Source organism: Marmota flaviventris, chromosome 6 (assembly GCF_047511675.1).
Source record: "Marmota flaviventris isolate mMarFla1 chromosome 6, mMarFla1.hap1, whole genome shotgun sequence".
Lineage (NCBI taxonomy): Eukaryota > Metazoa > Chordata > Mammalia > Rodentia > Sciuridae > Marmota > Marmota flaviventris.
Genome location: NC_092503.1, coordinates 104,679,802 through 104,823,980, shown reverse-complemented (window position 1 = coordinate 104,823,980; position 144,179 = coordinate 104,679,802). Strand labels below are relative to the sequence as shown.

At 35.0% G+C, this 144,179-nt stretch overlaps 5 protein-coding genes across 7 annotated transcripts; 4 read left to right on the top strand and 1 right to left on the bottom strand.

The window, feature by feature from the left end:
• Positions 1-45,821: 45,821 nt before the first annotated feature.
• On the bottom strand, positions 45,822-79,157 carry Mmut (methylmalonyl-CoA mutase). The gene is made up of 13 exons (XM_027938275.2): positions 79,033-79,157; positions 74,999-75,422; positions 73,397-73,764; positions 70,395-70,552; positions 68,261-68,432; positions 64,630-64,878; positions 63,120-63,231; positions 61,754-61,869; positions 58,826-58,941; positions 57,172-57,303; positions 55,159-55,306; positions 50,013-50,180; positions 45,822-46,145 (listed from the first exon to the last, which is right to left on the bottom strand). The coding sequence occupies exons 2-13, from the start codon at positions 75,381-75,383 to the stop codon at positions 46,017-46,019; spliced, it is 2,253 nt and encodes a 750-aa protein (XP_027794076.1). The 5' UTR covers positions 75,384-75,422; positions 79,033-79,157; the 3' UTR covers positions 45,822-46,016.
• Positions 79,158-79,294: 137 nt separating this feature from the next.
• Positions 79,295-99,878, top strand: Cenpq (centromere protein Q). Of its 3 annotated transcripts, XM_027938242.2 has the most exons (10): positions 79,295-79,390; positions 79,558-79,727; positions 86,413-86,517; positions 88,745-88,799; positions 90,106-90,226; positions 90,811-90,879; positions 93,238-93,367; positions 97,033-97,152; positions 97,676-97,753; positions 98,540-99,878. In XM_027938242.2, the coding sequence occupies exons 3-10, from the start codon at positions 86,419-86,421 to the stop codon at positions 98,669-98,671; spliced, it is 804 nt and encodes a 267-aa protein (XP_027794043.1). In that variant the 5' UTR covers positions 79,295-79,390; positions 79,558-79,727; positions 86,413-86,418; the 3' UTR covers positions 98,672-99,878. The 3 variants fall into 3 exon arrangements, with proteins under 3 accessions (XP_027794043.1, XP_071469425.1, XP_071469426.1); XM_071613324.1 differs by lacking the exon at positions 79,558-79,727; XM_071613325.1 differs by lacking the exons at positions 79,295-79,390; positions 79,558-79,727 and having other exon boundaries at positions 86,418-86,517; positions 90,135-90,226.
• On the top strand, positions 86,834-88,029 carry LOC114108214 (ubiquitin-conjugating enzyme E2 D3). Its single transcript, XM_027955847.2, has one exon. It carries the CDS (start codon positions 86,986-86,988, stop codon positions 87,427-87,429), a length of 444 nt encoding a protein of 147 aa, XP_027811648.1. The 5' UTR covers positions 86,834-86,985; the 3' UTR covers positions 87,430-88,029.
• Positions 99,879-106,214: 6,336 nt separating the features above from the next.
• On the top strand, positions 106,215-117,184 carry Glyatl3 (glycine-N-acyltransferase like 3). Its single transcript, XM_027938194.2, has 5 exons — positions 106,215-106,292; positions 110,189-110,296; positions 112,018-112,144; positions 113,491-113,617; positions 116,758-117,184. Exons 1-5 carry the CDS (start codon positions 106,215-106,217, stop codon positions 117,182-117,184), a joined length of 867 nt encoding a protein of 288 aa, XP_027793995.2.
• A 16,954-nt stretch (positions 117,185-134,138) lies between these two features.
• C6H6orf141 (chromosome 6 C6orf141 homolog) lies at positions 134,139-135,430 on the top strand. The gene has a single exon (XM_027938271.3). It carries the CDS (start codon positions 134,299-134,301, stop codon positions 134,914-134,916), a length of 618 nt encoding a protein of 205 aa, XP_027794072.1. The 5' UTR covers positions 134,139-134,298; the 3' UTR covers positions 134,917-135,430.
• Positions 135,431-144,179: the final 8,749 nt, after the last annotated feature.

Sequence of the window (144,179 nt, the reverse complement as noted above, 5' to 3'; positions counted from 1 at the left end):
ATCTTTTGTTTATTAACATGGATTTTTCTTTTTGTAAATTAAAATAATACATTTTAAAATAATGTTTAAGGAAGTCTTTTCTGGTACTTGATGGATGCACAATCTCCCAAATTTTTAATAAGCCTCTAATTTCATTTTAATTTACATTTAATTCCTAAATTTACCTGAGGTTTGTTTTTCATATGTGGCAGATTCTGTGGATTCGCTTGTTCTTCAATATATTCAAATTGTGCTCTCTTGGCATTTCTTTTTAATTATCAAAAGTAAAAGCCAGGGCTGGGGTTGTGGCTCAGAGGTAGAGCACTCGCTTAGCATGCGAGGCACTGGGTTTGATCCTCAGCACTACATAAAAAAATAAAATAAAATAAAGATATTTAGTTCACATATAACTAAAAAATAAATATTAAAAAAAAGTAGGGCTGGGGATGTAGTTCACTTGGTAGAGTATGCCATGCATGCACAAGGCCTGGGTTCAATCCCCAGCACCACCACAAAAAAAAAAAAAAAAGTAAAAGCAAATACTTGATATCCAGGCTCCTTTATAGTTTGGGAGCCACATGACCCTAGTTGGGGTGTGACACAATCCATGGGCAAGGCATCCTTTTCTGAGTTTAAAAAAGGCCTATTTAAAATGGACACAAAACACTATGAAGTCCCTTTTCTTATGTTCTTCTTTACTTTAAAATGGATATTTTGGACTTTAAAATGCCTTTAGTTTCTGGGGCTATTTTATAGTGATGAAAATGACACACACACACACACACACACACACACACTAGGGAGGAACAGAAAGATAAAAAGAAGGTTGTGTCCTTGAGCAGCTGGTCTGAGACAAATTACACCCAATTAAGTGTATTTGAAATTGTAAACCTTCATATATTTAACCTACTGTAAAAGAGTTTGGGGTACTTAAAACTAAAAACAATCCTAACAGCTACAAGGACCAATATTTCCTTTTGTAAGTATGTGACCAGATATCCTACAATCTCTTTTCTCACAAATTAAAAAGACATTTGTGCCATTTATTGAATTATGCCCTTGATCTGTGTCTCATGCTTCTAATATCAGCAACTCAGGAGGCTAAGGCAGAAGGATGGTACATTCAAGGCCAGCCTCAGCAACTTAGTGAGACCATGTCTCAAATATAAAAAATAAAAACAGACTGGAGATGTGGCTCAGGAAAAAAATGCACCTCATTTCAATTCCTGTTACAAAAAAAAAAAAAAAAAAACTTATCATGTATACCGACATCTAGTTTTAGAATTTTTATTCTGTTCTACTGAGTTCTATTCCTACATCATTAGCATGTATGTTTAATTAAATGATTTATGTGTATGTGTGTATACACACACACACACACACACACATACTTTCATGCATACTATTTTCACAATTCCATTGCCTTGGAAAGTTACTTCAAATCTCTTCCCTCTTCCAAGAAATTTTCAAAGATTCAACAAAGCGGTTTGCAATACAGTAGACCAAAGCATTATAGAAGGGTATTATGAAGAACTGAGTTAAGAAAGGTAATATAATGAAAGCAGCACTGCTTTGTGGTGAGGAAATTGTCACTTTAGTCCCCACCTCTCAAGTTTATGACCTAACACATGTCTTTTCAATTTTCCCAGGCTCTCATTTACTTATCCATCAAATTAAGGATTGACAGGAAATGATCCCACGTAGCTCTAGCAGTCTACCATTCCACGAATCTTTGGGCTATGCCAATTCTTCGTAATTCTTACATTATTTCTTCTTATAGTAAGGAAAATATCTGTGGTTGGAATCGATGATCTTCAAAGAAAACATTAATTGTATAACTGTTCAGTCCTGAAAATCAAAATGCACATATTGTTATTCTCCTCTCAGTGTTTGGGAGGATGCCTGGTGACCTGAGAAAAGGGGTAATTTGAAACAACTTCATATAGGACTTAGCCTCAGCAAGCAGGCAAGAAATATAATACTGAGAACTAAAAATAATTTTAGAGAAGATGTTGGGTTCATACTTTGAGATATACAAGCAGGATTAGAATCTGTATTGGTGCATAGAGAACCTAGACACTCAGCCATTGCTGTTTTTTCCCCCCTTCATGTTATCCTAGTGACACTTCAGCTGTTTCCTCACACATGCAATCAGGATACATTTTGAGCACATAAAGATGCAGAAGTTCAAAAAAATCTACCCTCCTGACTGACATTCCTTTTCACCTATAGTATGTGAAGAATTGGATTTAGATAGTAAGTTTATGCATTTTATAGATCCTATTCTAGAAAATATCAAAATATTTATTTAAAATGAATATGAAAATGTATAACAATAAATCCCACCATTATAGTCAACTATAATACACCAATAAAAATAAGAAAAAAATAAAAAGGTATATGAATCATAAAGAATGAGGAGAAAGACTCATTCTCTCATTTCAGCCAAGTTCTGCTTTTCTTAGTCAAGGGGTTTTTTCCATGCTTAGTTAACCTGCCAAGGTGAGTTGGGGACAGAGCCTGTAAAAGTCATAAGAAGCTTTCTCATTGTGGGGGTCACATTCTTGTTTCCTTTTGTGGAAGCAATGGAATACCCGCTGCCTTCCCTGGCTCTTTCTAGTCATAAGGAGTTAAGGAGGAAAAGCAGATGCTACTTGTTCTATTGCCTTTGCCTCTAGCTGCGTGAGGAGCTTCCAGTGAGGACCAATAGTATAGCACAAGGGTCTGACTAAGATATATTAAATACTTAAAAAAATATACCCTCCCTCCATTTTACCCCAAGCTGTTCAAATCTTAAAAGGCAGATGAAAAAGTGCATAGAATATATGGAAGAAAAATAATTACAAAGTGTGTTACTGTAAAATTGCATGATAATTACTTTGATGTATTAGGTAGGGTTCATTCCTAGAAAACCTATAGAAAGTGTTCATTTTTAAGAGCTTTGGAAACTTCACTTGCATGATTTATATTTGAGAAAATTGAGTCAGAGAGGTCACCTGTTTTGTCTAACACAGAATTAAGCGATACTCAACAGCTCTGCAAATCTACAGTGCCTCTAATGAGAGGTTAATGATTTATTTCTGTGTGTTTCATGTTGCTTGGGGGTGCTGTCTAGGAAGCTTCTTTGACTGTTGCCCTTTCCTTGACATAAATACATTAACAAAGTAGAGAATATTTTTGCTATTTCAGCAGTTTAGGAAAATAATTTATAATTAACACCTAGGGAACACAGTGTATTTTCTCTATCCTCTGCTCTTCCACCACATTTATCACTTTATTTTTAAATTTAGTGATTATGTAGGCATTGAAAAATCCCTGTATTTTAATTTATTCTAAGAATAGCTTTGTTCTAAGCATGAGATTCCCTATATTGGTGATTGTGTGAGAAAGTCATAAATTATGGTGTGGGAATTGGGTGGTTTTAGGGATGCAAGGAAGAAGACAAAAGTAACTGGAGACATTTTAAAGCATTCTTCTATACTTATACTAATAATAGAAAATACAAAATAAAAAAATTTGACTATTAACTACTTTAATAGAAATGAGTAGTGTAGATATTTAGAAAAATTTAGAACTCAGTGTTAGATCATTTATAATACCACCCTCACCCCATTTTCATCTGTTAAGGACAACAATTTTAGGCAGTCTACAAAAGAGATAAGTTCATGGTTAGAATACCTAATTTCTACATCCATATTAATGTTACATAAATTTATTTAAATGGACTGAACTAGCTGAAACAGTTACTATTGTGTTCAGCTTCTAAGAATTCATAAAGGAAACTGACATTGGTTCATGAAACATAGTTGGTCGATGCAGTGTGCAGGGTTTCTTTGGAATTATTCTCCAAACAGCTGTTGCAAATAATCCTAAATTCAGAAATGCTAAATTCATAGCTTGCCATAGGGATTTAACTTGATGAAAGTTCCATATATTTTGCTAAGTGGTGCTTACTAGTGTCTAACCCCCAAGTAACTGCATTCCACAGTAGTTAAATAGCAATTAACAAAATAAAAATGACATGCAAACTTCTATTATCCTATGAGATGATAGAAGGATGGAAGAAAAGGAAATGGGTTACTTGTTTGAAGAAGAAACAAAAACAGAATAAACCTCAATGAGAGAAACTGAAGTGAGCCCATCACTGCTACAAATGAGCAGCTCAGGCTAATTAGGTAAATATCCTCTAAATGACCTCCTTCTTCATAAAATATTTTCCATATCTCAGTCTGAAACAATCTGCCAGTTTTTACCTTTCACAGATCTGCCTATATCTTTATTTCTTACTTCATTTGGCTTTGAATGTTAGTTGTTTACATCTCTGTTAATATAGTGGGTAGTAAAGGCAATGTTAGACTTGTCTTTAAATGCTTACATCTTTACAATAGTAAACCCTGAATATTGTACCTGTAATTTTGAAAGAATTTAATAAAATTAATAGATAATATTGTAAATGTTATTTTTGCCCTAGTCTTTGAAATTAAAAAAATGAAACAAAATCAGCACAAGAAAGCACTTTAAATCCATCTTATATAAAAAGGCACAGATATGACTAATTAAATTAGTAATCTTCACTATTCATAAACTTCAATTGTCTCACTTGGATTGGAAAAGATGTGGTCCATTTTTCAAGTGCAAACACTAAGGGATGCACAATCAGGAATCAGGAGGAACCATCAGAACAAAATTGAGATGCTCACACAAAAGACAAATTTGTTGAATTCCAATTCTTTTGTAAGAAAGCTTACTGAGAAAACAAAATTATCAGGACCATCTAGAGCAGAGAAATGGAGACAGAGCAATGTGGTAAAGATTTTGCCCTTTCCTTAAGAATCTAACATATAGAAAGGATATTAGACATAGGTCAATAATATAATGCAGGGAGGGTTGTAATCACAGTAACTTCAGATGATGATGAAATTTGACAAAGAAAGAATCTGAAATGCACTAGTCAAATACATTTCTTCAAATCTATAAAATGTTTAATGATTTACTACAAAAATATAGAGAAAGTAGTGCATCATGTCTGAGTAAGCAAGTTTTGGAAACTTTCAATGAAAAGAATTTGAGTCAGAAATCCAGGGGGGATACCAATTTATTTTATTTTTATTAACATGTATTAATTGTATGTGTTGATGGGGCTCATATGTGCATACGGAGTGTGCTGATCAAATCCAATGACCCTTTTCCATACCTCCCCCAACCTTCCTATTCCCTAGTAATAACTATTTTATTTTCATGTTGACTTTTTAGTTTCCACAGATGAGAGAACACCCAATGCTTGTTTTCTGATATCTGGTTTGTTTTACTTAACATGTCTTCATTTCTTCATTTTGATAAAAATGGCAAGATTTCATTTTTCTTTATGACTCAATAATATGCCATTGTCTACAAAATTACATTTTCATTTTTCATTGAAGTCTTGATGGACACCTAGGCTGATTATATATCATAGCTGTTCTGAATGGTGCTTCAAAAATGGGTGTGCGGGTGTCTCTTTGGTATGTAGGCTGTTTTCATTTTGATGTATTGCCGCAGTCCGGCTGCAGCAAAATAACCCGGGGGGGTGACGAGCAACTTGTGTACATTGATACAGCAGGAGTGGGAGCCGTTTATTGTAGCACAGGAGCAGTATATATACATTACACACAGCTTATCTTAATTAACATAAACTAGATACAGCAGTCAACCAATAAGGAATCTCCACACTTAATGGCTCGCTGGCGTTACTTCACAAACCACTCCCTCTGGCAAAATGCCAGGCGCCATCTTGACTTGTTTACAGACCCTAACAATGTATACTCACAGACAACCAATAGAATGGGAGAAAATATTTACAACTACTCATCTAACAGAGGATCAATATCTAGAATGTATGAAGAATTCAAAAAACTTAAAAACAAAACAATAATAAATCCAATTATAATTGGGAAAATGATCTGAAATTATACTTCTCAAAATAAGAAATACAAATGGCCAACAAGTATATGATGATTAATCTGGCTGTTAACTTGATTGGACTAAGAGGTGCCTAAGATTAAGATGTTTCTGGGTGTGTCAATGAGGGTGTTTCCAGGAATGATTGGCAAATAGGACAGCAAACCGAGGGTGGACCTGTCCTGAATGTGGGTGGCACTAATAGACTGGAGGCTTAGAGGAAATTAAAGGTGGGAAAAGGAGAAAGCACAGGAAGACACAGCTTGATTCTTCTAAAGAAGGTGATTCAGTCTCTGCTAGGCCCACCTAAGGACATTGGACTTCAGCTCCTACAGTTTTACAAAGACTCTGAACAACAATTCCTCTTAGATTCCATCCATTCAGCCCTGACCTGGGACTGCATTATTGGTCCTACTTCTTCTGAGGCTCCAACTTTTTGGGATGAGCAGCTAATGGTTCCTCCCTATCTCCAGTTGGCAAATAGCCAATATGGGACTACCCACATTTTGATCCTGTAAGTCAATTTAATAAATTCCATTTTCAGAATCACATATATATTAATATTTTTATATGTGTATATATATATATATCCTGTTGCTTCTGTTCTCTAGAGAACCCTGATTAAAACAATATATGAAAATGCTCAGCATCATTAGCCATTAGATAAATGCAAATTAAAAACTACAATGAGGTATCATTCACTCAAGTTAGAATGACTATTGTTAAAAAAAAGTTTTATACATGTTAATAGGAATATAAATTAGGATAGTCACCATGGAGAACAATGTGGCATTTTCCTCCGAAAACTAAAAAGAGGACTACCACGTAACACAGATTTTATCAAGTCAAAAGGATGGCATTTCAGGCAGAAGTTGCATTAACAGTGTAGATGTGGTGTGAATGTATCTACATCAGCAACTAGATACTTGGTATGACTGACAATGAGGAATTGTAGATGACTTAAGAGCAAAATTTATGGGACGATATGAAAAGGGTTATAAAATGTAATTCTGGTACACTGGTATAAATACCCTGGATCTGAGAAAGACAAGAAGCAAGAACCAATGTCAAAAGGCATTGTAATGTTGAAAAATTGCTCACCACAGGAACAGATTCGCAGTGGGGAACTATTAGCAGTGAGGAAAAAAAGAAGAGGAGGAGAAAATGAGAATCTAAGTATGACAAAGTCTTTATAGCTTTAGTAGCAACTAAATTATAATCATTTATGCAGCTATAGGTAGAAAAGAAGTGAAAATTTTAAGGAAGTTTTGATAAAACATATCAATTTGGCATAAGTTTACTTTGACATGATAAAGTGACAGAACATACTTATCTACATAATCTTGGGCTTTGGTAAAGATTGTGGGACTGAAGATAGATTTGCAGGCTCTTAAGGGACATGGCAATTGATTATCTGGTAATGATGAAGCCCTCCAAGAGCTAAGAAGGGAGAGTCTAACGACAAGAAAAGAAAGAAAAACCTAATTTATGGTCTATATAGTTCCTTATGATTTGAATTCTTGTGTCCCCCAAAGTTGTATGTTGAAGATGAAAATTCCTATGTTCAATCTCTGTGTCCCTAAAGAGACAGTATTAGGTGGCAGGATCTTTGAGAGGTGACAAGGTCATGAGGGCTGCACCCTCCTGAATGTTATTAGGCCCTTGTAACAAAGGCCCCATGGAGCTCATTTGCCCTTTCCACCCTGTGAGGACAGAAGAAGGTGCTACCTATGAACAAGGAAACAGGTCCTTGCCAGACACCAATTCTGCTCATGCCTTATATTTTCCATTCACTAGAACTATTAGAAAAAAAAAATCTTTTTGGTTTATCTTCAATGTAGTTTATGACATTTTGTTGTAATTTTACTTCCTTCTTTCCTTTTTGTATGCCCTTTATTTCTTTCTCATCTGGTTGCTCTGAATAGAATTTCTAGTACTGTATTGAATAAATGTGGTAAGAGTGGACATCCTTCTCTGAGCATGATCTTAGAGGAAATGTTTTCAGTTCTTCATCATTCAGTAGGATATTAATTATGGGTTTGTCATATACATCCCTTATTGTGTTAAGCTATGATGTCTGTATGCCTATTGTATTCAGAGCTTTTAAATGAATATCAAATTTTTTAAAAGGGCTTTTCTTCAACTATTAAGATGATTACATGATTTTTATCAATGATTCCTGCTTATGTGCTGTACTTTATTTATTGAATTGCCTGTATTGAACTATTCTCACATCATCTGAAATGAAACCAACATATATTTATTATTTCTTTCTTTCTACTAATTTGCAGTTTGGTTTGTTCTTGTTTTTCAAAGATTATGAAATTCATCATTGGTTTATTTATTTGAGTTTCCCTTTTTTTTTTTTTTTGATGCAGGCAATCACTGCTATGAATGTTCCTCTTAGAACTACTTTTGTTGCATCCTACAGAATTTGGTATATTTCCATTTATATTTGATTTGAGGAATTTTTAAATTCAAAGATATGTTGTTCAACTGTCATGTGCTTTTATAATTTGTGCAATTTCTCTTACTGTTGATTTCTGTTTTCAGTCCATTGTGATCTTCTATAATGCACATTATTTCTATTTTTTGAATTTATTAATACTTGCTTTATGACCTAATATATGGTCTATTTTGTAAGAGTTCCATGGTATTCTGAAAAGAATGTGTATTCTTCAGCTGTTGGATACAATATATTGTGGATGTCTATTAAATCTATTTGACTTATAGTGTGATGTAACTCAAATGTTTCTTGGTTGATTTTTTTTTAACCTGGGAGATCTATTAGTAGGCGTAGAATACTGAAGTCATCCTCTACCATTATATTTGATTCTATATATCCCTTTATGTCTAGTAACATTCCATAAAACTGTGTGCTCTTTCAGTTCATATATAATTGTTGTATCGTTTTGATATATTGTTCCCTTGATCGATATATAGTGACTATGTTTGTTTCTTCTCATTTTGTCTCAAAGTTTATTTGGTTGGATATAAGTAAAATGACTCCTGCTTGCTTTTGGATTCCATTTGTTTCCATTCCTTCCTTTCAGTTTCTTATGTGTCTACAGGTAAGGGAAATTTCTTTTATGTGGCATAAATTTGGGTATTGTTTTTTAGTCCATTCATTCAGTCATGTCAAATACAGACAGCATTGCAAATTGGGGTCTTCCAGGGAAACATCAGGTCAAATGATAATTCTCTAGGAGGGAGGCAATGCATAAGCTCAGATTTGATTCTATTTCCTCCTGTGGCTTCCAAGTTACTGGTCCTCACCACAAATACTGGCTCTAAGGTTTCGAGGCTACTGAAATATCTGAAAACAGATGGAACTGGGACAAGTTAAAATACAAAAAAGCTCACAGATTTTACCACATTAAAACCATTTTTAGGGGCTGGGGATGTGGCTCAAGCAGTAGCGTGCACGCCTGGTTTGTGCGGGACGCTGGGTTCGATCCTCAGCACCACATAAAAATAAAATAAAGATGTTGTGTACACCGAAAACTAAAAAATAAATATGAAAAAATTCTATTTAAAAATTTTTTTATTGAATAAACTTTCCTTGATGAGTTGACTCCAATCATTTTTATAAATTTTTTGTTGCTTTTAGGGGAGGAAGAAGAATTTTAGATGTCTAAATACCATTTGGGGGGACTTCATGCTGCTTTTGCCTACCAGGGAGGAAACTAAAATTTTCACTAATACAATCTATTTAAAGATGCATATCTGCTATTTAGTTTAACATTTTTGGCTTAATTTGGATCTTCTTTCTCTCATTCCCTTCCCTTCCCCCTTCCCATTCCTCTTCTCTTTCTTAAATTTGTAGTCCTTTTGATAATATTTCCCACCACCCTCTCTTCATTCCTGGCACCTGATCACAGTAGCTTTGTAATTAAATGACCACACACACTTATTTACTCCACCATGATCTTTATGCTTTTATCTTCTCTGCTTGATGATTTTCCTCCAACCCATTGCTACCACGACAAATGGTTTTGTTACTAGTTTCAATACAGAGATTTGATGGAGTCTTTAAATGGGAGAATTTTCCCCACTCATTAAACTTAGGTAACAGCATCATTAAGCCAAAAAATGTTCCAGCAGATAAAAGTGAGCTCTATGGTTTAGTTATATTCTGTATGAAATTGCCTATTTCATGGTTTCCTAATTTAGGGGATTATCATCAACTTCAGATTTCCCATAAATTTTTATTTAAAATTAAAATAATCTGTTTCATTTGTTCTATGTCACCAAAACCAATGTCCAGTCATAGAATGTTTCTTTTCCTTTTTTTTCTAAAACTTGACTCTGGAACAAGTTTAAAAAAAAAGGCAGCTGATACATTCTCTTGATTAATACACACAAACAATATTACAATATTTAACCAGGACAACAAATAGATAGTTACTTCCAGAGAACATAATTCTTGCAACATATCAGAGGAAATACAAATCTTTCATTATTTGCTTTTCAGTCACATTGCTGCTCCAAACATCTGTCAAGGTTTTACATTTGAATGCAGTGGAAGAAATAGGATCCTCTGCACTTCTTACCAAGAACAAGAACCCCACCTCTATCTTTTCCTGTTGTTGTTTCTGGGAATTTTCAATTATGTGATCTGGCCATCGTATATATAATTTTTGTGTTCTTTCTTGAACAGGGTAGAAATTTAGGAAGTAAGAAGTGAAGGAAGGAAGGGAGGGAGAGTGAAAGGGAAGAATCAAGAAAAAATTATAGAGGAAGGAAAGAAGGGGAAGAAGGGAGAAAGATCTTTGATACTACAGCATTTCTAAAATATTTTTGTTTTGACCAACAGTATTCTATCTATACGACAGATAAAGCGACAACTCTCACCAAAAAAATTGACATTTGCAAAGAGGTGTATAGAATGAGCTTAAAACTATGTTTTGTCTTCCATTTGTGTGAAAAGGTTACTTATGGAACTGTGTAGTATGTTTATATTTCAGGATGTCCAATAACAGTTCTTAAAATTCAAGTGTCCATTCTGCCAGAGAAATAAAACAAGTAGACACTGCCCATCATAAACTGCTGAATGATACCAGCATTTTCTAATCTTTGGCAACAGAAGATGTTTCCCGGTCCTTCTAGAACATCTGTCCTTAATCTTACCACATTTTACAAAGGCAAAAATTCTTTGTTAACTTGGTAGATTGATTATCTACCAAGTTGGTTTGTTTGGTTATTGGTTTGTAGGCAACTGAATTCTACTTACATTAATTTTTGTCTGAAAAGAAGAGATAATTTCTTTACTTAGAAATTGGGCTTATTATTTTCTACATGGTAAGCTTTTGTGATTTTTTGCTTTCTATGTATGGGAGGCCAGAACTCCATGTTTCATCTCTTCCTAGGTTCAGCTGGTTGATGGTACTAAGATTTTCCTATGGATGTCAATTATGGGCTCATTTAAGTGGTCTTTCCCTGTCGACTGAATACACAAAGGGGTAAAAATACTGAAAAAATATGCTAAAGTATAATAAAATAAGGGATTCTCTGCACTTGCTGTAAATGCAGATTTACTCAGGAATGCCTAGAAAATTTTCAGGATAGACCCTCTTCTTGTTTATTTTTTGAGGAATGAGAATTCTGAAAATAAGTTCTTCCCAACCAAAATGGAAACACACAGGCTTGACCTATTGGTCAGTCAAGAGGAGGACTGATGCTGACTGTAGGGGACCTACTTGGAATACTCACTAATTCAGCTCTCTGCAATTCATTCTCAAGTCCACACAAGAGAGTTCTTCTCAAATACTAACATTACTATCTCTTTAGGATATTCCTAAGATCTGAATGATCCACAGATCACTGCTTTCTTGGCCCCTTACACAACTAAAGGTGGATGGTATTTGCTCCAAAGTCGTAAATAAGAACTTCTACAGTGTGGCTGGAGATCAGTAAAGAAATTAGTTCAGATGAAACAGAAAGGGCAAGTTGTGGAAAAGGAAGTTGTATAAGTAGGTTATAGGTAAACACCGTACAAAAACATTTGTAATCCATAATTACAAAGGTTTTGTGTAGGAGGCCAAAATCATATTCTGAGCAAGGATACCATATAACATTTTGACATTTTAGACAATCTGTCAGCTTTGAACGAAGCAGTTTGGAAACACATAGGTAACTGATGGAAGACTAGAGGCAGTGGTACTTCAGAAGATTATAGCAAATATCTAGCGAAGAATAATGAAAATATGGACTAGAATTATGATGAGGGAGGGTAAAAGAATGTGGGAGGTATTAAAGAGACCACATAACACATAGTTAATGAGGCAAAACTTTCAAGGAAAGAAAAGAACCAAAGATGACACCAAAGAAATTAAAGAAAAATGTTCATTCATTTTACAGAAATAAAGCCTCTAGAGTGGGAAAGAAAATTTTTATTTAGAAAAAAAAGGCACTCAGGTAGCATCGAGAATCAGGATCCAGGTCAAAGTTACTGATATATTCCTATTATTATTCTAGGAAGAAAGGATAATTGCAGGCAACCAAGAATAGGGCTCATGTGTGACTCTGGTGGCAACTATAATGCCATTTAGTTCTCATAGTTGTTTAGGTATCATCCTTGATTCTAACTCCTAACAGAGATCTTCCTCAGAAACTTAGGAGAATCCCAAACGGGCTGACTCAGGAATGTGGGATATTGCTCTAGTTTTAGTTTTTCCTGAGTTCTCTTGTACTTTGAAATAAAACTAGTGCAAATTTATAGGGCATCTTCAACTATTAGAATACCTCTTAGGACTCCCCGGTATGCCAGTGTGATCACTGTGAGGTGACTGCCTTCAGTATTTTGCTTTCTCCTATGTTTTCATGAACTTGGAGAAATTTTCATGCATGAGCCAGAGGGAAAGGCTCTTGTTGCCCATCCAGATAAGGCTGTGACAGGCAGAAATGTGGAGTTGGGGGAAGAACACTGGAATAAGACCTGGAAACAAGTTTTACATCTGCTCATAGGCATCTATATAACACTGCACATGCCTTTTAACATTGTGTGACTTATTATTTCACTCTTGTAAAATTTAGAGTTGAGTTGTATCAAGAAAATACTCATTTCTATAAATTTCATTTTTATTAATCTATCAGAGAGCAAATGATTGTTATTTTAAAACATTACTATAAAACATCTACAGAAAAACAAATGAAACAAATTTGTATCTCATTTCATTATTTTCAAAAGAAACCCTCTTTGAACTACCCAAGTCAAGAAATATACATTTCCCATTATCCCCGCTGTTCTTCAAGCCCTGCAGCAATTTTACCTCCAATTTCCTTCCAGTGTATAGTCATCTACATGCAATCACTTCCATTTGTTTCTTTATAATTTTTTCACACAAAAGTATATTCCTAGATACTGTAAGTTACTCATACAGATTTTGTGTATTTAATGTGTCTTAAGTCTTCTTCCATGGTTCAGGTTTCCATTATACCTTTTTTCTCAGATCCATTCCTTCCTGTTCCTTTCCTTTTATTTCATTTGAACAGGTTCCAGTAACTACAGGTCTTGTTACTGTAGGTGGTTTGCCCTATACACTTTTAGTTTGGAGTTCATCAAGATGCACTGTCATCTAACTGCTGAAAATGTTGCACATGGATTATTAGTTTTTCCATCTGGTTGTTATATTAATATATTTTTCATGGGAATTCTGGAAGATTCAAAAACAGAGCCATCGTTATTTTCCCATAACTCCAGTAACAATAATTTTATGTTAAAGTTTTGTTAACCAAGAAAAAAAAAGTTTCTTCTTTTTATAATGAGAATATTATTTTATGGTCTGTCCTATTGTTTGTTTGTTTTTAATGTTTTGGTGATTTTTTTTCACAAAATAAATTGTATTGTGGAAATTGTATTATGTAATTTTTCCTAATATATTTTGTCCCATATTATATATGGATGCATGTCATTAGGAATTTCAGGAAAAAGCATACTACTGAAACCTAAGTTACTAAAGGATTTACTTTCCATCAGTATAATTGTGTCCTGCTCCAGTAAAGTTATGATTTATTCATTAGAGATGAAAAATAAGGTATCTGTATACATGACCCTCTTATAACCTTGTAAAAAAGCATCCTCTAAGGCCTTGTATTCATTACATTTGGATTACAAAGTCTTCAAAAGCATTTCTTCATTTATTTTGGTCTGATACACTGATTGTCAAAAAAGAAACAACTATACAAACAAGTCATTAAGTGGAGTTTGTATTAAGTTAGTGGAGGTTATATTACAGAATTCATTGAGGGTTTTTGTATGATTAAAATTGTCTTCAGGAAGATTAATGTGGCTGTGGTATTTGAATGGCTACTGCAGGTTTGGCTAGAAGTTCAATGCTCTATTCATTGCACCACAGAGCCAATTTTGGACATGGTATCTGAGAGGTAGAAGAGGGAGACTAAGGCAAGGAAGAATTTTTTAAAAGATAAGACAACAGCAATGGAAATATTATTAAATCAACAGTTACATCTTTTATTTTTTTGGTCAGATATGTGAAAGGCACTATATTCATGTCTCAGTTATCCAAAGAAAAATGATATGTAGAGTGTAAGGATCATAATGTCTTACCATTTCAGTACTTCCACAGTTTCAACGGTCAAGTACGGTATGTACAGATAGTGGCTATGTCAAACAGACACTGTAAGATGTTCTGCTTAATAGAGTTTGCTCATTTTCGATGCTAGAACTTTTTAATTAAATTTACAACATGGTCGCTATAGAAAATACATGTATTATCTACTGCTGTGTAACAAATTACTTCAGACCTGGTGGCTTAAAACAAGTCACATGTTGCTAACCATGGGACATATTCTGGGAAATGCACTGGGCAATTTCATTGTTGTGTGAACATGATAGTGCACTTTCATAAACAGAGGTGGCTAGTACTACTCAATAGTGCAGTCCTCTTGACTGTACTCATCTCAGGGTCATTACAGGTCATGTCCTGAGGCTGTAGTCAAGCTGTCAGCTCAGTCCTCTGAAGGTGTTCCCAAGATGGCCTACTCTGGTGACTGCAATAGGCCTCAGAGGCTACTATCCACAGGCTGCTTGGGTTTCATGGAACGACATCTGGAAATCCCCAGGGTGAGTAACTCAAGAGAGTGAGTGAACACACAGCTGTAGAACCTCTGACGAACTAGTTAGACCTTCACTTTTGGATTTTCCTGTCAGGAGTGAGTCACTAAATCCTGCCCACATTCAAAGGGAGAGAAACGAGGCTCCGCCTTTTGAAGGGAATGTCTAAGGATGTGTGGATGCATTTTAAACTACCATGGTACATTTAATTATTGTGTTCACTGCAGAAAAACTGTAATTCCAGTACCTATTTGGGCATATATATTTTAAGTTTTCAAAATACATACAAACTTTCTTAAAAATAAACCTACTTACTTTGAAAAAAAGAGAAAAAGAGAAAGAAAGCGGTGTGAAGCTCAAACTTACACTTTTTAATAAAAAATTAGTCAACCATAAAAAAAAAAAGAAAGCGGAAGCCCATTTCCTATGACATGACCAATTAATTATTTTTCCTTCTAAGCCAAACACACACTGATGATGCCTTAAAATCATACAAGGTATCATTCCTTTAAAATTTCTTCTACAGCAGGAGGCAATAGCACACACCTGTAAGCCCAGTGGATTGGGAGGCTGAGACAGGATGATCACAAGTTCAAAGCCAGCCTCAGCAACAGTGAGGTGCTAAAAAACTCAATGAAACCCTGTCTCTAAATAAAAAATACAAAATAGAGCTATGTGGATTAGTGGTTGAGTGCCCCTGAGTTCAATTCTACATACCAAATTTTTTTTTTCCTTCACAACATTTCCCTTCCTTGTCTTGAATCAAACTCCTAACAGAGATCAAGAAGAACTATAAAGTAATGAAAAGTCTTTGTTTTCTTAAGTGCTGGGAATAAAATGTAGAGCTTGGTACACGCTTGACAAGTGCTCTACAACTGAACACCCCAACCCTTGAAAGAGATTTCTTAAACACTCCATATCATGGCTGAGAAACAGAGCAGAATACTCTATAGGTTAGAGGGGGCTGGGATTGTGGCTCAACATTAGAGTGCTCGCCTAGCACATGTGAGGCCCTGGGTTCAATCCTTAGCAATCACATAAAAATGAATAAACAAGATAAAAAAAAAAAAAAAGAATGTAATGAACAACAATGAACTGGCCAATCCAAATGGAGAGCAAATTTGCATTGAAACTTGATGCAAAGGCAGGTTACTTTTTAATGTTTTCCTTTTTTTTTACTATCTTTGCCTTCTTTAGATATGATCATTTTAGAGGTGCACCTCTGATATTTCAATTTTTTAATATTTGTTTTTTCTTCTGTATAGGTGTAATATAAATACTCTTTTCCCTGAAATGACTAAACAGTAATGATCCTAATAATTCTTGGGAATTAAATGGAAGAAATAGAGCAACACAATTGTTCTTTCAATCACACTGTTTAAAGATTTTCAGAACTGCATAAGGGGAAAAAAATAGATGACTAGAACCAGAATATTGCGAACTTTACTAGAGCAGGGCAATATGACACAGATGGAAGTATATTCCTTAATAACTCAGGTTCTAGTAGTATGTTTTCCCCTGAAATTCCTATGAAGAAAATACAGTCCAATATAATGAGCTTGCATTTTTGCAATTTGCTTTTGCACTTTCACTCTTGGTTAAAAAATTTAAAACAGGGTGGTCAAAAGCCATGACTGAATGTATGGATATAAATCATATGTAAGCAAATATGAAATGATGTGGACTAGGACTTGTATCAGTATCACAATTTGGAAATAAGCACAATTTGAAAGTAAAGCTACCAGCACAGTAGATAGTCCAAATTATATCTGGCCATAAATGTCAACTTTGTTTATGCTTTGTATTTCATGTCAATGCAACACAATGCTATATGCACTATTAGAGTTCAATAAAAACATTCAAAGGGCTGGCATACATTAATTATTTCCTTTACTGTCTTAAAAACAGGTTTTATTAAAAGATACTCAAACTTCAATGGTTGTCACATAAAACATCAAAGAAAATTTAGAAGTTCTGAGCAAAAATATTTATTTTGCAGAGCAACAGAATGATATTTGGCCATAAATATCCACATTGTTTATAGTTTACATTCTAGATTTAGATGTCATAGTTCAAAATTTGTACTGAAATGTGAGGTTTCCTAATATGAGGGAAGAGTCATAGGATGCATGCATGCCACATTCAGGAAGCCTAGCTTGTGTGTGAACTTTATTCAAACACATTCTCTGGGCCCTGAGCTAGTTCTGAATGGTCTGATGACATGGTTGCAAAAACTGTTAATTAAAGTTGCTCAAAAATCATAACAAAAGCCTTTTAAGGGCAATGATTTGGGTTAAAGAATTAAGGCAATAATCGTGAATTCCGTGTTTGCCTCTGTTTTAACACAGTGTGATATTGCTTCCAGGATGATGATTTTTTTCACCCAAGTAGAAAAAAATCTAACACTGGATAAACTGTAGATTATTATGAATTTCTCAGGGAAAAAATTCAGAGAGTTTTTGTAATGTGAGAGCTATTCAAATAAAAACTTTAGGAAGAAGTTTCAGTATATAAAATATTTGGTAGTTGGTTAGATAATACAGAATGTAATATTTTCAGTTCCTGCTACTTTGTTAACTTTTTTCTTTCTTTTGGTACAGGGGATTGAACTCAGGAGCTATATCCTCTACTAAATTGTTCAGGTTGGCCTTGTATTTGCAAATCCTCTTCACCTCAGCATCTTCTGTAGCTGGGATTACAGGTGGGTGTCACTATGCTGAGAAACTTTTTTTCTTCTGAGATAGGTTTTCACTATGTTGCCCAGGCTGGCTTACCAGACTCAAAAGTGATCCTCCAGTCTCAGCCTTTTGGCCTGTGCCACCACATCCAGCAACTTCATTAAATTTTCAAACTTATTTTAGTCTTTAGATCAGCAATTTTTCATTGGAGAAGCTATCTTTACCCAAAGGAATAGTGCCATGAATGAAAATATTTTTAGTTTTTATGTTATTTTTTTTCATTGTCACCTCTTTAAAAACATTTTTTACCTTCACTATCTTTTATAAATTTTCTGTTTACAAAATGACTCAAATATACATTCTCATTTTAATCCTAACTCAAGCAGGAAGCTATTATTTTACATAAGGAAAATCAAGATGGATGACTTGTGCAAAAGTGACACTTTAATGACTGGAAAACATACTGTTTGTTCATTCATTCATTTTTACATACTGAGACCATAATAACACATGAGCCTCAGAAGGGACTGCAACTCAATCAGGTGCAGTGGTGCATGCCTGTAATCCCAGTAGCTAGGGAGGCTGAGACAGGAGGATTGCGAGTTCAAAGCCAGTCTCAGCAACAGTGAAGTGCTAAGTAATTCAGTGAGACCCTGTCTCTAAATAAAATACAAAATAGGGCTGGTGATATGGCTCAGTAGTTAAATGCTCCTGAGTTCAATCCCAGGGACCAAAAAAAAAAAGGACTGCTCTCATACACTGTCTCAATTTCCTCAGACCTCAGTTCCAGAAAGGAAACTAACCAGCACACAAATGTTAATGAATAGAGTAACATAGCAATGTTGATCGATGATGTAAGAACATGTAGGTGACACCAGAAATTACAGGTAGCCAAGAAAAATGAATTTCTAATTTTTATACCTATATATATTATATTTACATCTGCATTTCTAACTATTTAGTTTTTTGCATACCCAGACAGTGGTTCAGCAAATTCAATCATACATTAGCCAATAGTATTCAGGCAAATAAATTTAAAAGCAAAGAATATTGGATTATTAGTGGTGACCACTTTTATCAGAATCCTCTGGTTCTTGCTAAATGCAGATTCCCAGGTCCCAACTGCAACTAGTCAAATCCACTATGAGCTATTAACACTTCCAAATGATTTTATTCACATCCTCAAGCCCAGTTTTATTCTTCTTTTTCCATCTTGATACTGGTAATAAGTAAGTTAAATTCAGAAATTTGAATTCAATTCCCTTAGATCATTTCAATATACATTCTTAATCATATGAGTACTAAGTAGAGCTGGGAATTGTCATAGATTTTAATAAGTGATGGGAAGATGCTTACCCAATCTATATTAAATACTTGTTATGTGAAAGTCTTAGAAGACATACACAATAATGGAGACTAGTGCTGCCTTTAAGTCACACTTGCTACATGGCATACACCTATAAAAATTGGATCAAACCCCTTTATTTAATAAATGTCCAATTAGAGGTTCAATTGAAACTAAGCAAGGAGGTGAAAGACCTCTACAGTGAAAATTATAAAGCAGTGAAAAAAGAAAGTTAAGGCCTTAGAAGATGGAGAGATACACTGTTTTTCTGGATATATAGACTTAATATTGTCAAAAATGCCATATTATCAAAAGCAATATACAGATTCAATATGATACCAATGACATTCTTCATGTGACTAGAAAAAAACAATACTAGAATCCATAGGAAAGAATTTTTTAAAAACATGATAATCAAAGGAATATTGAGCAATAAGTGATGCTGGTGGCAACATACTATCTCATCTCAAATTATACTCTAGAGTTATAGTAACAGAAACAGCATAGTATTGACATCAAACTTCTCTTAAAGACCAAATGAATAGAAGATTACAGAGACAAATCCACAAAGAGAAAATCGTCTGATCCTTAAAAATGGTGCCAAAAACATACATTCAAGAAAAGACAGCATTTTAAACAAATATTGCTGGGAAAATTGAATATCCATACACAGAGAAAGAAACCAGATTCTTCTTTCTCAACTTGCACAAATATTAACTCAAGTGGGTCAAAGACCTAAAAATTCTATCAGAAACACTGCCAACTACTACCAAATAAATAAATAAGGTCAATATGCAAAAATATTTACACAATTATCAGCTTCCTTAAATAGATATCTAAAGCTCAAGAAATAAAACCAAGTGGGACAACATTAAGTTGGAAGGCTTTTGCACAGCAACGAAAACAAGAGAGCAAAGAGAGAGCCTATGAATAGAAGAAAATCTTTGCCAGCTCCTCTTCTGACAGATTAATATGCAGAATATGTAAAGAACTAAACCCAACACAAAAATATCAAATAACCTAATTTAATTAACAAATGATAACAGACTCAAAGGAAGAAATACAAATGGCCAACAAATAGCTAAAAAAAAGTTCAACACCTTTAGCAATCAAGAAAATGAAACCCAAAACTATACTGAGATTTTGTTTCACCTAATACAGAATGGCAAACATCAAGAATACAAATAATAAATGCTCCTAAGAATGTAGGTAAGAGAGTACACAAATAAATTGTTAGTGGAACTGCAAATTGATTCATCCACTATGGAAATTAGTATGGAGAATCCTCAAATGAGTACGAATGGAACCACCATATGACACAGTTATCCCACTCCCAGATATTTATCCCAAAGAAAAAAATCAGCATATTATAGTGATAACATGCATTCCAAAGTTTATAGCAGCACAATTCACAATAGCCAATTTATGGAACCAGCCTAAGTGTCTATCAACAGATGAATGAACAACGAAAATGTGGTATAAACACATAACAGAATTTTACTCTTCTGGATAGAACTGGAGAATATCATGCTAAGTGAAATAAGCCAGATTCAGAAAGTCAAGAGATTGAATGTCTTCTCTTACAATCAAAACTAAAGAGAAAAAAAAAAAGGAATAAAAAAGGATTTCATGAAAGTAGAAGGGAGACCAATAGAGTAAGGAAGAGGATTGAAAGGGAAGGAGGAGGGGAGAGCAAGAGGAGATACTGTGGAATGAAACTGAGCAAATTATGCTATGTCCATAGAAGAATATACCACAGTGAATCTAACTTTTATGTATAATATAATGCACTAATTTAAGAAAATATAGCAGTGTGTAACTGCACTGACTTAGCAGGCTAAAGCAGGAAAATTGTTCATGTTTGAGGCCTCAGCTACTTAGCAGGGCTGTAAGCAATGTAGTGTCATCCTGTCTCAAAATACAAAACATAAAAAGGGTTTGGGATGGGACTCAGTGATAAAGCACCCCTGAGGTGGGTTAACCCTGGGTTAAATTCCCAGTACAAAAGAGAAAGGAGGAAAAGAAGGAAGAAAAGAGGGAAGAAGGGAAGGCAGGAAGAAAGGAGGGAGGGAAGGTAGGAAGGAAAGGAAGGAAGCAGGGAAGGAAAGGAAAGAAGGAAGGGAAAGAAGGGAAGGAAGGGGAGGGAAAGAAGAAAACTAATGGAAGAGGAGGATTAAGGAAAGGGAAAAGGGAAGTAATAGGGAATAAGACTGATCAAATTATATTATGTGCATTTACATGTCATCATGAATCACACTACTGTGTTTAAATTATAATGCATTAACAAAAACCATAAAAAATTGAGAATAAAAGTTTCCATAGCAATATGACAAGGAAATTTTATGTCAAGTCTAATCATAAAATAACTGGCCCTATCTTTTTAATCTCATTTTTGTTTTAATATTTTAAAGACAGACTTTATTTTTCAGACCAATTATACTTTTTACAGTGAAACTGAGCAGTAAGTATAAGAAGTTCTCAGACACGCCTTACTTACACTCACCCATTCCAACCTCCCCCACCCATATCCAACATCAAAGAAGTACAATTGCTACAACTGATGCACCTACAATGACATAACACCCAAAAGTTCAGATTGGAGTCCACTGTTGATGATGTACAGTCTACAGGTTTGGTAATAATCATAATTATATTTTACAAAAATATCCGTTGTCACTGATTAGAAAATTAAGTTTTTAAGAGAAATCGGCAAAAGCAATGGCAGGTCAGAGGGAATGAAACTGGTGTAGACGGCAGGAAACCTTCAGCGAGGCTTTCACAGTGTAAGGTAGGAGTGGAAAGAAACAAGGACCTAGGGGACGGTTGGACGGTACACCAAAGTGGGAGGCATCCCACGTTGTCTGGTTTCCCCATCACCTTCCTGAAGCTCCTGGAAATTAAGGGGCTCAACCCAGAGGGCACAAGAGGGTGCACGACCCCTAAAGAAACACGGACACTACTCTCTAAAGCTGCATTTCGCCCACCACCGACTGCGGAGAGCTTCAGGAATGAGGCCAAGGAGGACGACCACAGTGAGGACGGTGCGCAGCTTCGCGCCCTGGAGAAAACAAATACTCAGCCTTCGGCCTCCAAGTTGCAGACTTTTTGGGACATCGGACATTTCCCTTTGAAAAACCAACTCGCTCTCGTCAATACAAATCTCGGAGTTTGCTACAAACGCGTTGGCTACGAAACTCATCTCTTACCCTGGATTCACGACTCACTACTGACTCTTCTTTAGTCTCTCAGAGATTAGCGCTCAGACTACTTCGCGCCCAAACAATCAAGAACCTGAGACCCGGAAAAACCTGAGAAGAAAGCGGAAATGCTTGCAGTAGGAGGCGGGCGTCCAGGCCTGCTCCTGACGTCATCAGAAGCGCGCCCTCAGATTGCGTGATTTGATTGGCCTGACAGAAGGCGGTTTCAGTCTCGACTCCCTGATTGGCCTAGCAGGCGTTCGCGCTTGTACAGTTGCCGGGACTTCAGGTGTGTTGATGTCTTGGCAAGTCGGGGCGGAGGCTGTTTTCGCGGGTTCTGCCGCCTTCTTCCATAGTGCACTCTGTAACACCCTAGAGTGAGTTGCATTCTCCACCAGGGAGCCCTTCGGGCTTTCAGATACTTAACATTTTTGTTTTTCTGGTTCCTCTCTGCTCTATCTCGCCCTCTTTTCTCCCCTACTCTGTACTTTCTTTCTTCTTTACTTTTCTACTAGAAAGGATCTCACTTTCCTCGACCTTCACTTTAGGATTAGATGCTTGCCTAGACTGAATTCTTATTTTCGACCAGGTCCTTGGGAATTTAGAGGCACCTATGCAAAGTTGTTCTTCAGGTCAAGGACAATGTCCCTTTTTGCTGTGGCCATACGAGCACCCAGTAGGCAGAGCTCATTCTCCCATGATTTCAGAGAGATGCCCTGGCTGCATGGCTGCCTCCCTTCTAACCTCAGGCTCATGTTATTATGTTTTTTTCCAAAAAGGCAATGAGAGAAAACGTAGGTATGTTAGGAGTGAGTAAGAGGGAATGGGAAAGACAGGTCTAAATTGGCATTGAAGTGTAAAGTCCTAACTTGTTCTCCGTTTTCGCTAGAAAGAGAGGTCTTTCAGAAGCTTGAAACGTAAATTTTAAGTCATTTGATTTTCTCCCAGTATGATTTGTATTTAATGATTTCTTTAATGTTATTAAGGAAATTAATTCTAAAATTAATTTGCATGCCCTTTATTGTTAACATCAACTTGCATCTCTAATCCAGAATGCCTGAACATGGGAAGTGGCTAAACTTTCTTCAAGTACTCACATAAACAGTCAAACTAAATTTTTTTCCTAGGGATATTTTCTGAAGGTGAGAGTGTTGTGGGAGACTTGGCAGAGACTATGGACTCCAAGGCTATCAGCAGGAGGCAGTGTTTATTTATAGCTAGCACTGGCTCAGCTGGTTATCATCCAAAGGCTGAGCCCCTACTGCAGGGGTGTGGTATAGCCTTATATACTTTTGGTTTCCCATTTGAGGAAATACACATTTCTGGTTAAGCATTCTGTTTCTATAATAGAGTAGCAACAGTGTTGCAACTGAGCTGTGGAAGGCTCACCTTGATAGAGATGGTGTCATGTTATCTTTTTCTGTGCTCTGAGAAAATTGCTACCACATTCCCGCATTCCATTCTGGGATCCTTTCAGAGTCAAAAAAGCAGCATCCTGATTTAATGGCTTTTATTTCCATAACATCATGATATAAGCAGCCATTTTTCTTTTAACCAGAGAAATAGATCTTATAACCCAGTGTAACAGGCAAGGCAGGAGAAGACAGATCCCTAACACAAAAATCATAATGCTTATGAGACTCTTTAATCACCTGAAGTTGAAAACCATTCTCAAATAATCCTCTGAGGATCCAGCCTTTCCAGGTTTAGTCTAGAATATGGGAGCTGTCTCTTCCTACCAGTGATTTCTTCTATAACCTTGCCTAAGTCATGTATTTGTAATCAACAGTTATTCAGGTTAAATTTTCCACAGACTTCCCCACACCAAGCAAATAAATTGTCTAAGGCTAAGCAGTTCTGGTAAATAGCATTGAACATATGAATACTTACTTGGGCCAACAAATTGAGGGCTTTTGCAGTTTCATTAGTTATAATTTCAACAGCTGTAGCCTGATGGTGTGATTTATCGTGTAGATGGGAATTTTATACCTCCAGGATCTATCCTCTGCCCAGGTGCTGGACCATAAGAGTGAATTATTGACTCAGGGGGTCATTCATCATCTTACCAGTCTCCATTTGTAAGGCTCCCCACTCTTTTGAGGCACCTTGGTCCCTATATATTGGAACCCCCAATTGTTCCCCACTGGCTAACAGGAAAAGGAAAAAGGAGGGATGCATTGTCCTTAATACACAGGCTCTGGACCAGAATCAGCACAGTTTTGCCTAAGCATCTCCTCCACATATCCAGTATAGTCCCATTGGACCTTGCCATTTGATCTCTGCAGCAGCATTGTCCCAAGCCTGTTTGAACTTAGGGAACTTTGACAAGGGGTGGGGATTGGCTATAATTTAAAGATTCTCACCACTGGTTTTTATGAATTTATAGAATTTATACATTATAGAATTTTGGGCCCAAACATGATAAAGTTCTAACAGAGACATTAAGCTGTTCTCTCTCATGTTAGACAATATTTTTTCAATAAATGAGGTCTTGAGGAGCCAAACACCAGTAGCTGGATGAGGAGATGTTGTTTCACAATAGGGCTCATAAGAGTGTAACTCTGGCTTCCCTTGGCTATTGATTTCCTTATATTAGTTATATTAGTTCCTCCACGTACATAGCAAGAAAAGATGTTTAGGAACTAACCTATAGTCTCTGCCAAAAATGGGAACAGGTTTTTGGTTATGGCAGAGGCGGACTTTTCTCCATTTCCTCATAAAAGGAATGAAAGACTTGGTAAGAAGAAGATTTAAGTGGAATTATAACTCTTTTTGTGTGTATTTGGATGCAGGAGTCCATGCCTTACCCAGATATAGGTACATCAATTTTGTGGCACTTTCCCCATCTTGACTCTTCCAGGTTAAAGATAGTAAAATTAACAGGATTATAAGCCCTGTTAATGGAGGTGTCAACACCATTTTGGAAGAGTACCATTTTGTTTTCCCCTTGCCATGTGGTGGACAGTAATGATTGCTACTAGTACATTCTTATCCAGTTGAGGGCTGCTGACACATGTATTTTTCATTGATTCTGTACTTCCATTCCCAAGATAGCCCTCCATAGGAGGAGGGGATTCTTGGCTGCCAAAATTTAGCCCCATTAGATGACTGACATTGGCTGCTTTGAATAAGTGATCTGAGTCCAACTAATTATTTTATACAAACTGTCACTGCTTCAGATTTCTAGCCACTTTTCAACTGGGGAGTACTATGTGTTGAAACAAATATATTGTTCCCCTGTTGACAGATAGAATAGGTAGTCTTATTTGTTTGCAGGTCCCTGAGATTATTCCTTGGCAGGAGAAATGGGTATGATAAAGTGGAATTGTGATTTCCTGGCCTGATTGGGTCCTGTAAAGACATGGGTCAGAAGGGGAGGGATTTAGGTCTGTAAGTGAGAGCCAGATCAGACACAGCCAATAACAATAAAACATCCTACCAAAAAGAGGCAAAAGACTGTAAACAAAAGCTTTTCAACTAAATGCCAATCAGCTGGAGCAGTTGCTGTTAATCCTACAGCAAAAACTAAAGCTAAGACTGTGGCAGCAGAGAGGATAAAGGGTGGAGGTGCCAAAGCATCACAGCAATACAGAAAATAAGAATAGTTTGTTTATCCCAGCTGGCAGTCTATTCCTCAAGTTTCTGCCATGCATAGATTAGTCAGCTTTCAGAGTGACTAAATCAGGGCTGTTGTCCTCAGGGGCCTCTCAGGGTGCAGCTTGCTTGTTTCTGAAGGTCAATTTGCACAGTGCCACTGGATTGGGAATGCACTCCCGATCCTAAGAGGTTAGTTTCACTCTGCTGTGCTGAATTCAAGGGAACACTTTGGCCACCTTCACTGCAGTAGAGGTGGATAAAATAATAGTGAATGGACACTTCCAATGATGTTTTAGGGATTGAACATTCCATTCTTTTACTCACACAGAATCCTCTTCTTTAAATGGATCTGCATCTGTGGTCAGGCTTACCAGTAGTGATTCCCTAACCCAACAATGTATAGTGATCAGGATTAAGCCAAGGGCCTACATTTGCTGCCTCAAGGTAATATTGCCCAGTTCTTTTAGATCTCTTCATATACCCCTTATAATGGGAGGAAGGCACACGTAAAGAATTTCATAAGGATTTGAAACCTGTTTTCCTAGCAGGGTTCAACATAATTCTCAACAGAGCAATTGGAAACACTTGATCCCAATGTTGATGGGTTTTCTAACACAGTTTGCTTAGTTGTAGTTTGTAGTTCAATTCATTGCTTCCACCTTCCTGGAGCTCTGGGGATGGTATACAGCATGTAACTTTCAGATAATCTTTAACTCCTTTGTCATGAATTGCACCACCTCAGCCATGAATGTCAGTCCCTTATCTCATCCCAAGGTGATTGGGATTTCAAACTGAGAAATGATTTCCTTTAAGAGCAGCTAGACTTCCAATGCTTTTTGTGTGTGTGAGTAGGGAAGGCTTCTACCCAACCTGAAAAGGTGCATACAAAAATAAACATAAATGTAGCCTTGGACCTGCAGAAGCTCAGCGAAATCCACAACTAAATTTTCAAATACGCTCCCTCCAACACTTTGCATCCCAGGGAAGACTTGAAGTCCCTGGTGTGTGTTATTTCAAGCACATGTCTCACATTGTTCACACAACACTTGGGATATGCTGACATGCCAGAGAACATAAAAATGTCAGCTCAGTGTGGCCTCAAGAGCCGTCCAGCCAGCATGGGTGCCCCAGCAGAACTGCTTGACAAAGGCTGGGGCAAGGGCCTCAGGAATTGCTATTCAGCTGTATTAGGGTTTTCTAGAGGAATAGGACCAATAGGATGTGTGTGTGTGTGTGTGTGTGTGTGTGTGTGTGTGAGAGAGAGAGAGAGAGAGAGAGAGAGAGAGAGAGAGAGAGAGAGAAAGAGATTATAGAAAGGGGATTCATTAGATTGGCTTACACAAAGAGAAGATGAATAGTCCCACAATGGCTATCTGGAGGAACCATAGCTGTACAGTCCCAAGATGCTGAATCCTCAGAACAAGAGGGATCAATGATGCCACCCCAATCCTAGACTGAAGGCTCAGAAATTCCCTGAATAATCACTGACAGAGTCCACTTTGAAAAAGTGAAGGAGCTAGAGTCAGACGTCCTCAGGCAATTGCAGCAGCAATCAAGAACTCATTCAAGGACAATGGAGCTTGCATCTGCTGCTGCTTCCGTGTTCTTCCAACTTTTATTCCATCCAAGTCTCCAGCCTACTGGACAGTGCTGCCCTCACAGAGGGAGAGTCCCCACTTTAGTTCACTATCCCACATGCCAATCATTCCTAGACACACCTTCATTGACACACCAGAAGCCTCTTAATCTTAGACATCTCTTAATGTAATCCAGTTGAAAATTTAGAATAAACATTACATTAGCCATCTTCAAATTTCCACCATCCATCTGGGAGATAATTCCCATTTTCAGTCTTAAACCAAGTGTTCTCATGTTGTGAATAGTTAGGGTCCCACTCCACCAGTGTAGTAGGGAATAGGGCACCAGTCAGAACCACTGGTTCTGAGTGCAAGCTCAGTCTGCCTTATGGATTCTCTTAGCAACTGTGGCATTTCCCTTTTGATGTCACCAACAATGCATGACTGCCACCTTCTTAGGGGCCCACACAGCATCTAAGAGGTTAAGGATTTCTTTGCCATACTTTATATCTTTCCCTCATGAGTTGATTAGGCCCTTTATATAAAGCCCCATTTACATGAAGATTGGTGAAAACATATTTAGAGTCAGTGTACATATTAACACATATTTCTGCTGCCAGCTTATCGGGTCAGCACAATAAGTTTGGCCTTTTGTGATGAAGTTTATTTTGGCAGAGGTTTTGCCTCGATGTTAGAATTTAGGGTCATCAAAGTATATCCAGCAAAGTGTTCTCCCTCTTTCAAAAAACTGCTATCGTTGGTGAAATACCCAGTATTAGGATTTTTGAGAGCTGGTCTGTTAAGTAAGTTTCATTGGCTGGAAAATACATTGTCCATGACTTCAATACAGACATGATCTGGCTGTCCTGGCCAGATGGGTAGCAGGGTGGTGGGGTAGTCTTCACTACCTCCAGGTAGATGCATGGATTTTTGCATAGCATCCCTTGATATTTGACCATCTTGGTGTTAGTCAGCCAATATTGCTCCTTATACTCCATTAATGTTAGTACTGAATGTGTCATCCAGACTGTTAATTTTTGTCCCATAGTTAGTTTGTCAGCCTCTGAAACTAAGCAGGATATAGCTGCAAGTGCCCATAGGCAGGATGGCCAGCCTTGGGCAACAGAGTCAAGCTGTTTGGAGAGGCGCTCGTGTATGTATAGAAAGAAAGGCTTGGACAAGTCTGGGAGTCTCAAATGAGGCATATTAGTGAGGACCTGCTTAATTTCCTTTGTTGTGCCTACATCTCCCCTTTATTGTGCTCTTATCAGCCCCCCGCAACACATACTCTTTGTGGCCTCATAGGGGGTTTTGCTAAAATAGAGAAGTCAGGTATTGTCACAAAATCATGAAAAGTTCATTTCTGTTTTACTATAAAATACTAAGATTTCTATTTGGCTTGACCATACTGTGAAACTTGTTTGGAATTCCTGCTGGTGCTCTGAACTTACCCAGCCTGGCTCTCCCTGACCAGATTACAACCCTCCCTAAACCCTCAGTGACACGTCATAAATTCTGATGTTGGAATCTCAATTTACTCCCTACTTTGAAATGTTAAGCATGTTAATGTAGATAATTAATCTGCTATCTGCCTTTGTATTATGCTTTCCAGAACCCTGTTAGCTGTAAGTTCCTAAGACATCCCCCTTTATAACTTTTTGTGCTATAAAAACCTTTCTTCCTGGAGAGTGGCTGCTGTCCTCAGGCCCTACATTTTGGAATGAGGCAGTCACTGGCCAGCTCTCTCTTGTACACAATATAAGCTTGCTTTAATTTGATTTAAAATTGGAGTCAGTGGTCTTTTCTTTGTGTCGTGGTTTAACAGTCCAGACATGTTAAAAAAGAAAAAAAAAAAAAGCAGCTTTTGTGGAGAAAAGACCCAAGAGAGAATAAGGATGAGGGACAAGTGGGTGTAGGGTGACAGTAGCCTGGTTTACTTCTCACAAATCTTGAACTGGCTGATAGTCATCTGTTCCTGGCTTTTGGACTGGCAGGAGAGATGTGTTCCAGGACTTGCAGAGTCAAAAAATTCCATACTTTAGAAGTCTCTCTAGGCATCTTTGGATTCCAATTTGCACCTTGTGATAAATGAAATATTGTGTTTGATGGGAAGGCTCAGCTTCTCGTTTTAATTCTGTTACTACAGGGGATATGTTTCAAGCCAACCTAGGAGGATTATCCAGCCCACACCCCAGGCATCTTGAAGGGAGTTCATGTCCCTATTGTGGTCTTTCTATGAGACTGTAGAGGTGCCACTCTTCTCCTTGGGGAACTGCAAGAGTCAGGATTTTGATCTCTGGAGGCCTAGGGTCAGGGCAGCTTGGCCATGAGAGTTGAAAGTTATTTGGTCCTGAAGTTTTCCCAACAGGTTTCGACCATCAGAGCCACTGGACAGTCAGGGAGGTACAAGAATTTATAAACAATTTCATGATCACCTAAATTGCACTGTTAAGGCAGTAAGAAGGGGAGGCAAGCTTGATTACCTGTGGCCCCCACAATAGTGGTTTGTCTCTGTGAGAGGGGACCCATAGGTTGAGTCACCATGGAATATTCTACCCTGGTGTCAACAGTGAAGTCCATATATCAGGCGCCCAAAGTCATTCAGACCATAAGATTCTAGGGGCCTAACAAAATGGAGCCCAGTCTGTCTATCTTCCAGTTTCCCATGGTGGTCAATACAACAAAATCATCCTCAGGTGCTTCATATAGTCATCATGGATGTTGTAATATCCTTCATCTTGGGATCAGGCAATAACTTCCCAACCATTGGGGCACTCATTTTTCTAGTGACCTTTCCAACAGCAATGAGCACAGTGGTTTTGTTCCAGTCTCATCTCTGGGTGAGGTGGTCCATCTTGTTGAATTCTCTTTTGGCTTTGGCTGTGTACCAATGGGGCATTTCTCAGAGAGTGTCCTAGTTGTTCTATTAGGACACTACTAGAATAAATTGGCTGCAATTTATTCTACCTTATTCTTCATTTTTTGGTCAGCTTCTCATTGGGCCTCTTGGTCCAAATTGATAAATATTTTCATTGCAACCTCTAGCAATTACCTGACTTTCATCCCAGGAGGCTTCTAACTTCTATAATTTGTATCTGATATCTCTCTGGGCCCACCCAACAAAGGCTGCATTAATCATCCTTTGATTCTCAGTTGCTTTGGGGTCAAAGGAGGTTTAAAGATGGAATGCCTCACATAGCCTCTCATACAATTGCCTTGGGCTCTCTTGAGGTCCCTAGATCACTTCTGAGGTCTTGCTCATGTTCATGGCTATCTTCCCTCCTTTCTACATACCACCTAGAAGGGCCTATTGGTAATGCTGAAGTATCTGGAATCCCCAGCCAGTATTGAGGTCCCAGTGGAGTGTCATTCTCCAGGAATTGGCCCTGGGTGTAATCCTGGACATTATCTGTTTCTTCTGGGGCATGCTCCTCTAGCCATTTTAATGCAGCCTGGTTGATTCAGCAGCATTCTTCGGTGTTAAACAAAGTTAGGAGAAGCTTGCAACAAGCAGTGCATGTGGACTTGTGGATCTGAATGATGGAATGTATTAAATCTATCATAAACTGATATGAAAAAGGGTTGTAATTTTTCTAATTTAGAAGACCAGTGTTAGTAAAGGTTGATACATGAAGGTGCATTGTCGTTCTTGCACTTGGACATCTTGGTTATAGCAGATGGGCCCTTGAGTTTCTCTCCTGGCATCTGTAGAGCACCCTGGTGTCTATTAGGAAGGGGGCTGCTAGTAAAATTCTCCAGGTGTTCCTGGCCCGAGTATGGGGGCTGTGGGGGAGTGTTAAAACAGGTGGCTCCAGGATGGCTACAGCAGGGGCATTTCTGGAAGCGTCCTGCAAGGAACAGTTTCTGGGGTCCAAGCGCCCTCTTGTGGGGATTCGATTGCAGGTGCAGGTGGCAGCAGGGGATACACTGAGACATAAGGCCTGGAATCCCCAGATAGAATGGGCCTCATTACCATACACTCTAGGGGGTGAGCTTACTTTGTTTACCACCCATTTCCTCCCCCTAAAAGATGACAATCACACACAAAAAGGGAAGGAGGCAGTGAGCAATGCTTTGTCCAGTCTCCAGCTGGAGATATTTCAGGGGCCTCTTAGCATTGGCAAATGAGTATAAACCCTCCACCTGGACCAGACCTGTAGACCTTGCAGAGAACATGGCATGCCTGAAACTGCTTAAGTATCAGCACAGAACTGCAGATCAGGACTCCACACTTGCTTTGGGCTCAGTCCATCTCATTCAGTCACCATTTACAGAATCACTGGCCCAATATCTTAAGAGTTGTGGTTTTGTCTCATGCTATCAAGACTATAACCAGCAACCCTGTGAGGTGTTCAGTCACCCCTTCTACCACTTGAGGGCAGGTATCCCTCTTGAGCCAAGTTCCTACCTATCCCATGGGCATTGCTCCCTGCACTGGTTCCTGGGTCCTACCAGGTTCCTTTGTGTTCCCAGGATTCTTACCCTAGGCCATGATGATGGCTTGTCTCATACAGATTGATCAGACTGTTGGCATCAGGCCAAGACACCTCATCCAAAGTCCTAGAGCCCACACCATGGCCACAAGGAAGGCAAAAATCACTCTCTCTGAATCCCGGACATGAGCCCCCAAGAAATGTTGTGGGATCCTCGGATAGAGACAGGAGACACCAGGGCTACTAGCAGGAAGCAAAAGTGTTTAATGCCAGCACTGGCTCAGTGGGTTATCATCCAAAGGCTGTGTACCTAACCTACAGGGGGCATGCATAGCCTTATAAACTTTTGTTCCCCCTCTGAGGTAATACATATTTCTGATTAGGCATTCTATTTCTGTACTACAAAGTAGCAACAATGTTGCAACTGAGCTGACAAGTTCACATTGATACAGATGGCCAGCATGTTATCTTTTCTGTGCTCTGAGAAAATCTCTACCACAAGAGTGTGTAATTTATCACTAATATTTAACCTGTTCTAATCATCATAACATATTTGTTTTGCATGTTGCTTCTCTGAATGCTTGAAGCCTTTTCTGACAAATCTTTGAAGAAAATCCAGACATCCTATTGTCATCAAGTGATTGTGTTCTTGTTTTAAAAACCACTGTTTCCAAATTTCATGATTTGCCATTTAATTTTTAGGAAGTCCCTGTTATACAGGGCTCTCTTTTGTCATTTATTCAGGTTGAGGAAGGGTTCAGAGTATTTTGTGTAAAATTTAACTCATTAATTTAGTCTCAAATTTTAGTTATCAAATTACCTTTTATATTATTGCTACAGAAATGATTCAGTTGTAGCTTCTTTGTTTTTCTTTTTAACATTTTAAGCTAGTAAATACTGGGTAGCTTGGGAAAAGATGGATGACAAGAACCCCAGGTTTAATAGAATAAAATCATAATACTTTTAAAACTTATGGGAGTTGATTTTTATTGTACTTCTGTTTAGACTTTGTTCTAAGGACTTTTTACCTATTTGAGTGTATTGCATATACAAGGATATGCCCTAGTTCTTTTATCTAATGATTTCTGAGCCTGTCTCCTTTTTTTTTCAAAAGAAACTAGGTATAACCTCATTTTAACTTTTTATTTATGTTTATATACTTACAGAAAGCACATACATCATAGTTGCAAAGTTTGATGTATTTTTTTCAACAGTAATAAACTATGTAATTGGCATTCGGATTAAGACTATCACAAAGGGTTGCCTCTAACTCCCATTCTGTACTAGCTACCATAAATAACTACTCTTGTGACTTCTGACATTTCTTAAATATATTTAAATAACTACATAAAATTCTGTCATTTACTTACAGTTAATACTTCCACCAGGGATTTGTTTCTTATTTTAAGACCCCATTGTAAATTGAAAAGTAAGAAATGGTATGGAGAATAGAACTTTTAAACTCACTTATGAATTTATTATAATAAAACAACATGATGTGATAAATATATTAATGAAATTTACATATAAAATATTTTTAAATGATAAGCTCTATATATTAAGGCTGAATATATATTTAGTAATTCAGGCAAAGAATTTACTGTTTTCTTATGTGGGATTTTAATCAAGTCACTTTATTTCTTCATTTCTCTGAACCTCCATTTACGCATCTGTAAACTGATGAAATTGGGCTCAATCTAAGACTGTGCTAATTATTAGGAATATACAGAGTTAATGTTGGAACAGTTTATAAACTAGAAGAGGTGGATCACTGATGAGGCTGTTTATTTCAATTCCTAGGTTCAGAGAGTCTGTAAACATTTTAGTCTTTGAAAGTAGGCTATATACATTCAAATCTATAAGATGAGGATAATATTACTACCTACCTCTTGGTGTTATTTTTAGGATTAAAGTTCCTTCTCTCTGTGAAGTCCTTAGAGCCTTCTGCGTGTCTGGCACATAGAAACTGCATATTGCAGATAATGCCTTAGCTTAATTAGCCAAAAAATACTACAACATTCTAGGCTGAAAGAAAGTAAGAGCAAATTCATAATCTTTGGCAGTGCAGTGAACTTTAGGTAATCCAGTATTTCAAGAACATAGAATGTGTAGAGGACAAAGGTTGATGTGAATTTGAAAGGTAAGGCGAGACTGGCTTATGAAGGTCATGGATGCCTGTTTGTCTTTTTACCACTTTTTTTCTCCACCAGCTACAGTAATGCCTTTCATACACTAAATATTAAATAAAGCCTTTTTAAATGAAAAACATAATTAAGAGGGTATACTGTATCCTCCATATGATGCAGAACCTTTGAAAAAAAATTGTGGGGAGTGTAACAGATTTGCTCTGAGTTCAACGTGTAAATGGATTAGATGGTGCTAGGTCTGGGCATTAAAACCAATTAAGGGGCTGAGGAGGCAGAAGACTGTAGCTAGAACAATAGCAATTGTGAAGAAGAGGGACCAATGTTATATCATATATAGAAAGCAGGAAAGGGGGGGAAAAACCTTTTCTTTATACCTTTTCTTTTTCTTTGTGTTTTTATACCTTTACTTTATACCTTTTCTTTTTCTTTCATTTTTGAGATGAGATCTTGAAATGTTGCATAGTCTGCTCTCAAAGTCCTGGACACAGGCTCCTCCTGCCTCAGCTTCCTGAGTAGTAGGACTACAGGCACCAGCCACTGTACCCACTTCTTATTTCCTTCTCACCAGTAGCTCCTGTTTTTCCTCTATATGCTAAATGTATACACACTGTTGTTTATTTTCAGGGTCAGTTCTTATGCCTATTGAATATTTCCATGCTCCACTATGTTGAGGGCAAAGAAACATCTTTTTCACTTTCACCCCATTACCTGTAGCAGTTAAAAAAAAAAAAAAAAAAAAAAAACTCATCTCTCTCCCAGCTCATATGACTATGATGTCTACACAGCAACAACCCCTTCACCCAGAATGAGCTATCTTGACCAAAAAGCAGCTTAAAGGCAAATCCCCAGAAGACTTAACGGCACAACCTGGAAGGGATCTCTATAAAGCCCTTGTGTAGAGGATACTAAGGACTTAACCTGAGGAAGTCCCAGGAGTGAGGCCATTCACACATGGACCATATCCTACCATGTATGTTTTCATTCCCTAGCCCATCCACCAGTATGAAGGGTTTAGTAATGTAGAAGAGAGCAATAAATTCTATAAAGACTATAATTAGGGTGAGATTTTAATGTGAGACATAGTGTTTCTGATTAGACATAACTCCTAATCTTGACTTTTTAATTTTTTTTGATGAGACACTGATAATCTCCATAAAGATTCTATTCATTTTATTATTTTGTGGTTAGAGATTATGCTGAAAGAAATGGATGTTTTTCAACTTCCATGGTCAAAAAGATCAGTAAGTCAGAATAAAGTGCTAAGTTTTTGAAAGTAAACCATAATTTTATGAAGATTATATAAAAGGAATTAGGTAAGATGAAGTTGTATAAAGAAAAGAGATATACACCATGATTTTGAAAAACCTTTAATTAATATTGATGGGCTAAGACTTGGAGGGGAAGATAGCATAAATGAAGACCAAAGGAAATGAAAAACAAATAACATGGTACTATAGTACTGTAGTCTAGCACTCATTCTCTGAAAATTATATTTACTATATCTGATCCACAGATGTTTGTGTCACTAGCGCTAATATTATTTCATATCCTCTGGGTATTTACCTTTCAGTCTATTTACTGTGGTAGGCTTTTGCATGTTTTCTTAAGTTTATTTACATTGTTCAGTTGCTAGAATAAAATAATAAAATCTTGATTTTTCAGTATGAAAGTAAACATCTGGTTAATATCTATGCATAAATTAACATCAGTCTTCCCTGAACTGACAAGAAGTAACACTGGCAGAGAATGATATATAAATGTAGAATAATGTGATTATATTACTCAAGTATAAAAACTGGCTTTTTGATCGTTGGTGCTCTTAACCCTTGTAACAAACATCCCACTAAAAACTTTGTGTTAATTTTTAAATAATAGGTATCAAAACAACCAGTATTAAAGTCATCAAAAGGAAAATATTTTACTTTCAACAAAACAAATGTAATGTTTTCTTCATGTTTGGTGTAAATTTATCATGTTGCCCAAGCAATCATTTTTTTTTAATTTTTTATTGTTGGTTGTTCAAAACATTACATAGTTCTTGATATATCATATTTCACACTTTGATTCAAGTGGGTTATGAACTCCCATTTTTACCCCATATACAGATTGCAGAATCACATCAGTTACACATCCATTGATTTACATATTGCCATACTAGTGTCTGTTGTGTTCTGCTGCCTTTCCTATCCTCTACTATCCCCCCTCCCCTCCCCTCTTCTCTCTCTACCCCCTCTACTGTCATTCATTTCTCCCCCTTGTATTATTTTTCCCTTTCCCCTCACTTCCTCTTGTATGTAATTTTGTATAACCCTGAGGGTCTCCTTCCATTTCCATGCAATTTCCCTTCTCTCTCCCTTTCCCTCCCACCTCTCATCCCTGTTTAATGTTAATCTTCTTCTCATGCTCTTTGTCCCTACTCTGTTCTTAGTTACTCTCCTTATATCAAAGAAGACATTTGGCATTTGTTTTTTAGGGATTGGCTAGCTTCACTTAGCATAATCTGCTCTGATGAAACATTATTATAAGTAATTACATTGCAGTCATCTTGGGAGTGTTCACACTTGTGAAAGGTATGCGAGATAGAGAAAATTTAAAACAATTAGTGGGTCACATATTCTGTAAAGGAATCTGAAGGTACTTGTTAGTGTATATATAACTATTTCTGCTGAAAAAGTGGAAAGTTGACATTTTTCCATTTTGCTTCACTGTGATATTCTCTGGGTAGTGGGCTTAGAGGCTAGGCCATCTTTCACTTTCCTCTAAGGAGGAGATAATAAATATATTCAGGTTTTAATGCCCATCTCAATGTAAAATAAAATATTAAAAAATGCAAGTGAACAGATCAAGGGTTTATGAATATTTACTGTGAATAAATTGAAGTTTTTATATCCCATCTTTGGGCGATTATACTTAACTGTTGTTGTCTTCTAAAATGTTCCTTAGAATTAGTAAATTCATGGAACAGGAAGGTCGCAGACCTTGTCGTCTTGTAGCAAAAATGGGACAATATGGTCATACAGAGGAGCAAAAGTTATTGCTACAGGATTTGCTGATCTTGGTTTTGATGTGGACATAGGCCCTCTTTTTCAGGTATGAAAATTGTGGGGACAGTTCCAAATAGTATGCTCTAAGTCTCATTAAAAAATGGAAAAAAATGATAGATCAAGATGATGTTTTTAAAGTTATAAAAGAACTTGCTCAACCAATCCTCTAATTATTTAATGCTTAAATCTAATTATGACAAATAAAATTAAAATTAATTTATATTAATTTACATTAATTAATTTATATTAATTAATTAATTTATTCATATTAATTCTAACTTTGTATTAGTAAATGTCAGTTCAGAACTGCAATTTTTATTAGACTTTGGAAGCTGGAGATGACTTTCAAAGATTTCATTGTACTTGAGAGGTGACATATTTTGTGAGAAAGCCCACATAGAATTGGTGGAAATGTTTTGAAAAAGAAATAAAACATCAGAGTGAGGTCTGTCTGTAAAAGGGTTTTCTTCTTTCTTATTGTCTAACTGGCATTATATTTAGTCACAGACTATTAGAACCAGATAGGAAAGTAAAAATTTGTTGGTGGTAAGTGAAACCCAAATTCTCTGTAAAGTGATACCACATTAATTATTCTAATAAACAAAATCTTGGACTGAAAAAATACATTTTAATAAATTTTGTTCTGAAAGCTTTATCTACTATATATTTGCAGGTCATTCACCAGATACTGGGCTACATGTTGAACGAGATAAGACTTTGTCTTGAGGGAGGTTACAGTCTCCTGATAAGGAAAAATTTACTAACCACTTATCATAGTAGAGCGTGGTGATTACTATGTTTGAAGTATACACAAGAAGGCAGTTCATTTGTGTCCAGTATTGTATGAACACACTTGAACTATGCCTTTCAGAAGCCAAGAGAACAAGGCAGGGAAGATCATGCTACAAAAGAGGGTCAGCTCCATTTCCCTACCCTTTTACTTTGGTTTTGGTTGGTGTAAGATGTAAGGAATAATAATAATTGAGACACGGAGACAAGGTGCAGAGGCAGGAAAAGAAGTGACTCCTTGTCCAAGCGGCCATGATTATTTTTACCAGTAGGTTACATTTGGTCATTAGGACCATAACTACATTATTGTTTAGAGTATCAGTAAAGTGGCTTATTTTGTAGTTGCATTTTACAGTTACAATGAAGGATGTTAGGAGCTTTGTGCAGCTCTCAAGAAAGTCCATTTTATAATAAAGTTACTGTTATGTGGACAGATTTAGGTTTAGTGAAACATTGTGGTTTTCTAAGAAGAGTCCCTATATTCCCAGGAGCTGTGTGCCTTAGATGATACAGCTTCCTTGTGAAGGACATCATTACAGCAGCAAGGCATCCCTTGTCTTTACACAGAAGTTTCCCAGCAGCCAGACATTCTGCATACAGAAAATTCCTAGCAGCCAGGCATTCTGTGCTTCTGCACAGAAACTTTCTAGCCACCAAGCATGCCACTATCGCGAAGTTTATCAGAGGTCTCAATCCCAAACACAGGAACCCCTACTGCAAGATTTAATGGTTGGCTTGCTATTATTATTCCTTTTGTAATGGAATGTTTTTACCATATCATTCTACATTGCGACTTTTTTTATTTTTTAGCAAGTTTCACAGCTAAGAGTTTGCCTTGAATCTCAAAGAAGACTTTGAACTTAGACCTTAGGAACAATGTTGGTACTAGACTATAGGAACTCTGAGAAATGGACTGAATGCATTTTGCATTGTGAAATAGACATTAGCCTTTTGGGGGCTGAGGGAAGAACATTATGGTTTGGATCTTAAATCCCCAAAAGCTCACATGCAAACGGCTTGGTTCCAGTACAAGCATTCAGAGGTGAGACCTTTGGCGGGTGACTGGATCATGAGGTCTCTGACCTCATAAATGGATTATGAGAATTCATATGGATTTATAAGTGCATGGTATTGGGAGGTGGTGGTAGAAACTTTAGGAGATGGAGCCCAGTTGGAAGAAAAAGGTCATTAGAGCTATAAGGAAAAATATATTTTGTTATTTTATCCCTGGTTCTCTTCCCTGTTCCTTCTTCTCTCTGCTTCCTGGACACCGTGAGGTAAACATCTTTGTTCCACCACATGCTCCCCATCATAATGGTCTGCCTTACTAGAAGCCTAAGCCAAGTGACTGTGGATTGAAACCTCTGAAACTATGAGACAAAATAAGTATTTCCTGCTTTGAGGTTATCTTTCTCATGTATTTCATCACAGTTATGGAAATCTGACTATCACGCCTCCTGAGGGCATTGGCTCCAGCACTCAGTTGGACCATGAGAAAGGGCTACAAGAAAAAAAAAAAAAAAAAAACAGCTTCTCACCTTGACTCAGAGCCCTTTCAGTCTGCCCTGGAGACTGAGAGTTCAGTTCTGTTTATCTGACATGGCAAACACTGCCAGCTTCATCTTCCAAATTCAGCAGTTTTCATACCTCCTTGCAAACAAAATGAAGTATACATAACACTGTTGGTTTTGGGGGGAAAAAGCAGAGTTTAAAAAGCTGTCTTACTATGGTGTTGAGTAAAGGAGATGTTTGTAAAAAAAAAAAAAAAAATGGGTCCATTCTATCCAACTGCTTTTGCTTACATGTTTGGGTTCCAATTAAGACAGCATTGGAAATTAGCCCTCCCATTATCTGGGAGCAGCCCCTTAACCCCACATATCAGTAGTCCTTGTCCCCTAAACTCTGTACTCAGCCCCAAACCCCTTGCTGATTCCTTTGGAAAATGTCAGTCACCATTGAGTAAGCTAGATAGGAGGGATGCTGATCAGAAATGCCCCTTTCAATATTATTCTAAGCACCACAATCCAAACTTCCACATGTCTATCAGCTTACACTTGTGAAGTGGACACATCCAACACTGGATACTGGCCTGCTTAGAGAAATTATGTTTTCCTTGAATAGTTATATGTTCAGGCTGCCCATTAGAATCACATGAAAACTTGTTCAAATTAACTTTCTCTTTTTACAACTTTGTGGTTTCTAAAAATTTTATGGAAAGCACATATATCCAAGAAAAATAAATCAGGGAAGAAGGTCCCTAGTTTTCCCAATGAGTGGACAGACCTCAGCAGACACTGGGAAATATTTCTAGCCTCCTTGAGCAGACTTCATAATATGTCACTCACCTTTACATAAACCCTGGTGATGACTTCCCTTTCTTGCTCTCTACATAATTCCTGTCTCTTCCTCAAACTTGGGTTCAACTTTCAGCCTTCTCTGTTTACACTGAAACATCCTCTAGCACTCAACTCTCTTCTTCAAACCAGGCTCACCTTCCCTCTTTACTATCTGGATGCAGTTCCATGGCCTGATCAGCCTTGTCCCAGGTTAGTTCAAGCCATTCTTGGTACTGACAATAAACAAGTTACCATTGAAAGAAACAAGTTATTTAAACCAAATAACAGAACAAGGAAATACAGCTTTCTTAATATATTACCTAAATCCCTTTTATATAAAGAAGACCTCCCTTCCCTCATAGACATGGTGCTGTATTAGACTCAACTGTAACTGGTCTCATGGGAGGTCCCTACTGCAACAGTTACCTTCACTATCTGTGCAGAGAATTTCAGTTTTCAGTGCACAAATTCATAGCAGGTAACACATCTCTGTAAGATGGGGATATCAAGAATTATTTTCCAAATTTGCAGACAACTGCAACTCACAGACCTGGCACTGAGTGCCTTACTCTCCCTGATTCAGAGCTTATTCACCTGTGAATAGTGATGATTATACCCATCCCCAGGAGTTGCTGTGTGGATTAACTGAGATAACATATGCAGCTTGCTGAGTAAAATGTCTGGAACAGGACCACATTCAACAAACACCAGCTCCTATGACTGTTAGGTCAGTGGGAAGCTCAAAGTCACATAGCTGGGAAGTGACAACACCAGGATTGGAATCCTGGCCTTTTCATGCCAAGTCTCGACTTTTTATACCTCATCCCCAACACTGGAAGAAAAACCTATAACAGATGACACCTATCAATGGGTAACATAGCAAAAAGACATAAGGACAGTGAACATTTTATAGTCAGAGGCAGAAATCATTTCAGGAAGATGAAAAGGCAAACGTGCATAGGTGCAGTCTGGACAAGAAACCATTCTGTCCCCTTGATATTCTTCACCATAATAATGGAATCCAGGATCTTCGACCCTAGGGAATATTATTTCTTTATAGCAACTTGACCTCATAAACTGGCAAAAAGAAGAGTTCAAAACTCTGTGGTAAAATGTTGAAGTTTCTTTATATAGAAGAGAATAACTGATTAATACACATGTGATCAATTCACACTTTGAAATGTTTTAATGTGCTGTGTGTTTTTATATCCCCAGCATATAATTCTTTCTAAGATAAACAGATGATACTCAACTAAAGGTTGGCCCTTATCAAAACTATAAAGTAGGAAAGTTTATCTTCCAAAGCACTCTACATTCCCTTCTTTCAAGTCCATTACCCTGGAAGCAAGGGTGGGGACCGTCATTCCGTGACCACCTTCAGGTGGTCAACTGTTGTGCCTAGTTTACATCAGTATCTGTTTCAATGCTCAGATACTGATATTATACATGTATATTAATTGCCCCATTTTTTCAGAGATGAGGAAATGCTCCCATAGTTTAAGTAACCTGTCTAAAGTAAAGGATGTGATCAATGATTATGCAGATTCCTCTACTTCATTGCCCATGTAGGGTTCTCCCCTGAACTGTGTTCCATCAACATTAGGTATTTCTTTTAGCTCTGCACTATGGGCTCATTCACACCAGGATATTAAAGACAAGACACTATTTGAATTGATCCTCTTCAAAGATGTCTGTATTCTAAAAGAGACAAGTAGACACAATCTTAACTCAAAACAAAGGCTCTGATAGTAGAATTTGAGACAAGTTGGCAGGACTTCAGAGTACTGAGACAACTTGACTTCTCCTAGCCAAACAGTTCCCCTATTGTTGCACAAATTTAAGATAACTGAAGCCTGAGAGGAAGCTACATAGCAAATCAGACCCAGTTGGAATCCAGGCCTTCCAGAACTTTCAGCTCAGTTCAGTTCTCTTCTTTGTTATCAGTCACAAATACTAAAACACAGAGAGAAAAGCATTCTAAGCCAAATAAGCATTATTTCAAAATTATTATCATTATTATTGCCACTAGTGGTAGTTCAAATAACTGAGTTAAGGTTTTCATTCTTGAAGACATGTAGAAACATCTCCTGCTATCAAGTTCATCTCCTCTTTGCCAAAGACAGCCCTAGATGATCTCAGGAAAGTAAGAACAGTAGAAGGTTAGCACCAGGAATGAAGAAGTTACCTTTGATAATTGAAGTGGCCATAGAAATCAAGTTCAATTTCTCTTCCCAATATCTTGTCAGTATATGAAAATAGCTATCATGTGTGACTCACTCCAGGCTTCCCTTTCTGGTTAAACCATCTTCAACCCTTTAAACAAAATTTCACTGCAGTAGTTCCTACAATCTTCATCAGCTTAACAACTTTCAACCAAACAGAGATTATTTTTTGTCCATAGATAGGTATAAAAATCTATACAAAATAAAATTTTCTGGTTATGGAAGTAATATGTTCATTGTGGAAATTTTGAAAAGTTGGGAAAACAATATTTAAGGACATAAATGACATAATACATGTCAGTTACTTAGAAAAAAAAAAGCCTGGTACACAGTAAAGCTCAATATGTATTAGCTCAATGATTCATTGTGGGATAGGGAGAGGGAGCATGGGAGGAATAGACAAACTCTAGCTAGGGCAGAGGGGTTAGAGGGGAAGGGAGGGGGCACCAGGTTATAAATGATAGTAGAATGTTATGATCATTATTATCCAAAGTACAAGTATGAAGATATGAATTGATGTGAATATACTTTGTATACAAGCAGAGATATGAAAAAATGTGCTCTATATGTGTAAAAAGAATTGTAATGCATTCTGCTGTCATATATAAATAAAATGTTTTTTAAAAAACACTCAATATGTGTTAGCTGTTACAAATTGAACACAATTATTTTTCTATCACTCAGAAAGAGTTATTGTTACTTTTCTGGATGCTTTCTTTAAGTTTTCACAGCCACATAGGATTCTGTTTACTAAGAGAAATTCTGTGGGCTGGGGATGTGGCTCAAGCAGTAACACGCTCATCTGGCATGCGTGCAGCCCGGGTTCGATCCTCAGCACGACATACAAACAAAGATGTTGTGTCTGCCAAAAACTAAAAAATAAATATTAAAAAATTCTCTCTCTCTCTTTAAAAAAAATAAATTCTGTATCATCTTGTATGGAGAATGGAGGATAATAAATGAGATAAAGAAGGAAGAGGGGTCCAAACCAGCCTCATCTGGATTATCATGGGAAGAGTGAAACATTACCAGCAAAGCAAATGATAATGTCAAAAAGAGAGAAAAAAAATTCACAGGATCTATGTTTCGAGTGGGGTCTGGGGAGCAGGAGTGAGGTTAATGGGTGAGTTAGTATTAAGGTGATGGAATATGAATAGAAGTTTTGTTTGTTAACTTTTACTGAGCAATTACCATGAGCCAGGATCCCTGTGAAGCACTTCATGTATGTTAATTCATTTAACCCTTAAAGCAACCCTATTAGGTAGGTACTATAAAGAAAATCCAAAGTATGGGAAGCCGCTAATGAACTGTGGGAGTGTCTAAATCATCTCTAAGCAGGAAGTGTGTCCTTCTGAAAAAGGGAAATCAGTGCAGCAACTGAAGGAGATTGATGGGGAGGAAGGAGACATAGAAAAAGAGAGGAAGAGTAGAATAAAATTGACCAAATTACGCTATGTACATATATGCATATACCACAGTGAATCTCACCTTTATATATATCTATAAAGCACTAATTAAAAAAAAACATGAATAAGTGAAAAGACCAGTAGAGGAGAGGAAGGAAAAAAGGGGGAGGAAGGTGGGGAGGAAAAAAGGAAAGTATTGGGGACTGAAGTATAATCCATGCTTATATGATTATGTCAAAATGAACTCAAATATTATGTATAACAATAATGCACTAATAAAAACATAAAAAAATGAAGGAACTTAAAAAAAAACATAATTAGCATCTATTAAAACTCACTTACTTGTAACATTGTTAGAAACATTTTGTTTGCCCTCTTTAAGTGACTTCATCTATTACAACTACATGTTCCATCCAAGTCCATTTACTCCTGAGCCAGTAGGGAAAAAAGAGTTCAACAAACAGTGGCTATGATCATAGCAGTCTTTAGAATAAAGAAAAAGTTGTCTCCAACCTGTGTAAGAATGTAATCTGTGTAATGATGACTATCAGTTATGACTATCTCCAAAAAAACCACTCATGTATTTATTAACCCTAGGTGATACAGGGTTATTAATGACATAACATGAGATATTGTGAGAATGGGGAAAGAGAAAGGTCACAACAATTCATTCTGTAGTGTACACACACACACACACACACACACACCCTTCTCCCAGCTAATCAATCAAACATGAATCTTAAAATGATGCTCAGAAGGAATTTTGTAGATGCAAGTAAAGTCCTTCCTGTGCTGACTTTAATCAAGAGATTAATTTGAGTGGGTCATTTGACTTTTATCAGATGATAAAAAGAGGGCAAGAACCTTTCCTGAACCCACACTGCAAACAGCAGATGGATTTACCTTTGCTCTCCCTTCCTGCCTACAGACAGCAAGCTTCAGCTTGTGCCCAGGATTCCAGCATGCTTCAGATCTTCCTTGTTTCCCTGCGAGTTTCAGGAAGCTCAGGCAGATTTCATATCTCCTAGCACACAACTGAACACATCAGAGAAACCAAATTATTCAATCAACTTACTGAGTAAACATGCATTTTTTATGAGAATTGATAAAATGGCATAGTGAGGATGTCACTGGACTTGAAGTATGATTGCTCATCTGTAAAAACGGAACAATAACCATGATTTAACACCTTTCTAATCACCAGGTTCTGAAAATTAAATAGTGTTACATAGTTTTTAATTTCCACAGAAATATAGCAATATTATAATACTTTCCAAAATACTGTTGAAATTGATTACAAAAATCTGCAGAAATTGATTACAAAACAATCACTGTTACTTTTCATCTTCACTTAATGTATAATGTTTCAACAACAAAAGATACCTTTCCTCCTTTAAAGAGTAAATCTTGTAATAGTGAACTACAGGTGTTTGGGGGTTATTTTTATTTTTTGCAATTTATCTTCAATGAGCAACTCTACACAGGTAGCATCATTAGGATCTGGAAAACTAATTTCTTTTTATATCATAGATCTACATTCACAGCTTACACTCCATTCTTGAGAAACCACATTAACCACCCAAGCACTTCATCATTTAAGAATGTTCACAAACATCCAATCTCTTGGGACTTAAGTCACGCACAGCAAAAACAAAGTCATAAGTTCATGTTAAGGGAGAAGGTAACCCACCTTAAAGAAATATTCTGTCATTTGTTCCCTCTTTCAACCAGGGTCTAATATAATACTCAAATTGAGGTGATTCTAGTAGAATTTGGCTAAGGATTATCATAATCTATTTTCCAACATAAATAGTCTCCACTAATTTTTCTAAGATAAATGTGATTAATTTATTAATATGTGGGTTTTATTTTCTTATACTCAAGTAATGTAATGATAAACTGAAGAAAAGGACTAGTCAGTTGTTTTCATAAGTTTAATTCTTAAAAATAAAAAGCTACTAGATTAATCAAAAGCATTTCTAAATAATATATCACTACGATTTACTAAAATAATATCTCTGATAAAGTAGTATTACATACAATACTTGAAGGACAATACTTTTTTAAAAATTAATTTTTTTAATTTTTAAAGTGAAATTGTACATACATACTTGTAGCATGACATCATGTTTATAAGTAAGATACTTTAACGCTTTCAAGGAAATTGGAATTAAATTGAAGACATGACTTTATTCTCTTCTTTGATCATAACTGAAAGAGTATTTTAGATAAAAGTTAAACAAGACCAAGATGTTACGCAGATTGTTGCTTCTTTTCCAAACATTTCTCAATATCATCAAGCACTTGAACGGCTGCCTTTGGAATTCGAGTTCCAGGACCAAATACATTGGAAACACCAACGTCATACAGAAATTCATAATCCTGTTGAAAGAATTTAATTAATAAAGAACGATTATTTACAATATGAAGGAAATAAAACAAAAAAATGACATGTTCCCTTTTTCTCTGTCCCCAGTGCCAAAAACTTTCTCAACTACTGCTGACATGTTGGGCTAAATAATTCTTTCTTGACTGGAGCTACTGCTAACAGCCAATAGCAACATCATCCAAACTCAACTCATGAAAAAAAAACAAAACACACTCTGCCTATGTACTGTTTGTGATCAGAAGTTGTATGGCTCCAACAAAGAACTTCTAAGCTTAAAACCATAATTTTCTCTCATCTAAATATTTATTATTTGGGTTAAATTTGTATATAGTTTTGAGTACCAAGACTGTTTATTTACTCCTAGGTATTTTGCAGCTAGTGAATGGTGGTAATTTGAACATGGTCTCAGGATGAAATCAGATTTTCCATAAATAAAGCTTTTCTATTTTGTTGCTTCAACTGTTTTTTAGTTTAATGACAGTCAAAGTCTGGGTGTAAAGATTCCCAGGGCACATATGCTGCCCCAGATTTAAGGCTGTTTTAATATTATAACATTTATAACCATGATGTCAAGTTATGCTTTAAGGCACTGATCCTTATTTTATATGCAGGATGGTCTAGCTTGAGCTTATTGTTGTAGCCCTCCTTTTTAACAGCACCCATTTCTACTCTTAAGTGATCAAAATTAGATAGTGAATTATGTGGTCCCCCAACTATTTTTCTGTCTTTATCGAATTAATATGAAATTCTTTTTTTTTTTTTTTGGGGGGGGGGGTGGGTACTGGAGATTGAACTCAGGGGCATTCAACCACTGAGCCACATCCCCAGCCCTATTTTGTATTTTATTTAGAGACAGGGTCTCAATGAGTTGCTTAGTACCTCACTGTTACTGAGGCTGGCTTTGAACTCGCAATCCTCCTTTCTCAGCCTCCTAGCTGCTGGGATTACAATGGGCGTGAGCCACCATGCCTGGAATAATATTCTTGTAATATTATGATTTTCCAATGGCTTTTAACACATTCTGTTCAACCTGTGTCCTTCAAGTCTGTGAATTTCTGAGATCAGAGGTCATGTCCAATTATCTTTGTATCTCTAGCACTTGAGCAGGTGGTATAGTTTTAAGAACTCATAAGAAAAAAGAATGAAACCTGTTTAATAACAATCATCTCCAAATTGGGGAGAGTCAAAAAATGGGTTATCTCCCTCTCTAGTTCATAACATTACTTCATGCCATTTGTCCTGACACCTGAATACTAGATTTGGAATGAAGTATTGAACTTGGAGAGACCCATGAAATGTTGCAACTGTAAGAGTTTCTAACTTACCAAAATCTTACATAAACCTTGTGAAATGTACCTTAATGAAGGAGCCAAATGGTAGCAACAAGCGAATTTAGATAAAGGGTATAGAGATGTTCTTTGTACCATTTTTATTTTTGCACCTTATCTGTTAGCTTTAAATTCTTTCTAAACAAATTTTTTTGCTTTGAAATACCCTCCACTTAGCTGGGACATGGGTTGTAAGTGAGCATGTTAGAATGCAAGTGAGCATCATGTGTTTGCTAAATTTGCCTAAAATACTTGTAGGCCACTACTCCCAAGATAGTTAGAAGATCTTGATTGTAGTAAACTACTAACAAGGAGAGGTCATATTTATTTAACTGCAAAAACTGGACACTCCACATTGACAGGGGATAACTGTTTGATCACCATAAATTAATAACCTTCTAATTTTAAAACTAAGTGATTTTAAACTTAATAATGGTACCATTTTATATATTCAATATGTTATATTTTGATAAGTGTTCTCCAAAGACCCATGTATTAAATCCAGTCCCTGGTACTGGTGGGAGACAGAGAAGCCTTTTAGGAGGAGGGGGCCTAGTGGAAGGTATTAGGTGGTGGTGGGGAGTGGGGGAATGTTTCTCTCCAAGATGTTTCTTCCTCTTTCTTTCATTTTACTGCCATGAGGGGAATGATTTCACTGCTCCATGTTCTCCCCAGCATGATGTTCAGCCTTGCCACAGACCTAAAACCAATAAAGCTAAGAGACTATGGACTGAAGCCTCCAAAATTTTGAGTCAAAATAAATCTTTTACTTTGCAAGTTGATTATCTCAGCTCTTTGTCACCATAATGGAAAAGTGACTAATATACTGTAAATATCTTATCTAAGAGCTTAATTATTATAGACTCCATAAATAAAAGCAAGATAAATAGAAATATAGAAATTGACCACGCAATATTCTTCTTTTATGTACGTGTACAAATATGCAACAAATCCCACTAAATGTATAATTATAATGCATAAGTAAAAATAAAAAAGAAAATTTAATTATTGTCTTCTATGTAAAAAACAATAGATGGAATTGTTCCATAAGTAGATAGCAATAAAGAATAAAAGCCCTTAGCTGGGCATGGTAGCACATGCCTATAATCCCAGCACTTTCACAGGCTAAGGAGGGAGGATCATTTGAGCCTACAAGTTTGAGACCAGTCTGGGCAACACAGTGAGAACTTGATTCAATAAAATAAGAAAAAGGAAAAAGAAAAAAAAATGAATAATAGCACTTTATTTTCCCAAAAAGTATATTAGATTTATGAAAATAACAGGCAGGTGTGTTAATAGTTTTGTACTGACTATAACACCTTAAGAAATTTATTGTTAAAAATAAAATAAATAATATGTTTTTTCCTCCCTAGTCCCACATTATCACATACTCCACAACCTCATATATATATATGTACTTCTCATTTCATAAGTAGTATATGAATTCACTATTCTAAATTCTAAGTTGTAATGGAGGAAGAAAAATTGAAGAGCAGAAAACAAAGCCACATTCCACTGATAAAATTCTGCTTATAGTGGTGGGGCCTTTGTAGCATCTATAAATCATTTATTTAGAATAGCCTCATACAATGTTTTTCTAACTTAATATTTTTTCCATTCTCAGTAACAAAGGAAAACCTGGCATAATCAGAAATTTGATTGAAAATAGAAGTTTTTTCTATCTTTTTAAAAAAAAAACATTTATTTTTTAGGTGTAGGTGGACAAAACATCTTAACTAATTATTTTAACCAATCAGAAATGTAATATGTGAAAGATGTCCTCCTACCCCATTAAAAATTAATTGATATACCTGATCATTACTTAACATCCATTTCTTCTTCCCTAAGGGGTCCCATTATTTTTTTTTTTTCCAAGTATCTAGTTCCTTCGCTATTCAGCCTATAATTTCCAGGACAAGCTGATTCCATATTTCTGTAGTAGGATCTTTTTGGCTCCAAGAAAACAGTACTTCAATCAAATCAGCTTAAATAATAAAAGAGATTTACAAGACAACATATTGAGATAGCTCTGAGGGAAGGCAACAATTAGGGTAGGAATATGGAGGAAATGGACAAAGTAGCTTTTCCACAATAGAAGCAAGTTAGCTACAGAACTCGCTCCATTAGGAAGAAATCCAAACTATGTCTCTGACTAGGGTTTGATATGTTCACCATGTATTTACCCTTCTTCTCCATTCCAGTGGTGATATTTGATTACTTTCATCAGCTCTTTCTCTATCACTGTTTATCAAATATGAAGCAGATATATGTCTATCCTAAATTATTGGTTTGCAAGGACATAGTTCTCTCACAGAATCTTTGTAAACTGTTGAATCACACACAAGGAGTTAAAAATATAGCTCAAAGAGAAAATAACATTACTCACTTTTTGGTCTTTGTAGAATTTACTTAGTGAAATTACCAGTAAATAATTTGGCTCTAAATCTACAAGAAATTTATCTTTAAAGCTACAAATAAGCTATCATTACTGAGGACTCTGATCATAGTACTAGAAAAATACACCAAAGATACCTGTGGTGGAATCACCCCTCCACACATGACAAGGATATCTGGCCGTCCAAGAGCATTAAGTTCTTTGATGAGTTCAGGAACTAGGGTTTTGTGACCAGCAGCCAGTGTGCTCACACCCACAGCATGTACATCTGCATCTACAGCCTGCTGGGCCACTTCACGAGGAGTCTAAACAATCAGAAAGTAAAGAGACAAGTCATCATTTATTCCTAGGCAATGACTAGAAAAAAAAACCTGTTGTAAAGGTGTTATGCTACTTAAGTCAATAAGTCAACATTCCAAGATTTCTATCATTAAAAATAGTAAAATGACTATCGCTTCATATTTCATCATTCTCAAGTTACAAATACTGCTAAAGCTATTTAGGCAATAAACATCAATTCTGTATTTCCTTCTAGCATTAGAATTGATTAATTTTATCAAGTTATGCCAAAATACTGTTGCCCCCCAAAATCTTCAAGATAAAAAAGCTATAGCTCTCATTATAACTTTCATAACTGATCATTACTTAACATCCATTTCTTCTTCCCTAAGGGGTCCCATTATTTATATATATATATATATATATATATATATATATATATATATATATATATATATATGTACATCTTTTTTTAATCTTTATTTTGTTTATTTTTATGTGATGCTGAGGATCAAACTCGGTGCCTCACATATGCTAGGCGACTGTTCTACCACTCAGCCCCAGCCCCAGCCCCTCATTATAACTTTTTAAAAGTATATAGGTGGTCTTAATTACCAATATTTATTGGGTTGCTATGCAACATAAGACAATATCTTGTGGCATCTATAAAGAAGTTAAAAACCAAACCAAAATGCTTTGTAAAAACAGGAACTTTGACCATTGAATGGGAAACAGTAACATTAGCAAGAGAAAAGACAGGAAACTCCAGACTTTTTTCTCCCATTGAGACACCAAATTAACAGTACTATATTGAATAATATAACACTTTTAGAAATTAAAGAAAAGGCTACAACACCTGGGTAAGTGCATAATGAAGAGAAGGGATGACATCAACAAGGGTTTGTTTTTTGTGTCAATTAACTGTATTTAACCATTTTGGCATATGGGATTACAAAGATGGTTTTAAGTATTCAATTATGAATTGAGTTGCCCAAGCTCAGATCTTTCTCAGTACTAATCAGTTGATGACACTGCTTTGTTAATTCACATGTATTTAAATCATTTCATGTAAAAGGTAACTACAACTCTCACATTGGAAATGTACACATTTGGAAATTCACAAATTACTGTACAATTATGGGACAAAAATATTCATCAGTGAATTTTCTGAGTTTGGCAAGATTTTTAGCCTCATAATTTTAGTGTAAAAACAAAAGATTCTAAACTCTCAGGTAATAGAGACACATGAGAGGACATTCCTAGGTAAATCACACAGCATGTAGGTAAAAAACTTGAGTCTGAGAAATATTAACAAGCAAAATTAAAACTTCTTTATTTTTCTTTTTGGTACTAGGGATTAAACCCCAGCGATGCTCTACCACTGAACTACACCACCAACCCCCTTTATTATTATTATTATTATTATTATTATTATTATTATTATTATTATTTTGAAACAGGGTCTCGCTATGTTACCCAACCTGGTCTCAAACTTGCAATCCTCCTGCCTCACCCTTCTGAATCACTGGGATTACAGGCATGCCTAGAGTGAAATTATAATTCTTAAAAGAAAATGTACACATTCTTGCTATTCATTTCTTATAGGTATGAAATTTAATTAAGCATGATTACCATTGATATCATCCATATTACCAAAATACATTAGGTTAAAGTTCTATTTAAATAAATACAGTTCCATGCTTTCTGCTTATGTATATTAAACTGCATTTACATTTCCAGAAATTTAGATTTTTAATTCAAATAAAATATTGATTAAATCAGTCATCAGTGAACTATAGGTGACATATATGTTATATATGTTATGTTACCAAAATTTGTGATGTTAAAAGGCAAATTATGTTTTTATATATTAGAATAAAGAAAGAGTAAAAATGAAGTTTCTTCAAAATTTTCCTTTATATGTCAATAGCTGGCAACACCTGTTTTACAAATATTTTAATCTTATGGAAAAATATTTCCCCAAATGTAACTGCTAACTATTGAAAGTCTATTGTACTTGCTCAGTATTTAAAATAAATAAAAACCAAAGCAAAAGAGTAGGAAAATGTAAAGTTTAATCAAATAAAGCAAATATGTTTTAATTGAAAAAATCAGAATGGAAAAGAATTCAACTTTAAGAACAAACAAAAACAACTTATTTGAGGTCCTTAACAAAAATCTGCATTGAATATATAAGATTAAACACATTTACATATTTATATAACAATACACTATAAGGATATATCTCTAGAAGTTTGGGCTAGTTCTTTACAGTTACAATTTCCTCTAGATTCTTGAGAGTGAAATTTAAGAATTCAAACAGAGAAAACTCTTCTTATGGGAGCTCATTCAAAGGCTGGGCCTCCTCAGGAAGGTTTACTTCTTTTAAATATTTATTTTTTAGTTGTAGTTGGACACCATACCTTTATTTTGTTTATTTGTTTTTATGTGGTGCTGAGGATCCATCCCAGGGCCTCACACGTGCTAGGTGAGCACTCTACCGCTGAGCCACAACCCCAGCCCAGGTTTACTTCTTTACTGAAGAAAATGTAAGGACTATTCTTCAGTCCTCAACTTAGATTACCTCACTGCAGTATGTAATAATGCTATATCCTTCCTCCTGAAACTGTTCTTTCTTAGTTTTTATTCCACTACTCATTCCATTTCCTTTCATTCCTTTGCTGACTTCTCCTCTACTTCCACTTAATGTCCTGGTTCTCCTTTCATATTGCTATACATACTCCTCATGAGACATTTCATCCATCACCATGGTTTTAAGCAGCATTTATACACTGATAAAAGTCTCAAAACCTTTGTTTCTAACAGGGGTCCCTCTATACTCTAGACATGTATATCTAACTTATATGGTCACTTTTATCTGAATAGTCCATAAATACTATAAACACAACATGTCCAAAATCAAATTTAGCCTCTATATTAGTTTCCTAAGGCTGCAGTAGGAAATTCACACAAATAGCATGAGTTAAAAACAATAGAAATCTCTCATAGTTCTGTAGACTAGGCCAAAATCAAGGTGTCAGCAAGACCGTGTTCCCTACAAAAGGTTACAGAGAAGAATCCTTCCTTGCTTCTTCCTAACTTCTGTGGGCTGCCAGCAATCCTTAGATTTCTTGTTTTGTAGCTGCAGCATTCTAGTCTCTGTTTCTAATGTCTGTTTAAATCCCTAACAACTGTGATTTGGCAAAATCGGACTATAGATAAATGGTTATTTATCATCTGATTTAGCAAAGAAGTCACATCATTGATCAACAAGAATAGTTCTAACATGAATTGACTAATTTTTTTTTAACATTAGAGAGTAACAAGTAAAACACAGACATGTATCAGAACTTCCCTTGTTTAAAAGTTATGTTAAATCATACTTTTTGAATACTAGAAGAATATTTCTCAAATTTGGGGGCTTTTCATAATAATAGCAAAAAATGATAAAACTTTAAATTAATTTGCATTTATTTACATTCCCTTCATCACGTTTATATAGCTAGATCATGAAGAAGACAATGAATTAATTCCTAATTTTTAATGTTTGCTGATTTCCATGATGTAAACATTCCAACCATAACCAGTTTTAGTCTATCAGCATGATGTTGCTGAATGCACAGCTCAGAAAAAATGCTCATTAGCTCACAATTATACAATATCTCCAATATGTGGACATGAGAGATTGAAATAGCCTCAAGAGCACATATAATAATAAAATATAGTAAGATAAATAGGAGGCAATATGTTTTGAGTACCTATCACCTTTACTTTTTTTATTTATTATTTTAGTTTTTGATACCTGGGATTGAGCCCAGGGGCACTTAACTACTGAGCTACACAACCAAACCTTTATTATATACTATTATTTAAAGACAGGGTTTCACAAAGTTGCTTAGGGCCTCACTAAGTTGCTTAGGCTGGCTTCAAACTCACAGTCCTCCTGCCTCAGCCTCTCGAGCCTATGGGATTATAGGCATGCGCCACCATGCCCCACTCACCTTTACTTTTAATATCATTTATTCAGCAATGTTAATGGCAATGTGAAACAACTGGTTTTCAAAATACCTACAAATTTAACTCCTGAATGCTTCACTAGTCAATGCTGGTTCTCTTAATACTGCCTACATATCTAAAAATACCCCATTATTACATTTTCTGCAAAATCTTTTAACTGTGACTTGATTTCTACTGTGATCCTGACATCACTTTAGTTAAGATTTCCATATTTCCATATTTCATATTCATATTTCATATTCCATATTTCCATATTTCACTCATATTATTGGACATCTTAACTGGACTCCTTGTATCTTGCTGCAGCTCCTCTCATTCAACTTAAGAAAGTGATTTTACTAGAAAGTGAGCTTTCTAAAATACAAATTTGATTGTGCTCCTTACCCAAACATCTTTGAGATGAACCTTCTTACATTGCATAAAAGGATATTAATAATTTTCACCCCATCCCCAGAACTGCATTCTGATTTTACCTTTGCAGTTAGCTGAAGGTTTCATGCCTTCTTATTGCTCCCTCTCTCAGCTAAAGCTGACCCTCCTTTGTAGCACTGCCTTCCCTGCCTTGTTCTCTCAGCTTCTGAAAGGCCAGTGAGAGAGTAAGAAAGAAGAAAACCTTCTTATAGATTGAGCATACTCTTATGTTTTATGTCCTTTCAAAACACTTTCCACCATCCCTTGTGGGCTATCTTTCCAACAACATATTAAGTCACCTCTCAAAGAGTACAATGAAATCTTTGAAAGTTATTTACAGTTTCCAAAGTCTAATAAAAATTGTAATTCTGAACTGAAATTTAAGTATACAAAGTTAGAATTAATATGAATTTCATTTTAATTTTTCATAATTAGATTAAAGCATTCAATAATTAGAGGACTGGTTGAACAAGTTTTTTTTATAACTTTAAAAACATCACATTGATCTATCATTTTCTATTTTTTAAATGAGACTTATAGCATACTATTTGAAACTGTCCCCACAATTTTTCATACCTGAAAAAGAGGGCCTATGTCCACATCAAAACCAAGATCGGCAAATCCTGTAGCAATAACTTTTGCTCCTCTGTCATGACCATCTTGTCCCATTTTTGCTACAAGAAGACGAGGTCTGCGACCTTCCCGTTCCATGAATTTATGAACTCTAACGAACATTTTAGAAGACAACAACAGTTAAGTATCAATTGACCAAAGGTGGGATATAGAAACTATAATTTATTCACAGTAAATGTTCATGAACCCTTGATCTCTTCACTTGTGTTTTCTTAATATCTTTATTTTACATTGAGATGGGTATTAAAGCCTAAAATGTTTACTATTTTCCTCTTAGAGGTGAAAGACAGCCTAGCCTGTAAGCCCATTACTCAGAGAATATCCAGTGAAGCCAGATGAAAAATGACAACTTTCGAATCTCTTCATCTGGTACCCTTCAGATTCCTTTACACAATAAGTGACCCACTAGTTTTAAATTATCTCTATCTTATCTCCCATTCACAACTATGAACTCTACCAAGCTGACTGCAATATAATTTTTTATAATGTTTCATCAAAATGACTGCTTTGTTAATATGACAAATTTAAGCAGAACATAAAAAATACTGCATTTATTCTGTTAATAGAAAAGAACTTTCCTTTTGATGACTTCCATATTGGTTGTTTTAATATCTTTGTAGTATATAAAAATTAATAGAAAGTTCCTAATAGGAAGCTTGTTACAAAGGTTCAGGACACCAATCCCTAAAAAATCCAGTTTTTACACTTGAGAAACATGATCACATTATTCCATATTTTCACTTCATGCTGTGACAGTGTCATTTACTGTCAGTTCAGTGAAGACTGATTTTAATTTATGCATAGATATTAACCAGATGTTTATTTTTAAATGGAAAAAAATCAAGACTTTATAATTTTATTCTAGCAATTGAACAAATAAACTTAAGAAAACATGCAAGATTACTAAAGTAAACAGATTGAAAGCAAAATACCTGGAGAATATGAAGCAACATTAGTATTAATGATACAAACATCTGTTTGAAATGAGAACTCTTAAAGAAACTACAGTGAAAATTTAAGATATGATTAATTTTACTAAAACTAATATTAACAGTTTCAAAGTTCTTTTAATCTTTATTGATACTGAATATGTTATAAAATTACATATAATTATTCAAAATCATGCTCAGCTTAATGACCAGGACATATTCTAAGAAATGTATAGTTATGTGATTTTGTCACTGTGTGAACATCATAGAGCCTACTTAAAAAACTTAGATGGTGTAGCCTACTGCACACTTCGGCTCTATATGGAGAAAACATGATCTTAAATAAAGCACAAGAGAAAATGACATGATCAAGAGACTTTATAAATGTAAGATATATGAGGCTTCTGCCAACATAACATAGCATATTCTTTTATAATAAACATATTTTATAAGTAGGAATACATTCTAAAATAACAATAAAAGCACAATAAACTAGTAACAGAGTTATTATCATCATTATTATGTATTGCTTATAACTATATGTTCTATACTTGTATTCAACTGTCAGCATATAGATTTATACCAGCATCACCACAAACATGAGTAATATGTTGTGCCTCATGTTACTATAGCTACGGCTACAACAAGATAAGGAGACAGAAATTTTTTAGCATCATTATGACCTTATGAAACTACCACTGCATATGTGGCCCACTGGCATTTTGCACTTTGGCACATGACTGTATAGTATATTTATAATTATATATTAGTATAATAAATTATATATCATATATAATTCATGAACTTTATATGGATTATATAATTATATCTTATATAATACATAAATATATATTTAATATTAATTAGTTTTATTAGAATTACAGTCTAATTACAGTCTAGTAGTAAAGTCAATTCAAACATTTTCCAAGTTGTATATGAAAAAACTATGCTAAGGTCCCAGTAAATTCAAGGGAATTGGGTTAACAGAAAAGATGAACTTCTATCTTAAAAAAATCTCACATTTTACCTATTGATAGCAGAAGTTATCTCTTTACTTTCTCCAAATTCTTGGCGATATGCTCCACTCACCATACGATCATTAGCTTTATGTTCACCAAATACCTTTTTCATAGCATCTGTGATTTCTCCAACTGTACATCTAAAATATTAAATGGAGGTTCCAGTAACATCATTACTTTGAAATAAATAGTTTACCTTAATACTATAATTAGACATATTCTATTTATCTAAGTAAAAATATGCTATCAAAAATTTAAACAAGAATGTTTTAAAGTATAATCAAAGCAGCTTTCCTGAGAATACATAGAAAAAGTGATTCTGAATGTCTATATGCATTGTAATCTCTTTTCAACATGTAACAAAAATTCACCTGAATGACTAAAAACTACAGACAAGTATCTGAAGATTACTGAATATATTACTACTTAAGAATACAAATGAACAAAAAGTAAGACTCCCCTCTTATTTTTTGATAAGTATATCTTTTTAAATATTTATTTTTTTAGTTATAATACCTTTATTTTCTTTTTATGTGCTGCTGAGGATCGAACCCAGTACCTCATGCATGCTCAGTGAGCGCTCTACCTCTGAGCCACAACCCCAGTCCTGATAAGTATATCTTTTAACATTTTTCAACAAAGAGAAGGTTGCTGGAGAATTTAGTAAGACCAGTTATACTATAGAAGAAACCAGAAAAAGTAGGCTAAGATGTTAACCTAAAATAAAGAGACCGGGAAATTTTAAAATGCACCTTACTGACTGCAGTGATGCATGCCTGCAATCCTAGAACTGAGGAGGCTGAGGCAGGAGGATTGCAAGTTTAAGTTCAGCCTCAGCAATTTATTGAGACCCTCAGCAACTTAGTGAGAATGAGGAAGTAGCTTAGTGCAAAGTACCCCTGGGTTAAATACCCAGTACCAAACAACAACAAAAACCAACTACTCTGTTTTTAAAACAATCCCTTTAGCAAGAAGAGAAAATGATTGGAATAGGGATTCAGGGAAAATGATTGGGACAGGGAAGATGGTTCTTCTGTTTCCTTCAGGATTAAGAATAATTCAAAATATATAGCATGACAATTGGTTTATTCAATTCTCAAAAAAATGTTACCCATATACCACCAAGGCCTGTCTAATGGGTTAAATATCAAGTTGGTTCACCTTGACAATATACTTGTAAGCATAGCAAATTTCAATCTACAAAGCTGTGAAATAGATTCTTTATAATAGCTTCAAATGTCCTGAGCCACAATGTAATATACAAGCATTAATATAACCAATTCACAGTATACTAATGTGGGACACAGTAACACTTGCCTACAATCACAGCAACTCAGGAGGCTGAAGCAGGAGAATCACAAGTTCAAAGCTAGCCTGGGCAATTTAGCAAGAGTGTCTCAAAATACAAAATAAAAAGTGCTGGTGGTGTAGCTCAGAGGTACAGTGCCCCTGGGTTCAATCACCAGTATCACTACCCCAAAGTATATTAATGTTTCAAATGTACAGATACTTAAGGAAAAATAATAATTAAAGTTGTTATGTTTTCCATTATTTTCCTTTGAGCTTTCAGGTTTACAGGAAGAATATTTCACTTAAGTACATTCTGAAGAAGTAAAGTGATCAACTTTTAGTATTTCAAAAACTTGTAGTATATATCCTCACCTTGCACGAGCTGCATCCACTGCAAGAGCCAAAATATTTCCATCTCCGCTGGCTGCACACTGGGTTAGTGCAGCAAGACACCGTTCAGCCAAAGCTTGATCCCTGCTGGATTTGATCTTATAAAAAAGGTAAAAAAAAAAAAAAAAAAAAAAGAGGAAAATTTACATCAACATGTAATAAAACAGATATTAGGGGCTGGGGTTGTAGCTCAAGTGGTAGCGCGCTCGTCTGGCATGCGCAAGGCACTGGGTTCGATCCTCAGCACCACATAAAAATAAAATAAAGATACTGTGTCCACCTAAAACTAAAAAATTGAAATTAAAAAAAAAACAGATATTAGGAGATTAGACCCTGACATATACAATATGAAATTTTCTGTAATCCTAACCTCAAAAATGAGAGAAGAAATAAAGAGAATAATATATAACCTAAGAAGTACATTCATTCATACAATTCATTCACTCAGGATCTCCTAAAATAGTACTAATTCAATACAATACTAACAAATCAGAAACAAACAGGGAAATACTACTGCTGATATAGCTACTTAGACTTTCCTAAAGTAGCAAGACATTGAAAACAAGTGCATCTTTTATAGAATTATTTCAACAGAATATTAAAGATTCATAGTAAGAAGGAAAGAAATAGATCAGAACTTAGAAAATATTTTAGTTAAATTTTAAGTTTCCTTTAGCTAATTAACAATATATTGGTAATAATACCTATACATATATTGCTGTTCTTTGTGTTTAAAATAATCCCAAGAGGTGACAGAAAGAGAGAGAAAAACAAACAATGTAAATTATGGTTAAAAACATTTCCAGTAGATCCTAGCTCTACTCTTCTCTGCCAACAATTTGCCAAAATGGTTACTCAAATTCAATGTTTTATAAGCTGTACCATCTGAAAATAAGCCTAAAATATGATACTGTTCAAAATGCTGCCAAAAAATCATATAGAATCTATAATAAGAGGTGGGATGAAAAATTTACATTAGGGTATAGAAAAATTCCACTCCAAACTCTATGGAAATGCTCATTTTTCTATATATATTTTCATTTTATGTAATCTAATTTGCAAGCTTTTTCTATTATAAGGGAGGCAATATAGTAGTATGGTGTTTCTTGAATGGTGGTTTTAATCCATTGGATGATGATATAGAATTAGTGAACTATAATTAGAAAAGAAATAGAATAGAAAATATCTAAGTGGATGGCTCATAGTTTGAAAAAGTACTGTTTTGTAAAACTTTTATTTCAGTTATGAGCACATTCACATGAGTGTATGTAGACAGGCATGTAGGTGAAATGTACTTTTAACTGTGAGTCACGTTCCAAAAAGTTGGGATGACACTAGCATGGAGTTGAAAGCACAGGCATAGGAACAACATTTGGGTTCAAGTTCCAGCTCTGACATTTACTAGCTGATAGTATAAAAGAAAATTATTAACATCTCTTTATATCAATCTTCTGTCAAATTGGATTTATGAAAAAAAAAAACAGTTCTGACAAGGATGAAATGAGAAAATGCATACCTAAAACAATTCCTAGTATAGCACTGGCACTCAATAAATCTCAATTTTATGAAAGAAATTTAAGAATTAAGAATTTCATTAAGAATTAAGAATTTCATGGTTTTAGGAAACAAGAGCTTCTGCATTTACAGCCAGTATAACATATATATGAATTAACATCTTATCATTGGATCCCTGTAAAGTAATAAGTATAGTAAATACCTACAAAGCAAAATAATATAGAAAAACAACAGTCTAAGAAAAGAACTTAGCACAGTGTGTGGTACATATAAGGTGCTCAAAAAATGTTAACAATTATTGCACTATTGTCCTTACTGAATTTCTCTTTCTTACCAAAAATAAGGCTTATCATTGTTTATGATAAATGGAATCCCTCAAGCTTGAGGGTATAGAGTTAATAAGAACCTAAAGTACTGGAGAAGGAAAAAAGTTTTCTCTTAACAAAATAAATACTAAGACTTTGGAGATCACTGAAAATAAAATGGTACATGCTAAATAGGGTCTTTCTTAAAAATGATAAAATTATAAGAGTGAAAAATCATTGTTATTCCTGATTAGATTGAAAGTGTATGTGTAAACGATATCATTAAACACCTACCACTAACAATGAAAAAAATTTGACACCGACAATCATGCATTCAATATAACTGGGCAGTTTTAAATAACCAGAAGAAAAGGGAACAAAGAAAAATCATTGTGGGATTTTGTTTTGTGACTTAGAAATAGCGAGTAATTACAAATGCCAGAGATTAGGAGCTCCAGGTAGCTTGTTACAAGAGAAATACACAGGTTACAGCAGTAAAAATTAATGTTTTATCTATTTTGGTATTTTACATAATTTTACTTATCTCAATGAGGAACTGAAAATAAAAAGGATACATAATCAAAATAAATATATAATACTCAAAATTAAGTTCATTATAAACTGTAGCATATCTATCGTTGGATTTTAATAATCAGAAAGCAAATCATTCTTTCATAGTAGTATCATAGTAGAAAGAAATTACAATGAAAAGCCCTAGATTCAAAAATGGACTCTGAACTTTCTTTTCTTTTTTTTTTTTACTTTTGAGTGATTTACATAATTATATAAGCCTCAGTTCTAATCAGTAAATTATGTAAGGTACAATTATTTTAATACTAAAATATAAGTTTCACAGGGGCAAATATCATAGTTTAAAAATACTTGAGTTTCTGGTGTCAACAGACTTCAATTGAGTCTTGGCTGTTCATTTATCCCAATCAAGTTTCTTATCTTTAGTTTCTCTGTTGTTAAAAAGATAGGAGTAATACCCATCTCATGCAATTGTTGTGAAGATTAAAACAGGACAATGTAAGGAATTATCCAGCATCCAGAAAACAGAAAATACTTATAAAATAATAGCCATTCATACCTTTTTAAGTTTTTCAATCTGCGTCTTACGCACTGAAGTATTATCAATTGCCAGAACTTCTACAGATTCTTCTTTTTCCAACTGGTACTTATTTACTCCAACAATTACTTCAGAACCTATAAATTTCCAAAAGGAAAATAATATAGAGATTCTATTCACAAATAATTGCCTAACAATGATGCTGTAATTATCATGTATTTTCCATAACAATAAAAGTAATATTCCTAACTTTTAATGAAACTTCAGTATAGAACAGCAAATCTCAAATTTGGGGTGAAGGTGCAAGGGGAAAGTACAGTTGCATATGAGAATTTCTATGAAGGAGGACTTTTATTTTCTCCCAAACTACATGCTTTTTCAGTGTTCCTGATAAGCCTTCTTACAACATTACAAAACATAAGTAATCAGAGCAGTTACCATGCAAGATTTAAAAGCTAGAGAATCAACACCCAACAGCTTTTCTAAATTTTCTTGGATTTTCTTACAGTAAATCACTTTCAAACATAAAATACAGCTGGGCATGGTGGCACACACCTGTAATCCCAGCAGCTCAGAAGGCTGAGTCAGCAGGAGGATCATGAGTTCAAAGACAGCTTCAGCAAAATGAGAGGCGCTAAGCAACTCAGTGAGACTCTGTCTCAATAAAATGTAAAATAGGGCTGGGGATGTGGCTCAGTGGTCAAGTGCCCTTGAGTTCAATCCCCAGTACCAAAACAGACAAACAAAATAAATAAATAAATAAAATACAAACACTTTTTACTATCTATAAGTGATTAATCAGAATTAAAAAGGCACCTCCTTACATGATAAAAAATATATTTTGCCTCAAATTAACAGATTATTATTCTTATCTAAACACATCTTAACATTCCTACCCTAGCTTATATTCTTTATTTCCTTCATAGCAATTAACACAATCTGTAATTACTGTTTTTACTTATTCATTTTCTCTTTCCCCAGAATGTAAGTTCTCTGGCACAGAGTTTAGATCTGGCCTGATCATAGTTGTATGCCCAGACACAGCAAATGCTTCAAACTTAACATGGTAAAAAGGATTCATAGATTGAATGAATGAATGAATATGCCAATATAGAACACAATAATCACTGATAGTGTAATCTTCAAAATGTTACACTCATCTATGTATATATATATATATACATGGGTATACATTCATGGATACATATATATGCTTGCCTACATACATCTATGCAGGCACAAATACAAAAATATAAACATATATGGATATATAGAGAGATTTTTCTCAAAAATTATTTTTGTTTTATTAACTATATGTTATCATCAAACAAAAATTGGTATTTCTTGATACTGGATTTCATACACATACTCTTCCATTGTTTCTTACCAGAATCTATTCTAGCTTGTCTTCGGGCAGCACATTCTTCAATTCGAAGTTTAGGTAATCCCTCAGCTACAGCTTTGGCCATTCCACCCATTTCTTCAATTTCATTAATGAGCTAACAATAAGAAAAACAGAGTAATAAAACTAGAACACAATAAGAAAAATTTAAAGAACACAAATTAGCTCTGAGTGTTATTATATAATTACTAACAATACAATAAAATTATAAGCTGAAAGTCAATATTTCATAAGAAAGGAATTAAATAGCTAGCAAGGGAATTAATTAGAACTTGTGAGTTTAAAGTTTTCTGTTGAAAAGACAATAACAAAATAACAAGTATATTCTAAAGACAGAAAACTTCACTTTAATCTTGGGAGAAGACTAAAGTTTTCTGAGGAATCTCCATACTGCTTTCCATAGTTGTTGCACCAATTTGCAGTCCCACTGGCAATGTATAAGTGTACCTTTTTTCCCACATCCTTGCCAACATTATGAAGGGAAGGGAGGGAGAATGGGATTAGGAAAGATAGTAGAATGAATCAGACATAACTCTCCTATGTTCGTATATGAATACATGACCAGTGGAACTCCATATCATGTACAATCACAAGGATGGGATCCTAATTAGAGTAAGTTATACTTCATGTATGTATAATATGTCAAATGTACTGTCAAATTTTAAAACTTTTTTTAAAAATATTTATTTTTTAGTTTTAGGTAGACACAATATCTTTATTTTATATTTATGTTGTGCTGAGGATCGAACCCAGTGCCTCATGCGTGCTAGACGAGCACTCTACCACTGAGCCACAAATAGCCTCTAAAACTTTTTTAAAAAAGAAGTGCTTCAGAAAAACAGAAGCATGAGATTCAGGATTCAGAATACAACATAGAAGAAGTGAAAAAGTATTCTTAGCATAAAAGCAAGGAGAAGCCAAAGGACAACAATGATCAACATCTTAGAGAGAAACCACTTTAAATCAAATGAGAACATCAGAACACTTGGGAAGGAATTCGATAAGAGACAGGGAAAGTACTACAAGTGAGCTAAAATACTAAACTATCATACTAAGAAAAGAATAAATGCTGTCTAATGTTTAAACATGACAAAATTAGAAGAAAGAGTCATGTATGACTTTAAAGTAGATAAAAACAAAAAGGACAACAAACAAAAGTATGAAGCATATGCCAAGAAATAGAAAAAAAATAAGTGAAAAGCTAATGACTGCTTTTTTTTTTTGGTAAAAGTTCTTTAACTTTAGCAGTCTTTTTAACTCTTTGAGTGAAATACTTTAACATAAAAACAAACATTTTTAAATTGTTTCAATTTTGAAAACTACAAAATCAAATCTGAATTTCCCCTTTTCTCACATTTTCTAAATCTTGATATAAGTTTAAAAATGATTAGATTTATAAGGCAAACAAAACTCCCAAGAACTTTGATACATAAATGTATCAGTCATTATAAATTTATAAATCTTGACAGCAAAGCTGCAAAGAGGAGAAACTGACCTTTAAGGCAGCATCATAAACATCATTTGTGAGAGATTCCATCATATATGAACCCCCCCAAGGATCAGCCACTTTAGGAATGCCAGATTCTTCTTGAATGATGATCTGTGTGTTTCTGGCAATTCGAGCACTTTTCACAGTTGGCAAACCCAAAGCTTCATCAAAAGAATTTGTGTGCAAAGACTGAGTCCCTCCAAACACAGCTGCCATTGCTTCTACTGCAGTTCGGATAATGTTATTGTAGGGATCCTAAAACATTTGGTAAGAAATAGAAACAACAAAATAAGGAAACAGTTGATAGATGTTGTGATTATAAAAGGATATAATTAAGCAGATATAATTAAGCTGCCCACTTTCTATGCCAATGTCCACATTAGGCTTCAAAATATCAAATAAACTTAAGACAAATTAGTGATTATTAGTGGAATTAGAATTAAAAACCAACTGTACAGTATACGCTCAGGAACTAAAGCATTGTGAAATATCAAACATTTGTTGTGCCCACTTTTATACTTCATAAATATTTGATAACAATATCATGTATTTTCTCCTTAGATTTTATGAGCCCTCATCTCCTAATTCTCTGTCTTCCAATTATATTTTAGAAATCAAAGTATGGACCTCCTCGATATGCACAAAATAGACACTCAATACATGAATAACTAATTAAAACAAATAAAAAATGAATAATAAAATGAACAATGGACTATGGGGTATGAAATCTGGGTTAGAACTTACTATGTTCCTAATTATAATTTGAGAAACTCATTTTATTTCCCTGAACTTTAGTTTCCTTAGCTTATAAAGTAAGCAAATTGAGATAAAAAAGTATTGTTAAAATTTCTCCCAAACTCAAAATCTCTTTCTCCATTTTTATAAGGACCTGAAGTTATATTTCATATGGAACATATAAGCTGTAATTCATTTTTAAATTTATAAAAGCAATGGAACTTTAAAATTATAAATTACTTTTAAACATATCAAAACACTTTATGTAAAATGAACATGTATAAAGACAAGATTATCTTTCAACTTTGTTTTCTAAATCCACTGTGGTTCACTTAATACCTACTTTAATGTTAATAATTCATTTTCCACTGTTTATAATTTTGTAACCTACTTTATTTCCCTGTTCCAAAATTTGAACTTCATTCAATTTTGAGGCAGGGGGGAGAGTGAGTGCCAGGGATTGAACCCATGAGCACTTAACCACTGAGCCTCATCTTCACCCCTTTTTAAATTTTTCATTTTGAGACACGGTCTTACTAAGCTGCTTACGGTCTTGCTAAGTTTCTGAGACTAGCTTTGAACCCATGATCCTCTTGACTTAGCCTCCCTGAGCTGCTGAGATTACAAGTGTGCACCATTGAGCCTGGCTCCAAAATTTGTTCCTTTAGTAGAACATTACATATTACATTTTCACTAAATTACTTAGTTTTCATTCTTCATATGAAAACTGCGATTTTACAGAATTTTTGTTTTTCATTACAATTATTGTTGTATGAAGTATTCACAATGAATTTATTTTCCTGGTTTTTTATTTTACTTCTAGGCTATTATGTTTTATATTATATGCTGTGCTTCATTTTTCACTTATTATTCTAGACTAAATTTGCACACTGTCAAGTTCCTATGTAATTTCAGTAATTTTAATTTTTTTTTTATATATGACAGTGGAATGCATATATTCTTATTACACATACAGAGCACAATTTTTCATATCTCTGGTTGTATACAACATATATTCACAACAATTCATGTCTTCATAGATGTATTTTGAATAATAATGATCATCATATTCCACCATCATTTCTAACCCCATGCCAAAAGGCATTTGAAAAAATACAGATATATGCAAATAGTACAAGTTTAAATAATATATAATTTATTATGGGAAAATAGGTATTCTCATATATTGTTGATGGAACTATATTTTGAATCTTTGGAGGGTAATTTGGTAATATTATGAAATAGTTGATAGATTTTAGTCATACTGTGCAAAAAAAAATGCATTTTTACAAATACATGCATGCAACATTATTTGTGCAAAAAATTGCCAATTAAATGGCACTGTTTTTAAAAACATAACCAAAACTACAGAACACTATACAATTATTTTGGAGAGAGGAATATTTTTACATATAGGTGTGAAGTAAAACTTAGGAATATTGAATTTTACTTCAATCCCCATTTCCCCTCCCTTTTTGTCCCCTCTTCCCTCCTCTACTCTATTGATATTTTTTCTTTTGATTTTGAAAAATGATAAAATCTGATACCATATTAGATTATGAATGAATTATTTGAGGTTTTGAAATGTAGCCAAGGTTCCAAACTTGGCCCTTTTTGTACTCCTTATAAAAAATTGCAAATGTATGCATCTTAGAAGAGTCCATCCTGTAAATTTTTGGAATATATATGTCTCCATCAATGATATAAAGAATAGTTTTGTATTGTTTTTGTTTGTTTGTTTTGAGAGAGAGAGAGAGAGAATTTTATTTATTTTTTAGTTTTTCAGCAGACACAACATCTTTGTTTGTATGTGGTGCTGAGGATGGAACCCGGGCCGCATGCATGCCAGGCGAGCGCGCTAACACTTGAGCCACATCCCCAGCCCAAAGAATAGTTTTAATAATAGTATTTAAGAAATGAATAATCTTTATAAATTACTTGCTCTTTATGTAATCATTAAACATCTATTCACTGAGAGAAAAAAAGAGACAAGATTATGACCATAAAATTTTAGTGTAATAAAATAGAATTAAAATAAATAACCCCAGAGATAATAGTATTTAAATGGTCTGCTTGCTCTAATGCTTGCTTGAACACAGAGCTTTTATAAACAAAATGCATATATATGATATCAACTTTTAATTACTCAGTTTTATATTAAGACTCCTATTAAAACTATATGATAGTAGTAATTAAATTATGATTTTAGATTTTTCTCATCATCAAATATTTTTTACTTTTTAAAAAATTTATTTTTATTACAGCATTATAATTATACATAGTATTTTACTTCAATCCCCATTCCCCCTCCCTTTTTGTCCCCTCTTCCCTCCCACTTTTCTCCCTTCTCTACTCTATTGATCTTCCTTTCACTCCTTTGTTTAATTTATTTTATTTTATTATTTATTTATTTTTGGTATCAAAATTTATTTATTTTGGTACCAAGGATTAAACTCAGGGGCACTCAACCACTGAGCCACATCTCTAACCCTATTTTCTATTTTTTTCAGAGACAGGGTCTCATTAAGTTGTTTAGTACCTTACTTTTGCTGAGGCTTGCTTTCGCTCCTATCTCAGCCTCTCAAGCCACTGGGATTAAAGGCATAAGTCGCCATGCCAAGCTATTTTTGATTGCTACCTTCTACATATACCTAAAGGAGAAATTCCCTTAAAAACGTAAAACAGCACTGTAAGATTTAAATGATATTATATTGTTAACCACTAGATGGAGCAAATTTTATTTATGCAATATGATAAATACAAATTTAAGTGTGTTTTATGCTTCTGAATATTTATGATTTTTCAAATGTTAACAGATAAATTCTACATGCTTGTACCATGTTGGTATAAGGAAATATTCATTTTCTTCATTAATATTCTCTATTTTGAATTATATACATACCTGTTCAGTAAGTGACCATCCTGATGTCTGACAATGTGCTCTTAGAAGAAGAGATTTAGAATTTTTAGGCTGAAACATTTGCTCTATTAAATGAGCCCACAGTCTTCTCCCAGCTCTCATCTTTGCTATTTCCATATAGAAGTTCATCCCAATTCCCCAGAAGAAAGACAACCTAAAACAATAATGTTAAATCCAGAATTTGCTTAAATTTAACAATATAAAACAGAAAATTAATTAATTAATATAAAACAGAAAATTAACACACTAGAAAATCAATATCCAGATTTTAATATCAAACATCTTAATTTGAATTAAAAAATACACACATATATAAGTATGTGCAAACCTTAACATACAAAAGTATAATTTTATGCATGTAGAAGAAATAGCTTAGAAGTAGCCTAAAAACTATTCAATTTGCAATTGTTTTTCCTTAGGAAATAATCTCCTAATGTGTCCTTGATTAAATATTCATTTTCTAAAAAATAAAAAATATTTTAGCAATATTCAGTATGTAAGGCAGGGTTTTTTATGGAGGGAATAAATGTCAAACTTGCTTTGAATGGGTAGCAAAAATACATTTTTTGGCGGGGTAGGGGTAGTGCACACCTGAAATTATAGCACTGGAAAGGCAGGAGGATTCCAAGTTTCTGGCCAGTGTTAGCAACTTAGTGAGACCCTGTATCACAATTTTTTAAAAAATTAAAAGAGCTGGGAGTGCAGCTCAGGGGTAAAGCACCCCTGGTTTCAATATCCAGTACCACACACACAAAAAAAGTTTGGAATTTTTTTCATACTATTTATGATTTGGTCTGAGCAGATTTTTCTCCAATTTGTCTCTAATTTTACCATTCTCTGCTATCTTATATTCTGTAGTTGATACAGGTTACTTAATCACTTCTAAAACCACAAAGGTTATGATATCTTAAATAAAACAAGGTGAACTTTAAGAAACCAAAACTTAATTAAAAAAATACTTCATGTATATTTGGAAGAAGTTCCTAATATAGTATTTTTCAAATATTTTGGTCCCACAAACTTTTTTTTAAAATTTTTTATTTGTAGGTGGACACAGTACCTTTATTTTATTTTTATGTGGTGCTGAGGATCGAATCCAGTGCCCCATGCATGCCAGGCAAGCACACCACCTCTGAGCCACAACCCCAGCTCCCCCACAAACTCTTTAAACTCTTAAAAATTAATGAAGATCCTAAGGAATATTTCTTCATTTGGGTAATATCTATCAATATTTTATTTACTAGTTCATTTAAAAACAACAATAAACTTACAACATGTTAACATTAAGTAATATTTTTATGAAAATAGGTATACTTCTCTAACACAAAAATTGTAATAAAAAATCATTATTTTTACATTTTTTGCAAATGTCTGTAACAATTTTTGTAGTCTTAGATCTGATGCTGCATTCAATCTGTTGCAACATTGCATCTCATGTGAGTTCTGGAAAACTCCACTATAATCTTGGGAGAATTAAAGTGAAAAAGGCAAATAAAGTTGTAAGTTAGTCATGAAAACAGCTTTGACCTTGAAGGCCCCATTAAAGGTCTAGCAATCCCCATGAGTCCTTGGACCACATTTTGAGAACTGCTATCATAAAAAATATGCAACATCCTGGTATATAGGAACATTCACTGATCTCTAAAAGGCAGAAGTCATGTTTTCCAAGTGCTGTACTGCCAGCATACAGGTTAGTGCTTGGCTCAGAGCAAAGCTTAACAAGTAAATACTTTATAAACCATATTTTTCCTTTTACTTTTTCATACAACTTTATTAACAAGATTTTTTTGAAACACGTTTCATAGCACTGTGCATACAATATTTATATTACATAAGTACAACAGAAAAAAGTAACAGATGATTTCCATATTTTCAAATGGAAAAATTAATAAAAGTAAAATTGCTTAATCTTATGTTTACATTTTAATATAATTTGTCAATAAACAGTATTCAATTATTCTCTCATTAACACATAGATAAAACATAAGACAATCCAAAACTAGCATGACATTTATATTTGTAAATCCATTTTGTCAACATATTTTGCTGCACAGTAATAAAATGGTTTTAAGAATCTTCTTAATTTTGAGACAATATCTAAATTTAATTTACTTACCTTGGTGCAAATTCATCAATTGTTAGGCCAGCTTGGAGTCCAGTTCTACAGTACTCCAATCCATCTGCTATAGTATAGGCCAGTTCCAGAATGGCATCGGCTCCTGCTTCCTGCATATGGTATCCACTTATTGAAATTGAATTAAATTTTGGCATGTGCTATATAAAATAAAAATCACAAGTGAACAAAAATATTAGGAGATTGTATTAAAACAATTTTCTAAGAGCAATTATTAAAAAATGATGTTCAAGTCAGATATACTTGATAATTCATACTATTTACTGAATACATTTAAGGATTGCTATACTAAATTCCATCTCAAATTTAAAAGATCTATCCATAAATCATCAAAAAGACTGAACCTGTTTTATTTTTCTAATGGAAAGAATCTGCATTAACCATTCTTTAGATTAAATAAAAGAAAATATCATTGATTCCAAACCAATACTCTGGCCTCAGAAGAAGATGTATCGATTTGATATTATTTACTAGTTATTCATTTACTCTTTGGAATGAAGGCATCAAACATGAATAAGCACACAGTGGAAAAATTATTTTCAAATGAAACAAGATAAAAGGAAGGCTAAAAAATAAAAAATGGGGGTTGGGGTTGTGGCTCAGTGGTAAAGCAGTTGTCTGACGTGTGAGGCACTGAGTTTGATTCTCAGCACCACATATAAATAAATGAATAAAATAAAGGTCTATCGATAACTAAAAAAAATTTTAAAGATAAAAATTGGTTTGATTTATTGTTAGATTTAATGCTAAGCATATCTCAGTTGGGTTCTTTTTACCACAATCACTAAAAGAACTGCATTTCCACTCTTACCCTAAAATTTCATGTTAGATAAAGTATATAATCACAAGTGTTCTACAGAGTTCAAAAATTATTATCCTTCCAGAATTAACTAAATATCAAATAATAAAAACTCAATCACAAAGAAATTGTACAGTGTTTAAAAGGACACACTCTCGAATCAGAGAGCTCAGATTCTGTGCCACTCAACTAGCTGAGACTGTACGCATGTCTCTCAGTCTGTCTATTCCTTAGTTTCCTAAACTACAAAATAGAGGCAATAACTATAACTTTCTCATCGAATTGTTTTAGGATTAAATGAAATGACTCATCTAAACAATTTAGTATTATTCCAGCATATAGTACATACTCAAAAATCTTCCAGATACTACACTAAACAAAATAAGGCAGGTACACAAAGGCATTAGTCTATGATTCCTCTTATAAAAGCACTTAGAATATCAAATTCACAGAGATAGAAAGTAAAATGGTGGTTTCCAAGAGTAGTAGGGAGGGCAGAATGGGTACTTATTGATTAATAGATATAATAGAGTTTCAGTTTTGCTAGAGGAGAAAGTTCTGGAAATAAATGATAGTTACGGTTACCCAACAATGTGAACGTACTCAATGCTACTGAACTGTATACTTAAAATGGTTAGGATGGTAATTTTATGACCTATTATTTTGCCAAAATTTAAAATTCTTTAAAAAATACAAAAATTCACATTCACAAAGTCCTTCAAAGTAACATTATTTGATCAGTATCTGAAGTTGGCATTATATCACTTATATGAAGGATTGTTATCAAGAGATTTTGAACTTGTGGATGGCATTAGAATCTTTCACAAGATGAAATACCCAACTATAAAATAGCACAGACTGCTATTATCTATACAATAATCATTCTCCCCCTTCCTCTATTAGTGGAACCATAAATTCAGAATAGCAAAATACGAAGCCCTACATTTCCACTGTTCTTTTACTAGTATTTGCATCCACTGAATTACAAGTGGGAGTTTGGTGTGTTCCCTATGGAAGTTCATTTTTAATTGGAGGAGCTTGGTCTCTCTTCCTCTGACACATACCTGGTCTACTTCCTTCCTTAACCAGAGCTGACACACTAACAGTAAAAGAGAAGCAAGATAAAAGGAGCCTGGAACCCTGATGAATACTGAGATTCCATTTAAGCAGTCCCCTGACTGTCCATCTTCTGACTTCTTTAGATGAAACTGACTTCTATTTAGTTTAAGTTACTGATATTTGTGTGTTTGCTATATGCTGCTAAACACGATCCTCCTATGTACATGTTCTTGAAATCTAAAAGTGACAGAAATGCATAAGTATATGCAATACACTTCATTTGGGCAGATGCTGTTCATGAAAAGAAGTAAAATTATAAAGTGTAAAACCTAATATCAAATGGGAAGCTGCATACCAATGCTTGTGGAGATAGCCATAATTATACAAGGGTGAATGAATTAAGTATCTTTTTTCTTTTCTTTTTCTTTTTTTTTTTTTTTGTAGTCCTGTGTGTGAATTAATAAGATTTAAAAACATTAGATGGAGAAGAGATTTTCCCCTTGCCATTAAATAATGGACTAATGTTAAGGTAGGTAAGGAGAAGCAGAGCAATTCTAGCAAGAAGTAAAATTTGAGAAACAGGTGGAAATATATATGAACTGCTCAAAGGAAAATGAAGGAGGAGGAGGAAAATGTTTTCCTATGCTATTTCTATAGCTAATACTGAGTAGGGAAGATGAATCTAATTCAGGGATGAATATTAGGGACCCCATTGATGTTGAAGATATAATTCAGATCTTTCAATCCTGCATTTAGCATAAATACACTGATATTCTGAGCCCATCTGTCTTGACAACAGTGTCTATTTCAACTATATCTGAATTCTGGAGAAAAATAAAAATTATAAATTATGAGACTTCCCTGACTCTACCAATTATCATAAAATTAAATTTAAACAATAAAGATAATACAGTAAATGTACATTGTGCAGGCTAATGTCAGACCATAAAATATACATCAAAGACAAAAACTAATAACAATAAAACACAATGACTTTTACATCAAAGACAAAAACTCATAACAATAAAACACAATGACCTTTCCAATATTCAAGTGAAGTCACAGAATTCTGTAAAAACTCCTATATTCAAACAAGTACAGCAAAACATATAATGATGAAGTATACCTTAGCTGTATATTGGAAGATGTCGGCAATAATTTTCATGGATGGTTCTGGAGGGAAAATATAAGTATTTCTGACCATAAACTCCTTTAGTATGTCATTTTGAATTGTTCCGGTAAGTTTCTCTTTGGGTACACCTTGTTCTTCTCCAGTTACTATAAAAGTTGCAAGAACTGGAATAACTGCTCCATTCATGGTCATGGAAACTGACATTTTTTCTAAAGGAATTCCATCAAAAAGAATTTTGGTATCTTCCACAGTATCAATAGCAACTCCAGCCATTCCAACATCACCACGAACTCGAGGGTTGTCTGAATCATAACCACGATGCGTTGCTAGATCAAAGGCAACTGATAACCCTTGTTGACCAGCTAAATATATAAGGAAATATTATGTAAGATTAGTATGGCATCAAAATGAACTGATTTACTTTAACACTACACAAAACACTGATTTGTCTCAGTACTGTATGTTTTACAACATTTTTAAAATTTTTTTTGTTGTTGTTGTAGTTGGACACATGCCTTTATATTATTTATTTGGGGTTTTTTTTTGTGCTGAGGATCAAACCCAGGACCTCGCATATGCTAGACAAGCACTCTACCGCAGAGCCACAGTCCTAGCCCTATTTTACAACATTTTAATGCTTAGATATCTTTAAGTAAAGATATTAGATGTTGTTTCTGATGTGCTAACAATGTAAAAACTGAGTTCCAAATCAATGAGAAAGAAGAGAACGATCATAGTATCTCATATACTCATGTCTATCTGAGATTTGTTGCTTAAGCTCAAGCGGCAAATCACCTGGTTTGTTCTTGACAGTTTTTGACTGAAATATTTCTAAAACTCATGAAAAGATTGGGCTGTTCAAATATAGTTAAAACAAGAGCATTTGTTTACTCACTTTTTTGTTCTTTAACATGGTCAGAAGAAGATGTTTTAGCTAACAGAATTATGAAAGACACCCCATCCCCGTTTTTTGGTGTAATTCTGGAGATTGAATCCACTACCTTTTACATGCTAGACAAGAGCTCTACTACTGAGCTACATCCCCAGACCACATCCAGAATTTTTAAATAAATATATAGTCTACACTAAACATATGTTCAATCCTCCATTAACAATACACACTTAGGAATGCTCAAGTTTAACATGTAACCAACATGATTTAATTATAGATCAGAAAAAGAAATTATAAACATAATTTTCAGAGAATGAATGCAAGATTGCACTGAATCTACCAGTATATTATCATTTTCTTTTTACTTTCTTTGGTCACAATTTAAACTATCTTCCCCTCCAATACTTATTCCAACAATAGTAATTAAAAGCTTTTCAAAGGTAAAGCAAAAGTCTTTTCTTCATACAACTTCACCTCACCTAATTGCTTTTATACATAAAGGTATAAGCACTTTGTTCTAACTCACTTATCCTTTTAATCACAGAAGTTGAAAAACATTCATTTTTTTCAGCATAGTCTCTAATCACAAAATTATAAAGTGAATATCTTAAAAGAGATTATTAGTGTCTCCTCAAAAAAACCAAAAAGCCAAGATTAGGAGTTATGTGTAATTAGAAATATAATGTCTCATGTTAAAATCTCACCTTTAATATTGTCTTTATAGAATTTGTTGCTTTCTTCCACAGTACTAAAACCTGCATATTGGCGGATGGTCCAGGGCCTAAAAGTATACATGGTAGGATAAGGTCCACGTGTGAATGGCTTCACTCCTGGAAGTTCTCCAGGTAAGTCCTTAGTATCCTCCTTGGAATACAAGGGCTTTATAGAGATCCCTTCTGGGGTGTGCCATATTAGGTCTTCTGGGTTTTTGCCTTTCAGCTGTTTTTTGGCCAGGGCAGCCCATTCTGGATGAAGAGGTTTCTGCTGATGTAGACACCGTATCCATCGGAGCCTGGAGGATGATGGTTCTTTTAACTGCTTCAGGTAATGGGGTGAAAGTGAAAAAAGCTGATTCTTTGCCCTCAACATGATGAAGCATGAAAATACTCAAGGAAATTGAGAACTGATCTAGAAAAATAAAAAAAAAATAGTTTGCATATATTTTAAAATATCCCTTTTGCTACTTTCTGCACCTAATATTGGCTCCTTTTCTCCACGTTTACAATTGTTCTAGTTCTTCTTCTTCTTCTTCTTCTTCTTTAGACCCTTAGTTGGCTTTACTGACCAGCCTTAGCACCATCTAATCCATTTACCCACTGACACCAGTGCAAATTTTGTCACATTCTCACAAAATTTTTCAAAGGTTCTGCATCATATTGAAGATAAAGTATAAATTCCTATTTTTTTCATTTAAAAGAGTTTTAATTAATATTTACTTCATGAAAGGCATTACTGTAGCTGGTAACGAAAAAAGTGGTAAAAAAAATCAAACAGGCATCTAAGACTTCCATAACCAGTTTCTGCTAACCTGTCAAACTCACATCTGACTTTGTCCACTCCACATTCTGTGTTAAACTCACATCTTCCTTTGTACTCTACATATTATATTCTTGAAATACTGGATTCCCTACAGTTCACTGCAGATGCGAAAGATTTATGAGTTTGTTCTGTTCTCCCTTCAGCCTAAAATATCCTGTTTTTATTTAGCTAATTCAGCTAAGGCATTATCTCTTAACATGCATTTTCTATATGCCAGGCACACAGAAGGCCCTGAGGACTTCACAGAGAGCAGAAATTTTAATTCTGAAAATACCAACAGGTAGGTATCAATATTGTCCTAATTTTAGAGACTTGAATGTAGAGAGCCTAATTTATTTCTTTCTTCTACTTTTTTTTTTTTTAAAGAAAACAGGGTCTGACAAATTTGCTAAGGGCCTAACAAAATTGGTGAGGCTGGCCTTGAACTTTCGGTTCTCCTGTCTCAACCTTCCCACAGTTGAGATTACACATGAAAACCACTATACCCAACTGACAGCCTAATTTCAAAGAACTTCCCTTTAATTAATATTTTTCCAGACTCCCTGAATCCAGAAGTTGGGCCAAATAGCCACATCAGTAATCTTGCTCCTTCCAGTTTACGAATTGCTCAAACATTAGGGCTATGTATTCTATGTATTTTTTTTGGGGGGGGGGGGTACTGGGGAATGAATCCAGGGATTCTCTATCACTGAGTCACATCCCCAGCCCTAATTTGTATTTTATTTAAAGACACGCTCTCACTGAGTTGCTTAGTACCTTGCTTTTTCTGAGGCTAGCTTTCAACTCATGATTCTCTTGTCTCAGTCTCCCGAATCGCTGGGATCACAGGTGTGCACCACTGAGCCCAGCTCTATGTATTTTTTTTAATATTTATTTTTTAGCTAAAGGTGGACACAATATCTTTTTTTTTTAGAGAGAGAGAGAGAGAGAATTTTTTTATATTTATTTTTCAGTTTTTGGTGGACACAACATCTTTATTTTATGTGGTGCTGAGGATCAACCCAGTGCCCCACGTATGCCAGGCGAGCGTGTTACCGCTTGAGCCACATACCCAGCCCCTGGACACAATATCTTTATTTTATTTTTATGTGGTGCTGAAGATCGAACCCAGGGCCTCACGCAGTCCAGGTGAGCGCGCTACTACTTGAGCCATATACCCAGCCCCTCTATGTATTCTTAATAACTAGCATAGAGTCTTACATTAAGTGATGGAGCCAATTTCATCACTTTACAGATATAGAAATTGAAGTTCAGAAAAATAAAGAAATAAAGTGGCTTGATCAAAATCCCATAGAGGAAAAGAGTAAACTGTTTATCTTAATTACTGAATAACTTTAGAGTTATCCAGCCTCAGTATACAGAGATTATCATTTTAAACTATTTTATATGCAAACATGATTAATAAATTTATCATACCATATTATTTTATACTGGTGAACCCACAAGATAAATGAATTTTAAATTCTATATTCCATACCATTTCTTAGATTTAATGAAGCATAAAAGACTAACACCATAGGGTCATGAAATAACAAACAATTCACTAGTGGAAGTATTAGCTATAACTGAATTGCAGCATATGCAAACACAGAATTTTTTATGTAGCTATTTAAATATTTAGGAAACAATAAAAATTAATTTTTATATCAAAAGTGGCTACTTATGGTAGCTAGTACAGAAAGGGAGCTAGAGGGAACCCATTGAGGTGATAGTCTTGAACTGAATGCCAATTACTTAGATGTATTGCATTTGTGTAAATTTATTAAACTGTGAAACTATAAAGTATGTGCTTTCTGTAAGTATACAAAAATAAATAAAAAATTAAAACTAGGTTATGTATAGATTCTTTTTTTTTTTTTTGAAAAAAAAAAGTAGACAAGCTCATAAAGAATCAGGGTACATCTTTGTAAATGCAATACACTCAAATAGGTAAAAAGTCCTTAGGACAAAGTCTAAACATAAATAACATAAAAACAACTCTCATAAGTTTTAAAGGTATTATGGTTTTTATTTTATTAAACCTGGGGGTCCTTGTCATCCATCTTTTTGCAAGCTACCCTTGTATTTACTAGCTTAAAAGATTAATGAGAAAAATTAAGAAGCTATAACTGAACCATTCCTGTAGCAATAATATAAAAGGTAATTTGATAACTGAGACTAAATTGAAGATGGAAAGTACCACATCTATTTCACACAAAATACTCTGAACCTTTCTTCAACCTGGACAAATGACAGGAGAGAGCCCTGTAAAACAGAAACTTCCTGAAAACCAAATGGCAAATTGGGAAGGTTGGAAATTTTTTAAAATAAGAACATAACCACTATTGATGGCAATAGGACTTCTGAATTTTCTTAGAAGATGCAACAGGAAAGGCTTCAAGCATTCAGAGAAGCAACATGCAAAACAAATATGATGATTAGAATGGGTTAAATAGAGGTGATAAAATTCTTCCTCTCACCTTCAGAAAATATACGTAGGAAAAAAACTCTGAACCAAACCATTTTCAAGTTTGACTGTTCATGTGGGTACCTAAAGAAAGGCTAGCTACCTCCCATGTTCAGGCATTTTGGATTAGAGATGTAAGTTAATATTAGCAACTAAGGACGTGCAAATTAATATTAGCATAAAGAATTCATTAAATACAAATTATACTGCGTTAAATCAAGTGGCTTAAAACCTTGCACGCTTCAAGCTTCTAAAAGACCTCTTTCTAGACAAAGCCAAGAGCAAGTAAATATTTTACACTTTGCCTATTTAGACCTGTTTTTCCTATTCCATCTCTCACTCCTAACCCAACTACGTTTTGTCTCATCGCCTTTTTGGAAAAACTCTAATAACATGAGCCGGAGACTAGAAGGAAGGCTGCCATGGAGCCGGGGGGCAACCCCTCTGGAATCATAGGAAAAATGAGCTCTGCTTAATAGGTACTCCTGTGGCCCGAGATGACAGCGACATTGTTCCTGAACTGAAGAGCACCTTTGCAGTGGTGCCTCCAAATACCCAAGGACCTGAATGAACATTTAACCCTGAGAAGAAAGAAAGTCGAGGAAAGTGCTATCCTTTCCAGTAGGAAGGAAAACAAAAAGAAGGACAGGACAGAGTAGAAGAGAAAAAGGGGTAGAGCAGAGACGAGCTAGAAAAATGAAAATGGAAGTATCTGAAAGCCTGACGGGCTCCCAGGTGCAGAGCTCTACTCACTGGCGGACTTGCTGCTGACAGCTCTGTGGGAAAGGGCCGCAGACCCCACGCACACCGCCCCCGCCCCTCACTTGCCAAGAGGTCAACACATCTGTAAGTCCCGGCAACAGTGCAAGCGCGAACGCCTCCTAGGCCAATCAGGGAGCCGAGGCTGACACCGCCCTCTGCCAGGCCAATCAAATCACACGTTCTGCGAGCGCGCTTCTGATGACGTCAGGAGCAGGCCTGGACGACCGCCTTCTACTGCAAGCATTTCCGCTTTCTTCTCACGTTATTCCGGGTCTCCGGCTTTTGATTATTTGGGCGCGAAGTAGTCTGAGCACAAGTTCCAGAGAGACTGAAGAAGAATCAGTCAGTGGTGAGTCGTGAATCCAGGTTAAGGGATGAGTTTTGTAGCCAACGCGTTTATAGCAAACTCCGAGATTTCTGTTTGACGAGCGAGGCGGTTTTTCAAGGGGAAATGTCCGATGTCCCAAAAGGTCTGCACTCAGGAGCCGAAGGCTGAGGTATTTGTTTTTTCTCCAGGGCGCGAAGCTGCGCACCGTCCTCACTGTGGTCATCCTCCTTGGCCACATTCCTGAAGCTCTGCGCAGTCGGTGGTGAACGAAGTGCAGCTTTAGAGAGCAGTGTCCGTGTTTCTTCAGGCACCCTCTTGTGCCCTCTGGGTTGAGCACCCTGATTTGAGCTTCAGCAAGGTGATGGAGAAACCAGACTACGTGGGATACCTCCCTCTTTGGTGTACAGTCCGACTGCAAACTCTCCTTGGTGCCTTGTTTCTTTCTACTCCTACCTTACACTGTGAAAGCCTCGCTGAAGGTTTCCTGCCGTCGACACCAGTTACATTCCCTCTGACCTGCCATTGCTTTTGCCGATTTCTCTTAAATACTTCATTCATTCATTCTTCTTCTGGCTAAATATTTCAAAGTGTAATTCAAATAATGGTTTCTTTAAATACTGTGTATTCCTACATGTACACGGAATCAAATTTGAGGTATTCATTCAGTCATATCTCTTTCATAGCAGTTACCACATGATAGATAGGAATTGCCATATCTGTTTCTAGTCACTATGACAAGGCTATGGTTTCCTGTGGATCCAGAAACAGGACAAAATTTCTGTTTCTTTTTATATACACCACAGTTATCCCAATATGATAGAAATGACTTTTGTTTATTGAGTTCTTACTGTGACCCAAGTATTGTTCTATACACTTTATATGTTCTGTAATAAATCATTTTAGCCCCTCAGACACCTCTGATGTTAGTACTCTTATTAAGCTATTTTACTAATACAGTAACTGAATTAATTATTTCAAAGCTATATAGCTTGTTAAGTGGCAGAGCTAGGATTTGCAGCCTGGACAATTTATTTATCCTCATCCCTGGCTTACTCTTAACCACCATAGCAGTGGTTATCAACATAGGGCAGTTTTGCACCAGGGGAAATTTCACAATGTATGGAGACATTTTTGGTTTTCACTCTTTGTGAGTGGGTGGATTCTAGCTTCTGAAGCATGATGACAAGGAATACTTCTAAATATCTACAGTGCACAGGATAGCCTCCTACAACAACAACTCCAAAAATTATCCCATACAAAATATTAATAATGCTGAGGTTTAGAAACCTTTTATGCTGTGTTTTATGACCTCAAGTAAGTATTAAAACAATTATTTCTAAAATCTTGACAAAGGACTGATTTTTTTTAAAAAAATCTTGTCATGCACAACTGATACTTTTGTAAAATACAATTTAAAATTAATTATTATTCAAACCCATAGACTGTACAACATCAGTAATGGACTGTAATCTAAATTATGGATTTGGGTTCATATGACAAGGTAGTTTGTTGTAGCAGCTCCAGTACTATGGTGTTAGATGTTGATGGGGGAAATTGGAGTGGATTGGCATAGGCAGAGGCTATATGGGAACTCCCTATATTTACTGCTCAGTTTCACTGTAAAACTATAATTGGTCTAAAAATAAAGTCCACTCTTTAAATATTACACCAGAAAAATGAGATTCAAAAAACAAGGTCAATTATTTTATGATTAGACTTGACATACATAAAATTACTTTTTCATATTGTTATGGAAACTTTTATTATGCTCAATTTCTTTTTGTAGTTTTTATTAGAGCATTATAACTTATACATAATGGTGGGACTCATTGTGACATATTCATAAATGCACATAACATACTTCGATCAATCTCATTTCCCTGTATCTCCCCTTTCCCTACTGCCTCTACTCTACTTGTCTCCATTGTATTTTTTTAATTAGGGCATTATAAGTATACATAAAAGTGAGGATGATTGTGTATATTCATATATGGACAGAGTGTAATTTGGTCAGTTTCATTCTACAGTACCTCCTCTTTCCCTCCTCCCTTTGAATCTCCTTTCTTACTCTATTAGTCTCCCTTTTATTGTCATGGGATCACTTTTTTTTTCCATCTGTTTTCCACATATAAGAAAAAGAATTCAATCCTTGACTTTCTGAATCTGGCTTACTTCACTTAATATAATATTTTCCAGTTCCATCCATTTACCAACAAAGGGTATAGTTTCATTCTTTATGGCTGAGTAAAACTCTATTGTGTGTGTGTATATATATATATATATATATATATATATATATATATATATATATACACACCACATTTTCTTGAACTATTCATCTTTTGACAGACATCTAGGCTAGTTCCATAAGTTGGCTATTGTGAAATACACTGCTATAAACATATGCATGTGTGTATCACCATAGTATACTGATTTTAATTATTTTGCATAAATACCAAGTAGTGGAATAGCTGTGTCATAGGATCATTCCACTGCTAGTTTTTTGAAGAATCTATACTGATTTCCACAGTGGATGTTCTAAATTTTAGTCCCATTAACAATATGAGGCTTTTTCCTTACACTCTTACAAGAATTTATTATTTGTATTCTTTCTCTCTCTCTCTTTTTTTTTTTTTTTTTTTTTGGCACTAGGGATTGAACTTAGTGTCACTAAACCACTGAGCCACATCCCCATCCCTATTGTATTTTATTTAGAGATAGGGTCTCACTGAGTTGCTTAGCACCTCGTCATTGCTAAAGCTGGGTTTGAACTCACAATCCTGTCTCAGCCTACTGAGCTGCTGGGATTACAGGCATATGCCACTGCACCCCACTATTATTGTATTGTTGATGTTTGTTGTTCTATCTGAGGTGAAACAAAATTGCAGTATAGTTTTGTTTGCATTTCCTTATTGCTAAGCATATTGAACATTTTTTTTCATATATTTCTTGGCCATTTGTATTTCTTCTTTTGAGAAATGTCTATATAGATTGTTTGCCCATTTGTTGATAGGGTTATTCTGTTTTGTTTTTGTTTTTTAATGTTAAGTGGTTTTTGTTCTGTGTATATTCTGGATATTAATCTGTTGAAAGAATAGTTGGTAAAGATTTTTCTCCCATTCAGTAGACTCTCTCTACGCTCTTGGTTTCCTTTTCTATGCAGAAGCTTTAATGTGATACCATCCCACTTGTCCATTCTTGGTTTCATTTCTTGAGCTTTAGGAGTCTCATTAAGGAAGTCTGTGCCTGTGCCTATATGCTGGAGTGCTGGAGTATTGACCTTTTGTTTTCTTCTATCAGTTGTAAAATATATGGTCTAATATTCAGGTCTTTGACCCACTTTCAGTTGTTTGTTGTGCAGGGTGAGAGGGATCTAGTTTTATTCTTTGCCAATGAATATCCTATTTTCCCAGCACCATTTGTTTAAATGACTATCCTTACTCTCACATATGTTTTTGACTCCCTTGCCAAAGATCAGATAAGTGTATCTATGTGGATTTGTCTCTGTGTTTTCTGTTCTATTCTATTGATTTACATGTCTGTTTTTATGCCAGTACCATACCTTTTTTGTTACTCTAGCTGTGTAGTATAATATGAGATCAGGTGTTTTGATGTTTCCAGCCTTATTCTTATTGTTCATAATTGCTTTGACTATTATTAATCTTTTATTCTTTCATGTAAATTTTAGGACTTTTTTCTAGTTGTGTGAAAAATGTATTTGATATTTTGATGGTATAACACAGGGTCATGTGAGTGCTGGAGGGTTCTTGTCTCATGCACCCAAAGAATGAAGTACACAATGATGAGGGTGAGAATTCAGTAGCAGATTTATTAGAAGCAAGCAAGGAAAGCTCCTACAGCATGGGAGGGGTCCCAAAGAGGGACTGCCTAGGAGTATTTATACTGCTTTGATGAAGAACCAACCTTTCAATGGAAAGTTCCCCTTTGGTTGTTCTCTTTCTCTGTCTCAATTGAAGGTGCACAACTTTAATTTCTTATTCCCATAATGGGATTATTTAATGTGTTTGTTTACCTGAATTTATCTGTACTTGTTCCTTAAAACAAAAGAATTGCTTGGGTTCAAAACAACTTAATGAGGTTAACTAATGTTAGGGTAGTCAAGGAAACTTGGGGCAACAACAGAATGTATGGGTATCTAAGCATGAGTGGGGTCTTCTACTCAGACAACCAAAAATAAAAACAAAAAAATCAAGCTTTAACCTAGGGTTTTAATCTGGGGTTATGGTCCTGCCTCAGTGGGAATGCATTGAATATGTGGATTGCTTTTATAATATGACCATTTTAAAAATGTTAATTCTGCCTATCCAAGAACATGGATGGTCTTTCCATATTCTAATGTCTTCTTCAATTTCTTCCTTTAACGTGCATGCAGTGGTGCATGCCTGTAATCCTAGCAAAGCAGGAGACTAAGGCAGGAGACTAAGGCAGGAGGATCCAGGTTCCATGCTGGCCTGAGCAACCTAGTGAGAGTAAAATCAACAAGAACAACAAAAACTGGGGAGCTAGGGATGTGGCTCAGAGGTAGAATGATTCAGGGTTTGATTCTCAGTTGCCCTAGGGGAATGTACGGGGGAGTGGCCTATAATTTTCATTATAGAGGTCTTTTAACCAAATCTAAATTTGGTTAGATTTGCGGGGGGCAGGTAAGTTCATTATTGCTGTATAGAAAAGCTATTGATTTTTGTATATTGCTACTTTGCTCAATTCAGCTCTGGAAGTCTGGTGGAGTTTTTTGGATCTTCTATGTGTAGTATCATATCATCTACAAATAGATAAGCTGATTTCTTCTTTTCCTATTTATATCCCTTTAATTTCCTTCTTGGTCTTAATTATTCATTACTAAAATTTCAAGTACTATATTGAATAGGAGTGGTAAGAGTACATTGAATACCTATACTTAAAAAAATCCCAAATAAACAATCAGTTGTTACATTTCAAGGCCCTAGGGGAAAAAAAAACTAATTCCAACTGGAAATAATTAAGATCAGACCCAAAATTAATGAAATAAAGAATAGAAAACAATAGAAAGGATAAGTGTAACATATAGTTGGTTCTTTGAAAAGACATATAAGATGTATATATCCTGGTGAATTAACCAAGAGAGACAGAACACCCAAATCAATTAAAGATGAAAAAGGAGATATCACCATAGACATAGCTGAAATCCAGAAGATCTTCAGAGACTAATTTGAACATAAACATTTCAATAATTTGGAAAATTTAGAAGATACTGACAAATTTCTAGTCTCATGACTTACCCATATTGAGCTAGGAAGATAGAGAAAACCTCAACAGACCAAAACACAAGCAGCAAAATTGAAGTGGTAATAAAAAGCCTTCCAACAAGAAAAACTCAGGACCAAATGGATTCTCAGCTGGATTCTACAATATCTTTAAAGAACTTGTGCCAGTACACTCCAAAGTATTTCCATGAAATAGAAAGGAAGGGAACCCTCCCAAATCCATTCTATGAACACAGTATCACGCTGATAACAAAATCAGATAAGGATACATCAAGGAAGGAAAACTAGACCAAAATCCCTGATGAATGTAGATGCATATATCCTTAGTAAAGATTAGCTGTCCACATTTAAAAGCACATTAAGAATATTGTACAACATGATTAAGTTGTTTTCATTCAGATATGCAAGGTTGGGTCAATATATGTAAACCAATAAATATAATCTATAACATAAATGTAATTGAGGACTGAAGTTGCATACATGATCATTTTAATAGATGCAGAAAAAGCCTTTGATGGTATTCATCACCAATTCGTGTTAAAAAACGGTGTAGAACTAGAACAAGAAGGAACTTCATCAAAAGTGCTGTGTATATGATAAACCCAAAGCTAGCATCATAATGAATGGAGAAAAACAAAGCATTACCTCTGAAGTTATTCTCAATTTCTGTATTTAAAGGAATTGCACCAATTTGAGAATCAAATTTAGAATAGTGCTGAATTACATATTATTGGGTAAAGAATGTTAAGAGAAAGTGAATAACATCCAAACTGTAAGTGTAAAATGAGAGAGGACATAAGAGCCCATAAACTTTGGAATAAATGAAGTAGCATTTTTAGGTAGGTTTTGGGAAGAAGATGGCTCATAATCTGAGAGGATAGGTAAGATAGGGGAGAGAGCAGCTCAGGCAAAGGGACAGTGTGTACATGAATGGCAGAATTACCAGTAGGAGAGAAGTATGTTTAGAAAAGGAATGGTGAGTACTTTATATATCCAGTATATGTACCTATAAACAATATATGCATATATATATGTGTGTGTGTGTGTATACATATTTCCTTGTGTACTATACCTAACTTGTAACCTATTTACTCCTGTGGTCTAGCATAAGAATACGTAACTCATTCCTCTATCAGAAATGACTTTGGTGATAAAGGGCTATTAGGGAAAAGGAATTGTTCTGAGTATTCTCATTGACATCACCATTCCCATGTGTATTTTGTAGTTGGTATACTTTTGTACTCTTGTTAAAATGTACATAGTGTATTTAAATGTGACTTAAATCCTTATAAGTGTCAGGCTGTCACATTAATATCCACAAATATTCATTGATAATATAATCGTAAAAATTATCTCCTCCCATCTTTTCCATAAATTGAACAATGGGAAAACCCATTACTTAAAATCAGAAGATATTATTCTTTGATCTGACATTTTCTGTCTCTTTATAATTTTTTGATATTAACATGGAGATAACGTATGGAGGATAGGAGGTGAAAGATGCAAAAGCATTTTTAAATTATTTTTAAAGCCATAAAAATTGAAACAATTTCAAAAAATGAAATTGAATTAGATCTCCTGATACAAAAATGCCAAATTATTTGTTTTAAAATGTTTAAATGTATTAAAAACATATAATACTCTTCCTAAAACTTATTTAAATTATTATTTTTAAAGAAGGAAAAATTATAACAAAACTTTGTGTAGGCTTTAGCATTTTTCAGTGTTCTTTTCATTTTTACACACTTTTTAAAACATTGTTACTCTTTTACTATGTAGATCGAGATGCCTGGTAAAGCAAATGCTTCTAAGAAGTCTCAACAGTTGAAAAGAAGTTCAAAAAGAAAAATCGATAATGAGGAACTGGAATTGTCTGAGAAACAGGTAATGAAAATATCAGGTCTCACCATTTAGTACTCTTTTGATTAGGAACATCATCTCTTGTATTTGAGAAAAATGTTTGAAGTCTGAGGATCAGACTTCGTACAAATTATAAAATTCATCTCATAGTCTGGAAACTTTTCTAACATTTAGGAAGTTGTCAAATAAAAATTGTTACTTACTTCCAAATCTAAAAATAAACATTGACCATAGAATTCTTGGAGGAAGAAGGATCCCTGGGGGTATTGCTAAGATGTTTAAATGCAAAGGTTAGATTGCAGAGCTGCAGCTCCGGTTAGCCGGCCACGAGGTTCTCGCGAGACCCGCCTCCTCAATACCAAGCGCCTGTGTCTGGCACAGCGGTGTGAGACGAAGAGACAATCCTTCCCCGCCGCCCGGATAATCAAGAGTTTTGGCCGGACCTTTGAGCACACACCGAGATAGTGAGGAGCCAGACGAAAAGCACAGACTATGGCGCTGAAACGGATTAATAAGGAACTTAGTGATTTGGCCCGTGACCCTCCAGCACAATGTTCTGCAGGTCCAGTTGGGGATGATATGTTTCATTGGCAAGCCACAATTATGGGACCTAATGACAGCCCATATCAAGGTGGTGTATTCTTTTTGACAATTCATTTTCCTACAGACTACCCCTTCAAACCACCTAAGGTTGCATTTACAACAAGAATTTATCATCCAAATATTAACAGTAATGGCAGCATTTGTCTTGATATTCTAAGATCACAATGGTCTCCTGCTTTAACTATTTCTAAAGTTCTTTTATCCATTTGTTCACTGCTATGTGATCCAAACCCAGATGACCCTTTAGTGCCAGAGATTGCACGGATCTATAAAACAGACAGAGATAAGTACAACAGAATATCTCGGGAATGGACTCAGAAGTATGCCATGTGATGCTACCTTAAAGTCAGAATAACCTGCATTATAGCTGGAATAAACTTTAAATTACTGTTCCTTTTTTGATTTTTCTTATCCGGCTGCTCCCCTATCAGACCTCATCTTTTTTAATTTTATTTTTTGTTTACCTCCCTCCATTCATTCACATGCTCATTTGAGAAGACTTAAGTTCTTCCAGCTTTGGACAATAACTGCTTTTAGAAACTGTAAAGTAGTTACAAGAGAACAGTTGCCCAAGATTCAGAATTTTTTTAAAAAATGGAGCATGTGTATTATGTGGCCAATGTCTTCACTCTAACTTGGTTATGAGACTAAACCATTCCTCACTGCTCTAACATGCTGAAGAAATCATCTGAGGGGGAGGGAGATGGATGCTCAGTTGTCACATCAAAGGAAGCAGCATTATTCTAGCAGCATCCATTTTGTTTAAACCTTCCACTGTTAGAGATTTGAGGTTACATGTTATACTTTATGCTCATAACTGATGTGGCTGGAGAATTGGTATTGAATTTATAGCATCAGCAGAACAGAAAATGTGATGTATTTTATGCATGTCAATAAAGGAATGACCTGTTCTTGTTCTACAGAGAATGGAAATTGGAAGTCAAACACCCTTTGTATTCCAAAATAGGGTCTCAAAACATTTTGTAATTTTCATTTAAATTGTTAGGAGGCTTGGAGCTATTAGTTAATCTATCTTCCAATACACTGTTTAATATAGCACTGAATAAATGATGCAAGTTGTCAATGGATGAGTGATCAACTAATAGCTCTGCTAGTAATTGATTTATTTTTCTTCAATAAAGTTGCATAAACCAAAAAAAAATAAATAAATAAATAAATGCAAAGGTTAGGAATAAAGTCTATGCATTCTTATCACATTTCTATGTTAAAAGACAAGAGTCTGTCTTTTAGTGTAGATTTTTATTAGCATAGAGAGAAAATAGTTTGGGGGGAAATTTATAATTCTAACTAAATTTGCCCCCCCCCCCTTTTTTTTGTACCAGGGATTGAATACAGTGGTGCTTAGCTACTTAGCCACAGCCTTTTTTTTTTTTTTTTTTTGAGACAGTGTCTCACTAACTAGCCATCCTCCTATCTCAGCCTGCCTGGAATTACAGGCATATATCTAGCAGCCCTTCCCTATTAAAGAATACATGAATTGATCAAAATTTTTTTTTCTGTGGAAACAATACCAGCAACTTTTTTTCTACCCACAAGAGGGTATATGAATCCTCTTCAATATATATGACAAATCTATTGTTACGATGATATTTATCTGTTGTTTAATTCTGTGTGTGTTTCCTTTTAGGTTAGAAACACAGGAAAAAGAAATAAAAATCATCCAAAGAATTTGTCTTCTGAAGGTATTCCTTGCCTATATCTTATCTACTGTGTGACTTTTTCAAGCCGTGAACAAATTTTCAGCGTCTTGTTTATAGATTCTGCAAAAGCTAAAGATAATAATAAATCCTGAAATTCAGATTTTTGTAAGATATGTTTATTATTTTGGTCAACTGAAATTTTACTGTATATCTCCAACAAAATACCATCTAGGCTTCTATGCAACTAAGTTGATAGGACTAGAGAAAAATCATATCACAATCTGAATTATTACTGATCTATGAATAGAGACAAACCTACTTATTTCTCTTCAAGACAAATATGCTTTATGTTCTATCACTACTGTATAACTGTATAGATTAGTTTTGAACCACTAAGTTTGTTTGGAATAATTAGTTTGAAGTTGTTGTTTTCTTAAACATTGCGTCTTTTTTTCCTTGTGTGTGTGTTGGGGGGTGGTGGTAGGGATCGAACCCAGGGCCTCACATATGCCAGGCAAGTGCTGTAGCACTGAGGCACATCCTCAGCCCCATTGAACATCATTTCTTCATTGGTATGATTTGTGTCTTTCCTCCCCAAAGATGAGGTTCTGGTTTTATACTTCCATAGGGCACAGTCCTTTTTTCTTTTGTAATGCTCTGCACATCTGTAATTTTTTAACATTGTTTTTCTTCAAACGGATATTTACGGGAGCCAATACTATGTATTCTTGTTTATTCCTTATAAGTACAACGTAATCCATACTGAACATCTATTTGTGGTTCCATTAGTCTGTTTTGTTCCAGTTCCCATCCAGTATTTGGTAGAAATCATTTTCTTGTCTTAGTGAAGTTCTTAAGGAATTCAAGTCATTTCTGAGTACCAAGCTGTAATAATTATAGCTTAGTTCTTCAATTAAAATTATTTGAGCTGGGCACGGTGGTGCACGCCTGTAATCCCAGTGGCTCAGGAGGCTGAGACAAGGAGGACCGTGGGTTCAAAGCCAGTCTCTGCAATGGTGAGGCACTTAGCAACTCAGTGAGACCCTGTCTCTGAATAAAATACAAAATAGGCCTGGGGATGTGGTTCAGTGGTTAAGTGCTCCTGAGTTCAATCCCTAGTATATTTGAAGTTTGTATTCCAATATTAGTGTTTCAGTTAACATAATAGTAGGCAAAAAAAAAAACCCTCATATTTAACACCTTGCACATTATAGCTATGTAATAAAAGTGAATTTTTTTTGTTTTCATAATTCCCTTAACGTTTTTAGATTTTAGAAAAAGTAATTTTTAAGTAAAAACAAGCAAGCTTTCTGAATTGATCAAAGTCTTCTTCTATTATCAATAACAGAACAAATAAAACATACTAATCTAAAACAGATAAAGATAGCATCCAACAAGAGAAAAACCTGGCAACTTCTTTCAAACAGTACCAGAGAGCATTTGCAAACTATGATAGAATCAGTAATAATGTGAGTATACAATTTTTCCTTTTAACTCATTTGGTTCCTACTTATTTGTTTCCTATAGACATTTTTAAAAATATCACTATATGTTAAAGTGATGGATTCCTTTTCTGTTTCAGAAGAAGATAAATTTAATACCTTATGAGAGCATTAACCTTCTGCAAAAAGTCTTCTTTAATTTTTGAAACTTAGGATTCTGTCAGTAAAATAAAAGTCTAGTCTTTGTGGCCTTATCTGCTTTCTGTAAAAATTTTAATTTGTTCTGTCAATAAGGATGCTGGAAGAAATTGAGTTCAAAGTGATTCTTTCTATGGAAGCTACAATGCTACTGGGGATACAAAGAAATCAAGACAGAATTCTGCTATTGTAGAGCTAAATTCTATCAGAAGAGTGAGACACAAAAATTCTTATAATACAATGATTTTTAAAATTGCATTATACTTTGGTTTAAAACATATTTAATATAAAAGGAAAAGTGATTGATTCTGCCTGTCTAGTGAAGAGGAGCACTAGAGAGGATTCAGAGAGAAAAAGTACACATATTCATTTGTGTTTTAAATAAATATTTATTTAAAATATTTTTTTCCTAGAGCAATTTTGAGTAACAAAATTAAAGAAAAGGAACAAATACAATGTCATCTCAACTACCTGAAGATAAGGTAATATAGTTATGCAACTAAAAAATGACTAATTTTTTAAAGTCTGATTTTGTTTCTGTTGCTAAAATTGACATTTATGAAATGTAAGTTGTTTTTTTTTTTTTTAATAAAGTACACAGCTTGGAAATATGTGTTCTCACCTAAACTGCTGCTGCATGTGTTACTGAAATAATTTCAGTTTCAGAGAATTTATATAAAATACCAGAGAATCACAAAACTCTTATTGCCATGTTTCATTGTCCTGTGTCAAAATTTGAAAAATATTTCAACTTTAACTTCTTTAGACTTCATTTTTAACAATTTGAAGTTAACAATTCACTATTGTATTTTTAACCGTTTTCTGTGGTTTTTCCTCTACTTCATATTGTGTTACCCTATTTGCACAAGGAGCAGGTATAATTTTCCAAGTTATTTTTGCTCTTTATGTTGTGACAAGTCATTAACAGGTTTCTTTTCAAGTGTTCTTAAAAACCACACCACTGCCCATGATTTTCAGTGATTACTTTTTTCTAGTATTAGCACAACTATTCTTTTCATAAAATCATGTTTTATATCTCAGTTTCAGGTTAGCCCAGAAATGTCTGTGAACTAGTTTTTTATCTCCTATGAGTCCTTTGAGCACAAATTCTATTTCCTTTTCTTTAGTTTTCAATCCATAGTAGCAAAATAGAGTGGGATAGAATGGGGTAGGTGAGGGTAGGAGTTTGTTAAAAGAAATTGAACAGATTAAAGAAGGACTACTGGAAGCAAGCTTATAAGCTTCATAAAGATATAATGGCCACTATTAAAGAACAAGGAGGATACCAAAAAAAATTAATGAATAGAAGTATAATAAAACCAGCTATATAAACTCATAAGACAGTGACAACCGTGATGACGCATACCTATAATCCCTGCAGCTTGGGAGGCTGAAGTAGGAGGATCACGAGTTCTAGACCCAGCCTCAGCAGTGTAGTTAGACCTTAAACAACTTAGTGAGACCACGTCTCAAAATAAAAAAAAAAATTTTAAAGGGCTGGGGATATGACTTAGTGGTTGAGTTCCCCTGGGTTTAACCTCTAGTACCAAAAAAAAAAAAATTTTTTTTAACTATATAAGACAAACAGTGTTGCTTAGCATATGAATGACAATATCATAGTACATAATAATTGATGTCAGAGTATCAGAAAAGATGAAATTATATTCAACAGATAGGCAGTTCTCTTCATGTAGCTATGGAGATATATATTTCAAAGCCTGCCTATTTTCTTTACATTTTTACTTTCACAACTCACTTTCTTTAGTTACCAAAGTAATCATCCCATGATATTCTTACTTCTGACACAACAGAGTGCAGCATTAGAATCTAAACCAGGTCCTAATTAGAAATCTGAATAAATATTTTTATAGCAGCATTTCTCAAAGCGTATTTGAAACACTTGTTTTTAAAGATATTCTATGAATAAAAATAATCTGTGACAAATTATATTTGGGTATATTAACATAATAATCTCTACAGTAAATAAATGTATTTCATTTTGTTTAACTTAGCATCTGCCAAATTGATATTTACTACAGGAACCTATTTTCACATATTAGTCTTGTTTCTGCTTTTCTCTGCATGCTATCTCCATTCTTTTAGTTCTTTTTAGCTATCAGTTGTTCTCTCTAGATTAAAAACGTAAACATACAGCTCCCTATAGTATACATCTTTCAGCTTTATTAAAAAAAAAAAAAAACAGGAGAAAAAATACTTTTATCCCCTTACTTCAGTTAGAAAATTCTGGGATATAGTCTCAGACCCAGCTTAGGTAATGCGCTTCTTGGTGTTCAATTAACTTTGTGGTAAAAACTCTCATGTATGATTAATGTAAATTGACTAGTAGACTCTCTTAACCCAATAATTCACAATTAGTAATAGACTTATGTGCCATCATAGTTTAAAAAACATATATAGGGGCTGGGGCTGTGGTTCAGCGCAGAGTGCTCGTGTAGGACGTGCGAGGCACTGGGTTCGATCCTCAGCACCACATAAAAATAAATAAATAAAGATATTGTGTCCAACTTCAACTAAAAAAAAAAATTTTTAAAGAAACATATATAGGTAATAAAAGGAAAATTTGATTTTAAAATACATGTAAGTTGTTAAGTGTGTAAAATAAAAAGTGTTCTTTTGGTGAACAGCCATGATCTGAGATAATTCTTCATAAATTTTACCAGAACTTTTTTGGGGAAGGAGGGACAGGAGTTTCTACCATAGTTTAGCCATTGTTGGTAGAAGAATGTTATAGCCTTTATGAATATCAGGACGGAAAAAAAGAGAGAGAGAGAACTGTTTGAAAACAAAAATAAACAATAATATTTTATTCTATTCTTAAGATTACTACAGTTGTGTGAAACCATGAAAGTCCCTCCCAGAAAGCTGAAATATTTAACTAATGTTTCAAATCTACTGAAAATGGAAAAGGCACAAGAAACAGCTAATGAAGAAGGTCTGGCATTATTGCAGGTATGGAATTTGAATAGAGAATCCATAATTAGAAGGTTAGGGGGAAGAGAAAGAGACTTTAAAAAATATTTTTAAGAATTACCATAATATTTTTCCAGTAATAAATACTGGATTTGGGGTCTCTGAAGTTGAAATGTTTCTGATATAATTGTGGTGAAGTAATAGTCCTATTTTTGTTGTTGTTGTTTTCTATCAAACTGTTTTAATATAACTGTCCTAATATTTTTAATTATAAAGTTATAGGAATTCATCACTAGATGCCATAGAATCTCAAACATTAGTTTCATCCTGTATATGGCAAGAAGATATAATCATTATATTATTGTTATCATAACTTAAGTGTATTGAGGGCTTTCTATATAGTTATATCTCTTAATCCTCACAGTAAGTTAGAGTCTAACCTTAATTATCTCATTTTACAAATGGGAAATAAAATACATACATTATTATTTCTAATGGAACCTTAAAACAAACTGCTTCAAGTTGAGATGCTAATCTCATCGGTCTGACTTTAGAGCTTGATGCTTAATCATTATGCTATATTGCTTCTTAATAGGAAATAACCTTAGCCATCTTGGTGAACTTTAAGAATTTTAATTTGTGGATATATGAACAAATAAGAACCTTAAAGAAGTTTATCAATTAATTATAAAAACTAAAACAATTTGGACCAAGTATTCTTAAACATTTTTTTAGTTTTTTTTTTTTTTTTTTGTAGTTGTAGATGGACCGAATGCCTTTATTGTATTTGTTTGTTTTTATGTGGTGCTGAGGATGGAACTCAGTCCCTCATGCATGGTAGGCAAGCGCTCTGCCACTAAGCTACAGTCCCAGTCCTCCTCAAACATTTGAAGTAGTTTGTAGATGTGGTGATTAGGTCTTTGTTAGCAATTCTGATTGCAAGGTAGTAGAGGTAGTAGTGCTTTATGCAAACAATATATCCCCAAGAATTTCTAGCATTTTTCACAATTCTCAAGTAATTCATTCCAGCCTTCCATAGTTTTAAGAATTTAGTGGAAGAGATAGGAGCCACAGATCTAAATATATTATAAATAAATAGGGTTTTTTTTTGTTTTTGTTTTGGTGGTTGCCTCATTTATTCCTAGTGTAATACTACCTTTAGTTTCTACCCCCAGTGTTACTACTTTATCAGGGTGTCTTTTTAGTATTGGCACCACCTCCACCACTTAATAAACACTGAGATGATATCAGTTAGGTTATCTTTTTAAGATTCTAGTGAGGGCTGGGATTGTGGCTCAGTGGTACAGCGCTTGCCTAGCACGGGTGGGACCCGGGTTTGATCCTCAGCACCACATAAAAATAAAAACATGTTGTGTCCACCGAAAAACTAAAAATAAAAATATTAAAAAAAAAAGATTCTAGTGAATAATAGTGGTGAATGTTATTTTAATATTTAATATATCCACAAATCAATTAAAAATATTCAGAAGTAGTAAGCAATAGTGTGATTTTTATAATACGAGGAAACATTTCTGTTTTACAGTTAAAATAATACATCCATGTGACAGAAACAAATACCATCTAAGACTTGTGGTAGTCAGTTACTCAATGAAAGCACTACTGGTGTTTTGGGCAGAGTTTATTTACATAAGATGGTCTTCAAATTAGTAGTTTTTAAACTGCTTGTATACATTAGTTTTCTCTTGTGTTTCTTACTTGGAAACATTGCTTTTTCCCTCTACAGCCTAGAGTTATTGTTAGTAATTTTCTGAAAGCCTGTTAATAGTAACACAAGTTTTACTCCTATATAACATGATTGATTATTGTGCTCTTAATGATGATGCTAAGGAAAAGGAAACTCTGAACAAAGTCTCATATTCTGGGAAGATAACATTAAAACTGCTGAGGCATTGTTTTTTTAATCTCCAGATCTTTCATAACAATGGAGCGATAGGGTTTCAAAATCAGCATAAACAGATGTTGAAAATGAGGAACAAAAATAGCATTCCTATAGACAATTTTTAAAAAGCATGCCAAAAGGACAAGGGCACAAAACAGAAGAACACTAACCTAATATCTCAACTGAGTTGAAAGAAATTGAAAAAATGATAGAAGGTGTGGGAAAAAAATATCGTAAATCAGTGTTAAAACTACTAATAAATGAAGTTACAGAATTCAGGAAAGAATTAGATATTTAGGTAAATAGTTTGCATTTGCAAGTTAAATTAGCAGAAACACTAAAGCAAATAGACTGAACAGATCATGTGTATGATTAAAAAGAAGATAAACTGAGAAAACAATTTAAATCATAAAAAAAATGTTTTTTAAAGGAATTGAAAAAGAATGACAAAATTTTGATGAAGAAACAGCATGAGAATGATAATAATACTCAAAGAAGATAGGCAAAACAATGCTACAAAAAAAATTTTTAAATTTTTAATGAAAACTTTTAATCCTTATTATAGGTAACTTTTTTCTTTGTGAGACCCTGTCTTAAAAAAGGGGATGGGCATGGGCTAGGAATGTTGCCTAGTGGTTAAGCACCTCTGAGTTCAATCCCTGGTGCAAAAAAAAAAAACAAGAATTAAAGTCTTCCTCTGTGGAGTTTGCATTCTAGTGAGTTAAATTCAGTCTCAACATTTTAGACACTCAAGGATTGGCACACTTGTCCTGTAACAGGCCAGGCAATAAACAAGTTAGATTTTGTGGAACACATATTTTCCCTGTTGCATATTCTTTTGGTTTGGTTTTTAACTCTCATTTAAAAATGTAAAAGCCATTTATAATTCTTGAAGTTTATTAAAGCTGTAATTGGCAGTTACCAATACCTGCAGGTGCACTTTTAAGAAAATAGCCATTTAGAATTTATATTTTACATAAATATTATATTTCTTGAAGAATACTGCTATAATTGCCAGCAATAATTCTGCTTCCAGTATTTGCAGAATAATATCGATGTAGCATTGGCTATATTACTGAACAGTATTAAGAGTTATTACCTCTGAATATTTTCTTTAAGATCTATTTAATTGTTCTCTAACTCCCAGAAGCATTGCTGTCATTAACTCTTGCTAGGAATTTCAGTACAGTACTTAATACTCTTTAGAATTCTGGAAGCTAACTAATTCTATACTTGGCCTACAACCAGCACATTCCTTTGTTTTTTCCCATACTCATTTTATTCATGTCTGTGGGAAACTGTCACTATTTTTTATTACTATCCCAGCTCTAATGACTAGTATTGCCTTCTTTGACAAACTAAAATAGCAGACATGCAAATGTTCCTAACTAAATGAAAAAACTTTAAAATTAGTTTCTCTGTTACTTGAAGTTATATCATACGCAAGGAAGGCTGCTGTATGTGCTCATTATCAGTCCTTGGACTCACATTTGGGTCTTCAAGGATCTCTGATACTAGCAGCTTTGGTAAGTTTTTAAAGAAGCATTCATGGACATAGAGTATATCTCCTTATTCCAGTGAAATTCATTTTCCTTATAAGGCATTATTACATTGGCAAAACAGCTTTCTAGGAAGTCAGTTTTTTGAAAGAAACAGAAAAATTCAGTATTTTCTTCCCAAACTGTCTTAATATATGAGGTATTTAAGACTATCTGTATATGTATATGCATATATAAACATAGATAATGGAGTTAATTTGATAACATTTAATTTAAATATTAATTGTTTTTTCTTTCTGATTCAGGAAGAAATAGATAAAATGGTAGAGACCACAGAATCAATGACTGAAAATATTCATAGACTAAAGAACAAAATTCAAATTGTGGCACATGAAGTAGAAGAAGAGGAGGAGAAGGTAAAACAGGTAATTGCTTAAAAATATGTTGCTGAAAAAGAATGAAATTATGATATTTGCTGGTAAATGGATGGAAATGGAGAAGAATATCATGCTAAGTGAAATAAGCCAAACTCAGAAACTAAAAGATCAAATATTTCCTCTAATATGTGAAAGCTAGAGTAAAATAAAGGAAAGGGGGGAGGAGAGGATAGGATAACATAAAGAACCAATTGAATATAAATTAATAGATGAGTAAAAGGAAGTCTAGTAGAGTAAAGGAAGAAAAATGGGAGAGAAGAGGGTGGAGTAGAGGAAAAGGGGGAGAGAAAAGGGGGCTCATGAACTGAGATTAGTTCCCATGTGTGTATGTCAGGATGAACCCAACTACTTCATGTAACTGTAAAGTTCTAATAAAAAAAGAAAAAATTATATTGCTGGAATTTAGATATAATTTTTAATGCTTAAATTTTAATAAGATAACTTTGGAGAATAATAAGATGGTCAATATCTATATTTTCAAATAATGTCTAGTTTTCTGTTTCTATGTTAGATGCTTCAAATGGATTGTAGTGGGGTACTCTCTCTTCCAGAACTTTCTCAGAACAGTCTTAAAGCACCCACACTTCACGTAAGTACCCATTTACCCTACTGACTGTACCACCAATTATGCATTCCATATATGTAAAATTATATCCTATTCCTTCCTTTAAACAAATCTAATCCTGAGAAAAACGGGCAAATCACTTATCTCATTTGACTGTATAGTTTGAACATATCTCCTTGTTGGTTCATATACTTCTGTCATTCTTTTGGGGGGTGGGAGGTACTGGGGATTGAACTCAAGGGTACTTGACCACTGAGCTACATCCCCATCCCTATTTTGTATTTTATTTAGAGACAAGGTCTCACTGAGGTGCTTAGCACCTCGCCTTTGCTAAGTTGGCTTTGAACTCGCAATCCTCCTGCCTCAGCCTCCAAGCTGCTGGGATTACAGGCATGATCCACCATGCCTTGCTAGATCTCTCATTCTTGTCCATAGCTTGTTGGTAACATTTCATTGCATGGCTATACCAAGATATAATTGTGATGAAAATAAATAACTTTTGTGTTACAGATGATGCTATACATACGCAAGCGTACACACACACACTATTATAACTGTAGAATACATTTTGAGAAATAAATTTTAACAGTTGTTTTTATTTTATTTTGTTGTTTTCCTATCCATAATCCACCAATGGTGAGAGGAGCAGGAATAGGGAAAGGGAAAGATAGATTTGAAAGATGAATAGTCATGAGTTGACAAGTGGTGATTTGGGTGGTGGGTACTTGACAGTATTATACTGTTCTCTCTAAATAACAGGCATTTTTCATAAGAAAATATTAAGAACTGATTACACCATTTTACCTACAGAAAGAAATTTTGATGCTAATTCCAAACCAAAATGCTCTTCTAAAGGACTTGGATGTTCTTCACAATTCATCCCATATGAAGAACTTGTCAATGTTCATCGAAGAAGCCTATAAGAAACTAGATGCCTCTTAAAGAGTTTTTTTTTTAGATTGTTTCATATTAATTTAATGTTTATGACTTTGTAAAACTGTTAACTTATGATTGTATTACAGAGGCCAAAGCCTAAAATCACTTAAAATTAGCATCTAATGTAGTACTGAAAACTCTGTTTAGAGCAGCTGCTAAATCTAGAAGATCACTATTTATATTGTTGTATCTTGCAGTTATTTGCCTAAACACATAAAATAAGAATAGTCATGACCTAATGATTTATAATGACTGTATGAAGCTCATTTATTGGTTAGCATATAATTGTCATATCGTGACTTCTTATATGTAAAGTGTTTATGTATAGTGCCTAATGAATAATTATGTAAGTATTTGCTGTCACTCATTCTTTAGCTGATAGCTTGTATTTTTTTTTTTTTTTTTTTTTTGTCTAGTCACCTGGAACTTGAGAAATTCCCAAATGCCTTCACTTTTATCTAACTCACAAACTTTTTGTGGAGTGATTAAGATTTGCCAGGTATCTTTAACTTTAAAAGTAACATCAAATTTTATTTCTTTGGTTGGTTAAGGAGTAGATGTTGAATATTTATTTTCTGCCTTCATCAAAGCATACTTTTATTTTTAAAAATTATTATTAAACAGGAACCTAAGCACATTTAGACCTTAAAACAAAAATCAACCAAAAAACTGTTTTGGGAAAGCTGAGTGTATAAGAACTGACTGCCAAAGGTAAACTATACTGAAACCTAAGAAGGCAGTAGACAAATTCAGGATTATATAAAATGCAGTTTATTAAAGACTGTGGAGAATCCCTTCACCCTACGGCAGGAGGAAGGTATCTCACAGTCAACCAAAATGCACCTTGGCTTTCTCAAATACTGTTAACATGTCAAAAGTCAGTTAAGAGACAGTTCAGGTGTTAGTGTCCCACACAAATGCTTAGCTGACTAACAATGAATTTGCTTATTGTACAGAGTTTGGAATACATGGTCACCATGGTGACCACCAGAGTCTCCTGGTGACCAGATGATGCTTACTACTAAGGTGGCTATTGTCATTTCAAACTGGACCCCCACAAATCCCTTTCTTATAAACTTGTCCTTATTATGTAGTAAGCTTATTTGTGTCAATAAGTGATTACTATAAATATATGAAAAAACTTTCCTAAGCCATACTGTATATTGTCTCAGTTCTTTTATCTGTTTGTAAAATAAATTAACTACCATTTGTTTTTCTGTCTGAGAATCTTTTTCTTAGTTTATTTAGAAGATGCCATAATTCTGTTAATATCTTCCAGGCAGAGACCACCAGGAACACATCTGTAGTTAAGCAGGTTGAGGTTAATGTTAATTGTAATGAGCACAACCGCACATCTTTGGGATCCTGAAACACCTTGTTAAAGGATCAAACACAATTTCCTCTTAGGAAGTAATGGTAAGGAGGATCAGTAATGGATTTTAAAGGGGAAGAAAGTCTTCAGGAAAGGAAGCTGGCAAAGCAACTAAAAGTAAAATTCTGCCGAAGGAAGAAAATTTGGTTTAAATTTTTTGAGAGAGACGATGGATGTGTTACAGACTTTAGTGTAATGTAATCATTTAAAATTCTTTATATGAGCCCTTGGATTTGCCCAACTCTTAGTTGTGCATATCTAGCAAATAGGCTTTGTTTAATACGAGGCACCTGTGCTGGAACCTAAAATTAAGGGATTTACTTTTATTTGGTTGGATAGAATTTCTTGGCATTCTCTGTTTACCAAAAAACGCAGTTGCACCTGTCAAAATTAATTAGTATTTGAATGGTTTGCATTGGCTTAGTTTCTAAGCATAAGACTAAATCCACTCGTGTTTCATTTATCAAGAAATATTCAGAGAAAGGAAAAAATGAAAGCAAGAACAAACACATTTCTCAATTGGGCTTTAGCATGTCTAAAGGGACTGAGCCTGTTTTGTGTTCTAACTAGCTTTTCTTATTAAAAGTTGCTTCTATTGAATGTATTTCTTTACTTCTAAACCATGGCAGAACCGCTTTCTCTTGGTTGGTCTAAGTATTTGTTTCCCTTGTTAACTTCTGTTACAGGGCTATGAATGTGTTGTAACAACCATAAACAAAGATGGTTATATGTTTTAAAATTGTACAGAGAGAAAGATAATGTTTTTTAAATTCATAAAACCACTATAGAGTGGTTCATTTCATTTAAAAACAAATGTGCTTTGGCCTATTTCATCCCATTTTTGCTCCCAAAGAGATTTTTTAAATTAATAATGCAAATTTCAAGTGGGACAAGAGGGCTATATAATAAAAACAATGATAAAAATGGCTGGTGTTTATTGAGTGCCTGCTGAATGCCAGGAATTGTTCTAAGTCCATTACATGTATACATGTATTTATACCGATGTTAATTACAATCTTTAATCCCCTATGGGATTAAACCTCAGTAGTCACTATTTTCTCCAGCAGATGAAGAAACTGAGGCACAGAAAGGTTAATTAACTGTTTTTAAGATCACACAATTAGTAAGAGATTGAACTAGGAAGTGAAAAAAAATAATTGACACTTAAGAATTTTCTACTAAGCTACACATAGAAGGGGCTACTGAATCTAATGAGTAAATTCTACTAAAGAAAAAAAATCATGTATTTTGGGAGTATAATGATAATTTGTTATTACTGGGTTTATTGTTACTTGAGTTTACCTAAGAAAATACCTTTAAATTTATCTGACATTGGCAACCTTCATTTACCTCCTTTGTTTTTTTTTCCTTTTAATCTCAGAATTAAAAATTCAATTTATCCCAGTTAGTCTATCTCAAATTTAATTTCCTTCAACCAAAGCAGTTTTCCTGGGAAAGTACATTTTGTCTTTTTTATTATTTTTCCTTCAAGCAAAGAGGAGCTATTCTTATTATTTTTGATGTTTAATAGAGAACAAAGAACTTTCAAAAAGATTGGAAGTTTGTTTTGGATGCATGTGGAATCAGGATGTAATCTAAACTTAGAGAAATTATTTTATGTTTCAGAGTCCATAAATAATCCTACCCTCCCTAAATTTATTAGTTTTCCCTAGGATATTGTACTTCATACCATAACATTTCTTTTCTGTAAATAACAGCTTCTATTCAAATTTTAAATCTGTTTTACTATTAACATTTAGGAAAAAAATAAGTTCTCTAGGAGTACAAACAGGAAAATGTGTTGCCCTCAGTAACATGTTTTTTTAAAAATTAAAAATTGTGAATACACCAAGGTTAAAAAACACTTATTTTGATCCATAATTGATATTTAAAACAATTTTTCCAGTCACTTTTAACTACCAACTGCCCAGTGTATTACTAGTGTCTTCTAGTAGAGAATGTCTATTAATTTTATGAAACATAAAGATAGTGAAGAACATCCTCCCATGTGACCACATTCAAATTGAACCACTCTCCATATGCTGAAGAGACATTTGTATGACTTACCATTCCAAAACTTAGGTATTGCCATGTGTGCTGAGATATCCAAGCAAATACTTGTGCTGGGTTTAAGATTGCAGCCATTTTAGGAAAAGTAAACTTTCTCAAAGAATAAGGTGAAGGAATTAAAATTTACAAAATTACTCAATTCCACAAGTATCCTGTCCAGAGATTTTTTTCCCTTGCAGCTTTGAAAGTTTAGGGCAGCAAAATCATTTTGTCAGGTAAAAATACCTCAAAGATCAGTACCTCTATATCACTTTCTTATTCCTCATTTGCTTGTATCACATTCCATATTTATCCTCTTCCATGAGATCCTGATGAATAGATAGTTGTATGGTGTCTTAAAAATATTCATCTCCAAATCAAGATTACTGTTCCCTTGCTTTTAAACCGTTAAGATTAAATGGGATAGAAAGAGGTAGAACAAAAGTACTTACATTCTGTTTGAGATGATTGTCACCTTACGAAGATCATAAGCCCTCCCCTTCTACAGGTGTGGGGTTTTTTTCCCTCCCTCTTTCCACTAATTAGGGAAATAGCCTTAAGTATAAATTTACCATTTATACAGGAGGAGCTACTGCACTGATACACAGCTAAGAGATTTCAGTTTCAGACTGAACTCTCAATAGCAGGTAAGCTTTTTTCCCCCCGCTACTAAAATAGTAAAATCATTAGGTTATAATTTGTAGCGAAGAACGGGAGAAATAGAGATGAAGTCCACCTTATGCAGAAAGAATAAGTACATTTTGTTTTGTTGGTTTGTATTTTCTTTTTAAATTTCTTGATATGAGGACAATGAGTGTTATGAAATATGAAACTGCATTGTGATTTGGGTACAACTAGAGTAATAGAGAGTAATCTCTCAGAATCAAAAGCCTTTATAATATAAAAAAATAATTACGAACATTGAATTGTGAGTGATTAAAAAGAAAAGTTTTTCCTAAAAGACCCACCATTGTATTGTAAATGCTGTATCATACCATAAAAACAGATCTAATGTTTATGATTAATATTAATCAAAAGCATTTCAGGTACTTGCTCTAATGAACACTTCAAATGCTCCAAAGAATCTTCAGTTCCTAAAACTGATATGCATATGACCATTTTTCTTGACAAAGACTTTCAATTCATGAGTCTGTTTTTGGTAAGCATTAGGTTAAAGGAGTTACAAACATTGACCTTTCAATTCTAGAACACATACTGATTATGGGGAACCTGTGTTGAGCGGGAGGGTATGACATGGTGATCTTGTCGGTTTCAGAGTTCATAATTGTCATTATGACTTTTTAATATAATTCAAAAATGTGTAAAAATGTTTTCTCCATCTGTGAAGATTTCTGCATTCTGTTTGTGTCATTAAAAAAAAAAGATCTTTGTATTTAGTGACATAATCCCATAAATGTGTCACTGTTTACTGAAGGCATATTTTCAAATGTTAACTGTAGTGTCTTTTATGTGAACCCATGGGAGAAATGTCTCTTGTTTTAATTTGTCACCCTGAGTAATTTGTTTGTGAGTTGCAAGAGCTTAGTCTAGGGGGGTAGATTAATGCCTGATCAAGGAGGGTTTTGATTATTAAAAATTTGGAGAACTGGACTTTAGAGATGGCATAAGTGAAAAAATAAGCAAATGCTAAGAAATAGAGCGTATGATATTTTTATGAGCATCTGAATCATATAATTGAGCATGATCATTTCTCTGTGTGATATATAATAAAACAGCTCAGAATCAAATGTGGGCTCTCACTTCCTGCAAGTACAGTTGATTCCTGATTGTATATGAAAGTCCTTTTGTTTCATGATAGTCATGTCGGACACAGACCTAGCCAATATTGAAACAACAACCTAATAATAAGTTATGTTCCTCTAAGCCTCTGGTTTCATTAAGTAGGTAATACAAAACCTTATTTTACATGTACTTTTGTTCAAAGATACATCATTTCATATTTACTGTTGATTCATTATTGTTGATTCATTGTCATTGAACTCATGGTTGAGAACATTATAATTGATGTGTTAGTGAAACTTGTCTGTTACATGTGTTTTGTCTTTAAGGCCCATTATAGCCATTTTGAACTTAGAAATGTCAAATTAGCCCTTATACACTATTTTAAACAGCAAAATCAACAGAAAGCATTAATTTTTTTTTAATGGTACTAGAGGGACCATGAAAAGAACACTTGTTTACAGTAATTGATGGCAGAAACAAGAAAGCAGAGTATGCCCTGAACAACCTTAGTGGGAAGTGTATTGGAAGAAAAAACTCTACTGCTCTATGCATGTCTTAAAATTACTGTAAAAGCACTACAAGTATTAATTTGTGGGTTAGAAATAAATTTTAGTGAGTAGGAACATTCTCAAATAATGGAATCTATGAATAAGGAAGATCAGTTGTATATGTAGGACTATATTCCATGTTTTGTGAACCAACCTCACTCTTGAATCTATATTCTTTTTGTAACTATATTTTCCCTTTGAGCTTTCAACTTAATTTTTCTTCATGTATTTTACTTATTCCATAGTGGTCTTACATTCTTTGGGAAACAAGCCAGGTAATAAGTCAGTAAATCATCAACAAATACTTGTTATTCCTACTCTGCATTAACTACTTTGCTAAGTATTAGGGCATAAAAAGATCTCTAGGCATCAAAGTAAATTAAGAAATTTATGAGCAACTGACCTTTGAAATAATTTCATTTTCTATCAAAAGATTTTGAATTAGAATAAATGTGTTTAGTGCAAATATCCACCAAAAAAAAGTTTTATTTAGAGATGACACAAGTGAGTGAAAACTTGAGTTGATGCCAGGGTAAAGAGAGGAGGGGTACATTTCTCCTTTTATTTGCTCATCTTAAAAAATCTAGAAACTTGATCTTTTCAAAGACTCTAATACTGGCCCAGACTATAAATACGTGGGTTCAAAAGCCTCCTGATTTTCTGGTGCTTCGCTGGCCCTTTGTACATCTTTGATTCCTGTAGAAAACAAGACACCTTAAGTGCACCACTCAGTGAACTCTAGAGCAACAGGGCTATTTGAATGCTGCCTAGAAGTTCATACCCATATAAACCTCATGGAAGAGTTTTACAGGGGATTTTAGGTAGCTCATAGCCAAACATTCTGGGTGTCCTATAGTTGCAGAGGCATGCCACATAAGGAAATCAAATCAATTTATCCAGCAAATGTGTCATGAAGGAACAATTCTAGCTCTCCCCCAAATCCCAGAAGCATTAGGTTCTGGTGTCTACCTGAATCATCTTTGTCGTCCTAGTGCCTGACTGCCAGGAGTGTAAGTGGATAAACTCTTACATTGACTGTAGGGAGAAAAGTTGTTTTGTTTTGTTTTGTTTTGTTTTTAAATGAAGTCAAGCTCTCATAATGTTGGGGGAAAGGTTTCTTGGGAACAAATCAGGGGAGGTAGAGCTCCCAAATCTGGAAAGTGTAATTGCCTTAGAAAAGATGAAGTTATATGCATTACATTTAGGTCCTTTTCTTTCCAGAATTTTATCTGATTAAATGAGCCACAGCTTCTGCCCACATCTGATTCTTTCCAACTTGTTCTTTAAAACCACTCAAGTCTTTCTCTAGCCTTTGCCCCACATTGTTAAGAAGTTTCTCTACTTAACCCCAGAAATCTTACCCTAAGTTTCATATTATCCACGCAGTAACTATTTTTAGAAGGTCCCTGCTCTGCAAGGCCTTGTGGCACGAGCTCCAGATACAGTGGAACACAACCAGGGACCCTGAATTCATGAAATTGACAGGCTACTTTAGGCAGACCTATGTCAAAGAAAACACAATTAAACATAAAATTATGATTGTAATTCAGTGCCCTGAAGGAAGAGTTCAGAGTACATTGAATGTATATAATAGAGAGATTTAGCCCAGTTTACAGTTAGCCTCATCTGTCTAGGATTAGGTCAGAAGCAATCTCCATTTTCATGTGTTCTCTAGTTTACTCATCCCAGTGCTTGCCCACCTTCTTCCTTCTTCCCTCTTCAGAGTCAGAAATATACCCAAGGAAAACGGCTACCAGCATATTCCTAAGTAGGTTCAAAAATTAAATTGTAACTTCAAGTTTCAAATTAGGTGTGGAATTGCAAAGTTCTGGAGAAGATGTTGGTGCTAAACTGTTCTACCAAATTACTGATGCTAGAGAAAATATTGAAGAATCACTTTCCTGAATCACTCAAGGTATTATAAACTTTATTGTACTAATTTATTATTGTATTAGTTGTTTTCTTTTAATTGCATGAATCTGTAAAATAATGTAAGCCTCATGGCTGTCCCCCAACTGTAGGTAGTCACAATGAATGACCACACCTTCCAGTCCTGATGCCTTAGATTCTGACCAACCACTACATTAGCTGTAGCTTGGGCGGGGTCTAGCTCACATAGTAAGGGGTCTTCTTTGTGGGTATGTGCCCCTAGGATTGAGTTACACTCACCTGTCCCTGTAGTCCTGTCACTTCTGCCCTTTTTTTGGACAGAACTTTATAAGAACAAGAGTCCCCCCAATAAAAGCTCACTTCCAACCGTGTCCCCTCTTTCATCAGCCTCTTGTGACTTTAATCTTGCTCTCCTTTTTGGGGAGCCTGAGGCCGAGAGCCAGGATGTATAAAGGTAAATTGTGTCTGTGTTTTATTTGGTGTCCCTGCAAATTCACACAAGTGATCTTAAGTTCAGCTGCCCATGCTGGTCAGGAGTGGCACCCCACCACACACACATCATTTTCCCCCCTGATGTTAAGATCTCTGGGCACGCTTTATAAACATAGTTTCCAAGCTGTCTTCTGCCAAATAGTGATATAATGGTTTGTGGATAAGGCCCAGAGGATTTTTGACAGTCACTCTAGAGGACTTCTAGGGATATTTAATAATTCTGGGATACATTATTTCTAAAGTAAATTTGAGTTTTAAAATGTTTTAAATGGTGGCTCGGGAGGCTGAGACAGAGGATCGTGAGTTCAAAGCCAGCCTCAGCAATAGTAAGGTGCTAAGCAACTCAGTGAGACCTTTCTCTAAATAAAAATACAAAATAGGGCTGGGGATATGGTTCAGTAGTTGAGTGTCCTGGAGTTCAATCCCTGTTACCCCCCCAAAATTAACTTAATAAAATGTTTTAAAAGGCACTGAAATAAAGAACATAAACTTAGTAAACAATAGAACTGAAATTTAGGCATTGATAATTTTTTCAGCAATTCCGTTGGCCATCAAACCTGTGGTTTAAAATCCAGGAGGGCCAACAGATAACTCAGTGCCACTTTGGAAGATGTCATTAATCAAAAGATTATGATAAGTGGCTAGGCACAGTGGCACACACCTGTAACCCCCGCAACTGGAAAGGTAAGGCAGGAGAATTGCAAATTTGTGGCCAGACTCAGTATCTTAAACTCTGTCTAATACAAGAACTGGGGATGGCACTCAGTGGTAAAGTATCCCTGGGTTCAATCCCCAGTACTTAAAAAAATTACAATAAGTGTAACTAGAACTGCTATAAGCATTTACAATGAAATTGCCTTTGAATGGCTGAGTTTCTTGAGCAAAAAGACAGTTGTACAACCTGTTTTCAAATGGGAATGAAATGAAAATCACTCAGGAAACAAATAATAAATCTGAATTTTTGAAGATGGAGACCAGAGTCCTGAAATTTTAATACCCTGGATAATTCTTATGTTCATTAAAATCTAAAACAAAGGGGTCTAACTGGAGTCCCCTGGTGCATGGTACTGTGTTAATTAAATCTGGTCATCTTGCCTTATTGATAGTTCTTAAAATGCATGTGGTAGGAAATATCCAATAATAATTTGAGATTACATGGCTGCCAAATCAGAAAAAGTACTATAAAAAGCATTCAGCATCACTCATCCTTTGAATATGCAGCTACTGGAAGAATGTTTTTTACCAATGCCTAATCTTTCAATTGGTTCCAAATCTTACACAAAGAAGTTTTGCTTTTTAAATTTTACTTTTAGAATCTGAATATTAAAAGATTTTCCTCTTTCAATCAGATCTATATTTTCCTATTTTTAATACTGACACTGAAGTTAATTAATGCAATAAGCTAGTAGGCTTTTTTGCTCTAATAATATATCTGGCTAGCTCTTCTTCCAGAGATAATTAAAAAGGCCTCAGTGACCTTCATGGAGTCCTAAAAGATGTTTGAGAATTAAAAAGTTGAAGTAAATGTAGTTTTATTTGTTCACCCTTCCTCAATTCTACAGAGATTATGGCTATGTGTATTATGACCTCAGCTTAGTGTTTGATTAAATTTCCTTCTAAGCTCTAACTGCTGATTGCCCAACAACTTTACTTCCTCCTAGGCAACCCCCACACTCAACACTCACCCTTTAAATCACCAGCTATTAGAAGAGCTTGTTTGTTTTTTACCAATGCCAGATCTTTCAGTTATTTCCAAATCATATACAAACAAGTTTTTTTTCTTTCAGAATTTGAATACTAAAAGAGTTTTTCCCTTTTAGCCTTTTGAACATTCCAATCATAATTAGGTTACATTCTTCAATAAGGATATATAATCTCCTTACATGACATCATTTTAGTAAACATCATTGTGTACATGTAAGACAGGTATTTGCAGAATTTAATGATTAACTGAATAAGAATTACCCTTCCAGGTTACTTTGGTTCTTTGATTTGCACTCCAAATGATCCAAGTTACACATTCATATAAACCACACTCAATACGGAAAGACACACTCTGTGAGCATATTCAAGGGAGATTCCAGATTAGGTAAAACAGAAGAAAGTTGTATAATGTTCTAGACTGAGAAAAGGTGAGTGAATTAGGTGTGTGGTTTGGGTTCAGGTCATGATAATGGAAGTAAAATGTAGGTTCCAAACCCCTTACAATTTAAATATTTTTCACTAATTTAAATATGTTTCACTGAAGTCCAATACATTCTACAAATTGCACACAATGTAATTACGCAACTCAGTGAATATTGGTGAAGCAAATACCTATGTAACATCCACTCTGGTAGAGAAAGAACATTTACTTCAGAGGCTGCTTCTCAACTCCCACTGCTCCATTTGACCACCACCTCTCCCTGCTCCCTAAAATTGGACAACTTCCAAAGCCATGATTTAGTTTTCACTGTTTGGGGATGTAAATAAATTAAATCACACAAAAAGTGGTTTTTGTTAATTTTTTTAAATACTCAGCTTTTTTGCACAACTTTTTTGTGTGAGATTCATAGTGATTCCATGTAGCTATGGTCTATTCACTTTTATTACTGTTTTGTAATCTATAGCATAAATATGTCAAAATGTATTTCTTCATTTCCTCATTGATGGATATTTAGTTTCTCATTTTTATTTTTTAATGAAAGTGCTAGGAACCTCTTCCCATAACTCAGCAGTCCTTGTTACCTACCACTATCTTTTCCCCTCCTTTATAAACACACATGTTTCTTGGGACAGATATTTTTCTTAGCGGAGAAAAAAAAATGTGAAAGGCACATTCTAATATTGCTCCAGTACTGTTCAGTCACCAAACATTCCATCAGTAACTTCAGGTTCCATCAATAAAATACTGAATGAGACCCAGATATGTCTCTCAAGGAATGTTTACAAAGCCTTGCTCCATCAAATCTGAAATAAATGCAAATTTTTATTTTTAATTTGGGTTTGTTTTGCCTGTTATTCAGGCTTGAATGAGTAGTTGCATTTTACAAGTTATTTTTGGATAGAATAGTATGTTCAAAATCAGCTAAATATTAAGAATATCTGTGGGACTTTTAAAATATGTATAGGCCATAAGATTCTGGTTTATTCAGCAATCTGTGGCAAGTCTCACCTAGTAAGTCTATCAACTTAAGACCCTTTCACTGTTGCACTGTAAAAGCTAGGTTTAGGGAGAGTTTTCATAGGCTTTAGTAGACTTTTTACCAGTTTTCATGTGCCCTGATAACAGTAAAGAAGTTTATATGTGTATATAATGTATTTGTCTGTGAATATATTTTTAATTTCCCCTCTAATGGCCATGATTATATACTGGAACAAAAGAGTGTAATATGCAATTGAAACAGATGGTATTGAGATTGGTTTGTCCGTCTTGGTTCTCTGGCTCAGGTTTATGGAGCGGTGATGAACATAAATCGTGGGAATCCCTTTCAAAAGGAAGTGGTACTAGATTCATGGCCAGACTTCAAAGCTGTTATCACCCGAAGACAGAGAGAGGTAAAATTTTGAAAGGCAAATAAATGAAAACAAGAATTGGTATCAATTGGAAAAAATAGATTAGGTAAAGGGACTAGCATGACCTTAGTAGTCATATATATTATCTTGATATACTACATAGTTCACCGTTAGTTTTTTTTTGTTTTTTTTTTGGGGGGGGGTAGGCAGGGGGTACTGGGGATTGAACTCAGGGGCACTTGTCTAATGAGCCACATCCCCAGCCCTATTTTGTATTTTATTTAGAGACAGGATCTCACTGAGTTACTTAGTGCCTCGCCATTGCTGAGGTTGGCTTGAAACTTGAGATCCTTCGGCCTCCGACTCACAAGGTGCTGGTATTATAGGTGTTCACTATAATACTGTGCCAGGTTCACCATTCCTTTTTTTTTTTTTTTTAATTTTTAGTTGTAGATGGACACAACAATACCTTATTTATTTGTTTATTTATTTATTTATTATGTAGTGCTGAGAATTGAACCCAGTGCCTCACACTTGCTAGCCAAGTGCTCTAACACTGAACCACAACCCCAGCCCATTTTTTTTTCCACCATAACTTTTTTTTTTCTATTGGTTGTTCAAAACAGCACCATAACTTTTTAATGTGACTGGTTTGAGAGTGTCAGGCTTATGGAAGACCTCTAGTCCAAAAGTGTTTCCTTAGTGCTTCTTCATCTCTAGAAGCATGAAGCACACATGGCCACATACATACTGGCTTCTTCTGTATGGATGATTCCTTATGACGGATGACTTTGGTCATGGGGATAAATACGGAAGAAGACTAAACACTTGGCCCCATTCTGCCTCTGAGACCCAGTGAAGCTAAAGTGATTAAATCCATGCTGTCCTCCAAATTAGGAAGATTCATGAACTTTGACTCTTAGAGATGTATTCACTGAGTTTTGCCCTTTATATATATAATATATAGCTATATATTATATATTTCATATATTAAATATATGTATATACTATATATTATGTATATAATTATGTATTATATATTACGCAATAATATATTATGTAATGATATACATTATGTAGTAATATATTATATAATAATATACATGATATAATATTTTATATAAAAAATATATTAAATATATATTGCATATACAATATATAATTTTTTCTCAGAAAAACCTTGGACTTTCTTAGATGTAATTCACTTTTATAATTTGGGATGCCAGCCATAGCATCTATAACCTTAATAGCATTAATTTGAGACTCTTTACTTTTTCTGAGGTTGAACTCCCTGAGCAAGAAGTCAAGACTCAGATAATACACACACACACACACATCACACAAAATTGTGATACTGTTCCTATGTTGTGCAACCTAAACTCAAACTCAAGACCTTAGGTAATCCTCCTGCCTTAGCCTCCCGACAGCTTCCATCAGCTGGTATTATAGGTGTATATCACTATACCTGACCCCTATTTACTTTCAAAAATAAATAAAATCTGAGAAAAAATGTAAAATAAATGTCTTGAAACCTCTCTAATCCCCCCACAAAAGAATCAAGAAAAAGAAATCAAGAATCAAGAAAACTATTTCTCTTTACATTGCAGCACATTAGCCTCATTCTCATTTTAGTGTTTTTAGGTGATTAATTTTTGTAACAGAAAATTAGATAGGCATGCCTAGCTAATGATACCAAAGCTCTCTAGGATTTAGGTTATCCAGATGATATGTTCATGTTTTCATGATTATGTCTTTTGTCCTAGGCTGAGACAGATAACCTTGACCATTATACTAATGCCTATGCTGTGTTCTACAAGGATGTCAGGGCTTACCAACAGCTATTGGAAGAACATGATGTCATTAACTGGAACCAAGTTTTTCAAATACAAGGTGAGGTCATATGCAAGACATATGTTATGCAGTCATTTCCTTTCCCACTTTTATCATATATATCAGAGATATATAAATAGGTATTTTGTATGTATGTGTGTGTGTGTGTGTGTGTATGTATGACACAGATGTGGGTGGGTGTGTATATTTTATATATATAATATATATATATATATATATATATATATATATATATATATATATATATGATACAGACATACGCACATAGGAACAAACCTATATCCATACATTTTATATCTTTACCATTTCTATACTAGATTATTTTAAGAACACCTTTGATTGGTGCTGCCTATTTTTTTTCTCATAGGAAACCCTTCAAATTATTTAGATGTAACTTGAGTTTTAAAATATTAAATGCTACCATAGCATTTGTAATTTTAATGGCATCAACTTGAAACCTTCTTATCTTCTCTAAGGCTAAACTCTCTAGTGTGGAACCAAGGCTCAGATACCACACTGTGTTGGATATAGCTTCCCACTTATGTATTTTTCAAGAAGTTTCAAGGCCACACTGAGAAGTGGCTCACAAGAGGGGAGGGAACAAGCCATTAGGAAATGAAGGATGAAGGATTTCCAGAGAATATAGTTAATCAGGATTCAGAATGGAAAGAATGGAGTACTGGGGAGTTGGAGAGGTGGAGAGAGGACTCATTATAAGCTATATAAGAACAAAGAAGGACCATACAATTTTCTCTACCACTGTGAAGCAGTGCCTGAGCACAGTGCTTTAAATCTAAAAAGTACAGAATAAAGGTTTATAAATACTACAGTATAGCTATAATAAATAAGTGGGATCTGAGAAAGTTCAGGATAAATCTCACCAACACTCAGTTTACACCTTAAATACCATAATGGAGAATTTGGCAACAGGCTGGAAGAGAAACTTTAAAGTTAACTTGTCAAACAAATCTAAACTTACAATTCTAGTTTAATAGTCAATTGTAGATTTTTAGAGCTACAAGACATTGTACCTTATTTCAAGGAGTTTAGATCTGTCCAAGTAATAAAAAACAAATAAAAATTTGTACAACAAAATTCCAAATTCTCATGGGATATTTCCAACAGAACTTTCTATGAAAGGTTATGGTGGGTGGCAATGTGATGAGAATTCAAAAATTCTCCCAAAAATAATAAAAAATGAGATAGAGAATAGCCATAATAAGTGTGTGTGTGTGTGTGTGTGTGTGTGTGTGTGTGTGTGTGTAGTAAGCTTAGGATAATACAAGGTAGCAAACTGGTGGTATTGATGATGTTCAGTATACAAACACTGGAGCAATTTGCTTTTTCAAATAAAATGCTCACCTTTTTTGTTTGTCTTTCCACAGGGCTACAGAGTGAGTTATATGATGCTTCTAAAGTTGTTGCCAATTCAAAGCAATTGGATATAAAGCTGACTTCCTTCAAGGCTGTTCATTTTTCTCCTGTTTCATCTCTGCCAGATACCAGTTTCCTGTATGTAAACCAAAGTTCTGCATTTGGGGTAGCATTTAACTGCTGTGAACGACCAGATAGTAAAAACTGGAGCTCTTGGTATCATTTAGGAATATTTAAACATTTGGTTTTGGACCATTATACTAAAAGTGTGTGTGTGTGTGTGTGTGTGTGTGTGTGTATACACACATATGAACAAACCTATATCCATACATTTTATATCTTTACCATTTCTGTATTAGATTATTGTATGAACACCTTTGATTGGTGTGTGTGTGTGTGTGTGTGTGCGCGCGTGTGTGTGTGTTTTACTCTTTCCCTCTCCCTCATGCTTCAGTGTTCATAATTTCTTTGAAAATATATAAGGGTCTCTGTCGATAGTTGTAAATGAACTCAAAAGACTTGCACCCCCTCCCCCTGCCTTTTTTCAGTACCAGGGATTGAACCCAGGGACACTTTAACACTGAGCCACATCCCCAGTCTTTTTTCATCTTTTATTTAGACACAGTCTCACTAAGTTGCTTAGGGCCTTCCTAAGTTGCAAGGCTGGCTTTAAATTTGTAGTCCTCCTGCCTCAGCCTCCTAAACCACTGGGATTACAGGTATGTGCCACTGTGCCTGCAGAATACCTGCATTTTCATAGTGCACATAGAAAACTCAATCCTTGGTGTTCTCCTCCCCAACATAATTCTAAATAATCTCTCTTGTCTGAATCCAAAAACATGTGATTGTTTTTGTTGTTTTAGGAAAGGGGTATATAATGAACTTTGTTGAGATTTTAAGTATATAGCATTAAAGTTTTAAAATATATCTCCCCTTAATCCTTTCCACAGGCCTATAAAGTAGTAGTAGTAGGAGGAGGAGTATTCCATTTTTAATAGATTTTAAGTAATATATAGAAGTAAATTTTAGAACCAGGAAATAATCCAAAGAAATCTAGCTCCATAAAGCAATATTTGAAACCATTTGTTAGTTTGTATCTGCATTTGTTCTTATTTTCTCCTACTTTGAGGTTCTTGCTTTGTCATTTACTAAATGCCGTTCCTTCATTTTAACCTTTCTGAGCCTTAATTTCTTTTCCTCAAGAATTAGGACATAATATCATCTTCACATTGTTTTTGTAAACGAATGAAACAAGGTGCTTGAAAAGTACCCATATTGATGACTGTTAATTTCCTTTTCTTCTATGATACATATGGAAGGAATTATTGAGTGTGACAAGACTAAACCTGGGGAAGAACAGACACTTTAAGTCACAGGAAAACAAATGGACTTTCTTTTTACTGTTTTTTAAACTATTAAAATTTCAAATATACAACAAAAATTGAGACAATAGTGTAAAGAACTGCCCGCCAATATATAGATAGTCTTATTTAATACACATCCCTACACATCTTTGCACCATCTGGATTATTTTAAGGGAATGAAATAAATATTACCTTTATATCCTTAAATAATTTATATCCTTAAATAGTTTAATATGTATCTCTAAATCATAAGAATTCATTTAAAAAATGGTACTCTCCCCTACATTCCCTAATCTCTAGTAACCACTGTTGTTCTTTTTTAAGATCAATTTCTTTAGATTCTTTAGGTAAGTGAAATCATGCAGTACCTAGCATATTTGTCTTTCTGTATCTAGCATATTTTACTTAATATTATTTCTTCAAGTTCCATCTATGTTGTTGCAAATGATATGACTTAATCCATTTTTGTGGCTGACTAGTATTTTGTTGTGTATAGATGCCACATTTTCTTTATCCATTTATCAGGACACTTAAGTTGGTTCCGTTTCTTAGCGTAGATTTCTCTTTTACATACTTACTTTATTTCCTTTGGATATATACCCAGGAGTGGGATTACTGGATCAGATGACAGTTCTATTTTTCTTTTTGAGGAACTTCCACACTATTTTCCATAATGGCTGACTAATTTACATTCCCCCCAATGCTAAGGGTTGCCTTTTTCTACCTGCTCACCAGCACTTGTTATCTTTTGAGTTTTTCATATTGGTAAGCGTTTTTTCCACATACCTGTTTGCCATTTGCATGTCTTATTTTGAGAAATGTCTATTTAGGTTTATTTTCTATGTTTAAATTGAGTTATTTCGGTATTTTTCTCTTGAGTTTTTTGACTTATATTCTAGATACAAACTAACAGATGTATAGTTTCATCCGTTCTGAAGATTGTCTCTTTATTCTTTTCATTTATTCCCTTGCTATGCAGAAGATTTTTAATTTGGTATAATCCCATTTGTGTATTTGTTTCTTTCCTGTGCTTTTGAAGTCTTATTCAAAAATTCTTGCTCATTCAAATGTCATGAGCTTATCCCCTGTGTTTTTTTCTAGTAATGACTTTTTGTCTTTAATATATAAATCATTACCCAAACTTGTGGACTCCATTTTGAATGCTCTGCCCTGTAGACAGCAGGTCAGAATCTCTAACATAACTGTTCCTTGTCAGGGGCCTTGGCAATGTTTTTGTGAGCAGCAACATTTTTGTCTGAGAATTCTTTGTTCTTGCTTTGAAGTTCACTTTTAAAATTGATTTGAAATCCTATAAAATTGGTTTTCCCCACACTTAATGAATGGTCTAGTGCCATAGCTGACAGCATGTCTAAAATGTGAGTTAACACTATATAGCTTCTAAGAAAAATACCATGAAATTATACTTACAAAAATCATAGCAAGAACTATATCATCAGTCTCTTAATGTTCACTGAGAATGGTCTTGATGATGTTGATAAATTCAAAAATGAAGTCAAATTCCAAGACACAATCAGCCTCATAGGCTTTCAACTGTGTAATTTGTCTCAGTTCTTAAAAAATCTTACCACTCACTTTATCTTATTAGCAGAGGTTTTATGTAGTATTCTAGTAAACCCCTAGAAACTTATATATCATTGGAATCAATGTAGTGCACAGTAGCAGTCCATAAAAAAAGAGAAACGCTGGAAAAAATGAGAATATTTAATCTGGAGAAAAGCAGCTTAAGATGAGACCTAGAAGAGCTAACATTTCTAGAGTATGTACATATGCCTGGCATATTAAGAAACTTGGTTTTATTTTTTGGCCAATTCAATTAAATCAGTATGGGAAAATTGGTTATTTATTGTCACAGAATCCTGAGCTCATGCGTTATTTCATCTTGATTTCTTTTAGAATGGGGTCTTCCCCGCGACTCACCTATCTGAGTGTTGCGGATGCTGATCTCCTCAACCGCACTTGGTCAAGGGGCGGCAATGAGCAGTGTCTCCGGTACATTGCCAAACTCATCTCCTGCTTCCCCAGTGTGTGTGTCCGTGATGACAAGGGAAACCCGGTATCCTGGTCTATCACAGACCAGTTTGCCACCATGTGCCATGGCTACACCCTGCCGGATCATCGCAGGAAAGGTTATAGCCGGCTGGTGGCCATCACGCTGGCCAGGAAGCTGCAAAGCCGGGGATTCCCCTCTCAGGGAAATGTTCTGGATGACAACATGGCATCTATAAGTCTTCTCAAGAGTGTCCATGCTGAGTTCTTGCCTTGTCGTTTTCATAGGCTTATTCTTATCCCCAAACCTTTCTCTGACCAAGCTCACCTTTAGCCCAGTGACACTCCAGAAATTTTCTTGCTTTCCCAAACACACTCTCTAAGCTGCCAGTAGAGGAGAACTAAACCTGGTGATAAGAGGCTGGAGAAGATGTGCAGGATCATCTGAGAAGTCTTGGCTAATCTTGCCTCAGGTTTCTACTGTATATAACTGTAGTTGACAGGAGTACAGCTGTGGCTAAGAAAAGAAGAAGTTTTTTCTTCTGTAGAATTCACTATAGGGAAGAAGTTTCTAAAGCCAGCAGGTCTTAGCATATAGGCAAAAATGATTGCATGAGAAAAAATAATGATTTAACACAGGAGCATGTGGATAGTTGTTTGGGCCTCTGCTCTGTATTTTCACAACCATACCAAGTTCCCTGCAATCATGAAACTTCCTTGACCCTCATTGCTATGTCTCACTAACCTCTATTCTACCACCTCTGCTCCGAGTTTTCTGTTAAGTGTCCTGCATTTTCCCCTTTAATTGTTGGCTTTCTGCTTATGCCTATGATATTAGTGAATAGTTCTCCTCTGGGAATGTTCAAAGGCAGTGGTTCTCACCTTTTAGTGTTTATCAGAATCACCTGGAGGGCAAGTTGCAACACAGATGGCCCGTCCCTCCTCCACAGTTCCTGATTTAGTAAATATAGTGTTGGGCCTGAGAATTTGCATTTCCAATAGGTTCCCACTTCCCAGTTGCCTTGGATGGATGAAAATGTAGGGATTTTAATGCTATAAACAGATGGCAATGTAGGAGTAGAACTTATCCATCCTCTATCTGGCCCCCTTACTTGTAATATGCTTTTTCATTAAAAGACTAAGATTCCTTATTGGTACATATGTGTGTATACAAATGCCATATAAGTATAGATATACACACACACACACACACACATACACAGGAATTTTGATAATACAATTTAACCCTCTTATTACATAGGGAGGATTTGAAGTCCAGGGAAAATAAATGATTTTGTCAAGATTGTACTCTATACAATCAGTGCTGAAGGCAAAGCCAGAACTCTGTAATTTTGATTTCAGTCATTCTTTTCATTAAATTGTATATCTTTTCTTAAAGGAAATATAAATGCTTAAATAATTAAATTAATAATTTATTCTCCTATGCCAACATTGTTTATTTTTTCTTCGGGTTTCAGTTGCTCATATATGTGTATTTTTCAAGGACAGTAAAGGAAGAGATAAACCTCATAAGCTGTGTCCTGCATTTATAATAAAAACAGGTGTAAACACAACAGTTGGATTTATCTAGACTGGCTGAAGTTGACTTGGCCATATAAGCTTGTTTTCTTATTCTCATAGGAGTCACCAAATCCTGACCACAAAGGTAAGGGTAAGTCCAAATTTTGTGTGGTTATTCTGAGAAAGGAAAACAAACTGATTTACACTGAGTAAATTTTAATAAACAATAAGACTCCTTGAGAGTGCATATATGTTTAGTTCATCCTGAGTCAGTGGTTACCTAGAAACTTGTCCTTGGTGTCAGAGGGAGGAGCACCAAATAATAGGAGTCCATAAACCTCTTGGGAGAACATGGTCTAATTTTTGCCCCTGGGATGCTTATTATCTTAAGCATTGATTAAGCATGAGTTACTCCTGCCTAATATATGACAATGCTATTATAGACATTTTTTAATGATAATTTTCCTACCACTTATTTAACACTTAACTCTGTTAACTTAACCAAATACTAGATATACATAGCTTAAGCTTAATCCATGTGACCGATGAGGCAGTCTCTTATTGTGAGAGTTTTGGCTTAATGATATTGTGATTCACCAAAAGTTATGCAGGCTTTAAATGGCTGAGTCATAACCATGACCTGAGTTTGTCAGACTCTAAACCATGCAACTACACTGTACTATTAGTCATTATGTTAATTGGCCCCTTAAACAGCTTGAAACTCTTTGAAGGTGATTATCCTTTATCTCATTATTTTCTGAATTTTCCACCTCCATCTTCATCCCCCAAATGGAACACATATTTGAAAAAACAAACAACAACAACAACAACAAAAAAAAAAAAACCTTTTTTCTATCAAATTGCATGTATCATCTTCTTTTCTTTTTTTTCTCTTCCAGATAGCCACATTGGGTAGAATCTCTCAACTTTCAAGCCTATTTCAAACCCTTTTAAGGAATGTGTGAAGAAATATTTAGAGTAAGGAGAGAAGAACAATGGGGTGGAGGGAAAGGAGACTCAAGAAGTAGGAAGTGACCAGGTCAAAACCGGGCTTTATTTGCTGATTCAAGGAAATTATTCAATGTGATATATAAACCCATGAAGAGTTTTAACCAGAGTATAATTTGTTTGGAAATTAATTGGGAGGCTATCATCTAAGCAAATAGTAGCTTACATTTGAATGTTCTCAATGAAAATAGTGAAAGTTCACAGTTACCCAAGTTATTCAGGAGAACAAGTTTCCAGGACTTAGTAATTTTAGTGGCTGTAGGGCATAGTGAGATGTAAATGTCAAGTTGACTCCTGGACTTCTATGTTGTGAAACCTATAGCTTGTGATATTTTTCCACTGAGATCAGAAACACTGGAACAGTGCCAGGTCTGGGAAATTTGGGAACAGGAAAATGTTTGCTCAGTTTGGGAATTTAGAGTTCTGAAACATGCAACAGATGAGATCAAGATGAATATTTCATGGGCCGGAGTTGTAGCTCAGTGGTAGAGCACTTGCCTCACAAGTGTGAGGCACTGGATTCAATTCTAGCACCACATGAAAACAAATAAAGGCATTGAGACCATATACAACTAAAAAAATTTTTTAAAAGATGAATATTTGAGTCTTAAGCTCAGAGAAGTTTTCTGGGACACAAATGTATATTTAGGAGACAATGGGTGTAGATGGTAACAATGGCTAGAAGTCTGACTGAGATTGTCCAAAACTGGACCTTGAATAAATCAAATATTTAAGGCAAGTGAAGGAAAAGACTCTGTAATAAAAGAATCAGTCGGAAGATAGGAGGAATGCCAGGAAATGACTGCCATGAAAGAGACAGAAGAAAAATGTCAACACACAGAGATGGTCAATGTTGTGAAATTATTCTGAGAGTCTAACACATGAGGAATGAGAGATCTCCATTGCACTATCAAATATTTTAAATACATATACTAAAAAGAAGACAGAAAATATTACAAATTATGTGATTCTCTTTATATAAAATCTCAAACCAGGTAAAATTAACCTTTGGCTTTAGAAGTCAAGAATTAGTTATTCGTGAGAAGGATAGTAAGTAGAAGAAGATATGAATGTGGCTTCTGGATTTTTGTTAATATTTTTATTATTTTCCTGGATGGGTTATACAGGTGTGTTCACCTTGAGAAAGCTCTTCAATATATTAAATGATGACGCAATTGTCTGTATGCATGTTATAGTGCAATAAGATATATTCATGAATATAAAACAAGCCTGGGGGCTGAGTTTGTGGCTCAGTAGTAGAGTGCTTGCCTACCATGCATGAGGCACTAGATTCGATCCTCAGCACCACATAAAAATAAAGAAATAAAAATTATAATAGAAATAATAGAAGATTACATTCCTTTGATCTAACAATACCACCTTTAAAAATTTGTCTTCCTGTTATGATAGAAAGTGTACAAAGATTTATACAAAAAGTTATCCATTACATCATCATAAAGGCAAAATTAAAATGTGTGAATTAGTTCACTGATTAAATATATATAGTATAACTTCAATGAAATTCCATGGAATCCTAGAAAGCTATGATTGCTAACATGGAAAAGATGTAAAAGTTATGAGATTCAAAACAAGGCAAAGCAGTTGCAGAAAAATATGCATAATCTATTTGAGATTTAACTGTGACAGTAAAGAGGGAATGATAAGCAGATAATTCTGAAAGCAGTTTAATGGCTTTTACTGGGGAGAGATGACCCCTTGGTAAACAGCACCAAGTATTTTATGATGCAGCCGTGGCCAGGAATGATAATAAAAGGAGTCAGTAAAGGTAACACACTCAGCTCTCCTGAGATATGTACTTGTCTTGTGTCTGTCCAGGATGGATGTCCACTAGCTTTTGTAAACTGCTAGGTATTTTAGCAATAATGAGTATTCACTCTCATTATTGTGATATATAATACTAATGAGGCAAAATAAAAGGAACAACTGAGAATTTAATCTTCTCAAAATTTGGGAGCAAGATAGTGTGATTTGGGGTGGAAATTAACGCATCCACTATAATAGAGTCTCATCAAATAATATATCATTTGATTCTCTTTGTGTTTTTAATCAAGTTTGTGATTTCAATTGTGAGAAAGGACGTGAAATAGTTATATATTAAATTTCTATAAGTTGTCTCTAACACACCTAAAGTTTTGGTATTCTTTATCTCTAAAAAGGTGTGATGGAAGAGCACACTCAGAGTACAAGGATTATTTTTTCCTTCCTGCCTGTGATGGTTGCATTAAAATTCAATGTGGGGAAAATGAAAATAGCCTAGAGTTATAAAATACAGATGGGCTTTTTTCTTCATTATCGTACCTAGAATTGACACCCCAGTTCACTTTTCCCAAGTATCTAACTGCCCAAGATTCTCAAACTTAGTTCCAATTATAAAACCCAAGTGCTAAGAGACCGTTGCTTTCTCTGATCTTGGCCTTGCGCTACGACCAAAGAATATGGTAAGAAAGAGAGAACAGCCACTGCTCACCTCTCCTCTTTTCCTTACCCACTTTGGCAGTGCTGGTATTGTAAATGTCCCAGCCCTTTTTCAATTGTGTGCACTTCTTGGGTGACATGTTTTTTCCTTGAGGGAACTTTTTTTTCACCTCCCCTTATTCCTTCTCTTGTAATTAGAAGAAAAATTATGAAAAGAACAGCAAATGTCTAGCAATTCCTCTTAGGAGTTTATATGAAACTTTTTCTTTCACTCACAGACCTATTTCCAAATGGCTTTAGGTTTTAAACACAGTTAAAACGCATTGCTTGCCACAGGACTATCAGATCTTTAGTCAATATCATGCTATTATCACAGAAAACACCAGATGTCAGATTTTAGTTTCAGATTATTTCCCAACAGAGGGAGCACTTGAGTTGTTTCATTTCCTTAGAATTTTAGCTGCATTTTCAACTGTTTGCTTTCAGAAGATTCTTGTAAGTTTACTCGCCACATCAACATATATGGACATTTTAAAATCTTGATATATAATGTGGAACTCTTATCTCGAATGATTGTGCCAACTTATAGTACTTGACCTCATTGAGCCATGAATGAGTAATTTTGTTTTACATCCTAAGCAATAAACTGAAACACTTTACTAACTTGATTGGACTAACCTGTTTATTAAAATTTTTGTACTTTTGACATTTTATAAATATTGTCATCATTTTTATTGTTCTTTTGCAAATATTAAAAATTCTTCTTGTATGTTATTGGGTTCTTGCTGTATTAACTTGCCCATTTAATTATAAGGTACTGTTTGCCTATTGAGAAATGTCTATTTTTTTGTAAATATTTCAGATTTTTCACATAAGAGTATTAGTTATGTTTTTAACTTTTAAATATTTTAAGTACTTTTAACTTTGTACTGTATCAATTTTTTACTTATCCTTTTACTTTTTTTAATTTTAAAATTGTAGCTGGATATAGTAGTGTATGCCCATAATCCTAGTGACTTGGGAGGCTGAGGCAGGAGGATTGCAAGTTCAAGGTCAGCCTTGGCAAATTAGTGAGATTCTGTCTGAAAAATAGCTCTGTGATACTCTGCCCCAGGTTCTGTCCCAGTATTGAAAATTATATGTATTTTTAAAAATATGGAATGTTTCCTTACAAAAATAGATATTTTACAGTATATAACTATGTATATATATATAACAGTGAATCTCTTATCTTGCCACTTACCAATAATAACTACTAACAGTTTGGGTTTCCATCTAGAATTCTGTATGCATGTGTTCTTATGTGTGTGTGAATATATGTGTAGCATATATAATGTATATACCCATGTTGTATATATACATATGTATATGTGCATATTATGTAATGTAGAACACATGAGTATATCCTATTATTTATGAAATGAGAACATGCTATATATATATATATATATATATATATATATATATATTGCTTTGCAAATACATCTTTGCTTTTTGACTTAACAATATAATTTTAGTATTTTTTTCATGTCAGTTCATACTGATTTTTCTGTTTAAGTGATTATTGTAAAATTATATTCTATGCAAGACTCAGTGACTTAAATCCTATTCTTAGAATATAGTGGTTTGATTTTTTTGTTTGTTTACACTATTATATGTTAAATTTAGTGGAATTTAGCAATTTGAAATTTTGTTTTTAGAATTTATTTTAGATTGTGATATGAATTGAATTCTATATAAGTATACTAAGTAGTTTTCTAAGCATGATTTATAAATAAGAGATGTAAGCTATTTATAATAGTGATGATTTAAGTATTATCATGATTAATTCTACTAATTTATTACAACACATTAAACATCTTAAATTGAAGCAGTCTATTTTGCCTTACTCTTCAGTTTTACAGATAAAAATAGATAAATGATGTTCTTTTAAAATTTCCCACTGTTCATAGAAAGACCTCTTCTTGAGTAGGAAATTTGACATAACAAAGATGTTAATTTTGGTAAAAAATGAAAGATTTTTTTTTCTTTCTAAAGGTGGATAAGTTTCTTCTAGGCCTCACATGGAAAATAAACATTTACAAATAGCAATACAAATTATGAAAAAGCAGGGAAGAGGAAGGTTAATTCCACAAAGGCTAAAATATTATAAACTTTCTATAATTTAAATAATGTAGTTAATGATTATGCAGAACTATGAACAAGTAGCTAGGAAAGTTGAAAATAAAGTGTCATGTCAAATCATTGGGATAAAAATGAAATTGTAGATAAATTGCAATGAGACAAGTGGATAGCTACTTGAAAAAAGTAAGACAGGATTCATATCTTATTCCTTCTAACATAATAACCAGCACACTGGTCCAAGATCTAAAAATAAATACTTTTACTTACTTTTTTTAATGTATTATTTTGTACTGAGGATTGAATCCAGGGGAACTTAACTACTGAGTCGTGTCCCTAGCCCCCTCCCCAACTCTTTTTAAAAAAATGTTTGGTACAATATCTCACTAAGTTACCTAGAGCTGCCCTAAATTGCAGAGGCTGGCTTTGAACTTGAGATCCTCCTACCTCAGCTTCCAGACTTGCTGGGATTTTGTAAGCTTATGTCGCTACTTCTGGCACAACTGATTTTTAAATACATCTTTAAGTTCTCAGTGATTTGAAAACACAAGTAGGGTGACTAGCAAAAGCTCTTCTTTAGAGAAGAGTATTAAGGAATTTAGAAAGGATGACATAATTAGAAAATTGTTGTTTTGAAACACCCAATTTAATCATTGATTCAGGCAAAAATTATCAATGAATGTTAAAGCCAACAAATGAATGGATGTTGGGAAATGGTGATACCGCCTATTATCAGTGACAAGTTCTGCTTCCTCAAATGTTGAAGTTTGAACATTAGAGAAGGTCAGAGGCAAGCATATAAAGCAGGTTTTATTTAAAAACATAGTAACACAGACTTCTCCCCAGAGAGAGAAGCTGGGGGCCATAGCTTGTATCCTGGTATCCCAAGAAGTGAGAACATCCTGCCTCTTTTATATATTTTAGATTTTCTTTGTTTTCCTGCTCTCTTCCCCATTATTTCCCTCCTTCCTGCCTAGCAGGTGGGATGGCCAAAAGGTGAGAAGCAGAGGGACAGAGGGAAGAGCCAAAAGGAGTGATGGGGCAAGAAGGGAGCGGCAGCCCAGGGAGCATTAATTAGCAGATTCCTGTCTGCAATCTTTGGGGAGGGGTAGTATAGGTAGTATAGTATTGGTAATCAAGGTGCTCTGGAGACATTAACATTCTCCCAGGGCAGCCTCCATTTTCTGGATCCAACCCGATTACCTATCTACACTGCCTGTTTTTAATTTTTGCTTCAACAGGATAGTAACACAGTGTCAGATTCTCAACTTACAGATTACTTATTGATTATAAGAAGTAAAATCACCTCTAAAGTATAGCTGTCCAGGGGCCACCATTCCATCTAAGTGATCGCTTAGCAAGAGTAACATTGGAGCAACTTCATACCATGTGCCTTCTGATGTGACACAACCAGAAGTGCAACACACCACCCACGTGGGATTCTTATCAAAAGTGTTTAACTGAAACCTGACAATAGGAAATAATCAGAAAAATCCCAAATGTGGAGCTTTTTGTCAGACAATTGGCCTGAATTCTTCAAAAGTTAATGTCCTGAAAAAAAAAATAGTGTTTTACTTTAGATTATAACTGTCTTAATCAACTGTAAGTTATAAGCCTTCAGGGGAACAAAATCTAAAAGTAACATTTTGAGGACTGTTGGGAAAATTTAATCTAGACTCTATATTAAATGATATCAATGAATGAAAGTTAATTTTCTTAGATGTAATGGGGGAAAGTGGTTACATGAGCTAATATTTCAAAGGCATGCTAAAGTATTATAAGTAAAGTCTGCTCTCTATAACCTTATTTAAATGGTTCCTAGTGAAAGATGTATCCACTATTTTGTGTGTGTGTGTGTGTGTGTGTATGTAGAGCAAGAGAAAAAAAGATATTAAAAGTGACATAATTAATAACTAATGGATCAGGGTAAAGGGTATACAGCTGTTTATTGCACTATTACTTTAATTATTTTCATTGTTTCAGTCCAAATAAAACTATTGATGCTGCAAATTAGCAGGCATTTTAAACTGTGTATAAGTGACTAAAGCATAAGTTATCATGAATTTAATGCAAAATATATTTTATGAAAAATGTTATTTTTCTAAACTATGCATTTCCTGTCTTTTTCACTAGGAACCCCATAATAATAATTATTTTTTTAAAAATGGAATTTACAATGCCTTCCCTTGTTCAATAACCTTTAAACCCGACATAAGAGATAAGAGTATCAGCAATAGATGATGGAAATCTAACAGAGAAAGAATGCAGAAGTGGAAAGAGAGGAAGCAAGACTTAGAAGGGAAAAAAAGTAGTAGTAAGATAAATATAAGTAGTAAATAAAATAGTAAATAAAGGAGTAAGATCAAGGAAGTACAGAGAAAGAATAAAAAAGATGGAAAGCATGATCAGAGGAAAGGGTAGTTGTCAGAAATATAAAATTGAGAGAATAAGAAAATAGCATAAGATTGTCCTTATCACAAGGGTTGAGAAAAAAGAGGAAGTAGACCGGGTGAGCAGGGTTTGCTAATAATCACTCAAGGTTTGCCCTTGAGGGGTGAATAATAAAGAATGTGTAAGAGATGAGGGATTACTACTAACAGTTTCTTTGAATTGATGGACATTCCAGATTAACTTGTTTGCAAACTTGCTAGACAGCAGACAGTCTTTTCCACCCATCCTTTCCTTTGTTGATAGCATGTTCATAAATCTTCATATGGAGCTAAATAGTTAAGAATTAGAATCTCTATGGATATAAAATATTATTATTTTATATTATTAAAGACTCCCACAATTGGAGTAATTGCAGTTGTATACCCTTTACCTAGCTCCATTAGTTATTATTTATGCCACTTTTAATATCTTCTTTTTCTTTCTCTTGATCTACACACACACACACACACACACACACACACACAATGGTGGAACCACTTAAATAAAGGAACCATTTGAATAAAGTTACAGACAGCAGACTTATAAAAATTTACTTATTTAAAACCCTAACTTGATTGCAGGTATATGGATCATTTAATGGGATGTAATAGGAAAAAACTACTTTGGCGATAAAGATTGTTACATCTAATTTACTAATTGTTTTATTTAAAAATTTAATACATATTAACTTTTATTGAGTCAAATGTTAAATTTTCTAATAACACCATGTACTGCAGTCAAAGAGATAAACTTATTTGTGTTCTAGATGAATATGGGCTAAAACACATAGGCTCTTTATTATCATTAAATGTTGATTTGACTACTGGTGATGTAATATCCTGTTTAGTAAGTTGCTTATTCATACTCTGTCAGAGCACCTGATCTTAAACCTTGATCTCTGACTGGAGAGGTTATGATGAATATACTTTATTACCTTGGAAAAGGCAGACAGCTGACACTGAATTACAATTTTAAAGTTTCTTTCAAGCAGCTACTTATTGCTCAGAGGGCTATATGAGTCAACTCTGTCAGTCAGCTGGGACAGCTACTATACTTTGTCTAACCTGGAATTTCAAAATGTCTTGCCATTATCATCTTAAAGAAAAGTTACCACCTTCTCTCTGTAGAGAAAGTGCTTCAACATACCATTTAAATTCTGTTTAGCAAGTTAATCTCAGTAAATTTAAGCCTCTTCTGTCTTTTCCCAAGAGCATGCACATTGGTTTCTCAAAATTTAAACCAAAGATACCTCTTTTAAAAAATTATCTTGGCCCAGATCCCTAGGTGAATAAACTACTTGATACTCACAGATTAGCCATTCTCCCATTCTTTCTCTCTTTCCCCCAATTTATTAACCAATATTTGCTCTTCTATCCTAAAATTATAAATGTGGTTCTCATTTTTGAGCTTAAGTCATTGACTTCTGCATATTTCCTGCAAGAGCTAAAATAATAATAATAATAAGTGTATTGGGTCCTGAGTTCTACAACAAATGAGCTTTAAAAAGTTAAATTACAAATATTTTACAGGCTTTATAGTTTAGAAAGGGTTACCAGAAGAATTGTTTCATTTGAATTTCATAATGACCGTGGGAAGGAAGCAGGGAAGGTATTATTTATACCTGACAGTCAAGAACACGGACTGGGAGACATTGGAAACTTTCCCAGAATGATATAGGCCAACCAAGGCTCCTGACTCAGTCCAGTACTGAGTCTTTACATAGTCTGGTCTTTTCAGGTCATGTGAATCTTAGTTATAAAGGAAATAAAGTTAAACTTTCTTTTCAAAGGCTTGCAGTTTTTGAGATTTATTCATAATCAGATTAGATTTTATTGATAGAGAATAACTTCACATTGCTCTCCAACCTACATTTTGTATTCGTTTAGGCTGTCTGGTCCTCCTTTTATGGATTCATTCAGCCATATGCAGTGATTAGTTCGGGTAGAATTATGAAGATCTTTTATGTCATGCCTAAGAGTCAATCTTTGCTTTTATAGCTGTGGAAATTAGAGAGGAAGGGTCAAAAGGGGAAAAAAATTAAAGTTGATTTACAACACTCTATTAAATGTTAGATATGTGGGAAAGAGGTAGCCACTGAGGAGAAGACATTAGAATTGCCAGTCATGCTAGTCTTTGAAATAAGAAACACAGAAAGAAAAAGCAGGTATTTTTTATAGACTTTCCTTCACTAGTTTTTTTTTTTTTTAAACACAAGTAAGCATTTCTCTTTGTGTTATGGCAAATGGTTCAAATCATGCTGAATATTAATCATTGACTAATATAAGGGCTTTAAATATAAATAATTTTTTGATAGACCTTTACTTTATTCATTTATTTTTACGCAATGTGGAGAATCAAACCCAGTGCCTCACACATACTAAGCAGGTGTTCTACCACTGATCCACAACAAAATTATGTTTTAAAAAAGAAAACTAATAAAGGTTATATATAAAAAATGATCTGAAATCTATAAGCCAATTCCAAAAATGAAATGAGTTTATAGAATCTGGTGAAAGTGGAACATTCCCCCCTGCTTTGGAGAAGGCTATCATAAAACATTCAGTCATCTGAAGATGGATTGGTAGAGGTGTGTCTATACATAAATTTCAAGTCATTTTTGCTTATGCAGAATCATCCAGATCTTCCCAAGACTGAATGGGCAGTTCTGTGGCAGAAAAATCAGATTTAAGAGAATACATGATTAATTCAATTTTAGAAATTTCAGGTTCAGAGTGACCGAAGAACATTCAGAAGAGAGGTCCAGTTGAAAATTTAATAGAAACATTTTTCATTAGATTAGATTATGGTAAGACACAACCCCCCAAATCTCACTGGTTTATGATAGCAATAACTGAATAAACTTATTTCTTGTTGAGAATATATATCAGCTAATTCAGCTCTACTGGATTCTACTCAGTCCTCTTCCATGTGTGGGCCTCCATCTCGAATCATGACCCAGATAGCAGCTGATCTGGGGCAACCCCAGAGCCAAACATCTTCTCAGAGCCATCCAATGTCACATTTCCTTACATCTTATAAGTTGCAACAAGTATGGCTAAAGTCAACATGGGCAGGAAAGTGCCTTGCAAATTCTAAGTTGAAAAAGCAAGAAGTATGATCCTTCTTCAAGATAAGGAAGTAAATATATATAAGACAATAATATTATCTTCTGTAATACTAGAAATAAGGAGTAAGCAGCAGCATCTAGAATACAAATGTAAATATAAATTTGAGAATCATCAGTGAACAGGTTGCAGTTGAAACTATGGGAATGGGTAAAATTATAGACATCTCTTGATTTATGAGAAAAGTACACAACTGTTCTTTTCATATACTTCTATACCTACCATTGCACCATGGCTCAAAATATTGCCTTATATAGGAATAACTCAGTGGTAGAACACTTGCCAAGCATGCACAAGGCCCTCGGTTTGAACCCCATCACTGAAAAAGAGAAAAAAATCACGTCATCTAGAATATCCCATCTATCCCTCCCAGAACCAAATTCTGTTTGTAATAGATAATATAGTTTTATTGTCAGATGATTGCTTTTTCTTTAAATTGTAGTCTGCAATGTACATTCAATTCCTTTAAAAAAATTAATTTATATGACTTAATTTTTCCAGGCATCCAAACAATGACTGTCCATCAAAAGGAACAATAATAAAAAAAAAATCAGTTACTTTTACCTCCACATCCTTAATTTGTACAGTCTGGTAGGTTTTGCCCATCATCCTCACAAAGATAATGAACATGTTCAGCATCCATTAATGCTTTCTCAGGAACCTTTGTAGTCTGCCCCCTCCTGCCCATTTCCTTGTTCCATTGTATACTCAGCCAACAATTGATCTGCTTTCTGTGCCTCTGGATTAGCTAGCATTTTTCTATACTTTTATGGAAATAAACTCATACAATACAAGCTCTTTTCTTTGTTCAGAACAATCAATCTATTTTATTTCTGAGTGGTATTCTATTGCATACATATATTTATCATTATTTGTTGTTTTATATACATTTTTGTTTTTAATGAACATGGAATTATATATTTACTGGATATAGTGCCACATTTCAATATATTTATTCTTCTTATTTGTCCTTAACTTAGTTTCATAGCTTAAAGATAACCCACTTCAGTGTTCTCAAACTTTGTGGCCTATTAGAACTAATCTGGGAAGTATTTTAAAATGCCAGTGCTCCAAATCACAGACCAGACCAATTAAGCCAAAATCTTTCAGAGCAGGCCAGATACAGTTATTTCATTAAACATTCCCCTAGATGATTCAGTGCACAGTGAAGTCTGAAAAATACTGACATAGCCTAATCTTATTGGCAAATTGGAAAGTTTGACTGTTTCATGTTCATTAGCTTTGCCTTCTCAACGCTAGTTAGAGAAATTTTTGCATTTACTTAGCAAGAATAACATAGTCATACATGGTAGACATGCATATAGCAACCCATAAGTAAGCTCCATTTTGCAGTGGTCTTTATTACTAGTTTCTCAAGAACCATTTCAGATATTCAAACATTCTAGTTGGCACCCTCTCTGATGTGATCTATCAGTATGTAATAGATACTGATCTATTGGTATCAGGCGAGGCCTGAGCTTCATGTACAAACCAGAGCTGAGAATCACTTACCTATTTCCAGATAAAATGATATGTGAGTGAACACAGCCTGTCATAACATGTCAGGCCTTTTAATGTCTAAAGATGAAAAATACTATTTAAACAAATTTATTTACCAATTTACTCAATAACAGTCTTAGTGTGCCTAAGAGTTTTTGTTGAAGGAAAGAGTATTGTCTGAATTATGAATTCTGTTACCAAAGGCACCAGTGGGCAACTAATCTATCACTGTACCAAGGAGCCCTATAGAACAGTGCCATGTTAACTTGAAACCAGATATAGAAATACAAATTGTAGCCAATGTGTTGAAGTAGAAAAGTTCTTCATCACTCCTTGTTCTATAACTCTACATTTCCTAAGGTGTTTGTTTTGGTACTGGAGATTGAACCCAAGGGTGTTTTACCTCTGAGGTACATCCCCAGCCCTTTCAATTTCATTTTAAAACTTTGAGATAGGGTCTTGCTAAGTATGAGTATTTGAGATTCTCCTGCCTCAGGCTCCTGAGTTGCTAGGGTTACAGGTATGTACCACCCTGCCTGGTGCATTGCCTAAGTTTTAAAAGTGAAGCCCTATGAATGTATTTTTTCATTTGATAATATGTTTATTCACTTGATTTATCGCTGCATTTTCTAATGCCAAAGACACCTCAAGCTATTTTAGCCAAACATTCTAAGTCCATTCTATCCCGGTATACCCAGTTTATCTCCTCAGTTTACCCTCCTCATTTTCTACCTGCCTTGTCCCAACCTATTCCTATTTCAATTGGAGGCATGGCATTATTTGCTTTCTGGATTGACAAGTTTTACATCCTAGTAAACAAAATGAGCAGGAACACACATAAAGAAAAATAAGTTAGTTTATTTTTATTACTTCAGAAGGCAAGAATATATCCCTGAATAATTATGAGATATTTTACTAAGTAGAGAGGTAAAAGAGCCTCCTTTTTGGATTTGGACTTGTGCTAATGGTTCTAGAGTAGACTTCAGGAAGCAAGGCCAGTGCTAGATTCAATGTTGTCAAGAAGTGGGGTCAACTCAGTAACAGCGACATCATTATTTTTTATTTAGGGAATAAGAGGATTAAAGTAAGTGTAAATCAGAAAGATCAGGAGTAAAGGGGCAATATTCAACTTCTGTTAACTATAAGAGAGGGTATATTTACTCGTCTTTATTGTTTTGTATAGTATCCATGGACCACTAGCATTGAAATTATTGGTGGTGTTGCTAAAACCAGTATTCTAAACCCTACCCTTATCCTATGAGAACAGCATCTCTGAGAGTAGGGTAGGGCATTCATCTGCTAGTGATTTTCATGTAAATTGAAGTTGATTTATTATCTCTGACTTCTGTGTTTGATGCATATACATTTTAGAATTAAAAACTTTTAAGAAGTTAAGCAATTTGACCTGTTCCTCCTTATGTTCCTATCATCTAGAAGAGTGGCTGACATTTAGTTCATACTCAATAACTGGTGAAGTGAGTCAATAGAAAAGAATCTGAAGTCATAGTCTCAAAATAGGAAGACAATTTAGAGGTCATTAAGAAGAAAACTGGAACACATTAGAATCCTGGCTTCACTCATGAGTGTTTAACCTTGGATAAATACTTAATCCCTCTCTTCCAAAATTCTCAAGAATACCAAAAAAATTGTACTACTTTACTATTCAGTAAACTATAAATGAGTTTAAATATAGAGAATGCTTAGAGCAATTCTTGTCTAAAACACCTGAAGAATTTAGTAAATTGTGACATAGCACAAGCCAGCCCAAGGGCAGGCATCTAATCAGTCAGATCCAATTCAGTTTTTCTCACTCTTCTTCCAATAATTTTTATATAATTTGGCAGAAAGACATCAGAAGGTTCTTCCTTTCTAATATCTCACCATAGTACTAGTCTTTCATATACATGCAGAAATTTCCATTATTGTAGTCATTTTTCTAAATCAGTGAAATGGTGAATGTTTGTTAATAAAACAAATACCTGTTACCCATAATGAACAGGAAATCATAAATGGTGGCACATGTCTGTACTCCCAGCAACGTGGGAGCCTGAGGCAAGAAGATTGCAAGTTCAAGACCAGCCTCAGCAACTAAGTGAGGCCCTGTCTCAAAATAAAAAAAGGATGGGGTTGCGATACTGCTCAGTGGTTAAGCGCCCCTAGGTTCAATCTCTAGTACAACAACAACAACAACAAAAAGGCAAGCAATACAGATAAAATCATACAATTTTAAACCCTAAAGAAGTTCATTTAGCAGTTTCTGTTTTTTTTTAAATACCTTTTTTTTTTAAATTATTATTTTTATGTGGTGCTGAGGATTGAACCCAGTGCCTCATGCATGCTAGGCAAGTGCTCTTCCTCTGAGCCACAACCCTAGCCCCTTAGCAGTTTCTGTTTTACTTTTTTTTTTTTTTTTGAGAGAGAGAGAGAGAGAGAGAGAGAGAGAGAGAGAGAGAGAGAGAGAATTATAATATTTATTTTTAGTTTTTCAGTGGACACAACATCTTTGTTTGTATGTGGTGCTGAAGATCGAACCGGGCCGGGGCCGCACGCATGCCAGGCGAGCGTGCTACCACTTGAGCCACATCCCCAGCCCTCTGTTTTACTTTTGTTGTTTAGTTTGTTTTATGGCAATGCACTAGACCCCTTCCTGAGATAAGCATTGATTATAATCATAATGAAGACTGGATTGACCACTGTCCCACAGATGCTGGCATTTTAAAGGAAGAACAAACTAAAAGCTTCAACATTTCAGTCTCACCCTTTGATCTACATTGGAAACACAGTGGGGTTTTATCTGAAGTGGGCATGTTTGTTTGTTTGTTTGTTTGTTTTTGCGGGGGTGGGGGGAGACTTTAATTAACTCTGATAACTAAACAAACTTCCTGGTTCTGTTTCTTCCTGTGGAAGAGCATCCCTGGAAAGAAAGCACTTTGTTTTGAGCATTTATGGGAGGCGCCTTGGAAAGGCGTCATTTGCACTTTAGCACTGTAGAAAAAGGAAGGGGGGTGGGCAAATAGGGTATAGCTAAGAAGTCATAGAGGTTAGAAACAAAGATGTGACAAAAGGAGTAAGGCTAAGGACAGGGTAGAAAGGAAAAGTCACTGGGACCTGAAGTCAAGTCTGGCTAGAAATCCTCAAGGAGAGGAGGCGGGGTTCAGAGACAAACTGGTCTTAGCTGATCCGGTCTTCAGCTTCCCGGGCCGGGAGTCGCAGACTGGCCTGGGAGGCCACACCCAGGGCCTGCCAGTCCCGCGCTTTTCCGAGAGCAGTAGGAGTTTCCTGCACGAACTGGTGAAAGAACCAACGTATGAATGATCCTCCTGCCAGGATGGGGACCCCGGAATCCCAGGGGTTTGTGCCTTTTACGGACTGCCCCCGCAGCCAGCGGGACCCCGGGTCCTCTCGGTGCGAGGTGGGGCGCGAGACTCCCCTGGCTCCCGGCGCCCGGGATCCCGCACCAGCGGTGGCCAGCGGAAGCCTGGGCGGCTCCCAGGACTACAGGTCTGAAGGTCCAGCCCTCGGACCACCAGCCAGAGAGAATTTGGATTGTGAGTCCTGGGTGCGAGAGAAAGTGCTCTTTCTTCTGCACCCAGAAAGGTGGCTGGGGACTCAAGCGAACCCTGCAGGCGGAGACGTGGTCGGTGAGGAGGAACTTCCCCAGGCGAGCGGAGAGAACCACGACCAGGAACCCGACTGCTCTTCTCTCTTTCAAGGACAAAAGAGAATTTCTGGCAGGCGAATTATCGCTCCTTCTGGAGTTCAGCCGCGAGACCCTGCAGCGCCACCCAAATCTGTGCTTGTGCGGGTCGTGGATTATCAGGCGACGCAAGAAGTGCTGCGGACTGCATGGACGAAGGGTCGCATGACCACGAGGACCGAGGAGCACTGCATGACCGCGGTCACTTTTCGCACCAACAGAGAGTGAGACATCGGGACCCCTGCCGAACCCCAGGCCCTCCTGAACCCCAGAGGCACCCGGCGTCCACGCAGGGCATAGAGGATGTTTTCACCGCCAGCGAGGACCTGATTCCAGAGCAGATTACACTGCGCAGAGGAACCTGAGGAATGTTCCGGCATCCTGGATGAGCGATAATCCTTGAAAGAAAATGCTGTTCCGGGGTCCCAACTTGCAATTAACCGATGGGAAGAAACTTGTAAGAGGCTGGCGGGAGCTGCGCTGCATGGAGGCAGTGGGCGCCCAAAGTAGCTTGAAGATCTGTAAACCGCAGGACCTCTGTGGCTGAAGTACCGTGAGGTTGTAGGGACCTAAGTCATTGAGTTCGATAGAAGGTATTTTCAAATTGGCAGAATGCGGGAGCTTCGAAATAAGAAAATCGTTTTAATTCGCGTTTTGCAATAGCTCTTTTTTTGTGCCACCTTCGCCTCCCCTTTAAGGCCTAAAAGCTGAAGTGAAGTTTGAGATCTGCTCCCCAGGAAGTTCATAGGTGGGTGGGTGGGTGGAGGGGCGGGGGGGGGGGCGGGGAGACTTGTTTTAAAAGTTGAAAAAGAACATTAAATTTTTAAAAGTAAACATAAAATGAAGCATCAAATATAGCAAAATTTTTCTTGTTACCCTCTTCTGATGTACAAGTCTTCATCCCCCACCCCTCCATATTTCAGTGTTAAGAAGAAAAAGAGAGGAGCTAGGAAAAGAAGGGGGGAATCGAAAATTGAGCTTTGAAGGTAAATGCCATTTAAATAGGGCTTTCCCCCAAACAATATATAATTTAGTCCAGTTAAATACCTTTAATTTGGATTTTTAAAAATTATTTTAATGTTAAAAATACAGCATATAAATCATCCAATCTAAAAATAGATAGAAATACTATATATAATGTGCCATAAGATGATTGTATAACTTATTCTTGTCCATAGCTCATTATTAATAAGATTTGTAGTCAAGAATAGATCCATAATAGTTCTTTCCTGGTGCTATTGAAACAAATTGTTTTCCTTATTTTATGTATTCTCTTTTGTTATTAAAATCCATCTTTGCTAACTCTTTAGAATGTGGCCTTGTTTGGAACTCTGCTTGACCTTGTTGCTATTGAAGGAGTTGTTGGTTGCAAGGGACAATTAACAAAAGTGTGGGTCTCTGGCTTTTGAAGGGTAAATGGTTGAGCATCGCAGGAACCTCAGACTCCAGGCCTTCCCATTTGCCCTCAATTTTCATTTAGAGTTTGAAATGCCCTCAAAAGATCATCTGATGCACCTCTTGCCTCCATGCAGGCAAGATAAATAAGGTCACTGTTTTACAGATGAGCCAACTTTGGCTTAGAAGTCACACTGTTGCCTGTGTAGGTCAATCAGCAAGTAATTGCATGTGCTTACCAAACAGACAAAGAATGTGATCATCTCCCTCCCAAAAGGTTGGGATGACCTTTAGAGAGACTTATTTCTAGAGGTCAAAAGATGACTGTGGACATTATGAGTTTTCTAACTTATGGTTATGAAAAGAACTAGAATCACCTGATGTCTTTGAAGCCTAATCACCTCTACCCTTTTCAGGCCTTTGAAACCCGGGTTAAGAAAGGATAGTAGAGGATAGGAAAGGCAGCAGAATACAACAGACACTAGTATGGCAATATGTAAATCAATGGATGTGTAACTGATGTGATTCTGCAATCTGTATATGGGGTAAAAATGGGAGCTCATAACCCACTTGAATCAAATTGTGAAATATGATATATCAAGTACTATGTAATGTTTTGAACAGCCAACAATAAAAAATTAAAAAATAAAAAAAAAAAAAAAGAAAGGAATTCAGCACCTGGGCTTATGTTCAAAACTGTCTGGTAGGCAGAAAAGGGAATATTGGCCTCTTAAAATGAATTTTTTTTCCTCTAGCATCGATACCTGCCTCCTATGTAAGACTAACTTTGGCAGGTAAATATTATACCTGAATTTGTTGAGTTATCCCATGTGCCAGGTGATCGAGCATTGGATTTAAACCAAAAATAAAAACAAAAACTTTTAAAATTACCCAAAACATTAGCTTCATTTGGTTGACTTCTCTCAGGAGGTAAACTCTGGAGTTCAAGAGTTGGGTTGGGCTTAGAACTGGCTTCCTGTTACTAACTGTGTAACCTTGGGCAAGATGGCTAATCTTCATGTGCCTCTCTGGCTTGTTTGTTAAATGGGGATAATAAGTAGTGTCATAAACTTTTTTCTAGGATTAAGTTAAATGAAAATACTTAATACTGCCTAGCATACAACAGATGCTTAAAAGCTAGTGATTATTGCTAGTGTGGTTGTTATTTAGCTCACTTTTCACTCTAACCAGGCTTTAGTTTTTTATTTAATAACAAAGAGCAGAACGCATAAAACACAAAAAAATCTAGTGAAAGCCAAACCTGTGGTTTTTACTAAGATTTTCTTCTTATTCCTGAATTTATTTCTATGTTCTCCCCAAACTTAACAGATCAATAAGTACATTCCTTAAATTCCTTAGAAGCATGTCTGCAGCTTGTATAAGGACTCATGCAAAGGCTTAAAGGACTAGGGTGCAGATTGCTTGGCAAAGTCTTTGAAAAGGTTGAAAAACAGTTCTTGGCAGATAGGAGCTTTGAATATTTTCTTCAGGGCCTGTTGGGTTACCTTGTTTTCTCTCTGGAATTTAAAATCTGATGTCCTGTCATCTATAAAAGGCAGAATAGACACAAATGGTTCTTAAAAAAAATTCTGTCAAAAATGTATTTTTTAAAGTTTAATTAATATTTTAATCCAAGTATTTTTTAATTAATTGTATCTCCATTAAGTGAAACAATATTTTTAAAACAATTATCCAACCTCCCTGTTGACTGCCTGCAAACTGTTCATAGAATTCCTTTAAGACAGATGTCTCATTGCCAACAAAATAGTAGTAAGTTGAAGTTCTGTTGAATTTGTTTTACAGATATCCTGATCCTGGCAGAAGGCTATTGTCATGTGTGCAGGGAACCTGAGGAAACTTTTCCCATTCACAAGTGTCCTGAGAGTGCATCCAAAGTGAAACTTATCCTCAATGCTAAGAAATCTCTCAGAATGGCTGGGTCTTAGCTCTTTGATCTTACCTCCACCTCAAAGAAAAATCTCCTCACTTAAAATTGTATTAGGTGGATGAATTGCATCAAAAACTTCCAGAAGCCACTTGGCCATTTGAGGGACTATAAGACAAATGTCACAGTCACATGATCACCATGGATCAGGCAAATGTCCACCTCTCTCAAAACCCTTATCTACAATCTTTGTCACTTTGGATAGTCATTACTGGACTGCAGCTTTTATTCTTGTTGGAGGACATCACCAGTGCTTGGTGCTTAAACTTGATGTTTAAGCTTAAGTTTTTTAAACTTAAAAAACAAGAAGGAAGAAAGAGCTTTCTATTAAAAGTTTACTCATGCCAAAAATTTGATGAGTACTATTTAATGAGGAAAAAGAAAAACAGAATAAAAAAGGCCTGGCACAATGGCACACGCCTGTAAACCCATTGGTTTAGGAGTCTGGGGCAGGATGATTGAGAGTTCAAAGCCAACCTCAGCAACTTAGAGATCCTAAGCAACTCAGTAAGATCCTGTCTCTAAATAAAATATAAAAACAAAAAGGGCTGGGGATGTGGCTAAGTGGTTAAGCACCCCTGGGTTCAATCAATCCCTGTTGCCAATCAGTAAATAAATAAGGAAAGAAAGAAAGAAAACAAAACAAAAACTGGGAGCAGTGGAGAAGGTCTGTAATCCCACCACCTGGAGGCTGTAGCAGAATGACCGTAAATTCGAGGCCAGACTCCCCCATTTAGCAAGGCCCTATCTAAAAATAAATAAAAAGAACTGGGGATGTAGCTCTGTGGTAGAGTACCTCTGGATTTAATTTTAGGACTGAAAAAAAAAAAAAAAAAACAAAAAGGAAAAGAAAATCAAAATTTTCCCATGATTCTAAAACTTTTGTAATATTTGGTATGTTTTCATTATGGTTTTATTTCAATCTATTTTTATTTGTATAGATATGTATGCTATTCTAGCATAAACTAAATAGTTTTACTTTTCTGGGTATGGTCTTCACATGAACTAACATACACAAGGTATGGTTTGTGAACCAACAACAATATGCAAAATCTCAGGCCCACTCCAGATCCACTGAGTCAGATTTAGTATTTTGAAAAGATCTCTGATGATTCAAGTTAAAATTTGACAAGATTTGACATATCCTTCATCCTTAGTTCTGAGTCTTAACTTTGTTACTTATCAAAACTAAGAAAACTTTATTATTTCTCTATTTCCTACTAATAATTAGCAGTGCCATGACAATAATAGTTTGTAGAATTATGGAAACATTTAAAGTTCATAGTAAAAGTGAAATATAGTATATAGGGACTTTTTAAATTGGCAAAAGGCTTTCTAAAAAGCATGTTATGTCTTTTTAAAGAGCCTTCTTATTCTAAAGTGTTCCTAATGAACCGTTGATTGATTACTGGGTTTTAAACTATTTCAGAAACGAAGTTCCTTCATTATCTAAGAATGTAAAATAATATGTTCTCCAAAACCCCCTAGGGGAGGAAGGGCAGGAAGTCTTAAAGACAGCTCAATTGCAACAGGTCTGCAGGCTGAGTCAGGACCTGTGAGCTACTCTTGATGCATTGTGAGGGGGTGGGGTAAAGGTGGAGACTGAATTTGAATCAACTAACAGGTAAGAAAACAAAGGGCTGTGACTCTTGAACACCCTGACATCTCCAAAACCACAGACAGGACTTCGCTCTTTAATTAGGGAGGGCAAATCTTTGTTAATTTACTTTTCTAGATGAAGATAAGCAAACACAGTCCAGGTTACTTTGAGAGAGTTATGATCGGTTATTAGGTATTATGCAGTCAACAATTGCCAACAAAACATGAGACTTGATTGTATTCAAAGCAAGAGTTGAATTTAAAATCAAACTCCGATTTATAAATTTAAAATAGAGTAACAATTATTTGAGGAGAGTACAGACTTCATAAAAACAGAACAGAAGCTGTGTGTCCTGAACTTGGTGTGGTATGGCTGGCTTGCCACCTATGCCTGTAGTCAGCAAGGAAGCAAACGCGGGGGTCAGAGGACCCTAACCTTTCTTTTCTTAGAGCTTTAGAAAACTTGCTAATGTTTTTTTTTAAATATATAGATATATATTATTTTAGCTTTAGGTGGACACAGTATCTTTATTTTATTTTTATGTGGTGCTGAGGATCGAACCCAGTGCCTCACGCATGCCAGGCGAGCCTGCTACTACTTGAAGCATATCTCCAGCCCAAACTGGCCAATGTTAATGTTCTCTGCTGGCCCCAGCTGCCTGCCAGTTTTACAACTCAGGACTGTCTTTCTCTGGGGCTTAGGAGCCATCCTTTGAAATGTAATCATTAAGGAAGTTAGGGCCCCAAATCCCCAGTGTTTGTGGAAGAGAAAGAGTCCAACATTTATCTGTGAAGTGTCAATTAGCAAATACAGATGGCCTAACCACATTAGCCAACCTCCTACTTTCTCATTAATTTAACCCACTGCTTAAAAACTCTCCCATCATTTATTTCAAAGGAATTGAGTTCGGTTTCTCTTCCCTAACGGCATAGTCTTGAGTAAAGTCTCCCTTTGCTTACCTCTGTCCTGTGAAATTTTTTCTTCTACAATAGTGAAAAAAAGAAGCATTTTGAGTGTGGACTGATGGAATCCTATTGGCATGAGGAAGCTGGAGGCCAAATATCTAGAAGGGCAGATGGTAATGATATTGGGTTCAATCTCAGCTCCTTTTATGATTGATTTAGAGTTTTTTCTCAGGCAAGTCTTGAGTTGGAAGGGTGCAAAACCACAGGAATGCTGACAGTCATTGACCAGGTTTTGCTCTTTTGGACTGATTCCCGCAAACGCTGTCATTGGCTTCTTAGGCTAGTTGCCAAAAAAGTTGTAGGTTGGCATTTTGCAGTAAATAGTGTCAACCTCATAGGGTTTGTTTTCTAGGATTCAGTTAAATGAAAAATACTTTGAACAGTGCCTGGCATATAATAAATACTCAAAATTAACCATTATTATTATTTATAATATTAATGTTGTTATTGTTTACTTCATTTTCCTCTAAACCAAACTTTAGTCTTTAATGACAAAGAGCAGAAGATTTATAACACAAGAATATCAAACTTAAGCCAGAATTTTTATTAAGTCTCTTTTCTTTATTTTTTCAAATGTTAACATATCTGCTCTGGCCATTGTCCATTTATAGATTCAGCCTTTCTCTAACTTTGTGTGTATGTATGTGTGTGTTTGTGCATGTCTGAATGTACATTCACATGCACTAGATTTGGAACCCAGGGCCTTGCAAACGCATAGCACACTGTCTACTAAACAGCTACACTTTCATTTGCATTAGTTTTAGAACAATCTTGAAGTTATCATTAGAAACCAGAAGACTCAGTTACAGAATTCTGGGAGATTTAGTCACAGAATTCTTCTTTGACATGACCACGTTACACATAATTGCTTAGAAACATTCAGATCATCGCATTGCAAGTCATTTCTTTATGGAAGTGAAGTATGCCTTGATATCCTGTCTGTTAGCACCCAAAATACTGTCCAAAGGATTAGTGCCACCTTAGTGGACCTGATGTAAGGCCTGCATAGAGTCTACCTAGGCATGGAACATTATCCAGTGGCCACTGAAGTTATAGGGCAGTAAACCTAATCTTAAAACAGCATATCTTCCCTCTGGCTCAAAACTCTGAATGTTAAAGCTGCTTTGTATGCCCATTGGACAATCCTCAGGTATATGTTCTGCTTTATGACTTTGAACTTGTTTTGAGATTACTAGGCACCTATAAAAGTAGGTATGATTTAAAACCCTGAATTCAACTTACTTGGGAAAGGAGTAAGCAATATAGGGGGTATCAGAGAACTTCCCAGGGAGGGCTTCTGAATGCTGTCAACTTCTTTAAGGATTCTCCTACAACCTGTATCCTTGTCTCAGAAGCCCAGAGCATATCCATGGACTTCCCAGCCAGCCTCAGTGTTGACTCAGATCCTGGACCTTATAAGGATTCAGGATATAGTCTTACCATCCCAACAGACTGAAAAAATATACAAATTTATAATGAGATAATCTTGTAATAAAATCGGTCATAATTCTCCTCTTTGGGTGTTATGTTGGAGAGGAAGAAAGGGTATTCTGACTTATATTCAGTTGGATGCCAAGATTTAGGCAATTGAAGGGGATGGAGATTCCCAAATAATAAACAGTAAGTACTGCATTGTCTTTAGACATTTTCAAACAATGATAAAGCCAGACTAAATATCTGCTTTTTATTATTACTATGTGTTTTATGATAACATACTTTTCTCCTGGTCAAAAAAAAAAAAAAACTATTGTTGATCTAAATTCTAAAAAACCTGCAATTTTTGTTTGAATTTTAATCACAAGGGTATAAGCTTCAAATCAGTATATTTTAATTTTCCTTTACTTTTTTTTTCTGTGTGAATGCTTGAAGAAGTCTTATTGTTGTCCCCCAGTACCTCTGTCTTACTGTCCATCTCTCTGCAACATAATTATACACACACAGACTCAGCTATCTGCGTTTAAGAGTAAATTCCTAAGAGTTTACAATCTTTCAAGCGGGCTTTGAATTCACTTTATGTCTCCAACCTTTCTCTATTTCTGCATTTCAAGAGTAGATTCAAAATAAACAACAACACAGCTATTGTATGACAGTCTATGTAACTATGGAATGCAAAATTTACAATACAGAAACAATTAAATATAATATTTTGTTTTATAAGTGCCAATTGAGTTCGCCAGTAAATTACTGATTTGATATATCTTTAACATAAAATTTATTCTTTTTTATTGTTAATTATTTTAAAATTAAAGTGTTAATTAAGTAAATAAAACATTACGTGAGTAGTAAAATTTAGTTGCTTCTTTTGCAGACATTTCAGTTATATTAATGTTTACTTAGTCACTACTTCACAATTATGTACATTAAATGATGTTATATCAGATTCTCACCAAAGGTTCAAAGTTATTTGTTTTTCTTTATGATTGTGACTAAACATTATTTTCTCATCTGCTTCTGGTAACAGACACACCATGTGTGCCTCTGCCAATATTTAATCACAAAGTCATAAAAATGGAAGGCTGACAGGGCTGTAACTAAAACTTAGATTTTCTGATCTCTAATCAAAGCTGTTTCTATTATTCCCTATGGAAGAGAAAGAAGTTCATTAATTAATTTTAACTTTGGATTCAGAATTTATATAATTTTTAAATTAATTAATTAATCTTTTTTTTTTTTTTTTGCCACTAGGGACTAAACTCAGGGCCCTCTACCATGAAGTTTTGTCCCCAACTGTTATTTATTTATTTATCTTGAGACAGGATCTTGCTAAATTGTGTAGGTTGGTTTTGTACTTTCCATCCTCCAGCCTCGGCTTCCTGTCTCTGGGATTACAGGTGTGCACCACCACACCTGGCTAACTGAAATAATTTTGAACACAAATTATAAGTACAACTGAAAAAATGCAAGTGTATTCAGGCAAAAAATTAAGGTTAGTAGGTATAATTTCTTTATTATAAAAACATTTTATTTAGTTCATTGGAAAGTCAGGGCACCTAAGTATTACTCATTTGACTTACTCAAAAATGTTTTGTGGAAAATGATGGATTGGGGATGACTTATACGGCCTAACATTCCTCTCAGCCTTACTCAACTGTAGGCAGTTTTCCTGCTGACTAGGCCCTGTTCTTGGAGTCTTTGAGAAATTTTTCATTAATTCTTTCCCTTTGAGATGTAAGATGGTCTGATCATAGAAATATTTGTAAAATCAGGAATAGCTCTGTGTGCTGAACACATCCCACTGATCAAACTCCCTCTTAACTTCTTCTAGTACTTTTCCATTGCTGACCCTACTGCTAAATCGTCTTTCAACTCTTCAGTAGAGCTTAGCTAAGTTTTAGCCTATTATGATATCCTTTAAAAATGTCATCTTTGATTGTTTATCTTTCCCAGTATGGTTTTTTTATTTAAAAAAATTATTGGTATTGGAAATTGAATCCAGGGGAGCTTTGACACTGAGCTACATGCTCAGCCCTTTTTATTTTAAGAGTGGGTTTCACTAAATTGCCCAGATTGACCTCAAACTTTCGGTTCTCCAGCCTCAGCTTCCTAAGTGACCTAGCAGGTATGCACTGTGCCCTGCTTCCCAGTA

Excerpts from the sequence above, each read along its gene's own strand:
- Mmut (XM_027938275.2), bottom strand. The coding sequence starts at position 75,383 with ATGTTGAGGGCAAAGAATCAGCTTTTTTCACTTTCACCCCATTACCTG. Across the intron at positions 73,765-74,998 it reads CTATAAAGACAATATTAAAG|CTGGTCAACAAGGGTTATCA; the intron begins GTGAGATTTTAA and ends TTATATATTTAG. Across the intron at positions 55,307-57,171 it reads ATAACTTCTGCTATCAATAG|AGTTCATAAATTCATGGAAC; the intron begins GTAAAATGTGAG and ends AATGTTCGTTAG.
- Cenpq (XM_071613324.1), top strand. The coding sequence starts at position 86,419 with ATGCCTGGTAAAGCAAATGCTTCTAAGAAGTCTCAACAGTTGAAAAGA. Across the intron at positions 90,227-90,810 it reads ATGATAGAATCAGTAATAAT|AGCAATTTTGAGTAACAAAA; the intron begins GTGAGTATACAA and ends TTTTTTTCCTAG. Across the intron at positions 90,880-93,237 it reads CTCAACTACCTGAAGATAAG|ATTACTACAGTTGTGTGAAA; the intron begins GTAATATAGTTA and ends TCTATTCTTAAG.
- LOC114108214 (XM_027955847.2), top strand. The coding sequence starts at position 86,986 with ATGGCGCTGAAACGGATTAATAAGGAACTTAGTGATTTGGCCCGTGAC.
- Glyatl3 (XM_027938194.2), top strand. The coding sequence starts at position 106,215 with ATGTTGGTGCTAAACTGTTCTACCAAATTACTGATGCTAGAGAAAATA. Across the intron at positions 106,293-110,188 it reads ACTTTCCTGAATCACTCAAG|GTTTATGGAGCGGTGATGAA; the intron begins GTATTATAAACT and ends TCTCTGGCTCAG. Across the intron at positions 112,145-113,490 it reads CCAAGTTTTTCAAATACAAG|GGCTACAGAGTGAGTTATAT; the intron begins GTGAGGTCATAT and ends GTCTTTCCACAG.
- C6H6orf141 (XM_027938271.3), top strand. The coding sequence starts at position 134,299 with ATGAATGATCCTCCTGCCAGGATGGGGACCCCGGAATCCCAGGGGTTT.